The sequence below is a fragment of the Salminus brasiliensis genome, chromosome 5 (assembly GCF_030463535.1).
Source record: "Salminus brasiliensis chromosome 5, fSalBra1.hap2, whole genome shotgun sequence".
NCBI classification, from domain to species: Eukaryota; Metazoa; Chordata; class Actinopteri; order Characiformes; family Bryconidae; genus Salminus; species Salminus brasiliensis.
Genome location: NC_132882.1, coordinates 14,808,911 through 14,952,337, shown reverse-complemented (window position 1 = coordinate 14,952,337; position 143,427 = coordinate 14,808,911). Strand labels below are relative to the sequence as shown.

Sequence of the window (143,427 nt, the reverse complement as noted above, 5' to 3'; positions counted from 1 at the left end):
GATATCATTCAGGCGTATGGCACGCATTAAAAAGTTGGATGAATGCCATAAAATGCCATAATAAAAAATGCATTTACAAACCATTATAAATACAAGATTCATAAGAAGTGGCAGAAACGTTTGTTTTAAATAATGGCAACCAAAACACCACTTGCTTCTCATTGGCCCACATTTATTTTACCACATTACATTTTTGTGAGTTAATAAAATATTGCTCCTAGGGACAGTTTACAGAAACATTTACAGAGAAGGATTCGATTCTCATCAGTGACTAAAATGGTCTACTGATTTTGAGCAATAGAGGAGTGCACATTTCTCATGCAGACAGAGCTACTTTGTCCTGAAGCGCAAAAAACAATTACAAACTAAGGAGACCTTCAAAGCTAATGTTGAAATGTTAGCAGCTCCCAAGTGGTTCATCTGACTAACAGGGTTGTAAGAGGGTTATTTTAAATATATGTTTTAATACAGATGAACAATTAACTGATTACTGATAAATACATAAAACCAAATCCAAATGATTAGTATATCAAAGTAATGTAATCTGAGTACTGTTTATATTTTAAGGTAATTAAATAAATATTTTTTTCTAATTAATATTTATACTGTAATTTAACGAAAGGAAAAAGATAGATATACCCCTGTTGCATGAAGGTAATATAAGTATGTGCTATTATGTTTGGTAAGAGTATTTGCTTCCTTATACAGTCCATATAGTTTGGAATATACATTTAAATGAAGCATGTATTATATATTGCTTTTTACTATGTGATGTAGAACCACAAAAAGCTGAATAACTGACCTCTTCACAATAGAAATAGACTAATCTAAGTGGAGCAATATGGATGTAATTTAAACATTTACATTGATGACATTTAACTTAACAAGGTTACTCATGTTACAGAGGTGGCCAATATAGTTTTAGGATTTTTCGATCAACAGTAATACAGGTCATCATGTTGTGTGTTATGTTAGTGGGTGTTTAGTAATCTTATGGTTTGTGAAACAAAGCTTTTGTTGAATCTGACAGTCTTACACCCCACACACTCATACACACGGTGTTCTAATAGTCCCATAGAAATTGCTATAGCAGTTACAGTCTAACAGTCTAAAGAAACAACCAACTAACGTTTTCAAAGGCATTCATTTTAAAACAAAACTGTAACCAACTGTCATAGCGGATGACAGCAGCGTGTTGTTTTAAGTGTGTAAAAATAAGTGAATTGCACTTTGACACTAGCTGTTTACAACCAATCAGAAATGTGCAAACTTAACGTTACATAATTCTAAGGTGAAATCTATTCCTCTGAACCCTCTGTAGCTAGTCCAGTTTGTGAGTTCTGGTGAACTGTGGGGGTGTTTCAGTTGATAACAAGGCTGCAGTACATGGCACTGAAAACAATGATGGGTGAGTGAAGCACTCAGGAGTTGTTGTTCCTCAGTGCTCACTGGCATCAGTCATATGCATCAATGTTTTCAACCAAGGAAGTCTCAGACTGGGAGTGAATCAGAGTGCACTCATGAGTTCCAGGCTCTCTGTTTCAATACACTTTTGAACAGACCCTTGTTGACTTGCCTTCGCCATTTCCTCTTGAGAGAATACCTTACATAAATAAAGCTGGCTTTCTATTTTTCATACATTAAATACATCATCAACTTACATGTGACTCAATTTCCACTATGCTGCATATTGTAAAGCCTGTTGCAATTTTTACACTGTTTTAAAAGTCATCTGAAATTAAGGACATGGGGAAATATGGGTTCTGAGTGCTGCACTATCCTCTGCGGTTCAGCAGGAAAATATTAACAGAACAGAAATTATTAATCATATTGTATGGTGTATATTAGACGTATTCACCTCTCTGTTTATCTGTGGCGCAGGTTCGAATTTGAAATGGTTCACAAGGGACCCCCTGGATGCTGGGGCTTTTTGCTTTTATGATAGACTTCTGACTTCAATTTCATGTCATCTAGAGCCTTTATTTATAGATATGGTAGCCAACACACATGTTTGTCTGTCACTTGATAAAATAACCAATGGATGCATGCCATATGAACAGTGCAACCACATGAGCCTATTCAAAGCTCTCATTTTAGACACACATTGATGAACCACTGTATATCATCAGCCTAATATCTTTTACAATACTGAATCTCACTACCAGAATACTACCAAGTAAACATTCGACTTCACCTCTTCCTCTCCACCTGCCTGAGCTACTACTACACGGTCCGGTTGTTTCCGTCATCTGACAAAATAACACACTGATGCAACCATATGAACAGAGAGCAGAATCATTGATAGCTTTGATGGGCTTTATTATTACTATTACTATTTACACCACACATTAGTAACTGAGATTTATTTTTCTTTGACTTATTGTAAAATAGTTCCTAATGTCTGAATGTCTTTTTTCTGGCTACCATCTTGACTAAGCATATTATCAAATTAGGTTAATTTCCAAACACACACACCAGCTCCATATAATAGCTTACAAAATCTTTCCTCATTTAATAATAAATTACTCTCTCCCTTTCAGAATCAGCACGAGACATGATTTTTGTTGGACAGCTATTGGACAGGGTCTCTCACAGATTAGTAAGAAATGGCAAACCAGTCCTGTAAGCGATGTGGGTTAGGGAGGCGGGCCTCATAGTAGAGAACAAGATCTGTTAACCATTTGTGTACCGAATGCAGTGACTAGACACAACATTATACAGGGACAATTCAGTAGTCACTACACAATTCTATGCCCTTGATTTATAATATTATATATAACATTATAATAATTTAACTGTGTAGGAAAATATTTGCTGCCCAAATTAAATAAATAAAATATTTATTTAATAAAAAGAAATTGACACTGTTTACTGTTTAATATTTAACGACTGATTTATGATAACCAATGAATTTTTATTTCAAGTCATTTTGGAGCATTTCTATTTGTTCATTCATCCTGAAATGTTGACACAGTGTAAATAATGCTAGATTCAAGTCACGTCAAAAAGTCAAAAATGTCAAAAACGGAGATACAAGGTTTTGTTCTGAGAGCAAGGGCAAATTTGTAGGAAATGCTGGCATGATTTGAACAGTGGAAGGGTCACCTGTGTGTTCAGAACATTCCAACTGAGCTTTAGCCACAGCTTTACTGGTCTACAAACGTATAGGTGCACAGTTACCATCCAATTATCCTGTGGGTTTGTCCCCCGACTGCTCCCCATGGTTACTGAAACTGACAGGTGTAAGACTGAAACAGGAGGGTGTCTGTATCTGTTCATTGTGTGGAGGATATGATTGGCAACACAGCAATGTTCTTTCCATCAACAGTTACACAGAAATCTCTCTCTCTCTCTCTCTCTCTCTCTCTCTCTTTCTGTGCCTCTCTCATTCATTTACACACAGAATAACAGACACACATTTGCACACACACACACACACACACACATACGTCAGGACACCAACCCCACCTCAGTTAATTGTTTTCTTAGCTGGAGACTGCTAAAGACTATGGATGACACAAATGCATTGTCTCCATCTAAATCTAAGGGTTTAAACACAGTAAAATCAAAGTGTTTGCCTCCCTCTTGATTCAGATTTGTCACTCTCAATTGTTTCAGATCTTTTATAAAATGTAAAATAAGACAAAGGCGACCAGGGTAAACAAAAATACATTTTTAAATGATAATTTTATTTACTGAATAAGAACTAGTCCTTTAGCAAGAACTAGTCCTGTGTGAAAATTGTTCCCTCAGGTAAGATCAATATTCAAGATCCCATCATTTCACCATTAGAAAGAGACTGAACCTAACCCCATTGAAATGTCATTAAAGAACCTCAATTGGGCAGTTCATGGTCAGAAGCCCACCAGTGTGCCTGAATTAAAGCAATATTCCCAAATATTCCAGGACTGGGCCAAAGCTCTCCAACAATGTAAAGACTGACTATGTTTTAGTCATCCACAAGCACTGGGACACCTGCTCTTTCATAGTTTCTTCATCTCTACTGTCCAGGGAGGGCTTTATACAGCATTGCAGCGAGGATTTAATTGCATTCTGTGACAAGAGCATTAGTGAGGTCAGGATGTTGGCTAATTGCCACCCTGACTCATCCTCAACTCCCCAACTCACAGTTCAATGCTGAGGTGTTGTTTCATAAACCTCTAGCCCATGCCTGGCTTTAAGCATGGTTCGTGTTTATCTGCTCCAAAGAGTCCTATTCTATTGGCTGTACTTTTCTACAGAGACTAGACAAGCTGTCTGTGTGCGCATTTGCTGAGCAATGGGTGCAATGGGTGCAACCTAAAGTAGCTGAATATATAAATTAGAAGAGGTGCCCACAAACATTTGGACATATAGTTATATAAACTTTGGTAGCAGATATGACAAAACCTACAACAAAATATTGAGTTCTTAACAAACATGTTGTCAAATGGGGATAATAGCAATGACTGCTCTGTTAAACTCCCAGCTATTATAATATCCAGCATGTTTATTTCCTAAAGTTCATCATCCATCTCATTTTGATTAGGACTCTTGCTTGACTGACCCCATTAATTTCATTGCTATTAATATTTTATTTAATTATGTCTATTATTAACCACGATTGCAAACTGTTTATGATAGCTCGTGTCTAAATTGGTTAATTAACTGAATGGATGGCGTAGCCATTATAAAGAGAGAGGCTAAATTAGCATACAGTAATTGAATGTCACTCCTTCTCAGTGTTCTGTACAGATGGGCCAATAAATACTGAAGGACAGCGGCTGACATTCCAGACATGACAAGAGACAGAGACTCTCTGAATAAACAATGCAACAGACCATGTGGCGGTAGGTAGGGGTACGCTTTTACAAGCAACAAAAGAAATGAATTTCAGGGGCTGCTTGATGACCCAAAGTAATCTCTGGTGCTGCTTCAGCACTAAGGTTTATCGCATGATCACCGTATAAAGAGCTGCATGGTTCTTTTTTCTTTTGTTGGCCAGGATGGACATTCTTCTCATCACTCTCTTTGATGCTAGAGGAATTTGGCAAAAAGATTCACAGCATCCCATTCCTACCCCTTCCTGAGCAGAAGGATTTAAGAGAAAGAGCAGGAGAAAGGCTGCTGGAGATTTACCCTCACTTTTAATGAGGCTCAGGCAAAAGAAAATGGTCTTCTCAAAATCACATTTCCTCCATTCGCCAGCTGAAGAGGAGGCCTGCCCTAGATGAGAGCTACAAAGAAACGAACCTCATGACTGCGGAAGAGGAGCTTGGAGCTCAGGTGGAGATGAAGAGTTCTGAAATAGCACAGGCTTGATCATGCACTCCAGAACAAATGAAGTTCTTTCTCTGTCACTTCTGCCCTTTCTCTCTCTCTCTCTCCCCTCTCTCTCTCTCTCTCTCTCTCTCTTTCTCTCTCTCTCTCTCTCTCTCTCTCTCTCTTTCTCTCTCTCTCTCTCCCCTCTCTCTCTCTCTCTCTTTATTCACCTCTATCTTTCTTTTAAACTTTATTTTATTTACTTCCATCCAGTATCTTTCAGCTTCAGTTTTCCACAGTCTTGCTTTTAGTCTTTAATCTCTCTCATTGCTGTTTCATCTATCTTTCTGTGTGCATTATAAAAAAAACCCTGTTTTTCCCATTCCCAACTTACAGAACATGCCGTCACTTTATTCTCTGCTCCAGCTACTGACATAGTAGCTAGAAAGAATGTACATTATTTATGTATAAGACCAAAATGGAATTATGGTCTAATACTTACTGACTGACAGAAAAAATAGCAAACACTGAGATGTTCTACTTAACATACCCCAAGGACTACCCTGGCCATTACTAAGCACCAGTAAAAGAGGCCATAGTTCTATCTGCAAACCTTGTGAAACACTGTAAATACTGAGCTAAGCACACAGGGCTTTGTGCATTACAATTATCTTCTGAAAGACAAATGTTGTATTTCTTTTTTACACGGCTAACTATCTTCTTACATAAGACGCTTTGCCATCTACTGCATGACAGATTGTCAATTTCAGCCAATTATGTATTACAGAGTACAGAGAGTCACTTTCATTAGAGAACTGAGAAGCATGGCTGTAGATTAAAGCACGTTTGGATCCCTCAATATCCTCATCATTACTGTAACAGCCTGTCCTGCTTCTGGTCAGCTGGCTCTTGAAATCATTATTTCAAAAGCAATCCCGGTTCCAAATGGAAGCAAGGAGAAATGTGATTCAGCATAACATTATTCTCTAAAGAGACCCGCAAACACCCTGCAAACATGTAATAATGGAAGATTTCAGTGATGCTTGAGCAGTTTTGTTGTGAAGGATATTCTACTCTATTTCTTTTTGAAAATCTAACAAGCTAAAATGACTAAATCTGTAAACTTGCAGAACGCCAGCTGTAATTAAACATGTAAACATGAGACTAAAGTGTGAGGGCCGGCCTCATTAGCTGTGGGTCAAACTCATTTAAGATACACACGGGCACTGTGTGGGGGCTGAGGCACAGGTGCAACACTTACACCATAGGGGGTTTCCCTTCTACATGCATAAGATTATTCATACAGCATAAATTATACAATCCACAACGACAGAGAGCTTCACACAGCCCTGCCGCAACTCAGCATTGTACATTCATTCATTTCATCTTCTACCAGGTCAGGGTCGGATTCTTGGCCACAAGACAAGAGTATTACCTGGACAGGGTACCAATAATATAATAACCATGTGTGTTTATGGAAGTAAACCAGAGCATCTGGAAAAAAACCCAGCAGACACGGCGAGAAAACAACAAACCTCTCACATAAAGAAACCAGAACACAGGAAGGATGAAGAACACAGTGGACTTCTCACAGACAAGGACTGAACCCAAAACCCCAGGCCTCTGGAGCAATGCAGGACACATGCTACTACTTGCTGCACCACTATGCCACCTGAGAACTGATCAAAGAAAATGTTTCTGCACTTTCTGAGCAACTACACAGCCTGTATTTTCAAGACCGTGTTGTGTGTGTGCTTGCATATTTATTTATTTGTTTATTTATTTATTTGATTAGTTGGTGGTTTATTTAGTGAACATCTAAAAATGAAAATAGATTTTAAAATATATTGATTTTAATTCATGCATTATTCCGTTCTATAATGTTATTTGGAATGATTTACTAACAACAAGTGCAAAGTCATTCCTTAAGTGAGTCACAGCGAAAGCCATTATTTCCAAATGGAGACAGCAGAAGTTGTTGGCCTACCAAAATTCCTCAAGAAGCCCAGCATGGACTCTTATAGGAAGTCCCAAATGGACCCAGACAAACAACTAAGGAACAGCAGGATTCACTTGTCTTAGACAGGATTAGCATTCATGATTTCACTATTAGAGTGACTGTGCAAAAATGTGGGAGAATTACAAGGCAAAATCCCCTGGTAAACAAGAAGAACAAAAATGCATCTTATATTTCACCCGAAAACCCTTTGGAATAAAGTTAAATGGACAGAAGAGTTGAAAGCTGGATTTTTTGGAAGATGGGGGTCCTGTTACATCTGGTGTAAAACTCAGCATTCCACAGTAAGAACATCACACCAAAAAAGTGTGATGGTGTGGGGATGCTTTGCTGCATCAGGGATGTGCAACTTGCTATAATTAACAGCACAGTGTCCAATAATCAGTCTGTAATAGAAATCTTAAACACAACTAGGGTATGAAAAAAAGAAGTAGACTGGTCAAAGTCTTAACTTGAACCTCGTGTAGATTAAGTGGCAGGACTTTAAACAGAAAGATCACACTTAAAAGGGGCCATCTGTGCCTTAATGAACAAAGTCAAAATTCCTCCACTGCCATATGAAAACTGATCTTGAATTATAGGAAGTGTTACATTTACATTTGCTATTGTGAAATATGACCTAATCAGTTATTAGGTTTCTGGGGGGATTAAAAAAATAAATCAGGATAGAAGCAAGTAATCTTTCATGGCATTTTATGCCACTTGTCATTTATAGCAGCATATCTGTATAGTAAATTTAAAGTGAAGAAAGAAACAAAGCTCTTTATCCTTGATTTAAACCACTCCTCAGTTATATCTGGATAGATGAATGTGTTTTGGACATTCATATTGAATAGAATAAATCTGTTAAGTGGGGTAGCCATTATCCCAGCACAAAACACTGAGTAGTAATTGGCCTGTTGAACTGACTGTTGTAAGCTGAATGAAGACAATGACTGCCACCTCAGGATTGGGTAGCTGAATAGTAGGACATGATGATGGTCATCAAAAAACACAATGCCCTATGACTATTAATGTTCCTTTCTGTATTACAATGAAAAATGAATATGCACAATTACATAGTCAGTTTTTACAGTGGAAGATGTATAGATAAAAAAATCAATTGAATCATTGGGCAGTTGTCAGAGTCTTCCATTATGACAAATGGTTTTTGATCATTTCTGATCCATTCTTTTCAGCCTGCACGTGTAGCACCACACAATCTAAGCTAAAAAAACTCCTGATTAAGCCCAACTAGAACATTATATTTTAGTTCTTCGAATGTTTGAATGGATCTGTGGAGTTTCTGGAAAGGCCCAAGCATGTTTTTATGTCCTTTCTTAATCCTTTCTTAATGTGTTTTTGTTCCTATACAGTAAACAGTTGAATATTGGCTTTTTACATTTGGTAGGCATATTTTAAAAAGTAAGCTTTTTTATTATTAGTGTAAATTCAGAAAATATGATATTATGTGTTTAAATAAATGCTCAATTCTTATAGAAAATGTTTCATGACACATTAAATAATTTTCAAATATGATTGTGATTATATATCAGTTTTATTAATGTTTTTTTCCACCCCAGCTTCACTGTACTAGCTAACAGATGCCTGTACGAGCCAACATCACCTTATGAGTGATGAAGGAAGAGAGTGCCACCCACCTGCGCAAAGAGAATATAGTTAGCCATGATCTCTCTGGACTCTGTCAAAGCATGTCTTCCCGGATTTGAACTTGTGACCCCCAGGCCATATTAGCAGTGCATTAGACAACGGAGCCACTCAGAGCCCAATTTACCAATGTTTTTATTGTATTGTATTTTGGTTTGGACTTTCAGACCAATTATAATAAGTTAAAGAAGACGACATTAAACAACAGAGGAAGACAAAGAACAAAAAAGAGCCTTGGTAGCACACAGGGATGATCACATCTCTTGGTGATGATTTAATTGTCGCATGGCGAGCCTGTTCATTTGGTGAAGTTGAACTGGTGATGTTGAACAGCACTTGGAGTTGATGCTGTTGGTAGTAATCCTATAATATTAGCAGTGTAGTGGCGAACAAATGAATCTGCCCTTCTGGTAAATTGACAATGTGCTGACATCAGATGCACGCCCCTCTACAAACCAATTAAAGTGAAGTACAGGAAGATGCAGGCTATGAGATGACTACAGGACATGGGTATATGTCATGCCAAGTTCTTTAATGCACTCGTTAAACTGCAGCGTAAAACCTAAACTATAACCAGATACAATCTCTACAATGCAACAAAAACACAAACCTTGTTTTGGACTTTGGTATGGACTTTTAGGTGTGAAAATGCCCTAAGATATGTTGGCTTTACTTTTACCCAAAATAAAAACAAAACTGAAATAGAGAGAGAGAGAGAGAGAGAGAGAGAGAGACAGAGAGAGAGAGAGAGAGAGAGACAGAGAGAGAGAGAGAGAGAGAGAGAGAGAGAGAGAGATGTTTGCAACAGTAAGATAACTCTAAAGGCTTTTTCCAGGGACCAAATCCATCATTGTTTGATCCTTGAATGTGCCTACTTATGTGCTTAAATGTAAACAGGTTTAACAACCATGAAATGTAAAATACAATTTCTTGTTTACATAAAGCCTTGGTACGCACTCTCATTTGTCTTTCAGGGAAAAAATGGGCTGGCACTTTGTTGCACACATGCTTGGTAATGTGCATAAGCCTTCTTTATTGCATGTGATGTTCAAATAAGCATGAAATTAACAGGACTTTTTAAAAGGCCAAGCTGCCACATTACTCATGTGCATCCAATGAGCATAGGTCCCTGGCTCTCTGAAGGCAGATCAAGTAGATCCTAACTGTGAGCGTGATTTATTAGGTATGATACACCTAAGTTGGGTTCTGACAAGCCACAAAGCTTTGTTGTTTTCCATTTTGCTTTGGGCAAAATGTCAGTTTAATCATGTCATAATAAGGATCTCAGAGGACAAACACAACAACTATAGCCATCTGTTTTTTTAACACCACATCTACAATGTGGGACAAGCTGTACCACATAAAAAATCAATGTACCACTTGCTTTGTTTGAAGGATATTCCCTGAAAGATACACCTGAACACATTTTAATTGTTGCTACATTGTTTACACTTCTATGAAAGTTGGATTGCATGTCACTTTGCAAAACTATGCCCTGCATTGACCTGTTTTTGTAGTATCCTGAGCAAAAAAAAAGCTGTTTGTTATATATATATTCAGAGAATTTTCTGCCCATAACTATCACCCGTTTCCCTCAGAGACAAGATAAGCATCAGCCACTAGTTTAAATGAAAAAAAAATGATAAAAAAACAGGTTGGGTTCTGAGAGCACTTTGAATGTCAGATTTCTATATTGTAGGTGCAGAGGAGGTCCGATTTAAGCCCTGCCAAAACCCCAGCCGCATTAAACTGTGGCACAAACCGCCTTGCCTGGATTAACTGGATAGTGGAAATGCAGCCATTGCCTCTAGAGGGATAGTTATAACCCAATGCTGTAACTTTATACAGAAACAGTGGAAAGTAATAGGAAAGATACAGATGTCCTGATATAATAAAACTTTTTCACCATTAATTTTTTTTTTAAATGGGCTTTGTACAATTTATGAGGACAATGAGATCCATCATTATAAGTACATTACAACTCTGTGGTTTAAAAACATATCATGAATCTGGTATACTGGTGAATGAGGCCCAATGTTGTAACGTGGATGGATGAATTACAGTATCTAAACTGCACTCAGTGGCTTGTTTCCTTGTAGAACCTTTTTATTTGTGCCAAGTGGATTTATGTGAGAGCCAAGAGACAATCAGCTTGCATGATTTCTGTTGTTAGCCCTGAGTTAAAGCATTATTGAGCATTATTTCTCTGGGGGAGGGACCATGGGATCAAGCTCCTCATATAAAGCCTAAAAATCAAACAGATGTATCATTTCAATCACAGAATGTAGAAACAGTAGAGCTAGCACATGGCATTTATAGCAGGTATTGATGACAATGACTTGAGCAGAGGCAGTGGTAGGATCTGAAGACATCAGCAGCTTCCCATGAGATTACAACAAATAGCTCAATTTAACATTTTCAAGCGATATTAGACAGAGATTCAGTGAGGGTTAAGGGGTTTAAATGCCAGCTCCTCAGCATAACCTTCAAATGTCACAGGGACAAAGTGAATCACTAGTTATGTTTCCATTGACTTCCTGCACAAACTACAAGTGACAAAAAAAGGAGCAAAAATGCTTACAATGTTTGCTGCCCAGCAGCTTGTTTCCATCAAATTGTCTTTTTGCAATAAAAGGCTTTGGGTATTTATGTCATTTTCCATGAAAGTAAGATATGTTTTGTTTTTTGGATATAATACGTTGTGCTTGACATGTTGCCAAAATAACAACTTTACAAGAGAAGCTAAAAATTCCCTAATTCAATGGAAGTCAGTTTTTAGTGTGTGTGTGTGTGTGTATGTGTCTGTGTGTCAGCAATGGGTGCAACTTAAAGTAGCTGAATGCATTCATTAGAAAGAGTATCAACAAACATTTGGGCATAGTGTAGATCTTTAACCAGGCTTCATACAAGTTTAGTCCATAGAGTGTGGAGGGGGATAGTTTTATTTAAATCTGTAGTTCAGCTTTAAACCTTAAGCACTTTAGCTAGAGTAAATTCCACTGTTATCTACCTAGATAACTTCAGTTCACTATAAACAGTCCTAGTTTGCTCTAGCCTTGTCTTTTACTAACCTGAAACAGAGTAATTCAGCTTCCTCTGCGGCCTAAGCCTCTATTTTAAACAGCTTCTGAAAACAGCTCTCTAAGTTGGCTCTCATTCTCCACTGCTTTCGCTTAGCAGCAACTTCATGCTCAGTGTGTTTTCAGAGGGGTCTCGGGGGAGGAGCCTGACAGGTACTTGCTACAATGTAATGTAATTTCCGAAGAGAGGGCAGTGGTTAAGGAAAACACAATGTTTTAGGGGAACACAGCGTTCCCTTAAGGGAACACAGTGTTTGCATGATACAAATATTGAGTGTTATATTTAATATGCAGCAAATTTTGGAAAAAGCAAAAAACACATAAAAGCATCTCAGATCATGTGCCAGATCTACTGTATAATTAGAAAGACAGGTTTAAATTTTCAAGGGTTTTAAGAAGGCTGAGCTCAAGTCGTTTGAAGCTTGCAGTAAAACACAAGATCCACCCCTAATTAAATGGACTTCAGATTCTAAAAAGTGAAAATGTCTACTGATCTTTTACTAATTTTATGACCCAACTATTAGGTTTTCGTCTCTTTACATGTTGCTTTCTCTTACCTTCAGTATGATGTGCCATTTTTGGACATGAAAGATTAGGTAGAATATTTCAGGACTGTATGGTTTTAAACAGATATAGGCATGTTGTTTTTCATGCAAATAGTTTTACATAACCTGTATAATATTTTCATGAGCTGAGAATTGCAGAGTGTAGCTCACAGCACTGGAATGTTTCCCAGCTGTAAACAGATAACAGTAATTGGATGTTTTCACCTGGTACCAACCTGAGAAATACTTTCTGAGGCACAGAGATTGCATATTTTACATGGGCTACTGTTTTCTAAACTTTGTTAGTTGTAATAATAATAGCAATAATAATAACAATATTAGTTTAGCAGAAGTTTTAAAAATAAAGGTATACAGGCATATTTTCTTCATTTAATCACAATTATTTATGGAACCAAAAATGGCTCTTCCATGTCATCACTTAAAGAACCCTCTGATGCACTTAAATAAACAAAAAAAAATATTTAAAGGCAGGCAAATTTAAAATGCTAACTGATTACACAGCACTCAACTTAGGTCTAAAGGTCAAATCAAAAGGACTCCGGACTCCTAACATTTTTAGTTCTGCATCTCAGTTTGGTCAACAATATTGAGTTGAACCAAAATATTTTGTTATTTTGTTAGGAAACTCCAGCAGAACTTCACATTCTACTATGGTTAAGTTTAGGAATAGGGTAAAGGTAAGGGATAGGTTATGTTTAGGCTTTGGTTAAGGTTAGGGCTAGGGTTAAGGATATGGGTAAGAGTAAGGTTAAGTTTAGGTTAGAATTAGGTTTAGGTATAGCAGGTAAAGCTTGGGTTTAGGTGTACTAAGTAAAGTTTCAGTTTAAGTATAGTAGAAGTTTAGGTTCCGGTGTAGTATGTTGGGTACACTGGGTGCTTTGTAACCTTTGTAACCTCATTTAATTTGAGTGCCTGGGATGAACTGCATGCCAGATGCATTATTAAATTACAATTGTTTCAGATCCTAGAGTCTGTACATTTTATTTTGAACCTACAGATGGACAGAGACTAAAAGTTGTACGTAATAATTTAACTGGAGCACATTTACTAATATGAGGTGGCTTAATCTAATGAGTTGCAAAACTTGAAATTGTAAAATATATATATAAAATAATAATATAATAAAAATATAATACGATTTTACATATTAAATAATACATTTTGTAACCATTTAAAACCTTATTTGTTTAGTCTCACCATCCATCATCATGTCCAATTTTCTTCTGCAATTTTGCTTGTAAATAAGGAGACATCTGTTGTTTCTAGATGTTCTGTTGTTCTCCTGACTAGCACACAATCCAGTGGCAGAAAATCAGGAAAACTAGTTTTGTGAGCTGCAGGACAGGATCATCTCTTCTTTTTCCTTCATGGCTGTGGCCTCTCACTGCAGGGCAGTGACATCGAGAAATGAAGCAGATTGGTGTTAGGAACACTCAGCAGGAATATATCTCTGTTCATTTCAGAGATACTGCTGTACAGATGGAAGGGCTGAGCTGCAGCATGTCGCTGTTGTTTACTGACACAGGACCAGCCTCACTTGCCCACATCCTAACCCTATCCATTATAACAGAACTACTCCCCATTTGATCTCAGAACAGTGTAAAAGGCATTGTCCTTGTGATGTCTGGTAGAGCACAGGGGGCAGAGCAGCAGGGAGAGGCTGAAACAGATAAATTCTGCCCAGGTTCGAGGTTAACAGCCTGTCACTGCCACATTCTTATCAGATCACCCACGATCGATGGCAGAGTCAGCCGTAAACACAAACACATTCATCTCCTTTCCTACCATCGCTCACATCTTTACACCACAGGTTATCTACACATGACATCAGTGGGTGAAATATCAGTGACGTGTCATTTTAGTCATATTTCACTGGATAACAATAGCAAGGCTTGGTGATAGGCCATCTGAAAAAACAGGCATCATCAGGTCAAAAGAAACGATGGAAAGATGCACATAAATAATACCTGGATAAAGAGAGGTGTCTACTTCACATTCATTTTTAATCCAGACTGCATATGGTCAGAAATGTTTAAACTAATTAACCTCAACACTGATTTTCATCACATAGCTGCACTCTTATTTTCAACTTCATCTATTATTCATATACCTGTTTTCAAACTACATTCTCTTTCCTAGGTGTTGATTAAGCGGCAAGCTCCTAGATTAATATTTCATTCCGGAATAATCTATTTTTAAAAATCATTATTTCATTTGTCTCTTAAGTATTTTATTTACTTTATTTCCTAAAAGTTTAGAATAAAAGCATTGGCAGCTCATTTGACAAGCAAGTTACATTAATTGCAGACATGCATCCAAATATTGCTCGGAATTAAAGCAGGATTATGTAGACATTTTACTCTAGTATGATAGCAGCATCAAATCACACTTCCTGACTGTAGAGGGAGCCCAGGAGCAAGAACTATGAATTCTCACATAATACTGCTATTAAGAGATATCTCCAAAATGCTCATTGAGGGAAAACTTGAAAGTTTGCCAAAAGAAAATGAACTTCTAAAACATCAAGAATGAACACATTCTCCATCCATACTCCCAACATAATGCTAAGTGTTAGAAAGGGTTCTGTTCAAGGCTTCTTTGGCAAAGGCAATGGTTCTATACAGATCCATTAAAACTTAAAACACATATGCTCAAATAGGACTTTTGTCTGGCAAAATGGTTTTGATTTAAAGGGCTTTGGTCTTTGGCGATGTAAAATACGCCCTGCCAAATATGATTTGACATGCATGTTTCTAAATGCTTTTAATCTGGTTTGACAGAGCTTTAGTCAGATTCCCATGCCATGCGGTGCAGATGTACTTTACATACCCTGAGGAGAATGTAATGTAAAGTCCAGAAAGGTCAACCCGATTCTGTTCACCACTTCAGAAAATGTAATTTGGTGTTTGTTATATTATTGGTTAATATAGTTTTACCCGCCCACTGATGCACAGTGACGGAAAAAATCTGAAGGTGTTTAATTCATGCACTCTATTTATTCCTCTCTTTTATTAAATGTTCTGCCTTTTATATATTTTTAGCATATCAATAGGGTATCAATCGTTTGTCAAAATGGCTGTCTCTAGGTAGCTGGAGTTCATTGATCCCCAGTTGAGCTCTGTAAAGCAAAGGAAAGGATGTGCTCCCTGCAGAACAGGGAGAGACAGCAGCTACTGTATGAACTGGAAGCTGAAGCTCTGTAACCTGAGGGACAGTGTAAAGGTTAGATCCATCATGCTCCATCAAAAATTTACCTCACCACATTTGACTACAGCTTCCCGCCTCCAACCCCCTTCAGACATCAATTTACACAAATACACCCATGAAAATAAAAGTGCTTTAAATGGTTCTTTGAGTCTGGTTTTGTAAAAAAAAAAAAATGTTTCTAATGTGCAACCTTTTTATTTGTAAAAAAGCTTTACATCAAGCTTTTGAATGGTTCACACTCACTCATCTCTTCTACAAACACGGTTCTTTATGAAACCAAAAGTGGTTCTTCCATGGCATCACTCAAAGAACCATTTGTATGACCTACAGTGCGCTTAACTCATGGGGCTCAGAGTGGCTCAGAGTGGCAGTGATCTAATGCACTACCACTATGTTCTGGGGGTAACGAGTTTGAATCCCGAGTCATGACACTTTGCCATCAGCAGCCGGAGTCAGAGGGAGCACAATTGACCAAGCTCTCTCCAGGTGAGTAGATGATGCCCTCTCCACTCATTACTCTTAAGTGATGGTGGGTGACACAAGCATCTTTTAGCTGGAGCTGTGGATCAGGTGCTTCATTTTCAGCGCGTCGGCTGCTCAGCAATGGATTTGCATGTATCGCAAGACGTGTTGAGAGCTTAGTAGCTAGTGCTAAGAGGAGGTACAATCTGGTGCGTTAATTGGCAGTCCAAATTGGGAAAAAAAGGGAAAAATTAGCAAACAAATTAGAAAAAAAATAATAAAAAGAGCAGGCTATTCAGCTTTGACACACAAGATCCAGAGCACAATCAGGAATTCAAAGGATTTCAGTACAATGTTTACAACACAATGTGTTTTGGATTAAAGATAAACATCCCCTTGTTCAGAACATTGCACACTTAGAGTATGTTTCATCACTATGGGTTCCAGCGTCTGTGCTGTCTGGAAAAGGTCACCATCATGAAGGTCTCAGCCCAGCTCAGCCTTTACCATTCCATAGGTGTGTGATCATCTATCACCTCAATGACATACTGCACATGAATGGAAAGGTTATGGGGAAATGCTTGGAAGGAAACTGAAGCATTTCTAGAAGCTGCTGAAAAGCAAAGAACTATTGGCATTTCTACCATTTTGGAGAGTCCACTTGCTGCTGTTGACCATCAATAATACACACATAGAAGTGAACATAGTGTTAGGCTGTTCTTTTACAGATGTACAGTGTTTGGTATTCTGCGAGCGCTGGATTCAGGGAGCGTCTCGGTTGCATGCAATATTAAAAATAGAAAACAAAATAAACACAACTTTTTATTGCTGCCTGCAGCGTTAATATAGCAATTCAAAAAGCTCTCTCAGCCAAAATGAACCCCAAGGAACTGTGGTTCTTTTTTCCACATTGATGTAGGAGTTTTTGTGTAAGTCTATAGAGCTCCTGTAATGTTTTCACATATCACTCTTGTTTTCTTATATTAGACAGAATTAAACCTATATTAAACGCAACCCCCAACACTACCCCTTCAGAATCTTATATAAGTAAACAAATTAAAGGCTTAGCTTCCTGTGTCAGGCTTGGAGGAGTTGCGTTAAGGATCGTGATTCACACTAAAGCAGCACTTAGTAAGAAAAAGGGGCCTATCTCTGTATCTCCTGGGCTCTTTGGCAACATGCAAACCTCAGAAAGATGCGTAAGCACTGTAACCTCAAAGCAAATGCAATTATGATTTGGCTCTTTCTTGAAAAACTGAAGACACAGTGCACCACAGAATTCCCTCAAACCTTTCATTATTTAGTGAATAATAGATTGTGGTCAGAAATGTTGGCAAATCCCTAACCCTCCAAAAGATCAGCATCTAAACAGCCCAGAGGGATTTCCATAGCTTAAAAAATTTAAACACATTTTAACCTTCTTATAATTTCCCCTTCTGTTTACCCCTTCTGTAGACACAGTGCAACCCCACACAGGATACCTGGCGAGCTAGCTGTGAAAGTACTGCAAGAGCTTTCCAGTGTTTTCCACTGGCACTGTGGGATACTGGTAAACCACACTCTTAGCAAAATGAGTTATATGTAGTTCTAAAAATAGTTTTTGTTCCCCTTATGTTGGAACATTTGTGGGTGAATTTGGTTTTATTCAGCCTTACGAGCATTAGTGAGGTCAGGGATGGATATTAAATGATTAGTTATGGATATCAAACACCACTCCAATTCATCTCAAAGGCTCCAGCATAGCAGAGAACATAGTTCTACAGCTCCACAGCCCAATAATGGGGGGCTTTATGCCCTAAAACCCAATACCTGCCATTGGGCATAGTGACCTTAATGCAGCTGCTCTACTTTATTCTATATATATATATATATATATATATATATATATATATATATATATATATATATATATATATATATATATATATATATGCATGATTAACACCAATATTAAATATCAAATGCGTACAGGGTGGCATTGTGGTGCACTTCAGTCTCTGTCTGTGAAGAGTTTGGTGCAGATAAGAAGCTGGATGAAGGCAAATGCTTATATGAGTAGCAATGCCTTGAACTGTTTCAATCTGAAGTGCAGGTAATAGCAGAGATTATATTTCAAGGACACCCATTGGCACACAATATGAATGCCGAAAGAGAAAGGTTTTTCCACTCACAAACACGTGAGTATATTCTCAAACTGCAGTCACACCTGCCTTCAGAATGTAAACGCTATCACAAAGCAGCTTCTGTAGGTTAGTAAAAGGTGCATGGTTTCAGCTGAGCCCCTATGTGATGATAACAGGGAAGGGCCTGTCTTTTTGCAGGATGCTGGATGTCAGTTGAATCGTCCACATGCAGCCCATGGAGAATGCATCCAAGTATTGATACACGAGTTAAACACAGTTTGCAGAGGGAAGTTTACAGGGAAAAGGCACTCACAACTTGCTCTGAGGAGGAGGTCATTTTGACAGAAAGAGAGAGAGAGTGAGAGCGAGATTGAGACAGAGAGAGAGAGAGAGAGAGAGAGCGAGAGAGAGAGAGAGAGAGAGAGAGAGAGAGAGAGAGAGACATCGCTCATCTTAAAAGGCAAATCACATCTCCAGCTGCGTCTGTGTTCAACTGAGGTCTCCAGTTAACTCTGCCTAATGGATTGACATTGATTAGTTCTTAAAGGGATGTCAGTCTTTAACAGGTGTGTCCTAAGAGTACTGTAGGTTCTTCCTTTTCCATCTCTTATGTCCCACAGACTCGATCAATATGACAATCTGCATGGCTAGATAGTTGATTTAAAATAGCATGTCATGCTTCTCCAGTTGGATTTGCCTCGACTCTTGCCTGTGGAAAGGTGAATGCAAAAGATCTGCAGTCAAATGGTTTGACTTAATGACTGTGTCAGCTTTTCTGTGAGCTAATACAATACTCCCATCAACTGGTTTTATTATAGAAATAATTTCCCTGTCATTAAAATGCCATCAAAGCAATATTTTTTTTTTTGTATATTTTGTTCGGAGTTAGGATCGTCCCCAAGCATTAAAAATGTCACAGCTATCTCATCTAATGACTCCAGGAGCTCTGGATGAAATATTTAATACTTTTCTCCTGGGGCAGCTCATTTTTAATAAAAGCCTAGGCGTTTTTCCCATCCGTATTTATATAGAGACAAATGGAGAGTAGCTAATATTGTATAGAATTACAATAAAACAGAACTTAATTATTCATAGCTTGTAGGGCTGGTGTGTGAGTTCTCACTTTCAATAGTAAGCAAATCTATTGGAATGCATCACAGCACTGCAATAATCTTGAGCAATAACTTGGAAAATAAAATATTTATCATATTTGCTGGAAATGTGTCTTATTGCTATATTGGTGCATGTGATAATAAGCCTAGTGTAGTATATTTGTGCACATTTGAGATCTCATTTGCATAGTCTTTTATCTGTCATGCACATTTACAGAGCTCTGAGGTCTGAGGCTCTGAGGTTTTGGTCCAAGTCTTGTAAAAAGTTAACACATTGTGAACTTCATAATCTGGACACTTAACCACTGACCTTTCTCCATCACAGTCAGTATTACTGAAAAGAGCATCCCTTTCAAATGTCCTGTACTAGACATGGATATTGTCTGCGTATCTGACCTGTGTAAATTGCCCCGTTTCATTTTAATCTCTGCTCAATGCTGCAGGGTAAATTGAGAAATCTAGATTGTTAAATCTAAATTTTGAACTTTGTCAACCATTCAATAGTAGTCTATAAGCAAACTGGTGGTAACAGCTGTTCAAAACCTGTTCAGACTGTGTATATGATAGCTGAAATACAAATAGCTTTAAATGTTACATAAAGTGCATTATGTATATAGTATATATACTGATGAGCCCTAAGCCATAAGGCACTAAGACATTAGCACCAGAACCTGTCAGTTGTGAGGTGGGGCCTCCATGGATCACACCAATGAAGTGTAGGAGCCCATGACCCTGTTTCCAGTTCACCAGTTATACTTTCTTGGTACTTTTGATAGGTACTGACCACTGCACAGCAGAAAAAAACACTGCCTGCTCTCTTGCCATCACAATTTGGCCTTATGCTTGCTCATTTTTCCTGCTTTAAACATATCAACTTCAAGAACCGACTGCTCACTTGCTGCCTACTATATTCACATCTTGACAGATGCCAAGGTAAATGAAGATAATCAGTGTTTTCCATTTCACTTAATGTGTGCTATTGTTATGGCTGATCCATGTAAATAATAAAGGCCATTTTGGATATACAAGGTTTTTGCTATGTACTTGTATGGAATATACAGTAGTTACAGTTAGTTTGTGTTAGTTTGCATCACCATACACAAAAGGACTCTATAGGGCTGTTTCCCACCCTACCTCAGACTTTCTACATACCAACCACCGTTTAACTAGAAAAGAAAGTCACAAAAATGAACAAAGTTTGGTCAGAGGGAGCAGTTTTATCTCTACAGGACCGCTTCTGTTCCCTTGACTGGAGCATGGTTAAAGATGCAGCTACAACCTCAGTCTTTGAGAAATATGCATCGTCTGTCACTGACTACATAAGCAAGTATGTGGATGATGTTATGATCACTCAAACAGTCACTACACAACCAAACCAGGAGCCCTGACTAAATGCTGTGGTCTGTTCCCTGCTTACAGCCTGCATCATTGCATCCAGAACAGGTGACAAAGCAGAGGTTGGGCAGTCAGGACCAACCTCAACATCAGCATTAGGAGAGCTAAGGCCTCTTCTGCAACAAAATTTCAAGAACATTTCCCATGCAGTGAACCATAACACATTTGGCAGGGTATTTAAAAGTGCTGTCTATGACTGCAGCTGACGTGAGGAGAACCCTGCGAGTGGTGAACCCACGCAAAGCTGCCAGCCCTGAAAGCATCCTGGGACGTGTGTGCATGGAGTGTTCCCACTAACTAGCTGATGGCTCCAACATCTCTCTGGCACAATCTGCTACCTGCTTCAAATCAGCCATCATCATCATTTCAGTGCCAAAGAAGTCCTCAGTTGTGCTTTCCCCAATTGTCATGAAGTACAGTTGATCATGGCTTATGTAGAGGACTTTATTCCACCTACAATGGACCTCCACCAATGTGCCTACAGGCACAACTGCTGCACTGAGGTTGCCATATCCCCATATATCCATCTGGCCCTGTCACATCTGGACAACAAAGACACTTGCAATTCAGAATGTTGTTTATAGACTTCAGCTCAGCATTCATCACCATAAGTTGAGGGTCTCATCTCAGTAATGATGAGACAGCCTACAGGAAAGATATCTACACTGAGCTGTGAATAAGGGAGGCCTGCAGCATCAGGAAGGATCTCTCACCCATCACATTGACTGATTGAGTATTTAGGCCAAGTCCTCCAGACACATGATCATTGCTGTGAGGATTTGATTGCATTCACTGACAAGAGTTAGTGAGGTCAGGATGTTGGATGATCTCCGCCCCACCTCATCCTCAACTCCCTGACTCATCTCAAAAATATTGGATTGAGCACCATCATTCCAGAAAACACAGTTACACTGCTCCACAGCTTTATACTCCTCTAGCTCACACATGGCATTAGGCACTGTGCCAATACATTCATGTTGATTTGCCCCAGAGAGTCCTATTCTTTTGGCAATACTCTGGGTGGATTTATTAGAAGGGATGTCCACAACTATTTGGGCATATAGTGTAGCAGAATTATCTATTATATAATATGGCTTCACTGATCCAACAACATAATGGCCACACATCATACAGATGTCAACCTGACGATTTGTTTCCCTCTCTCTCTTTCATCATCAGATACTGTGAAAACTGTAAAAAAATGAGAAAATAAAATATTTTTTTCAGTCCTTTTAAAGTCTCTCAAGCTTATGTCCATTGCTAACCCAGCCCAAACACATTAACAGAACAATAAGGTAAGGAACTCAAAATGCATCACATTATCCATGCAGTAGCATTTTAAAACATTAGACACAAATGTAAAACAAATATAGACAGTTACAGTGTGTTTAAAATTATTTTTAGAATTATTTCGGTCTACATTTATGTAGGTTCTGACCCACAATGCCACAGTTATGCCCTTAAAACTAAAAGTAAGCTAAAAAAAAAGTCTAATTAAACATGTTTCTGAGACTGTATATAAGAAACACATTTCCTCAAAACACTTAACAGCCAAAATAGACATAAATACAATAAGAGGGTGACCTGTTTTTGATGAAGACCAAGATTTTCTTAGTGTGTCGTTCAAAGGACACACCTCCTAATCTCTCGAACAGATTTACAACCCAATTTGCAACAGGAAAACAAATGTGCTGTGGCAACTCACCGCTCTCTATAAATCGCTTATACACACATTTGAGTTTTTATAGCTTTTTCAAGTGCAGTATGTTCTGTCACAGTGTAACGAAAAAGCAAAGCCAGTCATTAATCGTACACAACATCAGCATTTAAAAAAAACTGCAGATCAATGTAAAAAAAAAAAACCTATCTCTACCCTGAACTTCTGTTTTCTGTACCCTAAATCACTTTATTTATGCGGACAAGTGATTAAAACATCAACGCTAGAGGGCTGCTTCTTTAAATATCTGGACATGTGTGGGATATATATATATATATATATATATATATATATGCAATTTGTAATTTACAGATAATTGCATACTTGCACATGGAGAAATGGAGAAATATTGCACATTGTAATGTTACATTGAAGGATTTCCTGTGTAGAGTTAAGTGTGAGTGTATGTGGTTTGCTGAGAGCAGTGCTGGTTGTAGAGTTACTGTCCTTTTGCCTAATAATGAATTATTATATAGCTTGTTATATAATAAATTACATTTATGTTCAGTATTCATGCTGTATAGACAGGCTTAAGTATACACTTTGACGTTTTTATACATCTAATCAATGTTTTATCAGTCAAATCAAATTCACACAAATGTGCACAAAGGTGGTATTGATTGGAAAAAACAGAATCTGCACTTTCGGTCAATACCACCTCTGTGGTACCACCACCATTCTTTGCATTTGCCAGTGAGCTATGGGTGAAAAGTAATTAAAAATAGGTATTCAACTATGGGTTTTCTCACTACTGCAACTTCTAAGGGTTGAGCAGGTTCCAAGAGGTGGGATGAACTGGCTTTTTTATGTGGACTGGAAAAAGCAGGCACAACATCCACACAGATGGTGTGGGCAGGGTGGTTTGGTACGTGCCGATGCTGAGGTTGGCACAATCAGACACAGTGGCAGGAGCGGAGAGAAGACATCATTCAGCAGCCAGACAGGAATTAACACACCAGCTCCCAAAAAGCTGCCTATTGTATAGTATGTGTGTGTATGCACGTGTGTCTGTGCATGTGTGTGTGTGTGTGTTCGTAGACTGTTTGTCTGTCAGGCCACAGATTCAGCTAATCGCAATCCAAGTGTGACAGGATTATAAGGATTTGCGAGCTGGAAACAAAGCATAAAAGATCTTCACAGACTTAATGAGTGTCATTCTAGTTCTCTGAAATGCTAAAGAATGGGCCCTTGGAGGGCCTTTTCCTGGAGAGAATCACCGCAAACACCCTTAACTGAGACAAAAGCTCTCTGCTGATTACTTGCTACAGTTTAAGAGGGACGCTGCTCTTTCTCTCTTGAGGGCCATTACGAGGACACTCAACTTTATGGAGTATAGAGAAATGATGCTGTTTCTCTCAAATGGCACTATGGGGAAACTAATATCAGGAAGGTTGAAGAGGAGAATTCAAGTAGTTCAAGATAGAAACTTATCGGCCTAGCATTACAACTTTTTCCCAAAATGTCATTTACTTAATGAAAATGGATCTAACAAGCATCATAGGATCAATGAGTATCTGGCCAGACATCTAGGATATATATGACTTACATATGCATCTGAGTTCCTTCTAAATACTTAAAAATGATCTTGCAAAATTATGCTACATTGGTTTAAGTGCATGTTCACTACGAGTGTAACAGTACACAAACGTCATGGTACACTGAAGCCCCTCACTCACAAGGTAGTTAACACAGCCCGTAATGTGTTATTTATTATTGTAATAAAACAGTGCAGTATAAACCTCAGCATGTTTGGTGCAATGAGTAGGCATGTCTCGCTCTGCCTCTGGTCTCTACTTCACACACTCTCGTTGCAAATTTTACAACATGGCGGATGATTCTGGCTTTATTTTAATAAGACGGAAGGGAATGGAACCACATTGTCCATGTTTCTACAGCTGAAGGTTCCAGTGTTTCCATATTTGTGAAATTACAGTGTGTACCCTAATAGTGTGTAATGTGTAATCTCTGACCCCCGTATCGTTATTGTTCGGTACAAAAACACCTACCATTACACCCCTAATGTTCACATTACTACTTTAACGTAGCACAAGTTTTTAAAGCTGCCAAAACATGAAAGTGGCTTATTGATTAATAAGCCACATTCATATGTGGTCTGAGATCAGATATCAGATCAGATCTGTAACTTTAATGAGACAGACATCTTGGAACTTCTTTTTTACCCACAGTGCAAACACACTGTATATTACTGTCACCATACAGTGGCAGCAGTGTTGCAGCAGCAGCAGCTAACTTCAATCTAGTGCCAGTAATAGCTGCAAAAGCAATGCATCATGCTTTTTTTCTTCTTCCCACTATAATAAGCTTTTCAGAGCAAGTAATCATTGTGATGAAAGCTTATGCCGTGGGTTTTCTCATTTGTTGTTGTTCACGTGGATCATTCATGTGCTTGCGCAGGTCGTTTCAGGGCAGCGCTTTGTTCACACCCAGGAAAGATGAGTCATTTAAAAGCATGCATGTGAACCATCAAGTCATTAGGATGAGATCTGAAGTAAAACTCAGCTGTAAGACTTGTGTGAATGTGTGCAGCCTTTTTGCAGCCTCCAGAGATAACCGAGAGAGAGAAGTGAAATTCAGGTAAAAGAATAGTTCCAACCTTGTTTTGCAGACAACATGCTGTTCTGAGAATGCCCTCCAAATACACGATGAGAGAAACACGTGCACACAGAAAATCTAACAATGAGTGTCTATGTGAGCATTTAGCAGTGAAATTCATGCAGACTGAGGACACAGTGAAGGAATCCTGCTGTGAACGGAAACATGGATCATGCTGCATTCTGTCCGCATTCAGTGCCAGTACTTGAGGGATTAGGAGCAAGATATACCAGTTTAAAGCACTAAGAACTGCAATGAAAATGAAGAGACCAAACTTATTCAGGAGAAGCTTGATGTGCACGTGAGTCAAAAGGCAAAATAACCACTGACTTGATGAAGACTGCAGCAGACCAAGGTTTATATCATCACTCCAAAATATATGTCTTACTCTTAGTCAGCCTAAAATTGGCTGAATAATTTAAATGATAAAATTGAATTATTGCCAAATACATACGTAAAATTAATTAGGACTCTGTACATCTTAGTCAATTTAGTGTCACTGGAGGTCCCCTAATCCAACAAAGTGTTGCTTAAGGCCAATAACGGCCAAGGGCAAGGTCTCAAAACAAATCATGCAAGGATTAGAACAGGTCGTAGTCAGGTGGAAGTTTCAAAAACAAATGAAGTGGTCATCCGACCAATTGTAGTCAGGGGGAGGTCTCAGAACAAAGGATGTAGTAATCAGAACCAATCACAGTGAGAAGGAGGTATCAAAACAAATCATGCAGGGATTACAACTAGTTGTAGTCAGGGGAGGTCTTGGTAATTAGAACCAATCACAATCAAATGAGGAAGCAATTAGAACAAATCACAGTCAAGGGGAAGGTCTCAGAATAAATGTTGGGGTGATTTAGAACCAATGGCAATCGGGGGACTCGTCTAAGAACAAATGAGGCGATGATTAGGACCAACTGTAGTTTTTGGGGGCACTGAAACTCATATGCATTTGTACATAAGTGCATCATGAAGCCGTTGCAAAGTCAAAATGAAGTTGCAGTCTTCTTCGCTGTTTCTCCTCTCCATTTTCTACCCCCCTCCATTTTTCTTCAGAGAGATGGTTGATAGATAGGTGCTGTTACATCAGACTGAACAATGCCAAATAAGATGTGTAGAGAGGTAGATTAGTTCACACCAGACCACTGTAACAGCATGTAGCTCGACAGTTAGTGGTAGAAAAAAGCACATTCAATTACAGTAGCTTACCTATGTCTGTCCGTAAGCTGCAGAACTTCATTCCCTCAACATCTGAACATCATGCAACAATGCTAAATGTGCTCAGAAACACAAGCCTGGCTTTTCCTATTGTTATCTCCTTCGTCATTTTCTATTTTATGTTTGCTATACAGTCTTATTCATACCTTGGGAGCATCAATAGGACAATTTGAGGACCTAAAGGCACTACATGGTGTTCACCATAACCTGCCTTGGCAGATAAAAACAAAATCTTCCACAGTGAGAGAAAATACATAACAGTATGAAATTGGTGTGTTTAATTGGCTTCATTCAGAGATTCAGACTCAGAATAGGATCTTCTAGTCTTACCAAAAGAGTAGAAAAATCCTTTCATTCACATTTGCCTCAGGGACCTCCAGACCTGACTGAATTTATTAGCAGAGCGTAGTCCACATACTTTGGTGTGTTTTAGCGATTGCAATGTTGAAGACGCGTTGGTAATGACTAGTCTGATTTGAAACCCTAATCAAGGCAGATTTAGGATCAATTCCTTTTTGGTGTTTAAAAGCTATAATGCATGACATTTTAAACATTTCTTAAAATGAAACAGTAGCAGAGGTTTGCCCATCTTTGATTTGCTCATTTTGAACGGTTCAGATATTACTTATCCAGGTGATGATTGGATGTGCTGACACCAAATTAAGGTTCAATGTTAAGAATGTTTTGATGATTGAGAATTTTATAAAAACAATCATGCCTTTTCAACTGACGCTTTCATAAAATAAACACTTGGTGGCACAAACTGGGGATATTTTATTCCGAGTTCTCATGCTGCAGCCACTGGAGCAGATGGTGATATCAAACAGTGTAGGTAGATAACTCAACAGCTTAAAGCTTCAAAGCCGTGTCAATCGAGGCTGTCGGTGAGCTCATCAGGGCTCCATTTTCAAGTCAATTTGTAGTAAAAGGGATAAACTAGCTTTAGAAATTGAAATGAGCACATTTACTTTTCATATGCAAGTACACTCAAAAGCAGACATTCCCGGTCTGACTCACAAGTAGACTTTTACCGTCGCTCAAATAATTGATGATCAAGGAGTCTTCACTTTGACTTGGATTAAAGAACCTGGTCCTTTTCTATTACAGTTGTTGACATACAACTGCACTGTTTTCAGTAACAGCTTAGAAAGACTGTCTGTGCTCCAAGTGCTTGTTTCACTGAAGGTCACATCACAACATTGGTCAGCATATAGTTTCCTAACTCCTTACACACATCAAAGAGCCACAGAAGGCCTTTTGATGTCTGGTAAAGAAGTGTTAAAGGGGAAAAGGAAAATGAAGCACTTTCTCTGCCTCTCTCTTTCCGTCTCGGCCTGAGGGCCAGAGACAAGGATGGCAGTTCAGCCCACGTTGTGTCTCAATTACAGCAAGTCATTCTACCCAATCCCACACGCTTACAAGTACCCCTTCAGAGGCAGGCAGTTTAGTGTGAGACAGTTGTATGGCTAGGATCAAACAATGCATTTGGCCAGCTAACAACTAATCTTCTCTTTCATTATTAACCCATTCAACTGCAAGATTATTGTTCATCAGTTAATCTTATTAAGACTTATTAAGTCTTGGTGTTGGTTACAGCAATAATTATTATTTCGTAGGTACTTTATACTTATACTGTAGGTACTTAATTATTCATTTAGAATTCAGTAACCACTATATATTACTAATTTAACTGCTACAAATGATTTACTATAACTACTGTAATTCACATAAAACACATTAGCTTCATCAGCCTCAAGAACTGACTTTCTACTTGCTGCCCAATATGCATATTCCACCTGTTGGATGCCAAGATAATCAATTTTATTCACTTCACCTGACTTCACAAGTATAAACTTCAGTTCAACATTCAAAACCATCATCAAAACCCTCAGCAGAAGGTAAAGCTGAGCCTGCTGGGCCTGAACACCTCCCTCTGTACCTGGATCATGGACTTCCTGACTAGGATACGTCAGTCTGTCAGCATCAGAAACAGCATCTCCAGCACCACCACACTGAGCAGCTTTGCTCCAGGGCTGTGTGCTCAGTCCACTGCTGTTCACTCTGCTGATTTACAACTGTGTTGCAAAGTACAGTACAATTCGCATCATCAAGTTTGCTGATGACATGCACTGTGGTGGGTCTCATCAGCAGGAACGACATGAGGCACGAGTGAGAAAAACTTTTTTTTGCCATAAGGTGACTGTAGGACACCTTACATGCCATGCTGTATTACATATCTCTGACCTTTGTCCTCACAACACTGTCTGCTTTTTGTGCCTACTGTTCTTTGTTGTATTGATTGCAGGTATTGTACTTTTTTGCTCTGTTTTGGCACATTTGCACCTATTGCAATGCTGTGTCATGTTGTGTTGTCTTCCAGAATGTTATTTAGCTACACTGTGTACTTGTATATGGTTGAAATAAAAAGAAACCCCTTTTAAACAATTTGGTGGCAGCAATTATTTACCACCACTACATCACTACAACTATCATTTTTAGTAACTTCAATTTACTATTCTAAATAATGTAATAAGTAACTGATTTGAAGTTTTGAGACAGAGGAATGGAAGCATGAGCACATATACAGTCCCTTGAAATGTGCACATTTACAAGTTGTTCTCACTCCAAAACTCTAAAACCAAATTATCCCAAAGTCAAGTAAAGCTATTTACAGAGGTTGTTACAAAGCAGGTTTACAGCCATTCAGGTCCATACCCCAAATGAACAGGCCAGTGGTGACAGTGGCAAGGATACACTCCCTTAGAGCACAAAACCCAGTGAGGAACCAAGGCTCAAATGAGGTGTGATTTGGGACAATGGGCCACCAGAAATGGCTAAACCACAGTTAAGTGTTGTCCAGTCATGTTTCGTAACCATTAGTTTGGAAGCTTTTTTAAATCTGTTGTCCTTTTAGTTGCTAAATACTCTCATTACACACATGGCTGCCTTCTACCCTAGAGTTTCCATTGAATAAGAGAATAAGAGAAAAGGTTAGAATCTGGGCTTCTTCATTGATTAACAGTGCCAGTGTGTGTGTTCATGTGTTTTGGGCTTAGCTGAATCAATAGAAAAACAGTCCTACTGGACGAACAGTAGTTAGAAATAGATGTGATACTAATATTAGACAGACATCCTCAGATTTAAACCACTGAAAACCAGTGATTCATGCTGGACGTCTTATCAGGGGAATCCAGAAAAAAAGGCACAGGCTCTTGTTAAAGAAATATTTTTGTGCTTTTATGCTTTTGTTTGTTGAGAATCAACCAACTACAGATGCATGACAAAGCAGAAGTTAGTGCTGTCAATCACAGCTTTTTTTCAGGATTCATGGTGAACATTACCAATGGGATTAGCTCCACTCAATTCCACACTGGCATTATGACAGATGTCCTTGTGGAACTCAAGACAGCTGTAACTGACACTATTACTGAGGCCATTAAACCTGCTGTTGATGTAGGTATGAGAATGCTACAACTGCACTCACACACATACACACTCTCCTGCCCTCCGGAGGATCTCCTAGGTTAGCAGAACCAGTGCAATTATGCTTCATACCCTGGTGCGTGCCCCCACCTTGTGTTTCACTTGGTGTTTTTGTCCGTCATTATTCTGATAGTTCCTTCTACTACCTTTCCCTCAAAAAACTTCTGCAAGGACTATCTGACCTTCCAGAGAATTACATTACTCAGCAGCACACACACGTGCATATACATACAGGATCACAGACTAGACTCTTTATCTGTCTCACACACATAAAATGCAAAGATTTGACCTAGCCCCTACTTCCAGACAAAGGGCCTCTCAGACCGCCTTCAAATGGGCTGTTGTGTCATTGAAACATATGGGGATGGACGGAGTTGCATATCATACTGCAGCCAGCCAGCAGAGGCGCTACACCTGTAGTTGCCTCACTTTTAAGAGATGTTGGACTGTCCTTGTTTTCTACAGTCACTGACTAAATCTGAACTTTCAGAAGTCTCCCTCCTTCTCTGCCATGCTACCATACACCTAATTAATTACTGTTAAACAGGAAGCACTTCATTTAAGTAGAAATGGCAAGGAGTCATTACTGTTAACAAAAGTAATGAGCAACACAGTGTGAGATCACAGTGCTATATTTATCTGGGAAGTCATTGTGATCAACACAGCAGAAACCCTTCAGTGTCCCTACATCATTTAAATGTTGAAATGAAAATGACAACATTTTTTTCAATGATGCCCCCCCAGGGCATCTTCATCAATAGAATGGATCACCATAGGACCTTTGCTTAACAGATATTATTTGAGTGGTCAATCACTTTCAGCTTAAGTGTGTCAGGCTCAGGAACATTGCCCTTACTGAATTCTTTATTGTGGTTGCTCAGTTGTAGACTATATAGCTTCTCGTTTTCTCTGTACAATTTGTGTTTGTGTTAGTCATCCTTGAGTCCTTTAGCAGTTATCTATGCGGCGATTAGGCAGAAACAAATTGTTAGTGCTGCATTAACATCTAAATCAGTCCTACTAATTACATGTGATGCCAGTTAGACGTATATAACTACTGATCTCCAGGTATTTTCAAGCACAACAGCCTTAAACAAGTGACTCATTACATAGCCTCACCTCAAAGGTCTACTCCATATGTTTGGTCCCTTGGAGTTTCACAAGATATTCAAAAAAATCATGTAAATAACATTCCTAACAGTCTTACCTGTGAGCTGTGCATCCACATGTCACATGCTGAGAAAAGGCATTAAAGGAGAGAGAGAGATTTTTTTGTATGTGTGTGTGGCACTAATATGTGTAGGGATTTCATGTTTGGCCACTGGCCAGACTAGATAAGTGAAACAGTAGGAATTCTAGCCAAAGTGAATGTTCACTGATGGAATTACAGTACAGAGTGTGTGTGTGTGTGTGTGTGTGTGTGTGTGTGATGTGTGTGTGTGATGTGTGTGTCTGTGTGTGTATGTACTGTATGTATGTGTGTTTGAGACGCATCAGTATACATAACCACATTAGCTATGTCCCCAGCAGGGCTGGAATTGGATTAGTGTCAGCCTTGATAAGGTGAAGGACAGTAAAGGGAAGAGTGAGAAATTGGAAAAAGGAAACGGTGCCTGCAATAATTTCATTTCCAGATCAGGTGGCTGAACGTATGAATGCGTCTCCACCACACACGGCACAGTTAATGGAATATTCATGCATTGATTGCTGCGCTCCATCTTCAATTCTTTCTCACCGCTGTCTATTTCTGCCTCTTTTGTATAGACTGCAGTGGGGTATATGCACCTCCATTTCTACCGCATGTAGAGCTCGGCAGCATGGGGCCTGCAACAGTGCTCAGCCTGCAGACAAATCTCCCAACAACAACTGACAGCATCACTATAAATTCATCAGGCCTAGCCATCGTTTAAGCAACCAATTATTTTTGCAACGGAGAAACATCATTAATTTTAATACAACCGTTACACGATTGCCTAGTGACTATAAGTCTGTGCGTATGGTAAATTGATCGAATAAGGCCATGAGTCATGTCCTCTTCAGTGTAAGGAAAAGCTTACTGAGCTGCTGCACTTTGCTTTCTGAATGAAGAGATGGAAGCCAATTAAGCTAATGCAGAGAGGCCAGATAGGAGGTGGATTAAAATACTGTGGGGTTTTCAATGATGCAACCTGCCTTTATTAGTAGAGAATGAGAAAGAGGATAGAGGAGGAGAAAGGAAGGAAGGAGGACATAAAGAAAGTAAGCTCAAGGTCACAAGGGTTGCGACAGGCCCCAAAGATGACCAAACTCAAGACCTTTAGAACGGTGCCTGATATCTTTAATATCAGACAATGCTCTACCTGTCCAGAAACGAAACATGTCAAATTAACTTTAAACATGTGAAATGAAGCACATGCCAGCTGCTATAAAAACTTACCCTACTGTATTTCTAGGTTACAGTTGCTTTTATTTGTGTGTCCATCATTAGAGCATTGCCCTCTGAACTTCCTGTTAAGTTTAAGCGGCAGTTGTGTGTCAAAGGTAGTTCATTCTTATTCTGCTCTTGCAAACTGGAAGAGTGCTGAGCACTGTTGACTAAGGGTAATACATTGAGACATAAGTACTGTACATGTGACATTAGCAACATTAATAACTGATTACCAGGAGGTTGCTAGCTAGCTAGATAGCTAGCTAGATATATAGATAGATAGATAGATAGATAGATTGAAAGACAGACAGACAGACAGATAGATAGATGGATAGATGGATGGATGGACAGATAGGTAAAAACTGATATAACTACAGATTACAGACTACAGACTGATATTCAGGTGCAAGACTACTGTAAGCCTATCTTAACATCTTAGATCATCAGGACAGCTTTGCTTCATAGACAGGTTAACAAACATTACTGGGTGCACGCAAAATTAATTTGGCAACATTGCCAGTCACTAGACTGTAAGTCCCCTCTGAATATTAAACATTTCCCACCCATCTTCTCTGCAGTTGGTTCAGATTACTGCACAACCCCTTGTCATGTTTGCTCTCTAGACTGGAGTGCTGCTTTCTGTTGCTTTCGGCCTGTTAATGAGATGCTGTGATATTCATGTCATCACTAGCCAGCAAACAGGGAGGCTAAACAATCAGACTGAGGCATGGCTACTAACTTTAGTTGGTTTTGTTGAACTGAAGAGCTCTGACTACTGAGAAAACCCCAGGGGCAGACAACCCAGTCTTACAGTCTCTTTTTCACGCATTACAGCCATTGATAGTCATTTCCCCATTTCTCTTTGAATTTATGTAATCATCTTTGTTTAGCGGTGGACTGAGCTCGAAGATCTTTTTTTTTTAGTTCACGCTTCTGTCAGGCATATTGTTTCACAACCAATCAGAAGCGCTGATCTGTTTGGGAAGTGGAACCTAACATGACAGAGCGACTGAGGGATTTGCATTTTTAACTCAGTAACATATGTCATTTCAAATAGCCACAAGTACAATACTACAAACATGCTTAAGTAAAAGTAAAATTAATTTAAAACTATTTTTTTGTGAAAGAAAAGTAAAGGTAATTAGTTACATCTTTGAGCGAGATAGAGGGTAAAGAGAGTAAAAATGGCAGCAAGCGAACAAGAGTGAGGGAAAGAAGAACAGAAGAGAGAGAGAATGAGAGAGAAGTAAAGAGAAAGAGAAAGGAGGATATGCAGAAACAGTAGAGAGAGAAAGCAGCAGCGTGAAAGCAATGCAGATAATGAGTCAGAGAGAAAGAGTGAGACAAAGCAGGACATAAATAGAGAGAAAAAACAGCAGAGACAAGTAATGAAACATGAGGTAAACAAAAACAAACAGTGAGAAAGAAAGAGGATTAAAAGGCAGAAAGACGAAGAAGAGAAGAGGCAGAGAAAAAACAACTCCAAAAAGAAAGAAGCAGAGAGAAATGGTGAAAGAAGAATAGACAAGAGACAGGAAGAAAAAAGAAACTGAAATAAAGAAACAGAAAGAGATTGATACAGTAGACAGATAAATAGAGAAAGAAAGAGAAAGATAAGAAGTGAAGAGGAAACAGGATAAAACAGGATAAAAGTGAGAGAAAAAGGCAGAGAGGAAGAGATGCAGAGGATGAGTGAGATGCAGAAAGAAAGAGAGAAAAAAGGACAGAAGATAGACAAAAAAAAAAAGAAAAGAGAGAGAGAGAGAGAGAGAGAGGCTGTATAGTTGGTGGTAGAATGTGTATCTCAGGCTCATGGCTGTTAGGATTCAGCCCGTGTTCTGCCTCTGTGTGCAGAGCAAAGCCAATAAGAAAGGAGTATCATGGGATTCTAAAATAAAAATGTGGCACATTGTGGAGTGAGAGAGATGCTGAGGGGAGAGATGGAGAGATGGGGGAGGATACACACTGGTATTAAGTATTCAACTGCAGGGTACAATAGCTTTAGCTTGGGCCCGTTCAGGAGATTTCCATTTTCCACATCGTGTGAATCATCCGGGCTGCCATTGTGCAGTCACGTTCCTATTAAACAACCCATACTCTGAATCCTATCTCTGCCTACCGGGACTGCAGGAACCCTGATTTAGCAAATATTGAGTTCATATTAGAAAATGTGGAAATATTCTCAGAACTCATATTCATTTTAAATGCACATTGTCACAGAAAATTAACATTCATGAGTCAATAGATAACTGTTACATGCTATTCAGGACAGATGTCTGCTGCACCAGTAGATAGCTGTGTGAATTGGGAATTAAAATCAGTCAAATTCACCACTGCTGTTTTGGTCAGCAGCATCATGTAAATGATTCCCCAGAATGATTTACACATGTAAACAAAGTTCAAGCTTCCACTAACGCAGGATTCAGCTACTAAATAAATATTTACATAAGCATCAAATAAAACATCAAAATCAATAACCAGTCTTTATGAACAGCAATTTACAATTACAAATTACATTTACAATGTGACATGGTGTGTTTATAGCACATGACATTGCATTTGCATAAGAGCATAAAGTAATTATGAAGTATCACTCTCTTAAGCAATGTAACTCATAAGCCGAGGACTTATATGGGCCCTGTGGTTCTGTCACTGTTTTACCAGTTGTACTCCCATGGACCACCTTTGACTGATACTAACCACTGCATACCAGGAACACCTCACAAGAGCTGCCTGATGTTTTGGAGATGCTCTGATTCAGTCATCTAGCCATCACAATTTTGCTCTTGCCAAACTGGTTCAAATTCTTAGGCTTGTCCTTTTTTCCTGCTTTTAACACATCACCTTCAAGAACTGAATAACACACTATCTTCAATAGCTAACCATTTTTCTTTTACTTTTGGAGTACATGTAAAACTTTAAATAGATCAGCTCCAGTTCAAAGAAAGTGGCATATTGTCCACAAGTACATGATTTTACTTTCATATACAGGAAACATGTATTGATAATCCCTTTAGTTAGAGGGTATCAAAACTGTTAATAGAACTAATAAGTGAAGTTCTTACCTAATCATTTAGTACTTTAAGAAATATCCATCACCTTGGTACAAGAGTCCTTGCTCTTATGTCATTACAGTGTTTTTTACTGAATAAAACATCAGGCCTTTTTCCAAATACTGCAGTACTTGCCTATTGAAAGTACATTACACAATATTCAGCAGGTCAGAAAATCCCTTTGTGGATAGACTTCATATTAAGCGTTGCTAAACACTTAAGTTAGTATTATCCTCCCTTAACTTTCAAGACAATGACTCCCTGCTGCAGGTTTATTGCCATGTTCAGAAATCAAGCCCAAAGAAAGCTTACATGAAGTAGAGAGACTAAAACCACAAAGGGGTTTTGTTTTTATGAATGGTCATTATTAGAGTTTGAGACTAATTATAGCAGTGGTCCAAAAAGTCTTGACTATTTCACATAGCCCTTCATTCAGCTCTCTGGAATTTCATTAAGCCAAATGAGAAATCTGACAAATGAACTGTACAACCTCAGTTCACCGAATCTGCATCTGCCCAAAAAATGTAACTGTAAAACAGGCCCTTCTGCTACCACACTCAACACTGATTAGCATTTTAAAGGCTTTGTAAATGTATTATATGTGATATTCAGTAGCTCCAGGCAGTAACATCTGTTCTAACACTGAGCTTTGCAGTGGACTAGTCTTTAAAAAGAACTTCCACACAACTTCTTAAAGTAGTCCAACATCGATAAGTCTGAGTTTGACAGCATGAAGACCACTAAACAAAAACTTTGCATAGTTCCCTAATCCCACCTCAGGACAAGACTATTGTGTAAGAAATGACTGTTGCATTTTTGGCAACCGATACTTTGCTCTGTCGTATACTGATTTAATAAATTACAGTTAGTACGGGAATTCTCCGCCGTGCTGATAGCCGCCGTGTACATACCGCCTAGCGCTAGCGCTAATGCTAATGCTAAGGAGGCACTGTGGGAACTGCACGGGGGCATCAGCGATCTGCAGACCAAACATCCAGACGGGCTGTTCATTGTCGCCGGAGATTTCAACCATGCAAATCTCCAGTCAGTCCTCCCTAAATTCCATCAACATGTGGACTTTGCCACGAGAGGAGCGAACGCGCTGGACCTGGTTTACACAAACATCCCCAGCGCGTACCGGGCCGAGCCCCGCCCCCACCTCGCGTTCTCGGACCACATGTCTGTGTATCTGACTCCAGCTTACACACCCCTCATCAGACGCTCCAGACCAGTTCAGAAGCAGGTGAGAACCTGGCCGGCAGGAGCCATCTCTGCCCTTCAGGACTGTTTTGAGTGCACTGCATGGGACATGTTTAGGGAGGCTGCGACAGAAGGCGACTCTGTTAACTTGGAGGAGTACACAGCATCAGTCACTGGCTACATCAGTAAGTGTATTGATGATGTCACTGTCTCCAAGACCATCACCACACGCCCAAATCAGAAGCCGTGGATGACTCCTGAGGTGCGTGCGCTACTGAGGACCCGTGACTCGGCCTTCAGAGTGGGTGACAAGGCGGCCCTAAGGAAAGCAAGAGCCAAATTGTCACGAGCCATCCGAGAGGCAAAGCGCGCACACGCCCAGAGAATTCACAACCACTTTAAGGACACCGGTGACACACGGCGCATGTGGCAGGGCATCCAGGAAATCACAAACTACAGGACAATGCCACCGTCCTGTGACAGTGATGCCTTCCTCCCCGATGCCCTGAACGACTTTTATGCACGGTTTGAGGCACAGAACAACACGTTGGTGAGAAAGACCACACCCAAGCCGGACGAGCAGGTGTTATGCCTGACTGCAGTGGACGTGAGGAAAACTCTGCGCAGAGTCAACCCACGGAAAGCTGCAGGACCAGACAACATCCCCGGCAGAGTGCTCAGAGAGTGTGCAGACCAGTTGACAGATGTTCTCACGGACATCTTCAACGTCTCTCTGCGCAGCTCCACTGTCCCAACGTGCCTCAAGACCACCACCATCGTCCCCGTGCCGAAGAAGTCCACGGTGTCCTGCCTCAATGACTACCGTCCCGTAGCTCTCACGCCCATCATCATGAAGTGCTTCGAGAGGTTAGTCATGAGGAACATCAAGAACCAACTGCCCTCTTCATTGGACCCCCTGCAATTTGCATATCGTCCCAACCGCTCCACGGACGATGCCATCACCACCACCCTTCATCTCTCCCTTACCCACCTGGAGAAGAAGGACACCTACGTCAGAATGCTGTTCATAGACTTCAGTTTAGCATTCAACACCCCAACAGCGTCTCTACTTCCTCCGGAAGCTGAGAAAGGCCCGTCTCCCTCCAACCATCCTCACCCTCTTCTATAGGGGAACCATAGAGAGCATCCTAAGCAGCTGCATCACTGCCTGGTTTGGGACCTGCACAGCCTCTGACCGCAAGTCCCTCCAACGCATTGTGAGGACAGCTGAGAAGATCATCGGAGTCTCTCTCCCCTCCGTCATGGACATTTACACCACCCGCTGCATCCGCAAAGCAACCAGTATTGTGGATGACTCCACCCACCCTTCACACAGACTGTTCTCCCTCCTGCCATCAGGAAGAAGGTACCGCAGCATCCGGTCCAACACGACCAGACTCTGCAACAGCTTCTTCCCCCAAGCCATCAGACTCCTCAACACAACTCAACTTCTGAACTGATATCTTTCTGGTACATGTACACTCTCCCTCTCTCTCTCTTTCCAACCATTTACCCCAGATAACATGGGAAGCATTTTTTGCACAAGCATTTGCACTAATAACTTTACTACCTCACTGGACTCTATTTATTGCACATTGCACAACTTGCACACTACCGTCATTATTTATTATCCTCTGTCTGTACTGTGTTGTGTTGTCTGTCCGCACTTGTTTGTTTGTGTTGCACTTGTGTCTTGTATGCACTGTCTATGTTGCACCATGGTCCTGGAGGAACGTTGTTTCGTTTCACTGTGTACTCTGTATGTAGTTGAAATGACAATAAACCCACTTGACTTGACTTGACTTGACTTGACTTCATATTTTATCAAGAAGTTAATTGTTGCTGAAAAAGGCTCTGTTTTAGTCTCCTAGCTTTCCAGCACTTTCCAGCATTTTTTCCAGCTTTCGTTCTTTGTGACCTAGATATGTTTCTGAATGTGCAGCACTCCAGACAGAAAGGTGTAATCAGGTAGGCAGACTTTGCCAGAATTTCCTCTTAATAATAAATATTCACAACACTTGTCAATAATCTGTCAAGAACATGGTTGACGTTGCTAAAACTGAGCATATATGAGCTGTATTTAACATATTTTTTTAAAACCACAAGGAGGCCACTTGGTTGAATCACAGACTACATTTCCTTATTGCATTTCTCTGTTATTTATTTTCTACTCATATGTATTCTGTGTTCTGTTTCTGACCTATTATGAAGTGTTCCTGTTAGCAGGACTGATGGATTTGAGACTGCTTTTCCAAACTTAATTTGAACCCTTAAAAACTATTCTGGCCTGAGGTTAACTGATAAAGCTAAATGAGGAAAGGATTAATTTTGAAGGCTCAGGCCGCTATCGCTTCTTCCTTGCTACTGGATTTTGCTGACCAGAGCAACACATTAAGGTTCATTTATTTAGCCTTTGGAAATCTCTGACGACCTATTATGGTCTAATTTATATTACCTAATGTAGAGTACAATTATTGGCTTAATGTTTCATCACTGTGTATGGAAGAAGTTTTCAGTATTCCACTTTCAAGTCTTATGTTTGAAACATGTATTAGAGCCTAGAAGAGACTCTTGTAATATAAACTCATATAAACATTTTTAACTGCTACAAATACTAATAAAATAACTAATAATAATAATAATAATACATCCTGCATGGTCAGTACTTGGTGACACCCCCTACAGTAAGTATTACAGCCTGTAAAAGCTTTTTGTAGCCAGCTATAAGTCTTTCCATTCTTGTTTGGGGGATTTCACCCATTCCTCTTTGCACCTATCCTGTCTTGCATGCACTGCTATTTTAAGGTCTATCCACAGATTTTCAATCATGTTTATGTCAAAGGACTGTGAGAGTCAGGGTAAAACCTTTATCTTCACCAGCCTCTTGAGGTAGTCCATTGTGGATTTTAAGGTGTGTTTAGGATCATTATTTTGTTGTAGGAGCCATTTTCTTTTCATCTATAGCTTTTTTTAACAGATAGTGAGATGTTTGCGTCTGGAATGGCTGGCATTTAATGGAATCTATTCTCCCCTCTATCAGTGAAGGGTTTCTTGTGTCACTGGCTGCAAAGCATAATTGATTTATCCTAATGCTTAACAGTTGGTGAAGTGTTCTTTTCATGATAATCTGCACCCTTTTTTCTCCAAACATACATTTACTAATTATCCACAACTTTCTATTTACCTTAATTGGTTTACAGGATGTGTTTTAATGCTAGACTAGATGTTCCTCTAAAAACGTTCAATGTTACAATCTTTTCTGGTAAGAATGCAGAAAGCTAAGATTTCCTGAAGGTATTTTGCAGTCAAAAAGAGGTCGTGGTTTGTCTTTCAAGCAATGGCAGTTTTCTCTGAACATTTTCTTGTTCTTCCAGACCTCAACTTCAAGTTCAATTATGAACTAAGGAAACAGCCACCCTAAAATGCTTTAAGTCTTCTTATAGCCTTCTCTGGCATCTATTTTATCATTAGCCCAAGGCTGCTGGTTTTTGGTGTACTGCTTGCGGAGTCAGAGTATTTATACAGCTTTAAAATTTGCATTTTAAATATGCCTTTCTTAACCATGATTGTAATCAAGCCATAGTCCTAACAAGCTAATAAGGTATTGAGACCTTGGTAAAAGTTACCTGAAAGCTTGAATCTCTTAGGTTGCTAAAAACTTTGAATCTATTATAGTAAAATTATACAAAACAAAAATAATTACTAATCCCTAATTCTGCTTCAAATGGTTAATTATTCACAGTAACATGATCTTTTGCATGCCACTGTTTGTAATCTCTGTTATATATATATATATATATATATATATATATATATATATATATATATATATATATATATAGAGAGAGAGAGAGAGAGAGAGAGATAGATAGATAGATAGATAGATAGATAGATAGATAGATAAGTATATAGAATATAGATAAGTAAAGAAAATCAGTTGTCCTTGGCATCTTTTAATCCATAAATTTTCATATCTGCTTTTTTCTGGTCAAAGGTCACAGTGAATCCAGAGCCTGCCCAGAATCATTGGGCATGAGGCATGAATGAATCCTTTGATGCAGTTTCATAATTTTTGTGATTGCTATCATTAGGTAGGTGTGCACATACATACATACAAAAAAATCAGATTGTCTGGGACAATTATGCAAGACAATTATTAGACAGCGGTGTGTTGGGAATATTTTCCAGAGCAAAACAGATGAGTAAACAAAGAGGAAATGCATCAAATCATTTTCAAAACAAGCACCTTCACAAACAAGCACCTTTTTGTGAGATTAAAAATAAGAGAAAGAATACATTGTTTATGGCAGAATAAGCACTATGATAGCCCAGCTTTTTCACTATTTGCTCTTAGAACCCTTCTCTAAATCCCCACATGAACCACCACTGACACTGTCCTCGGTTTTGATGACGTTCACAGTTGCCAGCTTACAGATATAGTGTAGTATTGCCATGAATCAGAGGACTGGGCATCCAGCTTCTAGCTTGGTTCTTGCATACACAGTGCATATACACTCTTCTTAATAAAGGTGCTTTGAATGATTATTTGAGCGATGCCATAGAAGAACCACTTTCGGTTCCATATAGAAACCATGTTTGAAACAGAGATGAGTCTGAAGAACTTGTAAAGGTGTAAATACCTTATACATCAAGATAGAAACCCACCATTGCTATCCAGCCTAATGACTACATTATTATTAATATACTGTTATTAATGATAATGTACCACAATTAATATTACCACATTAACCATCATTACTCTCATTACCCCTTCCATCACTATTATGATTATATTAAGTTACTATATACTGTATTAGGATTATGATATTAGGATTATGTTGCACACCTGAGCAGTAGAACAGTCTTTTGTGGTGGTTCGGTGACTTTTATCAATAATTTATAATTTATATTTCTTTCTCTAGCTCTAAGGGAATTTCTCCTTGCCACTACGGCCTTTGGCTTGCTCACTGGGGTCATAGTTTTTTTGTCTTTCTATTGTTGTTGATCTTTTGTCCTCTTATTGATTACTGATCCTGTAAAGCTGCTATGTGACAATGGCAGTTGCAAAAGGCGCCATACAAGTACTTTTTATTTGATTGGAGATCCATTATCTTTGTGAATTTTTGTAAAATTTCTTCTTGAGAACATTTGATAAATAGGGGCATAGTTCTTTATGGAACCAAATGTATTCCTCTAATGGCATCTCTCAAGGAACCATTTGCAGCACCTTCAATTTCAGGAGCGTAGTGATACATAGTCTCTGAAAGGAAACATCCAGATCACCTCTGACCAACTGAGGATTCTGCTCATGAACTAAGTGTCAGTTTCCTATATTTTATGAGAAGGCAACAGAAGTGGTGAAGGTTAAAAGGAGAGCGTGTCTACCATCACAGGCTATCTGCACGGATAAAATTATTATAGCTGACTTTATAGCAAGCCCCAGGGCAGTTGAGCATTGCTCCTTTTGTTTATCTTTCCAAGGAAAAAAAACTCAGCACGAAAGCAATGGTTGTTCAGATGTCTCAAGGTCATTATTTATAAAACAACAAATCGATGAGGTGTCTTGTGTAATCATTTATCCCATCGTAAGAATAAGACATCGTTTCTGCAGAATGTTGCAGGGCATTGACGTTAGACTCATAAGCATTTTCTCCACCCACACACAGACAGCATCTAGTCTCCAGACTCCACACACGCATAAACACACAAGCACACACACACAGACACATAGCATGCAACATTTAGTCTCCAAAGAGCTTCAGAATTGCCTCACAAATAGATGGGATAGAGGATTTTTGAGCACAAAAGCTGAAAACCCTAATGGAGGATTAGTGGAGATGACTGGAATTGAGCCCAGGCAGACATAGATCATACAAATACAATACAGTAGACAGTTTACAGGAAACCAAATTGCTGAGAATAAGTTAATGAACTATTCTCAGAACACACATAAGAAGGAAAAGAGCTGAATCAAGAAGTATCCATGCCATTGTGCCAAATATGGCCTGCATTGCGAGACCAGGACAAAGACATTGGGAACTGCAGGGCTGAATAAAGAGAGAAAGAAAAGGTGAGCTGGAGTACCCTGGGTAATAAAGGACACAAAAGCATGCTAATTATCAGTCCAACTCTCTGAGAGAAAAATCCAGACGCGATTCACACCTCTGTCATCTGTTTTTCAGAGGACCGTTAATTGCACTGTCAAGCAGTTCAGTTCCTTTATAAGACACAGGCACACGAACCCTGTGCTACACATAAACAAGCATGCACACACATGCACACACAAACAGCACTGTGGCAGAAATGCATGACGTCAGCTGTTTTCTTGTGTCGCTGAGCAAATATGTGCCACATTATTCAAAATTAAAAGAACAAAGACGTGTCTGATCCAACAAAGACATTTGAGAGTTTCATTTTGTCCTCTCCTGCTGTAAGTTTCAATGTACCAACAGTGCCCCCTACCATGCCTCTGTGGTGCAGCACAGGAGGAGCCCTAGCAGAAGATTCAGAGCTGGTGTGTGAAAATGTAGACATTAAGGGGAACCCTTTAAATGCTGAGGCCCTGCCTGTACGTTCAGGCTTCCATTCCTCACTCCTTTACTTACTGAATGATTCACCTTGTGATGTAATAGGACCAAAGATTTAAGGTGTTAAATGTCTACTTGATTCCAGTGAATGATAATAATGATAAAGCCTAATACGCTGTTCTCCGTGTGCCTCCATAACAGCTCATTTTACCAAACCTCTGAAGGTGCCCTTTGGTATCTGGCACAAAGAAGTCCTGTTAGTGCTGTTGTTCCAGCACATCCCACAGATAAATAGTGCACACATACCCAGCCAGCTATGGGATATAAATGAGAACAAGACACACCAGACCAGGCAAAACTTCTTTAATTTCTCCAGATGCTTTTTTTGGGTGGAATAGGGGTTAACATTGTCACCCCTTACACAGCAGCGTGTGTTGCACTGTGCATTGTAACATTCCTCTATGAAAATGTGGGCTATGAGAACAGCTTCTTCAGTGGTTCATTAGTTGCACCAGGTGTGCTGGGAGTTGGATAAATTCCCCATATATGTGTATATATGTGTATGCATATAATCGCAATAATCATTACTTAATAGACAAAAATCTTGTCTTGATATCATTGATATCACACGCAAACATTTGACTTTTTTTTTTACTTTTGACATGAATTAAATTGACTTATAGAAATGCTACAAAATGACAACAACGATATATATTTTATTTGCCGCACCGATAACACTCTTCAGTGGAATGGGAATGGGATGGGATTTCTTTCATGATATAACTATATTGGTATGCTAAGTCACTGAGGTCTTCACAGCCAAAACATTGTAATATGTTCTATTTTCTTCTTTTTCTTCTTCTATTTCATTAGTATTTTTCTTCTAGATTTCTGCCACAGTTTTGAGATATCAACAAGGTTTCAACTCCATCATGTTTGTCTGATTGTGCCATTTGGGCTTTAAAAAATTGTACAGTTTCCACAACTTTCCCCCAAGGGGAATGAATGGGTGCAAAAGTGTGTGCACCCTTCTGACATCATGATAGCACAAATACGCTAGAAACACCCAACCAACCCACTTGGTAACACCTTAGCAATCACTTGAATCACCATAGCAACCACTTGAGATACCATAGCAACCAGCTAGCAACAAGTAATACTATGCCTCTTATGTAGCAACCACTTAGCAAAATCTGCCTGAGAAGTAGGAACCACTTAATCTTTGCTTTCGGAGTTTCTTTTTATATGCACTTTTCTAGTTCACAATTATTGCTTAATTACTAAATCCAAACATATATTCATGTACAATGCATGTAAAAAGATCACATTTTTTAGTACCAACGGAAAACTCTTCTAGCACCAATGGACAAAAACCGTCAGATGGTCATTTCATATTTCATACGGACAAATTACAAACCTCTTAAAGACATTTTGAAGAACTGTAAACCTAAGATTTATTAAAGACCATATTTATTACATAGCCCCGTGCTCTCATGCCAAAACCACTGCCATACAGCATTCAAAGCCCCAGTAACTATAATGAAACATGACACTCTGTTGTCATGAGTTACATGCTGACATTTACACATAGTTCTTGGAATGAAAGGAATGTGAAAGAAAGTAGATCAAAGAAAGCAATTAAATGCACTAAAATCAATGCTTTTACAGAGATACATGCAGCACCCATTAACTTATGGTCAGAGAAGGACGTAACTGGACAAAGACTGAGCTGCTCTGATAATCAGGATGATTAAAGGAAAATAATTCAGTTTATACTACTTCTGTCTTTTGTGCTGGTGTATTGAGTATGACAGTATGATATCAAAACAGATGTTATGTTCTATATATATGCAAGTATGTGTACAAGTATATATGTATAAGTATATATATATATGTGTGTGTGCAAGTATATATATAATATACATCAGGTGGTGATGAATAAAATTGAACTAATGTGCTGGCTGGGGGCATTCAGGAAATCTAAAGCTATGTTTACCAATATAAAGGGTTTCATATATAACTGACTACACAAACAATACAATCATGCTCTCCGTCCTTTAACTCTCCCTTTCTTTTCTCATGTGCAATGCTATCTACAATACACTGACATTTTCTTGACCCAAAGTGTGTTGATGGTCGTTTCTTGTCATTGATTTGTCTTGCTTTTGTTGATAAAGGTCAGGATTTTATTAATGAAGTGTAATATTTGGTCATTTAGCTGTATCTGTACATTATGATGTCAGGTGGTACAATGCTTTTCTGTACCTGCCACAAACACACCCCAGATCTCCTGTGTGGGCCTCTTTTAGCTGGTCATGGATATTGTCCTGACAGAGAAGTGTGTGAAGTACTTCAAGTGCCAGTAACAGGTGTTGACGAGAGAGAGAGGCAGGCCGGTGTGTCTTAGTCTGGGCCAGTCTCAACCACCCAGTACACTGGAAGGAGGAACAGCAGGTAAGCAACATCTATGCACTCTGTTATCCTTTAATGTCTGTAATGTTAACAATTTGCATGATAATTAAACATGTGAAAGCATATAATAGTTCAAATTATCAAATACCTTCTTGACTGTATTTTCTTTTACAAGTGTGGCAGAAAGTACATTTGAATGGTAAAATGCAGAAAGCTTTGTTCTGTATCATAAAGATTACTTTTGTCCCCTTTGTTACTACATTATGGATCCACATTGGACACTCTTGGCTGTATACAGTTTGTGGAGGTGGATTCTGGAGGTTCCAAACCCCCTGAAGATGTATGGGTTGTATCTGGAAGCAGTGAATGACTACATTAATGAGTCCTATGGGGAGGACGTTTGGAGGCTGATCGAAGCCCGGGCAGAGATCCCTCACCTCAAGTTTGTACGCCACCAGATGTACAAGTAAGACTCCATTTTATGAGTCAGCTTCACAGAATGCACCATTGTGAACTACTTGTGGACAAAAATGAACTTGGATTGGTGAATGACAACTGTAACTTTCCAGGAGCATTCTCCAGGAAACTGTTTGTCTGTGCTTTTCTTAGTAACAATAAACCTCTAATAGCTATAATAACCCTAATTCTAAATATGTATAAATCCAGAAATCTCTGTTTTAGCTCCATAGAACTCACTGAATAATACCAATTGATTGGTGTGAAATATTTAAATGTTTGTTTTTACTTTACACAATCAAGCTCATTGAATAAACTCTTGGGGCATCTACAATTTCTAGAAATGAAACATTCAAATTTCTTGTTCTAGTGACAATCTGATCCTACGTCTGGCTAAAGCAGCTGGAGAGGTACTGGGAAAGACTCATGATGAACTGATGTATGCCTTTGGTGTCTACATGGTCAAACGGATAGGAAACTATGGCTATGAGCGGATTCTCAAGGTGATTATAAAACATGTTATCCAAGATCTCAAACTATTTTATCTTCTGAAACATTAAAGTTATTATTCAGTTACTCTTCATCTAGATCTATATGTTTATTGATATTGTTTATTGGTATTCTTAAGCATTAAGGTGCCATGAATGTTTACAGATGAGATGGGTGAATGGAGAACCTTAAATACATTTAAAGAACCTCCACATAATGTCCTTAAATTATTCCAGAACCGTTAGATTACACATTGCTCTTTAAGAAAACACAAGTGGTTATTCTATGTCATTGCTCATGTATTATGTATTACTTACATGTATTCTTAATTATATGTTTATTATATGCTACTATGTAATAAGTCTTGGAGTGTTATGGGGTTAAGGTGCTGTAAAGGCAGTAGTTCTCTATAGAACTTGGACAACTCTTTTACCCTTTTGCATGGTTCTATATACCATTACAAGTCAAACAACCTTGTTTTTCAGTAGTATACAGAGCTTTTTTAATAAATGAACTTCCATAAAACTACTGTATACTGTATACACTGTGTATACACACACACACACACACACACACACACACACACACACATAGCTAGAATAGGATTTACTGAAGCAGATAAACTTGAAGCATTGTCACCATGCCTAATGCCAGACACAGGCTAAGTGGGAATAAAGCCCCACAGCATTGTAATGTGGAGCAGTGGAACTGTGTTCTCTGGAATGATGGTTGGTGCGCCATCCAATACTTGGCATGAGCTAAAGAGTTGGGGACGAGGTGTGGTGGTGATCATCCAATTCTCACAGCAATGCTCCGAACTTTAGTAGAAAGCCTTCCCTGGATCATAGAGACAGTTACACCAACAAAGGCAAGATAAACGCCAATGTTTTTTAAATACCCTTTATTTTGGGAGAAACATTGAATGAGCAGGTGTCCCAATACTTTTGTCCATATAGTGTAGATGCTCTGTAAGTATCAATATGTAAACACAAACACTCTATTATCATTCAATGTCTATAGTCTCATCATTACACTCTCATTCTTATGTCCTCTGTGTATCTCAGGTGTTGGGCCGCAACGTGCGTGACTTTATCAATGAGCTGGACAACCTGCACGAGTATTTCCGCTTCTCCTTCCCCAAAGTGCAGCCGCCCAGCTTTTGTGTGGAAGAGGAGTGTGAGACAAGCTTGACACTGCACTACCGTTCCACCAGGAAGGGTTTCACTCAGTTTGTCAAAGGTAACCCCACACACAGGCACTGGCTGTGAGTGGACATAAGTGTTAATGACTACTACTGTGGTTTCCAATCCCAGTTTCAGAGTCCCTATTTTATGCACATTTTTGTGTCTTCTCTCATCTAGCACATCTCAGTGAACTTCCTTAATTACAAGCCCCTGCTGAGTCAGATGTGCTAGACTAAACACTTAAAAAAGTCTTGAGCTGTTATTTATGAAGTTTGCTGTGTAAAAAACAAGTATGTGGAATCAATGGAAAAAGCACCTAAAATGTATTCTCATTTCATCTGAAATGTATTTGTTGGAAACCAGGCCATCGACATATTAGCCTCATACAGAGCCAAACTGTCATTTTTTAACCACATAACTTCTTTACTCGTAAAAATGAAGGTGCTACAAAATACTCTTTGAGCCATAGAAGAATCATTGTTTGTTCCATAAACAGCATAAAAAGCATTTCTGTAAAAGAGATGTGTGTGAAGAACCTTTAAATTGTTAAAGAACTTTTAAATCAAAGCCAAAAGTCTCACAAAAAGGGTTCTTTCAGAAACCAAAACTGGTTATTCTGTGGCATCACTTATAGAATCCTTAGTAGGGGCTCAGAGTGGCTCAGCAGCCTAATGCTCTGTCTCCAATGCCCTGGGGGTTGCCATAGTGCCATAGTTTGAATGCCGCTTTGCCATCAGCAGCCAGAATCCAAGAGAGCACAATGGACCATGCTCTCTCTACCCCATAACTCTTAAAGCGATGTTGGATGCATCTGTTATGTGGTGCGGTGGCGCTGGGGACCCGGCCCTTACCTCAGAGTGTGTCAGCTGCCCGGCGATACCACATTGGCAACACTTTAAAAAGAGGTGGTGGCTGGCTTCACATGTATTGGAGAAGACCTGTCCTTACCCTCCTAGTGTCTGGGGCGTTGCTAGTACTGGGGGAAGTTATGAACGGATGGGTTTATTGGCAGGCAGTACCAAATACCAAATCTTATTTTAAAAAATAATAATAAAATTTCAAAAATAAAAATAAATAAAAGTTCCTGCTTCAGAAAGGTGACCCGGCAGCATCAAAGTGTTTTTACTTCACCATTTGTGATATTACACTGAATTTCTGTAGTGATTGCTCTGCAGGGCAACTCTCTCAAGTGGGCCGGCAATTTTACAACACAGACATTGAAGTGGAAATTCTGTCTAAAGAGGAGACCGAGAAAATGACATATGTGGTGAGTGTGAAATCTCCAGAAACATAAAAGTAGAGGATATGCAGTAGAAAAATTGAAGTTTCCAGAGTTATATGAATGCGTCACATTTATTGTATATGTCCAACTCCTATTTTTCTGTAGGTGTATAAGATGAACTTTGACAACGCTGCGTTTAAGCACCGGATGCCCCAGCAGAAGACAGCACCAGGTTATGAGAAGCTTCCTATGAAGAGGGGTATCTTCTTCGACATGTTCCCCTTTAGTGTGATCTTCCGCAGAGACATGACCATGTACCGCATTGGGGATGGCCTAAAGGAAGTGTTCTCTGATCTGCAAGGCAAAAAGGTCAATGAAGAGTTCACTCTGGTGCGACCCATGCTGGAGTTTAGCTGGGATAACGTAAGTGGTAGAGAGCACATGCTTTAAAAAGGGGGTATGTCAAGAGGTCTCTAGTACAGGCAGTGGTTACAAAGGACCATGACATGACACTTTGAATGTGTTTTTGTTTAAATGGTTTCTCCATAGCCTACTGCATATACCTTATATATTTTATTGTACCTTATTGTATGGTCTTACAAAGGGCTCTGCTACCCTCTTGGAACATTTTTAGTACTACATTTGGCTAAGAATATAAACTCTCAGTATTTATACATATATATATGCAAGGGGCTCAACAGTTATGGTGCAACTGTTCTCCATTAAAAGTTAGATAGTATTTTGAACAGAAATTGTACAATATGTAGTACAAGAGAGAACAGAACTTCCAAATCACCCCTGAGATATACTCTTTTACTGAATCTGAGATGCTCCATAGTTTAAGGAATCTGATTTCCATCTCATTTCCCACCCTCATGTGAAATTAATAATAACTAATATTAAAATTGACTAAGACAGAATTGGTGAGTGCACTTAAAATGGAATTGTATTCCATGTATTGCATTACAATCTGGTATGTATATGTCACTATCCAGAGAACAAAAAGTTGTTGTTTTTTAAATTAGATCCAAAACATGTTCAAAAGCAACTTACTTGTGAAAGGAGCTTTTTGTGGAGGAAATGTCTAAACATGCAAAGCACATCTCTTCCCACTTCCTACCCCAAATCATACAGCTAATGTGTATGTTGTGACTACTGCAGCATGTAGCACGGTATCTGTGCCTATTTGTACTCAACAGCAAAACATTTGATGCTGTGTGCCCCCTCAGATCTACACTCACCTCAACAATGTGTTTGAGTTGCTGTCAAAAGCCGTGGTAGAGAGCAAGCAGAAGGTCAACATCCCCAAACTTAGCAAAGAAGAGCCGGAGGAGAAAGAAGAGAGCGAGAAGCCAAAGAAAGAAGAAAGAGGTATACACATCGCACTCACTTTGAAGTGTGTTGGCAGCGTGAAGGATGGTGAATATTTCAGCAAGAACAAGTGCGTTTTCAGACCACATTTCTGGACACGGTGCCTGAGAATGATACCTCTGTAATATATGATATGATACATTGCTAAACAGTGCACATGCCTTTAGGGATGCTTTCAGCATCAGCCAAACAAAATTAATATAGGTACAATCAAGCACCTTTATTTACCGAATTATTATTGGTTATGTAATCAGCTATTGTTTTTCCATCCTCTACACTTTTAGACATAAAGGTAATGGAGGAGATGAAAGGAGCAGATCAGGAGTACAGCAGCACGTTAACACAGTACAACAGCTCTGCTAACTCTGGAGGAGAAGACATCGAACTGCTTGCCTTCCAAACAGTCACTGGTTAGATTTTCTATTGTCTTATTTGCTAATAACTTGCTGTCATGTCACCAGCAGTTTGGATAATTTTTTAAAATCTCAGCTAGATAACTGACTACTACCTCAAGCAGGATTATTGTATTATTATATGTGTGTTATATACAGCATTTTTTCTTTGGTGGTAGAACTTGACATTCACCATACTTAAAATTAAGCTTATATTAACAGTTCTGACCAACGGAGGCTCTCTTTTTCATTATGTTTAGGTAAGTGTAGCGAAACCATATTTGAGGACATGCGGGAGCCGCCCAAGAAGCCTCTGCATCTGAAGGGCCAGATGAAATATGTTCCTCAGTGGGATTCCCTTATCTTCCTTGGCACACCCATGTAAGCTTCGATTGCATCCACCATGCTCGTTGCAGCATGCCATGAATTGTTCCTTCTTTATTGAATACAAATGTTCATCTAAAAGCAAACAGACTGCTCAATGGAACCAACCACGCTTAAAAAAAAGTTTGCCATAAAGCAATATGCAGTGCCACAGAAGGACTACACTCTTAACAATAAAAGTGCTTCAGTTGGTTCTTTGAGTAATGCCATAGTAGAACCAATTGTGGTTCAAACAGAACCATGTTTATAATGGAGAGTTTTGAGTGTGAAGAACCTTTCAAATATCTTCCCCTGATGTTCTTTACCAATTTAGTGGTTATTTACAAGTGGTGAAAGTGGTGAAGGCCATTTAGCCCTTTAAACCTTTCTCAACCTTCACAAATCTCTCTGCGAGATTTATGCTGTGGCCTAATAGTAAGAGAAGCAGGCTTGAGACTAGAAGGTTGTTGGTTCAAATCCCAAGAGCCAGCAGAAAGTGGGGGCAGGGGTAGTGAAGGAACAACACTCTTTCCTTCCTCAACATTCAGGGCTGAGGAGCCCTTGATCATGGCATTTGTGCCCCTTGTGTGGCTGCCCACTGCCCCAATGCTCCTTATGTGAATGTAAACTAATATTCACAAGCATGATTCTTTAGTAACCCAAAACTAGCACCTCAATGGAATTGCTGAAAGACCCCTTGGTGGCACCGTTTTTTAATTAAAGAATGTAGTACCACTGCACTTATCCTTTAACATCTCTAAATTAGACTTTTCGCCATTCCTTTTATTTACAATCTAAAAGTAATTGTCTGGAACTGTAAAGCAAAAGCCACACAAAAGCCCTGCCTGACACAAACAATGCTGCAGATGACGTCCTCTGAATGTAACCCAGTGCAATTCTCTTTCCAGTATTGAGACAGTGGAGGACATGATTAAAATGGGTGTTTACGTCAATGACCTCAACCTGCATGACTCCAGCAGAGAGCTCATTCTGGCAGGAACTCAGCAATCAGCCGAGCTGCAGCTGGCTCTGGACCAGGTACGAACACTTTGTTCTCAAAACCATGGGGCAGCACTTAAGATACAGCTTCTTCAAATCAGTTGCTCACAACACCTGACTAGTACTAGAAAAGGCAAAAGCACAAACTAAATATACACTATTGTTTAGAATCACTTGTCATTAATGATTTGAAATATATATATATATATATATATATATATATATATATATATATACACACAAAATGTGTTCTTAAAGATGAACAAATATTCTTAAAGATGTGTAAATATTTCAAATTTCTTTGATAATGTACAGGGCTAATGAAATGATTAATAATATACAGAAAGTCTGTTTAAAGCAACTTAATGTAAAGCTATCTGCCTCAAGCTCACATTTTTGTGATATTCTGGATGTCCACAAACGTTTCAAAAGGATAGACAGGGGCATTGAGTCAAGGACACTTTTCATGGTTATAAAGTTTTATTACAGTTAACACCCCATCACAGACTGCTGCTGTAAACACACCTGCACTGTGAACTCTGGAAAACAAACAAACGCTAGCTGTTTTAATTACCCTGCAATGTTTAGTGTGGCCAACTGAATGTGTGGATACACTTAAATGTTATGTTCATTGTTCAGTATTAATTTTAACTATAAATAAATTGAAAAGTATAGTGTCCGTTTACGTATTTGTTCCAGCTGTAGTGTATAAGCAACCAAACTGTGAGTGAAAGACCCTGAACTGTGGGGATTGATGGGATACGTAGTTTTCTTTCCAATTGATTTTGGAACCTGAAAATTGTGCTTTGAGGGGAGGGGTGTCCTTGAGGATTATTTTTTCTGTTTAGGTCATTGGGTCATATTTTTTAAATGTTTGATGAATTCTACTCAACTGAACACACAACAGAATATTGTTATAACACTGTTATAGGGTGTTTATAGGGTGTTGATGATACCTGCAAATGGTACAGCCTGAAATTATGTCAGAGTATATAAGGGTAACCTTCCAGCATTTTGGAATAGTTTGTGGTGTGTTTAAACAGGCTTTTTAAGCACTGCAAATTATGTTTCCTGCAGATTTGTTTAGACTGATTTTATTTTTATTTTTTCATTTTTTTATATTCGACCTATAACACTGTATACCTCTCACTAGCTTGGAAAAACAATTCAACCAATCTTCTTGTCCAAAATAATTTTTTTTCAGTTGCCTCACAGCTATCCTGTAACACAGGATATTATTATTTATATTATAACTTAATTCCCAATGTTATACAGCTGCCTTAGTTACTGTAGATTCATCTACAGCACAATTCAACCAATGGTAGTGGTTGGTGTGGCGCAACAGATAACAACACTACCTGGCACTGAGCTACCACACCATGTGGGAGACTGGGGTTCAATTCCCGGCCTGGGTGACTATGCTGCACTACACCAATAAGAGTCCTATAAGGGCCTATAATACACCAATAAGGGCCAGTTACAACATTTCAAGCTCTTAAAGTATCAGTGCTGAAAGTAAACCTGTACAAAAGGACACAGGTAATGAATACTTTCCAACTATTGAGCAACAAACTACAGTAAGCCATACTGTACTGTTGAACTGTACTGTAAAAGACTGTGTGTGGGGGTGTGTGTTTACAGGAGCAGCAGAAATATGCTCAACTACAAGAGATCATTAAAAAGCTAGATGAGGAGAAGAAGAGAGGTGACTCGCTGCTATACGCCATGATACCCAAAGCTGTAGCTGACCGACTGCGCAAAGGCATCACGGCTCTAGAGACCTGTCAGGTATACGCACTCAGACATCAAACACACAGATACAGCCACATACAGCACTGGTGCAGCACAATTAGTTGGCTAGCTTTCATATGATTTACATAATAGGGTATTGGCTCTTGCCAGGTCACTGTGGCAGAAATTTCTCGTTAGCTAGCTTGGTTAAATCCTATCCAAAATAAGACACAATTATGCTGTTTTTGTTTGAATCTAACCCTGTTGGTCTATTATGCAGGTGTTCCCGGACGTGACCATACTGTTCAGTGATGTAGTGAAGTTTAATGAGATCTGCATCCACATCACACCTATGCAGGTGGTGGACATGCTCAATGAGATCTACATCGTTTTTGACACCCTCAGCGAGAAACACAATGTTTACAAGGTAACATTAGTTCCAAAAAAGCACACTGACCACATGCCTGAGCATTAGATTTGTGACTTCCTTGTTATTGGAGCCCAATTAGGGGTTTCGCTTGGCATCAGAGAGAAGCCACCCACCAGAGCACAACCTGATATCCTTAACCATGTACTCGAACTAAGCTACACGATGTTATTAGCACTGCATGTTTAAAAGTGCATTTACAAATCTTCACTAAAAGTCTAACCATGTCAAACATCAGAAACAATAATGGCACTTTTGGTTCCCTAATAAAAGGAATATTTTAATTCAAGGGATATAACATAACATATAACTCTTAAAGACACTTTGACTTTGAGGGGGTTGTCTCTTCAAGTCTCTACAGATATGTGGCTTATTTTACTGCATGCACTGAAACAGAAATACTAATATATCCCACATACCCACACAACACCAAATCTCTGTCAGACAGATTTTCAAACTGCACCCTTATGCTGGCCAACTCACTCCTGCCAAGATGAGCCCATTCAAAACAACCAATCTGATCAAACACAACAATCTCATATTCACATGAAGCCTACACATTCTTTCAGAAATCAAACTGTCACTACAACAGTACACTAAAACAGGCTACAACATGCCTTTTATCCAAAAAAATGACACATGACACAGATGACACCACATACGGTAGTTTGTCATCACAGAATAGAACAACTTAAACATTCCAAAGGTTCTTTGAGTTGTCATGGTTCAAAGTAATTACTTTTACATAAAACCCTTGAAGCACCACTTTATACAATGGCAGATTTACCTCTTCTGACAAATACTGCCTGCTGGTCATCATTTGGGACAGTGTTGCCTTCCAGTGTTCTCACCTTTGTGTAGAAAAAAGCAAACATCAGAAAAAAACCTTGGTTCCTATTGTGATTTATACCTCCTGCCTTTTATCCAGATAGATAGCAACTAATGGCTGCTGATTGTTTTGTATTTGGTAGCTAAAAACAATGATAATAATAGGACAGAATGATGTTCATGTTATCCAATTGAGTTTGTGTTTTTGTGTGAAACCTTTGTTAGATGTTCTGAAAGGTGTGCGAAACATAAGTAAAAGCAATGTTAATATATAAAATATGTAGGCTAGTGATGACCCCATTTTCATTAAATGTGTTTTTAGCAACCGAAAACAAAACTAACAACAAAGCAAATGCCATGTCCCCTGTTCACAGGTGGAGACCATAAGAGATGCCTACATGGTGGTGGCTGGAGTGCCCAACAAGACCACATTTCATGCCCACCACATCTGTGACATGGCTCTAGACATGTTGAGCTCCATTGACCACCTTAAAGACCCTTCCACTGGGGACAACATTCAGATCCGTGTTGGTAGGTGACTGATGGGCTCTGAATTTAAGAATATTGCTCTGCTTACCAGCCAACATCCTCTACTCTGCTGCCAGACATCTAGCATGGACCACATCGATTTCCCACTGATTTAATAGGCTTTTTTTCAACAAGTTCAGAATAAAAATATTTGTGTGCCTTGACATTTTAGAAACAGCAATTTCTGAGGCAAAGTGATTGTGAACAGTGAGAGGGTGATGAATGCATTTGTGGCGCAATTCCCAGGAATCCATTCTGGCATGGTGGTGGCAGGGGTGGTGGGTCTGAAGATGCCACGCTACTGTCTGTTCGGAGACACAGTAAACACTGCTTCTCGTATGGAGTCAAACGGAGTGGTAAGGGATAATCTGTGCTCTGCTGTCTGTGCAATAACCATTTCCTCATTTATAAATAACGAGGCAACCCGGAAGGAGGCAATGTGCCTGATCCCAGGACAAGAAGAGGATTAAGAATGTTAATCATGTTAATTTGAATTGGAAGTTAATTATGGGTGTCCTGTTTATCAGTGTCTTTCTGTGTGTTTAGGGCATGCAAATCCACATTAGCCAGACCACCAAGGACCACTTGGAGCATGAGCCATATATCATTGAAGAAAGGGGCAAGATTTTTGTAAAGGTACATATTACTCTCCACTGACATCATCCTGTGCTGAGCATTCAGTGGCAGCATAATGTGCATCTGTGGCCGCCAGACAGGCGTTTTGACAGATTAAGAAATTACTGTTCTACTAATCTCTTCTTTATATATAAAAACTATGTAACTTTCTGTTTAAGGGTAAAGGGTACATGAAGACCTACTGGTTGAAAGGAAAGAAAGACTTGTCCTTTAAGACCCCAGCTGAGCTTCGGTACAGCAGTGAACAGAAGGACTCTGACGACAGAAGCTCTAATGGGTAAGTGGATAATTTAAGAAGAGGACAACAATATAGGCCAGAATCGACTAGGGTAGAGTAGAGATTATTAGAGTAGAGTAAAGTAGACCAAAGATTATTGCTGTTGTAGTGAGAAACATTCATAAAATCTAAATATCTGAATAGCTAAAAACGAAAACAACACGTTTTATGTAGAGAAGAAGACAAATCATTCACAAGTGATCCCTTTCTATTTATCCATTCAGTATGGAATGTTCACACAGTGTAAAAGGAAGCTGATATGATATATAAATATACTGCAAAATATATTTATTAATACTTACAAACTATTTATCTGCATACATTTGGTGTAGCATAGTAGATATACACCACAGACCTTCCCTATGGCAGACTAGAGACTAATTCCCCAGCCAGGCATGTAAGTCACTCTATAATAAGAAGCCGCAAGCCAAATTTCAGAAATACGATTGGTTGTATGTTTTTTTGCATAAAAAAAATAAATAAAAATACATGCAACTATTGTGAAAACAGTTTCTAGTCATTTTATCTTTGCCAGCATGTTTGTTTAACTTTCAAACTTTGTGCCTATGTAATGGCTAGAAATATGGAAAATATATCCAGGACCAAACCTTTATTCCCATAACATGCTCATCTACTATGTTTTTGCAAATGAAATATGCTTGTTACTTTTTATTTCCTGAATTAGTTTGAAGTGATTATACTGTTGTGGTGGTTTTACAAGCATTAAAATGAACTATATTTGAACTATGCTATATGTCCAAATGTTCGTGGACACCCCTTTTAATAATTGCATTTAGTTACTTTCAGTTGCACCCATTGCTTACACAAATGTGCAAATGCACACACAGCTTGTCTAGTCCCTGTAGAGAAGTTTTGCCATGGAGCAGTGGGACTGTGTTCTCTGGAATGATGGTGCTCTATCCAGTACTTTTGGCATGAGGTGGGGAGTTGGGGATAAGGTGGGCGTGGTGATCATCCAACATCCTGATCTCACTAATACTGTTGTTGCAGTGTAAACAGATCCTCTCAGAAATGCTCCAAAATTTTGTAGAAAGCCTTCCCTGGACAATAGAGAACATTATACGCTAGTAGTGTGTAGGCCTAAATCTAGATACAGTTCAACATATTTTGGACTATTTATCTACTCACGTTTATCTTGTTCAGATTTTATAGGCTTCTTGTATCAACCAAACCAATGCAAATAGCACAAGCTCACAAGTTCCTCTTAACTTGCTACATGAAGCTATTATTAAGTGACTCACACTGATTGTGGCCGTTTCTCTTCACTTTTCTTCTCATTGTTTGCAGTTCAACTTGTACCAACACTAAGCGCTCTAACTCCAATCTGAACATCCCCAATGAGGAGCAGGCAGAAGGAAAGCCCACCCCGGCAGACCTGCCCCCTGACACGCTACCACCGATGGAGGGCTCTGCGGACGCAACCACCGCCACTAATGAGCCCCAGGACAAGGAGAAGGTCAAAAAGACAAAGAACAACAAAGGAGGCAAGGCGGAGAATGCCTCTGGTAATGCGCAGGAAAGCCCTCCACCTGCTGGTAACCAGAAGAAGACAGGCCCAGAGCTCAATAACAAAAAGCACAGCTTCAGAACCCAGTACGCACGGTTACCAGCCAACCTGCCAATGCGTAGTGCAGCCTGCACTCTGCTTTGAGAAGCCAGCCAAGATTCATGCTGTGGTATAACACAGAATGAACTCCTAATAACCCAACAGAACAATTAAAAAAACAGCACAAGGTCTATAATTCTTACACAACTTCACAAAAAAAGAAACATATACCAGATCTTGAGGCGAAATGAGTGTATTCAGTACTGTGAATGATAGGTTTAATACATTCTGATGAAGATTTACACTATGTGATACATGTTGAGTGTTAGACGCCTCCGTACTGTAACCACAGAGATATGCTCACCAGACACACTAACCAAAAAGCACCAGTTAGGTTTAGTTGGGTTTTTTATGATATAATTGGCTCATCAAATAAAGAAGGCTATTCAGTCATGCATATGTACTATATGTGTCCCTGGTTAATAGCTTTGTTTCTGAAAAACCTGGCAAAATACTGGAGACTTTTCTAAATAGAGACACTCTGTTGTGTTTCAAACATGAACTAGATTCTTTAAAAATGGGTTCAGTACAGCTAAAGCAAAGAACAGACAGTGCAGAGAGTAGTACACTGCTGAGAAAAGAACAAACAACTAAAACAAAACTTTAAATTTGTTAAAACATTTGTAAAATTTTACAATATACTCAGAAGCCACAAAAAAGAGATGTCTTGACTATGTTAAATGCTACATAATAGGGAACACTATACATGTGTATGCTGCTGTTATCAGGGGAAGAGAGGTGCTTTCCTCTAGCCTAAGTGTAAGACATTGAGGATGTACGAATGAACTAAAGACATATGACGTCTGATTCTGTATTGATTACATTAGCATACTTGTATGTACAGTTACATTTTATGATGCCTTTTTGAATCAGTATAGTAGAATATGATAATGGCTTGTGGTAAATTTTCATTGAAGCTGTGTTGTATTTGTTTTGCATTTTACTGTCTGAGGTGCACAAGCATGGTGTGATTGTTTAACAGTTACATGAGAATATTCATGGAACACTGTTGTGTAGTTGTTTTTTAAGCAATAGAGCAAGGTGTGCTGGAGGGGTATTCATTGATTGGGTCCAATTCAAATCCTTATTGAACCAGCCATACAGATACTGACACAACTAAACACCCATGACTCACAAGAATGTCCAATTTCTTAACCACACTTCACCGGTTGATGGTGGATGGTGTAGCATAGTGTGTAACAACACCGCCCTTCCAGCGGTAGACTAGGCTTCAATTCCCTAGCCAGACAAGTACACCATTTTCACCAATAATAGTTCTTGGGCAAGACTTCTAATGGTACATTAAGCAACATTTGTAACATCAAATGGAAATGGACGTTACTCTGGATAAGAGTGTCAGCCAGAGGCTGTAAATGTAAACCAGTTAGCTTATATCTACACTATTGTAACACTGTATGTACAATTTATGGAAAACGTATTGGAACACCTGCTCTCACCTGTTTCTTCTGAAAGCAAGGGTATTAAAAAAAAAATTAATCCTGCAGTAACTGCAGTAACTGTCTCTACTGTCCAGGGAAGGCTTTATACTAGATTTTGGAGTATTGTTGTGAGGATTTGATTGCATTCAATGACAAAAGCATTAGTGAGGTCAGAATGTTGAATGGTCACCACCCTACCTCATCCCCAACTCATCCCAAAAGTATAAGATGGAGCACAACTATTCCAGAGAACACAGTTCCACTGCTCCATCTATATATGTAGTAGTAATATTAGTATATAAGTAGTTAATAGTGTATACCTATAACATTCTAATTTGGCTAGTGAAGTCTCATCCTGCCAAATATGATTTTAAAATCCATTGAGCCAAAGAGGGAGCATCTTCTTCTTTTTTATCAGTGCCCATACGTTTTTATGTCATTATCGCTGGGTGAAAATGTGTCAAACAGCAGTACACATACAGTTTAGAGTAGAGTCACATAATATATAGCCAAATAATTATTTAAGGTCACTCAAACCTAAACTACCAGTAAATGAAACTGACCTCAATACTCACATCACACATCCACACAAGCACACACAGATTGTATCTTTTTGCCAAAGAGGGCAACAGATACTAGATAAAAACTAGACACTAGCACAAGAAATACATAAAAGTCATCTTGCGTCTTTAAATCTTCAGACTTCAGAAAGCACAATTCCAATCCAAATATAGCATTCGTGTACCGCTCACATTTACACTAATAATAATTTCAGAGCTGTATTCTTTTTTGTCACATTGCCGTTGAGGTAAACAAAACTATGGGTCTGATCTAACCACACACACACACACATATAGCCATGTCAGATGTCACTCTACGATAAAGAGGAAGACATCAGGAAACCATGTAAGTGACACTTCCTGTCTGTTGCCTTGGAGACAAGCCTAATTCCGCAGTTGCCCTCCCTCTCCCTGCTCTGCTACTCTCTTTCCGAAACACAGTGTAATCCTTATCTCAAAGAAGAACGCTGATCTGCAATCGTTTTCCAGCCTGAGCTGATCTCAGTGTAGAATATCACCAGGACTAGACAGTTTGCAAATGTTTGCTTGCTTTAAACACACTACATTGAGATCTGAACCAGAATCAGCTGTCTGAGTATGAATATTTCAACAGAATGGGAATTAACCTAGACTTATCCCTCACTGAACTTGCCAAAGCCAACTGCTGAATGGAATATGGCTATGCCTAACTGACACAGTAAGCCAATTGTGTAGAACGGACCAAGTTGACCACAGAGTCTGTAAACAATCACTGGCTAATGACCAGAGCCAGATGTATGAAGGTCTTTTTATAGAGATTGGCTTCAGTCCAGATGGATGCAATTCAGATAATAGACAGATAAGCATCCATCGTTTGACTTCACAACAGAGGTATAATTCTACATGCCGTGCTCTTGCAGTAAAGTTGGAATTTGTGTAAACATGAAAGCAATAAAAGCAGACATTTGAATACTACATAAAATGATATTTACTAATTCAATATTCAAAAGGCTATTTATTCAGTTGTATGTACTTGCATATCCCAGTAGAAAGAACGGGTTGCATAAGTGCAATAGTTCTGTGTTGTTCATTAACTACTGCTGGCAACATAGTACCCTTTAGATGCCTTTAGAGATCAATGACCTAGACTTTCCATGAAAATTTCTGAAAGAGTGGTACATTTTGGTAAAAAAAAATCTACAAAAAAAAAAAACTCCTTTACAAATACATAAATACAGAATAGAATAAGAGCTAATAGAATACAGACCTGTAGGCTTTGCACCAATATGGTTTGTACTGTACATGTTAGATATTGCAAAATAGAGCCATGTCAACTGCTGGAATGAGCCTCTATACAAGCATAAGATCATTCCACTGACATCTCTTTTGCAATTGTCCTAAATAACTCATGCTTTTTTTCTAAGCTGCCAAAAGACTCAACGAGAACGTGAGTGCCACTGACCATGGCCACATTCCAGTAATAGTGGCCACAAAAAAAGAGCAAAGCCCTCCCCTTTTCAATGGCCTGCATCAGTGGATTACTGCTAAATTCTTTACAGGGGTTTCACTTGTTAGGACACGCTGGGGCAAAGTCAGCAGCTAACAGAGTGAGAGAGAAGGGTGGAGAGAGTGTGTCTGAGTTTGTGTATGTGCGTGAGTGTGTTGAGTGAGAGAGAGAGGGAGAGAGAGCAAGAGAGATAGAAACAGGCAGACAGAGACAGAGAGAGAGAGAGAGAGAGAGAGAGAGAGAGAGAGACATGCACATGCACAGTTAGGGGTGTGTCTTAGACAATTAGTTCCTCAAGGAAGTACAAGTCAAATTATCTTGAAACAGAGTGGTGAGCAGATCAGAGAGTTGGTCTGAAAGAGTTTGTGCTCTTCCCGCCTTGTGTGAGGAGAGTCAGTTTAATCTGAAAGAAAATCTGGATGTTAATCACCTGATTTGAGCACAGGAGGAGGACAGAGACTTGACAGAGAGGAGGGAGGGCACAGAAAACAGAGGTAAGAACATTCTACACTCTGCAACTGACCTACGGCCTCTCCAAAGGCAGCTCAAAAAGCAAAGTACAGGTCCAGATGTGACTTTAGTGAGGGTTCATGTGAGGCCTTTCTGATACACTGATATGGGTAGACGTCAGTGTGTTCTAAATGTGTTTGGAAGTCTTTCAGTTCATGATTTTTAGGACATCAAAAGAAAAACTAATAGAAAAGAAACAAACATAGTGTTTGTGTCCTTTATTTCCTTTGGAAGGAGAAAATTAGGTTGTTAGCTTGTTTGTCGGCAGCTAGACAAAGGTAGCTCACCAATTCTTTGCTCTTGCATCTGTCACCAGTAGTTTGGTGGGAATACATCCTGTGCTCATGCTGGAACAGGTACTACCTCCTGCCTCCTCTGTCACGGCCTGAGCCGTAAAGACAGAAGCACATGCCGCCATTTGCTATTGCACAATTACATCTTAACCAGCGGAGTTTCCCCATCCAACGCTGACCTAATTAGGTGGAGGTGTTCACTGCTGTGTCTGGTGTACAGTACAGTAGCCTTAGCCCAAAAACTAAGGGGGACCTCCAGTCTCAAAACTGACTGACTCACCGCCTTGTGAAATGTAGTGAAAAAAAAAGAAAAAAGAGGTTGGTAACTCTTTGCTTCTGCCTAACAGATCAGAGTTTCACTTCCTTTATGAACAACCGTGTGCATTCCTAAGTCAGCTTACGAAAAACAACGCTTTAGCTGAGTTGGGCGTAAAAGAATATGACACATGCATACATGGGGAGTCTGTGCTCGCCATGGCAGAGAGCAAGCATTCCACACACAGATTATGTGTGTTGTCACTTTTACTCACCTGAAAAAAAAAACAGTGAAGTCGATAGGAATAACAGTAATAAAAATAATATGCACAAGGAAACTCTTGTAGTCTTGTGATTCTTGCTTTGGAGACATAGAAGAATAACTGTACACGTCCAAAGAACAGTTGAAAAGGAGGGTCCTTAAAAAAACATCCATTCATCTTCTTATCCTCTTCCTCCTAGTCAGGGCCGCAATGGATACAGAGCCTTTTTGGGATCTTTGGCCGCAAAACAGTAACACCCCTTGGACATGGAACCAGTCCATCACAGGGTTCCTTAAAGAACCATTTTTCTAAATTAGCTATGTGAAGGGTGGCTTGGTGGCACTGCAGGTAGTTGGTCCAGTCACTGTGAGGAGCTTGGTGTGTTCTTAAGGTGTCTATATGGGGAGAACTGTGTGTGTGTCCCAAAAAACACTTGGCAGATGAGTTGACCATACAAAATTGCCCCTAGGTGTGAATGTATGAATGAATGCTTGTGTGTGATACCCTGCAGTGGACTGGTGTCCTGTCCTGGGAGTATTCCTGCCTTGCACCTAGTGATTCTTGACAGGCTCTGGATCCAACATGACTCTGACTAAGCAGAAGTGGATGGAGATTCATGAATGTGATTAACCTTTGTAACACTTTAAACTTACAGTGTAGTGGTTCTATACTAATTAAAGGTCCTTTCCAGAACCACACGTCCAAAAGGGCCAAGGGCCGTTTCAAAACCTTTATTGCAGTGTTTGTTTTGAGTGTGGGGCTGTCGCTCATTTGTCTACAAAGACAGAGAACATTCCACCCCATTCTGTCAAACCAGTCATTGTGAAATGCATGGCAGCTCTCTTTTTTTTTATCAAAGCTTCAGAAAGGTGGCTATGGGAGCATGATTGCTGGCCCCCAGTTGCAGGCAGCCTCCAGCAGGTTATGACCTGTCCCTCTGCTGCTGTCAGTAAGGCTGGCACTGCGGCCTGCTCCTTTGTAATGACAGGCTTACTGCTGCTGCCTCCTGCACCAAATACACTGGGACAATAGGACTTCTCTCATCTTATAAAAGCACTGGGCTTTGCCTCTCCGAACGCACCAGCACACCACCACACACACACAGCCCTAGGCTACATGCTGCAGTCATCTGTGGAATGCTAAATATTTACCTCGCCTGTGGTTAATTCTCCAATCAGATAGCTTCATAAAAGCAGCAGTCAGTGCAGGCCAGGTTTCCTGCTAACACATAGCAATAACATATTAAGGAATGCCTGGTTATGAGACATTAAGGGTACTCAAGATACCCAAAGCCCATCTTGACTTTAGGCCAATGGCATGAGGTCAAGTCAAGTATAAGTTAACTAACATATTCTGTAGCTAAAGATGAGCTTGTAAGGTGTTCATTTCCATTGCATAATGTACATAACATGTACAAGGCGCATATGCATTTCATATATTATTAACTCAATTTGAGATCAAGACCCTAGGCTGAGTAGCTTAAAGCTAAGCTAATTGGGATACACCTTCTAGTTACAGGAGAAAACATCATATTTTCCACTCAGTTTTTCCAATTCAATATTTAACTTGAGAGATGCCACTGAGTTAGAACTACTCTGGTGTAATAAAAACAAAAAAAGATAAAGAATGTCAGATAAGCCATTACCAACACTGCACAGCCGATTGTCATTTTTGCATATTTGCGTAGGCAGTTAAAAATAGCACCAACATAAAGAGAAAATGACAATGAGAGAGCAAAGAGCATATTGTCACTGTCATGCAAAAACCTATCTACCTAATCTCCATTCTTGCTGTTTTTTCACTTGACATAATGTAAATTACATTATGAAAAAAGATTTCATGATGCATGGACCAATAGAAATGCCACAAAATGACTTCCACTATGAAAATACTTTTTTTATGTGAAAATAGGTTATTCCAAACCTATTTTATTGTATTGTTTTATTTAAACTGCAAATTCTGCACTAGTTGAAAAAGTATTTTTACTTTCACTTCACCAAATAAATTATATGTTTAGGCTATTACACCAATTTACACCAGTGTGTAAAATTAAATATCTATGGTCATCATCCTGCAACAAGAGGGTAAAAATACCATGGTGCGGCACAGTCTTGTGATTCATGTGGAAACTTGCGTGAGCTATGCAATCAGCTTTTCTGTCCTACTTGTCTTTGCATGCTCTCTTCACTGCAAGAAAAGGAGCTGAGTCTTTCTCATTTACTCACCTCTTTTACCCTTAAAAGGTTGTCACACTAGTCCACTCTATTTGAGCCAAGGCCTTACACTTCTGTAATGTGTATATGCAGCTGAACCCTATGACGGAGCACATCGTTGGCACACCACTAGTTTGATATTTAGATGACTACTATGATAACTATTTAAAGGGAGCAAAATGAGATGTCTTAAGTTTTGTTTACATGATGTTTAGGCTCTGATGAAACCCTTTAGGGTGAGATTTTTCCCCAAGCGCTTGGTTTTTACAGTGAAGCCCTGAGGGGGCATCCCCTAGGGTTAAAAATCTCAGTAACTCAGTCAACAAACATAGAAGGGAAACAGTGTGGTGTGCTATCACAGAGTACACACATAAAGAACAAACCGTGTCCTTTGTTCAGTTTCATGTCTTGTTTTGTCAAGCACTTGCTTTAAATGTCACATTCTCTGATTCACCTTATCTATATGATTTAAATCCACTTGCATATTCATTTATTTACATCACATAAATATTGTGGATCAGAAAAACAACATATCATTTTTATCTTTTTTTATTCTATTAACATTTTTGTTAATGCCATTTTATTAAGCCACCATGATTAAAACATGCTATAGACGTAACTAGAAACTAGAAAGAACACCCCATGTGATATATTCTGCATTTCAAACCAGTTTGCCAACTTCTTCTTCTTCTTCTACTTCTCTTTTCTAAAGAAATGGAGAACTTTAGCTCCAAGGACTTGGCTTTGAAAGCCCAGAAAAAGATTCTCAGCAACATGGCCAGCAAGTCAGTGGTGCAGATGTTCATCGATGATACCAGCAGTGAAATCCTGGATGAGCTGTATCGCGTGTCAAAGGAGTACACAGGGAACCGCACAGAGGCCCAGAAAGTGATTAAGGACCTGATTAAAGTGGTAGTGAAGATCGCAGTGCTCTTCAGACACAATCGCTTCAGTGAGGAGGAGCTCAGCTTAGCCCAGACCTTTAAGAAGAAACTACACCAGGGAGCCATGACAGCAATCAGCTTCCATGAGGTAACTCTCCCGTCCCCTGATATTGGCAACATCTCATCTCTGTCCAATCCAAACCTACCCTGAACCTTATAGCTGTTAAGGGGGGCATTAACACTGTATTACCTAAACGGCCCAATTAGATCCAAAGACGTTCATTCTCAAACATACTTCCAAAGCCTATTAGGTATTTGCTAAAATCCCACAAGTATCATAATGCCTTGCTAAAGCCTGCTTCAGAAACACTCCCAAGAAACGCCCAAGGATGCACATGGTATGTTTACCAGCATTACAGGTTCTGCTGCAGAAAGAATAAAACCAGCAGGCCAGTACCAACCAAAGCATATTTAACTCCAGGTTACATCACTGGGATTCAGATTTAAAGACCTAAATCGGGCTCACAGGACACATTCTTAATATGCTTTTCTCTAGGCAACATAGACAGTTTCAAGCCCCCTTAATGTTACCCAAAATACTCCCAGTGGCCATTAGGTATGCCTGTTCTATAGCAGTATTTAATAGGCTCCCATAGCTTTTACAGCCAATTTGAAACTGTAATCCACACATTTCTGGCAGCACGCAGGTTGTTTGACTGACAGCGAAGTGTCTTCTAACCTGCGTGTGCTGTCATGTCATCTTTAATGGTCTGTTTGGTAAGTGACTTGGCATTAACATAAGGCAGGTATTAGAAGGATTTTTATACAATTATAAATGTATTTATTTTTTAAATACAACCTAAACATACATTTACAGATATGTCTAAAGCATTGGGCATTTTTAGTTATTTTAAAAATCGTACTGCAGTACATTTAACAAATGCTTCCAACATAGACAGATATTACAAACACTGACCCCACCTCTATACTGCATCTTTAAAATGAGTCAGACACCAATTGCAAAGTTTTAAGGTAGTTCACTATGCTCAACAGAGAAGATATGCTTGTTGAGAAAGTATAAGAGTATAATTCCCAAATCTTTTCTGACTAATAAAAGTCCACATGTAAGGAGGTAATAAGCCATATATTAATTTATAAGCTAAAGTATACCAATGAATAAGTGCACATGTTGTCAATGAGGGCAAAGCTACTCTTTCATGGACAACACAGTGGTGGGTAATGATCCTACAGTTGGTAATAAATCATAGAGCTCCATTATACACACTTTCTAAAAAACAAGGTGCATATCCTTTCACAAGGATGACAGAGAGCAAAACCATATGGACTGCATAGCATGCTTTAGATATAGATAGTTGCAAAATGTACATAAAATAAATAATAATAATAATAATAGTAATAATAAGAATAAAACTGCATCTGGCCTGTCATCAGAACAGGTCCTTCATGAAAGACTGTAGTACAGCTGTGCACTCTACAAAACAACTCCTGACTACAACAGTGTCAAAATATGTAGTTTGCAATTTACAAGAGAATCTAAAAGAAGCTCTACAATTTATATTTTAAGGATAAATTCATGGTTAGTTGGTTTAATGTAGTAGCCTGTTTATACAAATGGAAGTGTGTTATTTAGAAATTTTCAAATGTGGTTTATTGAAATGTATTTTTGGCATTCAGAACAAAACTGCTCTCTGTTCCTGAGTGAGCGTTTTGTCAGCTGAACCACAAAAAGGAAGCCCGCAAGCTGCTAATTCTAGCAGAAACCTTCCTTAACTGCAGTGTTAAGACTCTGGAAGTCTACATATGGTTCAAACATTTTAGAAAATGTAGTAAAAAAAACAAAAAACAAAGGAGCCACAGGAACCAAGCTATAGATTTTTTACATAGATTTGGAGCAGTGTCTGTCTGTCTGTATGCTTCAAAAAGGTGGTCATTCTATGGAGCTTTGTAATAAAACACAATACAGCAGCCCTGTAAAAGAATAGTGTGACTGAACTTCTGTTAAAATCTTACCAAAAACAGTTGCAATACTTTGGACTTAGCTCAGAGCTGTTTGACAAAGACAAGATATGAAGTCAGATGAAGTAGCCCATACTACACGACATACTGCACTTAGTCTACACTTTTCATTGCATAATTGAAGTGTATGCACGTGTGGATGTTGTTGTTGTTTGTTTTTTTCAAGACTACTGTCCTCTTTTCAGAGCTAACTGAAGCCCATGTGCAGGCTCATCTTAGAATTATGAGATTGAATATCATCCAGCGTTTACAGTCTGAGTTCTGAATGGATATAGTGTGGATACTAGTACTTTTGGTCTGCAGTGAACACTGTAGTTTTAGACACTTATACTGTTGCTTTGGGGTGTTATTTCAGACGTTGTTCTGTTGTAACAGCTTTGCAGATCTTATTAATAAGAAGTGAAACTCAATAGGCAACAATTAGCATGTTTCAAATCCCAGATTTAACCATCCCACTGAGCACTGTATTAGGAACACTATCTTAATACTGGACAGTTGCTCTCAAAAGGGTCTCAGTTCTCTGTAGAATGGATTTCACAAGATGTTGGAAACTATTGCTTTTGGTCCATGTTGACATGATTGCTTCATACAATTCCTGCAGATTTTTCACTATCAATTTCATACTGCAGATCTCCAGTTCCACCACATCCCGAAGGTGTTCAACCAGTTTGACACAACTTTTGTTTTGAGATATGGTGCAATGTCATGATCACGACTGCCATTAGAAGATGGCTGAATTGTGGCCGTAAAACTTAAATAGTATGTGGCATTCAAGCAATGATTGATTGGTATCAATGGGCCTGAAGCATACAAAGAATACATTCCTCACACCATTACATCATCTTCCCCAGCCTGGACCGTTGACAAACTCAGGTTGGGTTCATAAAGTCACGCTGGTGCTCATTTCGGATCATACCATCTATGTGCCTCAGCTTTTGTTTTTTACGGTTCCGTTTTACGGGCCTACTTCAGCCTCAGCTTTCTGCTCTTGGCTGACAGAAGTGAAACCCAACGTGGTTTTGTAGCCCATCCGCTTCAAGGTTTGACATGTTTGAATTTTGCTTGCCACACTTGTACAGAGTGGTTATGTGAGCTACTGTAGCCTTTCTGTCAGCTAATACCAATCTGGCCATTCTCCATTTACCTCTCTAATCAACAAAAAATGGCTAGTTTTACCAACTACTAAAAGACTGGTCAACTAAACATTTAAATATGATGGTAATTTTTTTTTATCTTGTTTAAAATAGACAAGCAAAATACATATTATATATACACACTAAATGTCCAAATGTTTGTGGACACCCCTTCTAATAAATGCATTTAGCTATTTTAAGTTGCACCCATTGCTGACACAGATAAGCAAATGCACACACACAGCTTGTCTGGTCCTTGTAGAGAAGAATTGACAAGAGAAAATGACTCTCTGGAGTGCATAAACATGAACTTATTGACACCATTCCCATGCTTAGCTGGGGCTAGAGGGGTATAAAGCCCCCCAGCAGTGAGCTGTGGAGCAGTGGAACTGTGTTCTCTTGAACAATGGTGCTCCATCCAGTACTCTCGAGATGGGTTGGGGATGAGGCAAGGTGGTGATCATCCAACATCCTGACCTCATTAACGCTTTAGTCACTGAATGCAATAAAATTCACACAGCAATGTTTCAAAATTGAGCAGAAAGCCTTCCCTGGACTGTAGAGGCAGTTACTTCAGCAAAAGCAAGGAAAACGTTTTTAATACCCTTGATTTCAGAAAAATAACAATGGATGAGCAGGTGTCCCAATACTTTTGTCTATATAGTGTAAAAAATAAAGTCACAGATGACCTCACAGATGTCTCAGGCCTTTATGCATTAAAAAGCTTTGTAGTGTTTGCTCCTAAACATGTTATTTACAATGTTTTCTTTAGGTGGAATTCACCTTTGACAAAGCAGTGATGTCAGAGATCCTAACCGCCTGTAGAGACATGATGCTGAAACTTGTGGCTACTCATCTCACACCAAAATCTCACGGACGCATCAACCACGTCTTCAACCATTATTCTGACCCTGAGCTCCTCACCCAGCTTTACAATCCAGACGGCCCATTCAAGTCCAACCTCACCAAAATATGCAATGGACTCAACAAACTGCTGGAGGAGGGCAAGTTATGAGAACACTGTGCCAGCAGAACTCTCTGGACCACCAAGGTGCTGGACAAGAGCAAAGCAGGATGAGAAACATGAACTCTGAACAAATGGTGACTAACTCTGATGACAGTATCTTTGGTCCTTTTACAGTTCAGCACTGTGGTTTGCCTCTGCAATGTAAATCACATTTCAGGTCTGTGTTGACAGCACAAGGCCATATGGATCAATGTTTCTTTTTGAACCCCAGCCAGTGGCAATGAAACCGACAAACACATTTTTTTTGGTTTGATGTTGTGAACTGTGTTAAATATTATATAGCTCTTATTGACTATTTACATTTTCTAAGATTTCAACCACTAGACTCGTGAGAACATGCATTCTGTCCACAAAGGGAACATTGATTACAAAAAGCAGGCTGTGTGTACAGCACAAAAGAAAGCACACTCATTTAAACAAACCTTTCCTGAATGAAAATTTCAGAAGAGCAAATTTAACTAAACATATGCTGCCCCCTAGTAGAGAAAGAGCCCTGAACTCAAGAGTCAACAAAGTACTATATGACTACATGACTAAGAATATTTGACATTAAATCATCTTTTTCTTGTCCTCAATGGGGAGGAATGGGCATATTTGTAAAACTAGGCCTGCAAATGCGATAATCAACCTGAGTCTGTGGAAATACGTTTGTGCAACACAAAATGACACAATATACATTTCATAAAACTACATCACTCAATCCTGCCATCTAGTGTTCGTTTGAAAACAAGCACTTACTATCACCACTATCTGACAATAATGTACTATTTCCAAATGATTGTCCTTGCACTGAAAATCAAAGATTTGAACACTTGTTTTGTTGTCAGGTGGTGGTAAGGCTTACCTCACTATTTGGTGGGGACAACACAGACAACTTTTAATAAGTTCAAAGAATAAGAGAAATGACCTGTTCTGATTTTTTTTTTGCAGTTAAAATGCCATTAACTAAACTTAAATATTTAGCATTCCTTAAAACACTGTACATCAAATCGACTACATCCCTCTGGTACCATCAGTTTATGAAGTGTGCATTGGGCAATTCAGTTGTGTTTGAGCACAACACTGCATTTATTTATCAGCTGTTTTTTTGTGTGTGTTGAAGGTACTGTTAGATTTTTCATATTTCTGCATGGTATTACATTGTTAAAAAAGCTCAGCATACACAACATGTGCATTCTACAAAGTACTCATCTTAAGCAATTCCCTTTGGCAATCAGTCAATGGGTCACAAGCTCTTTCAGTATAAAAACCTGAATGACACTCTGACTCCACTTGTGTAGGTGGCACGCCTGTCCATGGCCATTCTTTACTGAGCTTGCATACAAAAAAAAATGTTAAATCTGAATTGGCTACACCTTAAACCTTGTGTGCCTGCCAAACAGCAGCACCAAATAAATGCAACACTGAACCGAATCAATAAGAAACTTGCAATGTAATTGCCAAATAGTAATTAGCAATCTGTTAATTCCTTGCAATAATGAGAGAGCGAGAATTCAGTGTATTCTTATTGTATACCTGCAGATCACTGCTCAGTCATAATTACAGAGAAGGCAAGAACAGTGTAGCTATGAATGTTGACAATGGAAGGTTTCACAAAGCAGGATTTCTCAGTGGGCTTAGTATGCTCTTTTCCCACTGGGCAGCTAAGACTTTTGGCTCACTTTTACCTAACTAAAAAATCCTTCTTTGTGAAATAACCCCCTGGCAGTCTAGCAGGTACGTGACCAAAACAAACAAACTAAAAAAAAAACTAAATCAATATCACATAACAGTGGTGAATTGAACAGTAAATGTGCTTAGGAAATCAGTGGAGATGAAATTGTCCATGTTTAGGCTTCACATCTGCATAAAATATGCTACTTGCACCCAACGGCCATGTCTCAACAGTGTGCCTAGACCTACTCTAGTTAATCAGTTAATGCCAATTTCATTTTAGAATTCTGCTTGGTAAACATAACTATCATCTTTTTGTCTGAGGTAGTGTTTCTAACAGCCATTAAGCAAGCCATATCTGAAAAACATTGAGGACCAAAGGATAAAGACAGAGGATTAAAAAGATAAAGTTGGAAGACTGAGGTCATGGAATAGAAAATGCAGAAGAAACAGTCGTGCTGTACAGTATGTTTCGTAATGCAGCCAATAGCAGGCAATAGGCTAGAGCGCCAACATGACCTAAGGCCACAGCAGCACATTCAGTACAGTAGCAGTGCACATCACTTCCACAAAACAATCAATCGTCAAATGTACATATGCTGACAGTCTGAATATCAAACAGACAGCACCAATATTTCAAAGGCATAAAGTCAGACGTCCCCAATTCATCCTTGCCTTAAGCAAATGGGTTTTTTTCCCCCTGAACTTAAATACTTGACTCAAGCCAGACAGCTCTTCTTTACAGCCAATGTCAGAGCTGAAAAATCTCATCTTCTTTGTCTCTCAGTTTCTTGGTACGTTTGGTGATTGTGAGAGGCACCGCCCCCAGCACAGCCTGTTGACCCTGGAAAGAAGCACCGGAGCCATGACTGCTGGTGCGGAGCTGTTCCATTGATGAAAACCTCAAAACAAAAAGATTAACAGAATTACATTTAACTCGCATACAAACGAATAAAGGAAAGACAATAAGATATCGGACTCCTAGGTATAAACAATGGACCACATTTCTGTATGGCATCAGCAATAAAATTTCTCAAGCTATTATGTCTCCGTAGACTATCGAAGAACATGCACATTTTGCAGGATCTAACAGAGGTGTTAGAACTAAACACTGTACAGTAAGCACAGCTGGCAGTTAAAGTGCTACAGATAATAAACATGATCTTAAGATTCTGCACTGTAGCAATAACATTTACAGCATTTACTTACTGTTTATCGCTTTCTTGACATGTTTTCACAGCTGCTTGTTTAGACTGATTAATCAGACTATCCATCCTTTTCAAGTAGTCCGATGGAGAAAGATCTGAAGTCACTTCTTGACTTTCAAAGTCTGTTTGGCCATTTCCAGTCACCTGCTGAAGTGACTTTCTCTCTTCCTGACTCGACACTTCTTCATGTAGCTCATTCTCACTGGTAAACGAGACTGACTCTGTCAGTACCGGGATAAAGAGGACCTTCTTCAAGAATATTGAATCATTGGTGTACAGTCTGTTTGCCCTTTTGATTTGCTCCATCTACAAGAGGTCAAAAACAGGCCTTTTTGATTAGGTCAGGCAATACTAAGTTTCACAACTTAACAGAGCATCTCTAAAAATATATATACACACTTACAGACACGCCATATTTCAGCGACAATCCTTGTAGAGTCTCCCCAGGTTGAACCTTGTGCTCAATTCGTTTCTGTCTGACTGGTGATAAAGAAGAGGTCACCAGACTGCCATAAGACTTCGTACGCTGCCCGCGTAGGAGCCCGTGCGCCCCAGTGAGTGAAGATGTCCGGTCCGAGGACATGGCGTGTTTACTGTCGACCCGTACGAGTCTGACGGATCTCAGCAAGCTAGAGAACACGATGGCTGCCGCATGCCGAGTTATATTGTAGTTATTTATAAAACTGGGTCGGAAAAACTGTAAAAACAGCTCGCTGCCAAACCAGCTTGCTTCGCCAGATCCGTCTGACCGTTCCTTGGCCACGACAGCTCACCCATCTAAACAGAGAGAAGTCATTCCCATAACTTTAGCTTTAGCTGCACCTCACTTGTTAGCCGATAACCATTGGCAGCAATGCAACCTAGTAAGCTAGCTAGTTACATACAATACCAATAGCCAGCTAATTAAGTTGGTTAGAAATGCACACAGTACCGGTTGACCACTGCATCGTGTAGACAACGTCAATCCTGCGTTAGCTGGCTGGGTTAGGCAGCATCTTTAGCAGTCGAGTTATGGAGTTAGCTACAGCACTGGCGCACTGGCGCACTGGCGAATCCAACGCTAACGTAAGATGCGTAACGGGAGCTACGCTAGGTTGGGTTGTAAAAGACGACGTACCGGCTGCCCCACTAAGCTAGCAAGCAAAATTGCATTAACCTGACTCGTCTAACAAGTTAAACGAGTTTAAAACACCGTATTAGTGCTACATTACAAACTTGACGGATAGTTCGCTCCTGTAACGTATATCTAGCTTACCTGAGAACTTGACCCAACGTCAACGAGACGTAATGTCGGAACAGGCAACACAGACGGTTTGTTGGCTAGCTAGCTAACTGTCACTAATTATAGCTAGCTGTTTTTCTGGTTGGGGTGCACTAGCCATTAGCCTAATGCGCTCTCTAAACTAATCCGGTGTTCTGTCAAATCGTGGTACCCCGTCAAATCGTGCTACCGTACTGGCATATCCAGGGCCAGGGGAAGAAAAACTAATCCGCCCCCGGATTTTGTTCCGACTGCCTGAGCGGCTCTGCTGCAGGCTGGCTTATCAGGGGAGTCAGAACAAAACCATGAAGAGGATATTAACGTTATGGGCCTGGATTTGCTAGATACCTTGGAGCTTAGTTAAATAAAATGGTAGGTAAGATATTTAGATATATATTCAGAAATTGCATCATATCAGACATTCTCCCTGCAGACACAAGGGCAGGATACTTGGATAGCGTAGACCACTGGATCAGAAGGTAAATATAAGGTAGCTAGCTAACTAAGTTGATGAGAAATCGTTTTATTTTTATTTTTAATTCAATAAAGTACACTTTTGTAAAACTCGAACAAACAATAACAGTAAGCGTAGATTGTATAATGCACCAGAGGAAAACTAAATTGATTAATAACAAAATGTGAAATATGAAAACATAAAAAAAAATTCAGCGCATGCGCAGAGCCGTTAAGCAGCACATATCGATGGGTAGCACAATTTGACGAAACACCTTGCGTTGCCATGGTTCCGCCCAGGGAGTCCCACAGTGAACACAGGAAGTCGGACAGTCTGTCAGTAATCCCATCTAAGCCCGACTCCCTAAACTTAATAAAAAATGTCTTTCAAAAGAGAAGGCGATGACCAAAGTCAGCTAAATGTCCTAAAGGTGAGCACACGTATGTACTGACATCGTTAGATTGGGTCAAATATATGATTTAGCGTTATTTAAGCATACTAAGCTCCGTTGTTTTCATGATAAATAAAACCTAACTTAGCTAAATATGTTGTCCTTATAGAAACGGCGTGTAGCGGATTTGCTGTCCAACTTTATACCCGAAGACGAGGCAACTCTGATGAAAAATGGAAGGTGGTGTACAAATATCGATGCTAGCTATCCAGCGCTAATGCTAACGCTAACCTTAAGCGTGTTGATGGTTCTCATTCATGTATCTGACGGATGCGGAATAACTCGCCTATGAGTAGCTAAAGGTCCTGCTCGTTTCTGCAATTACTGTATTAAAATCTGCAGGTTTTATTGTAGAGTGAATTTAGAAGTGGGACATTTATGTTAACCGTAAATGCACCACGTGTTTCTCATACAAACTACACTTTATGGAAAGTATTGGGATACCTGCTCCTTCATTGTTTCTTCTAAAATAAATTGTGTTAAAAATAGTTTATCCTTTTTTGTTGCAATAGCTGTCTCTTCTGTCTGGGGAGGAAAACGTTGTACTAGAATTTTGTATAATCATCATCCAGCTCCTGGTGTGATAAATCGGTGTATAGGCCGTTAGTGAGGTCAGGATGTTGGATGATCACCACCCCACCACTCATTCCCCAACTCCTCAAATTATCCCAAAAGTATAGGATGGAGCACCATCAATCCAGAGAACACAGTTCCACTGCTCCACAGCGTACTGGGGGCTTTATACCCCTTTAGCACATGATCATAGATCATGAAACAATAGTTACTCACTGTTTTTCACAACTGTTAAAGTGGGACAGTGGGTGCTGTCAGGATATTTCAATAAAATATACTGAAATACACTGATTTCAGTTGCATGCCATAGTGTTGAGGACATGTTTGCAGTTTATACATCTTATATGACTCTTTTTAGTTGACGTTTCACTCATATTTCATATATTGTAATCGTTTCCAGGGAGAAACAACATGCATATGAAATAATAACATATTAACAATGTACTGGCTAGATAATTACATGATAAAGGTTATCATCTGTGGAGTATTGTAGTTAAAGAAACTGCCTGGTTGTGGTCATTGTTGGAACAATGCAACAAGCATCAGGGGTAACTAATGCATTTTCTCCAGTGTAAGATTTTTCCTCTTGTGCACATTGTTCAGAAGAAAATGTGCACTGTGCCCAGTACAGCTTATGAGGTTTACAATAATGCTTTTATTGTGGATTATTTTCCAATAATTGTAGCTTCTAGTGCCTTCAGGCAGTTGCATGTGACATTATTTAATATATTTACACTCTTGTTCAAAAATTTGGCCCCCAGTGAAGTTACACGTGTTGATTTTCAGATCACTGGACTAATCTTTCTCTGTGTGCGGCAGTCCGTTCACATCTGTGTTAAACCTTTTGGATTTTATAGGTACAGCTGTTTAGTCTGTTCACATCGTCCAGTTTTTGACACAGTGGATATGCTGAGTGTACACAGAAAAGGAAAACGTCATCTTGAAGGTGAGATTTGTGATTTTTCTTTTTCAAGCATTTCAGCATTTTATCATTCATTAATTGTGTTAATGAAATGTTGATAAACAGGTTGTGTGTCTTATTTCACTTTCCTTTTTCATAGTAGTCATAGTAGTTGGATTTTTGTGCTCCACACATTCCCCATGTAGCCTCACCATGTAGCCTGAATTTTGCTTGTGTGGTATCTTTCATTGTCTTTTTGGAATAATTATCATCCATCCTTTGTTCTGTCAATATTATTATTATTATTATTTTTAAATATATATATATATATATATATTTTTTATTATTATTATTATTATTTTTAAATATATATATATATATATATATATATATATATATATATATATATAATTTATATATAATTTATAATATATATATATATTTTTTATTATTATTATTATTTATTTTTATTTTTTTTGTCACTGTCTAGGTCTAAAATGGTTTTATGGCAAAAAAGCTAGACTACAAAATGAAATTGATAAGAGGCGTCATCAGGAATATGTTAGTAACGAAGATGACCAGCAGGTAAACAAAAAATATTTTACATTTAAATGATCATATCCTTATTCACCTTGTGCCCTATGTTCATGAACCAAGTTTATCGTTGTAGGTTGCAGGTAGCTCAGCGCCTTTACTCACACAGACACGGAAGATTACCCACCATGCCTTACTGAGAGCCTCTCCTTACAGCAGCTGCCATAAAAAGGCAAGGTAATGACTAGGCAGTTAACTTTCTGTTTTAACAGCAGAAAATCTGTTTTTTTTTTTATTTGCCACTGATGTGCCTTGTATCAGTAAACCAGATATACAGTACTGTGCAATGGTGATGGTACCAAAGAATCTTAAAACTATTTATCTAGGCAGTACACAACATCACATCAGAACAAATGCAAATGAACATAAATACAGTATGTACAGTGTATTTTGAAAACCTTTTTTTTCTTCAAAATTCTTTCCAAACCAGGTGCTGGATGATTATACTATATATATATAGTTCTAGTATATATATACTCTAGAACTTTATGAGGAGAGCTTTGTAGACGTTTTAACAAATACAGTGACACCGTTTAATCACTACCTTACGTACATCTACCATCAGAAAGAGACTTCACAAGTTAGATTTTAATGACCGGTGTGAAAGGAAATCCTTAATTAGACCAGGACTTCTGGAACAACGCACATTGGACAGATGAATCTTGAGTCTTTTCCTGATGTTTACTTTGGCAATATAACAGTATATTGTTATAGGATTTCTGCAGAATTCTTTATGCATCTTGTGTTCTGCTCTTGGGCTGAACCTGCTACCACAGCCTGACTTGGCCATGTTGGTACTTGGTCCACTCTCTGTCTCTTTCTCTCTGTCTCTCTCTCTCATGCTGTATACAGCATTAATTGTTTAAGCTTAATTGTTTCATTTCTGCATTTCTGTTTATCATTATTTTTAAGTGAAAGATCAGAGAACATTACACCAGGATGCCACCCTCCAGTGAGTGACCACGGTGTTTCTCAGAGCTATATATCTACTGCAAATAATCAAATCAACACAGAACCCAAACCTGCTGGAGAAAGTAAGTCACTTTTTTCCAAGGACTTATCAAATATTATTTTGATGTGATAGTATGTAATTAATTTATACAAAGTTATTATTTTCCTCTTCAGCAAATCCAAACCAGTGCCTGAGTGGGAAACAAATGAATAAAAAGAAGGGCTCTAAGGCTGCCAGTGTACCTGAGTCAGAACCTCTGACAGAGCAGAGACGCAGAGAACTAGATCACTACCTCAAATTAAAGAGGTATGATATCATTTGGCCATTTTAGCACAGTTGCTGCCAGTACATAATGGCCAACAATCCACTGTATTTGTGGTCATATGATGTAAGCCTCAGTAGATATTGAAACTACTCATACCACTCTTTTGGAATGAGGCCTTGTGAGTTGTGTGTCACTGAATCTAAGAGCTTACTAGAAGAAGTCTTTTTCAGAGGGTCATTTTATCCCTTTTTTATTGCTTTTTTCTCTTTCAGTGCCGGATGGCTACAGGACCCAAGTGGTAAATGGGTTAAGGATGAGAATGTGGAGTTTGATTCAGACGAGGAAGAACCGCTCCCGCTACTACCCTCTAGTGAAACTACATAGATGTTGCTGAGAAGGCACTTGAGGAAAAACTTCAGCTTCTCCACAATAACCTCTCCTCTGTATTTAAACTGTGAGCTCAGTGAACACAGGCCAGGAAAATATGGACTTAAACGACTGTTGTCCATTGAGGAAGCAAGTTTCAATCTGCGAAAGTGGCATTGTTGACACATAAATGTGTCGATTACACAGCAATTAAAAGAAAAAACAGATTCTCCTTAATTGAATCTGATTGATGTTTATTCCTGTGTTTTTCTAAAGTAATAGACTAGGTGTTAGCATATGTCCTTGCTCCCTGAGAGAGATCACAGATATAAAAACAGAATCGGCAATGACATGAGAGCTCTTAAATCACAGCTCTGGAGTCTGTGCCAAATACCACCGCGGGGTGTGTGTACAGGGCCACTCTGCCAGCCTGTAGTTTGCAATAAATCAAACGAATTACACCACTACACTAATTAAGCAGGTAATTAACTAGTCTTCAGTCTTGAAATCAGGATCTTCCTGAAGTTCAACCTCTTGACCTTATATGTAAATACACAACTAAATGAAGGTATAGTTGTGTGTCTAGCCACAGCTCTCTAAAAAGTCTTGAGAGGTTAGCAGCTGTTTCAAAGATGGAACATAAATCTTCTGTTAACCTCCCCCCTTTCCTTCCTTAACCTGCTGCAAAGTTATATTTGGAGTTCTGTAACTCAATCCCAGGGGACTGGCTTTCATATCTCCTAGTCTGTAGGCATAAACAGGCAGGTGGCAGAGGATCAGGGAGAGCCGTGGTGGGGAATTGAATAGTTCCGTTAGGGCTGAGCTCAAAGGGCTCAACAGTAACAAGCTCTGTCTTCACAATGAACTTGTCACAGGCTGGTTCGTCACAATGAACAGAGCAGGGGCTATTTGTCACCGAGGAGTGAAGTTGTACACTGAAGTTGTGAGTCGTCACTAAATTGAAATCTAATTACAGAACTAAAGTTCTGTAATCATCCTCATAAGATAATTAACATGTTTTTCTAACCTGCTTATAGCAGCACATTTTCCTTATTGCTGCTAAGTAGCAAATGTTTCAGTGAGGATGTATGGACTGATTTATGTTGGTCACACATTTTAAAAAATAAATAAAAAACATGCAAAAAAAAATGCACACACATTGTGTATTAGTCTTTTATCATACCTTACCTGCATTCCAGTATGCCATCAGACCAATAATGGACTTTATAAATTGTGTGATTATAGTGATTCACATAAGTTACCTGGATAAATGATTTGCATCCTGCTTCCTCTGTTAAAGCAATATTACATCGCAATCTTACCTAACAATGTCATATCATTTTATTGCTTCACTGAATGGAAGCTGTAATGGAGAGAATGACGTCTCAGTCATTGTCACGCCAGGCTGGAGCGCTCCTACTGCACTCCTGTAACGTTGTTGGAAGTTGAGACATCTAATGAGAACTGCATAACACTGCATAACTCGAGTCATATCAAACTTCTTTGACTTTGATACCTGTTCTGTATCTCTCAGCTTGTTAACAAATGCTCAATAGCTGTTGACAAAGGAGAGCTCGTAGCATGATTTGTATTTATAGAAATGAGGTGAATTACACTTCCCAGCTGTAGTGGGAGCCCATGAACAAACTTTCCACAATTTATTGCACAATACTGATTTAGGCCCATGTGTCCATATTAATTAGGTTTGTCTATTTTTTGACAAATCTCTTTAGAGCAGGTTTATGACAGGCATACTATTTTATAATATAATAAAGTAAATAATATAATAAAATAGTAAAGTACTATTTTATAGTATAAATAAAGTTTAACAAAACTGTAGACAATGAAGAAGAGAACTTTTTATTTAAAATATGTACAGAACTTTTAGTTAGAAGCACCATCTTGCAAAAAAAAGACTGACTCAAGAAATACTGTATTTTTACAAGTTTACAAACTCAGCAAAAATTTATGGCACATGATCTTTATTCAATCAGAAAATATTTGGCTTGATGAAATCCAGTGTCTACAAAAAAACGGAGCAAGGTTGGAGTCAATGATATCCACAATGAGAGTGATGAAGTGCTAAGGCAAAGCAGGGCAATTTGTGTCACCGACTGTCTTGAGTGCTCCAAAAGAGAGGCCATCGTAGACTTTGACTCATCTGACCCTCTGCTGGCGAACTGAATATGGATAAAAACAAAATAAAAGTTAACATAAAGATCATACTAAGGAAGCATTTATTTTAATTCCACACCAAATGCTGATGCAAAACACACTGCTAACACCTTGTATAAAAAATGGAATGAGTGGAATAAATTTTGGTACACTGAATAAAAACTGGCCATTGAAAACTAGCTTAAAATGAAATCTTTAAATTGGCGACATCGCATAAAAATTACGGGAAAATGAAAAAAACTACAGTAAAAAATGGAAATGCAAAAATGGAGATACTATGGTTTTGAATGGCAGCGACAATGTGGAATACACATTTCTAGTAAACAAATATGATTAGTCTAAACTCACAGTAGTCGTTGTTTCTAGTGATGGCGATGGCTGCTCTGGCACGAGGGCCCTGCTGGGTGAAGTGATAGCCTATCTTCAGGATGCTGGGATTTTTCTCCAGCATAGAAGCAATCTCCATTTCTACGGAGTCTCCCAGCTTCTGCCTCTGTATGAGGACAACCAGGAGTTTTAACAAGCATCACAACAAGAAAACAACAATCAAGAATGTGCGCATGCTAGTGCAGATTAACTTAACATTACAAAAGCAACAGGTCTCAAGATTGCAATGAACAAAATCAGTTAAACTGGTTCAGTGATTCACCTGGTTGTCAATCTTGATTTCAGCAAGGGTGGAGTTGTTAGCAAGAGCTTTAATGATAGCCATCATTCCTGCAGCAGTGATGAAGTTGGACTCAACATTCAGGCTCTGCAGCACTGTGTTCTCCGCTAACATCTCTGCAACGGCCTGGTCAGTAGAGGAAAAAAGAAAGAAGATGAATTTTACTCTGAATCTGACAAGACCAGAGCTTGGACCGAATAAGTGCAAAGACATTCTTGTGTGTTGACTGCATTTCAGTATATCATTGTGTGATGATATTTGTCTATTTATCGAAATGGAAAATAAAGAAAAGCTTAGAAGATTTGGATATTTAGGCACAGATTAATTAGGAACGTCATTTAGGAGTACTTACATAAGCCACAGGATCATTGCTGCGTGTAGCTACAATGCTCAGACTCAGTACATGAGTGTTTTGCTTCATAGCATGGAAGATCTCTTTCAGCGTTGGGATGGGAATGTCCTAAATGATAAGCATGCAATACTGCTGCTGTTATTATTAATAATAATAAAAATAAATAAATAATAATAATAATAATACATTCTGATCATTTTAAAAGAGGTAGCTGACATATATATATATATAAGTATATAAAGTAAAACTAAACTGAGTCTTAAACGAGGTCGTATTGTTTTGGAGCATAAAAACACAAAAGGAATTAGTTAGCAGTGCAACTGTCATTTGCATTCAGGTTCAGATTACCGGGATGTTGTTGAGGTTGACCTCTGTCAGGCTGCTGTCATTCTTCTGGATTCTGTGGAGTGTGTCCTCAACATTAGTGTCATTGGGAGGCTCATCAGGGTAGATCTTATATACATCAGGCTTAACCACACCTACAGAAACACAGGGCAAACTGGGGTAAGGAATAATTAAAGAATGCTAAAAATAGCATGTATTAATGAGCTCAATATGAGATGAATACATACTGTTGATGCCCTCTGTGTTAGCAATCGTGCCAGTGGCACCAAGGGCATCATAGTACTGTTTATTGCTCATCAGCGTGTACATTCCAAGGATGGCTGAAAAAATACACATGACATTTACAAGTTAAGGCATGATTAAATTTCTTTCTACACTTACCATTCAGAAGTTGTGTTACATTATTAATACATTCAATATCAGTACTTCTCTTGTGTAGCTTCACAAGTACACAATAATAATGAACAGAGCTGTGCATGATTAAAAAATGAGCTTGAAGTTACAGTGTAATTAATATCCAAAAAGGCCATACAACCTTGAGATAGATAGCTTAAATGGCTTTAGATAGGTAGATAGATAAATAGATAGATAGATAATTTATTAATTTCAGATGTATTAATATTAATAAAGGTATTACAGCAGCAAATACGTAGCCTCCCATTTACATACAAATACATAAACAGAAGGAAGAATATGAATAAGAATATAACAAAGCAGTTAGTGTAATGTGCAGTATGTAAGGCACATACATATTATACAGATGACAGTGCAAACTGAGTGACTGTGCTCTGTAACCAGTTATTTTACTTTAATCAGATATAATCCAATTTATTTAAAATAGCTTTCAGTAACTACTTGTTGCTGTCAATGTATTTTGAAGTTTGAATGTAATATATGAGCATACCTTTAGAGTATTGAAATCTGCACTGCATGAGTTATTATTGTATAGGCAATCTTTATATAAATAAAAATCCTGAGCATGTAAAATAGTTCTGCAAACATCTCTCAATCTGGACATCATCTACAATAGAGGTTACCAATTCTATCCACAACGAGCCAATGTTGCTGCAGGTTTTCATTCCCACCAACCACAAGGTCACCTAACATAACTAATCAAGTGGCTGCCGGCTGCCTCTAACAAGTGCAATCAGGTGCGCTTCTGATTGAGTAGAATGAACAGCTGCAGCCACATCAACCCCCTGACCTGGACAGTCCAATGGATTGTAATGAAATGTAACATATTTCATAAATACTGAAAAATTGGTGAGACCAGAATGACAAGCGAGATTTCAAAGGTGATCGATAGACAGCAGAAAGTGGAACACAGATTGCAGTATTGCTCCTCATCACCACCAGGTGTCAGTGTTTTGTGGAAAAAAGAAAACTCCTTTATAAACCTCCAACCTAGTTTAGAGAGGCTACAGCTGCAGGAAAAGCCCTTTTGGGGACAGTGAGGGGACAGGGGGACAGCTGCCCTTACAGTACGGCTTACATTGACACAATAACAACGTACGCCCAACACTGTTAGGAACAAAGATAACAGGACTGGCTGCGTTTTGATAAAAGCATTAGCATCCCCGGCTAGCTTAGCCATGCGCCAGCTTGATAAATGCGGATTTCAGTGACAAAAAACACTGACGGAAGAATGACGGAGTGGTAAAGAAGCTTTAATCCCAAACTGGACGAGCTCCAGAGTTAAAACTGTATTCTCAATGAAGGGCTCTGTCACGGTAATCTGCACCCAGTGAATGGCTCCAAAAAGTCCCTGACCACCATACACACTTAAAAGGAAAAGGCCTCGTCCTTTCTAGCCAGGCTAGCCTCTGAAAATTAAAGAGCAACATCATTAAAAGTATTATTGCAGCCCTTTTTTGGACAATATGGTCATATAAAGTACAGGTGAAGGACTATCCACAACCAGTGGGCACACAACATAGTTTTGATCGTGACATCACATGACCTAAACACATCAATCTTTCTACATAAAAACAATGCCTGTGACCAAATGGATCCCTACTCTTTCATTAGTATTATGCTATATAGGGAGGGACTCTTTACAGTAATTTAGTCTTTTATAACTATTTATATGCTCATATATTACATTTCCGTTTAGAAATAGTCAACACATGTCTGCTATTAAATATGAAATAAGCATTACGTTACACAAATTAAAATATTATCGTGCACCGAATGTTTCAATGACCTAACTATCATTGAAACATCAAAATGACCTTAAGTTATCTAGTCGAGAAGCCAGCGTAAAGACTTTACACGGACATCAAGAAAAAGACATTAGCTGACATTTCAACTGTCATCTAACGTCAGGAAAATATGTCTTCTCAACACCTTTTTAACTGACCTGTACCCACTGGGCAGACTATAGTTAATTTCTGTAGCTGTGAAATTTGAGAGTTATAGATGTCAAGGGAAGGTTTGAAAGTGTTTCACAGGAAAATGTTCTTACAAAGTGAAAAAAAAAATCTTAAAAAAAAAAACCCAAAAAATCTTTTTCTTTTTGTGGCCTAAAGAATACAATGGGCAGCATAAATAGTCTTCATAATGTAGGTTGTTTTTCCATATAGTTGTCTGATGAAATATCCTCTCTCATCAACTCTCAAACCTACCCTCCTAAACAACCCCCCTCAATCCTGCTGCGTTCATGTTAACCCGATGGCCTTTTGCCAGTTTATTTTGGTGAGTTGCTGAGCTATGGGAATCAGATACTGAGTGGTATGGTCCTGGCGCAGTCACATCTGTAATGCATGGTGACACACATGGTGATACTTCAGGACATTCTTTCACACATAAAACTAATTTTAAAAAGTCACCCAAATATAAACTGCTAAAAAGTAGGCCATGGTGAAATGTTCTAATGTGTGCCCAAAAACCCAGAACTGTATATATGTGGGTAGCAGTTGTTGTTATGGGCAGGATTAATGTGGTGTTAGCTATTAGCCTGTCCAAAATTATCTGATTGCACCAGGGACGCTCGTGTCTTGCCATCTAGGACCAGAGTAACTCAGATTCTTTATTGGTGCCTGCACATTTCAGGGTTTATCATGATGCATGAGACTTTATTTTATACGTACATTATTGTAAAAGACTGCGACTCCAACTGTGGATTTCCTGGGACGGTAGATACAGTACATTTGGAGTGAAAGTTAAGCAAGTTAAGGTCAATTATGAAGGAATGGTCAAGGTTAGGTGGAGGAATAGCATTGGCTGATCGGATGATTTGTCATAACTACTGAGCAATCTGTTAAGCCACCCACCTGCAATGTCACACATCTCAGCGTCCGTGGCATTTCTGAGAGCTTCTTCCAACTCTGGTTCCAGGGTGATCTGCTCTTCAATAGGAATCTGTCCTGATCCAGGCTTTGGGACAAATTTCTTACCTACAGACATAAACAGATGATCTATTTTAAATACATCCACCTTTACCGTGCACTGCCTACAGAGTGAACTATGCATAAAAATCCTATATTTCTCTTCATCTGCATTTTTATGCAGAAGTCTACTTGGTTTAATGTACTAATTCATTTTTTTTCCAACTATCTCTTTGTTCTTTAGAATCAGACGAGCAGTTATTGTTACCATGCCTTTAAGATTGATACATGTAAATGAGCTCTGTTTTGATTGGCTGCTCTGTATTGTGCCTCAGATCAAATATCAGTCCAGGCTGAAGGGTGTAAGGGTGAGGTTAACTGTAGGTTGAATGAGCAGGGTTAAACTGCTATAGCCTGAATAGGAGGTTATGCATGTAAATCTACTGGATTTTGTGTTGGTGCTAGTTTCTAAATATACTGTTGTTGTCACGCAGAACCTTGTTTTTACATTTTAACATAATTTATAAACTAGCTCCACAGTTACCTTTTTTAAGTTTAGGTTTACAGTGACTTTCTATTTAAAATTAAAAAGGATTTCCCTTGTCCTGTACACACTACACTCCTTTATTTATTTATTTTGGGCTCTTTAAATGTATTGAGCATAAGATAAACAACATATATTCAAATGTTTGTGGACACACCTTGTAATAAATTAATTCAGCTACTTTAGTGCAACCTAAAAACAACCTGAAACATTGCTGACACAGATGTGCTAAGTCACATACACAGCTTGTCTAGTCCCTGTAGAGAAGTACTGCCAATAGAATGGAGCCAAATGAAGAAGATACACATGAACCTACTGGCGCTATGCCTAATGCCAGAAATGTGCAATGAGTCCAGAAATCTGGAACGCAAAAGTACTGCTGCATCCAATACTTTTGGGAAGAGTTAAGGAGTTGGAGATGAGGTGTTGAGGTGATCATCCAACATCCTGACCTTACTAACATCCTGACCTGTTGCTGAATGCAGTCAAATCCTCAGACATGGACAGTAGAGACAGTTACTCCAACAGACGTAGAATAAACTTTTTTAATAGCCTTGATACAATAAATAAGCAGGTGTCTTAATACATCTGTCCATATAGTGTATTTGAGAGTGGGGATTTTTCTTTTCCAATACCAATCCTTATAATGAGTGCCGGCTAATACCAATCCAGAATTTAGTCTTAAAAAACTACAAAGCTTTTTAATAAGCTATTTTTAATTGAAACCTTTCACTTAAGATGCATCTGAAAGTGAGCTGTCATGCTCAAACTATTTAAACACTCTCCTCACTCAGTGGAAGAAATACAACATGACATCACACAGTGAGAGTGTGTGCTATTTCAGGCAAGATTTGTTACAGGATTGGATCAAATTACATTTTTTTCTTTGATATCTAACCCAGAATTTTCTGCTGAAATTGGCCCATTACTGTTATCCATACATTCCTGTCATCACTAAACAAGTACATATCAGTACTTGTTATCATATCAAATGTATCACAATATGTTTTTTCTTATTACAATCAACTTAAAAACTGAGCATGAGCTAGTCATAGTTCTTATTGGTGGTTCTCAAACTACTTGTCAGGGACCCCCTGAAGGTCACTTTAACAAAAATGTAGATATTACAAGCCCCCTGTGGACTGGCACTATGTAATCCAGACTAGCGAATCTGGTGTGGTAATCTACTTTAGCTAGCTCTGTGTGTGAAGCAGTGACTAATAAGCAATACTTACACAAAGTATGCAGTTTTACACAGTTTGACTTTATCGTAATATGAGTTGTAAAAAAAATAATAATAATAAAAAATGAATATGAAAAAGCAATTATAAATGGAAATGTAAAAAGTGTGTTTTTTCCTTAGAAATGTAATTGACTGACTAAATTCAGTTTCAGTAATGCTCAGGTAAAGGAAAAGAATACTTATAGAATAATTCATTATTTAGTACTGTGCTTCCTAAATTATGCTTCTTTATATTACAGGGACATAGAAAGGCACCTTTCTTCTGCCCAGTAAAGGGCACCAGATCATCCCTGTCCTGGTGTTCCATAGCCTGTTTCTCCAGGTGATCCAGCAGAGCATTGCGATCAAACGGCCCTGTGGGACTCTTCTTGGTTTGATCACGCTGACGGTAGCCAGCTGGAAGGATGGCATTCTGAAAAGGACAATTCCTAACATTTGATTATTGTCATTTTGAGTTGTTTGATGCTAAGGATGCTCCTTGTTTACGATTATGAGACAATATCTAGCATGGTAAGAGAAGCAGTCCTTATACTAAGTATCAAATAACCAACCACTTGTATGCAGATTGATTTACATGAAATGTTAATGTAAATCAATGTACAGTCAGTGAGTACAGCATCTGATGGTGGAGCACTGTGATTTCAGTTGTAGGACTCTACACTCTTGAACTGGATGTCTATAAAAAGGCCTCCTTTTCAGTGGGTAGGATAAGCAGCAAGTTTAGCAGTCGTGTGGGTTGCATGATGAGGTATTCTGATGAATGTGCAGTAAGTTCTCTACCTCAGGGTCCATCTCCTGAAGCTCAAAATCGAGCTGTTCCAGCTCCTCTGCACTGAGGCCCCTGAGGATGGCATCCTCATCGATGTCCCGGGGGTCACTCTTTGACATCTTGGCTACCTGATCTCTTACTGCACACCACCAGCCCAGAAACAGCGAGCCCTGTCGAGAGAAAGGAATACAATCTCATCTATAAAATAAAACAGAGAGGGATAAATGTTCTTAATGGAAGAAGATTTTATTCTGTGGAATTCTAAAAAAACATGGTGAAAATAAATGGAAAACAAGCGGTCTAATAAAAAAGCAAAAAACAATACTATCACAAATGAAGCAGAGTGGTTACACTAGCATTTGTTAACACAGCCAGCATTTGAAATTGTCTGGCTTTGACATGCTGAGGATGATTCCATATGACCGTGTACTCCGATTACAGCACATAGCACCGGCTACAATATTTGGAACATACGGGATGGAACATATGAAGAGGAGACTCTCCACTGCTATCATTGCAGAGCAGAGCAGCGAGAGAAAGAGAGAGAGAGAGAGAGAGTGAGAGAGAGTGAGAGAGAGAGAGAGAGAGAGAGAGAGAGAGAGAATCTTTGCTATTCTTAGTCACAGAATGGCAGGCCTGAGTTTTGAGTTACAGTGGTGAGGAGTAAAGAGAGTGGTGTTCCCTCATTTATCAGAGGCTTACATTCACATCCACACTGCCCTCTCTGCTGCACACCCACTGGTGAGCACGGCTGATAGGAAACGCCAGGAAGATCCACGGTCTTACACTACCACACCCACACACAACAGTATTTTCTGGCCCCCTGCTCTGGGGCCTAAAGGAACAAGACTTTTGCGATGCGAGTGATTGTACATGTTTCAGGGCTTGAAACAGTTGTCTGCACATTCAGTGGCACTACAGACGTTAAACTAAGTGCAAAGCTGTGATGCATTAGTAGGGCACCATGCTCAGCTCGTGTATAATTGGTTTCACCTGGGTGTGTGTATGAACAAGTGCACAAAATCCAAATGATCTACATGCAGTGTGCACAGAAGCTTACACATCACTTTGTTGTTTTTCAGTTCACTAAAACTAATAAACTAAATTTACTTTACTTACTTGATGGATGAATACAGTCTTAATGTTATGTATGAATTAATATTTTTGTCTTTCGCCTAATGCCAGGTTCACACTACATGACTTACAGAGTCATCAGATCATGGAACTGATCAGTTACATGGGGTCATGATTTACAACAGCTGTCTCCGAAACTGTGCCCTATTCACTCTCCCCTAAATCCATTTTACATTTACATTTACAGCATTTAGCAGACACTCTTATCCAGAGCGACTTACAAAAGTGCTTCACTATTTACTCAAGAATAACCTCAGCTAGTTTGAATAGACAAAAAATTCAAAGATACCTCTATGCTTAGATCCTACTAAACACAAGCCAATAAGGAGACAATAGTACTCTACACTTCACCCAAATATTCTCAAAAGAGGTGGGTCTTCAGTCTGCATTTGAAGACAGCGAGCGACTCTGCTGTTCAGACACCCATGGGAAGTTCGTTTCACCACTTTGGTGCCAGGATGAAAACAAGCCTGGACGCTTCCAGATCACTACTATAGGGAACAGAATTCGACATTTGGACCATTTTGGACACGTTGTTATGTGTGTGAAAACAAAGCAATGAATTATGGGTATTGTTACAGTGCACTGACAATTAGGCACTACGTTTTCGGACACCACTACAAAATGGCGGAACCCCAAAGTAGTACACTACATAGTAAATAGGGCACAGTTTCAGACACAGCTAAGATCTTTATTTAGAGTCGCCAATAGGTTAAGACATTAAATCTGCTAGATATTTATCAGGGGCTTGCAAGGCATCAGCGATCACTCTCTAGAATTGTGTCTTTCAGCATTTAGGTTTTTTTTTTACATGATTTACATGAAAAAGCCATTTTAAGCCCAAATAAGATCATATTATTCATTCACCCCACAGATAATCTGATCCACACTGGCAGAGATGGTAAATCTTACAGAGCAGGGTCATTTTCATGTGACTGCTACATCTCTTGTCCCACAGTGGTGACACCTCACACATAGTGTCTCACAAAAACACTTCCCTGTTGATGCAGAGGCATGTCAGGACCATAGACATTTCAGAATGTAATTAATATGGAAATATAAGGGTAAATAAATTAGTAGTGTTTCATTGCTTTGGGGACAAAACCTTGTATCTCTTTAATTAATCTGCTCGTCAAAAGATGTTCACATGATATATAAACAGCAGCTGGTGTTTTTAGATGATGTAAGACAAGATAAAAATGAACAACAAGCAAAGACAATGTCACAAGATTTTGTCCCATCAGTGTCCTTGCTTCTTGAATTTAGAGAGGTGTGTATGTGTGTGAGGCAGTGAGTAAATGTAGGTTATCAGTGTGTATCAGTCCAAAATGGCTTTAATTTGTTAAGCCATTGGAAACCCACTGAGAGTAAGTGCAAGTGAATTAACATCTACTAAGACAGATGGTGAGATTATTAAGTAGAGACATGCCTTCTAGTGAATGCATTTAGCTACTTTAAGTTGCACCTATTGCTGACACAGATGTGCAAATGCACACACACAGCTTGTATAGTCTCTTTAGGGAAGTACTGCCAATAGAATAGGACATTCTGGAGCAGATAAACATGAACCTATTGGCACCATGCCTAATACCAGGCATTAGAGGGGTGGAGCAGTGGAACTGTGTTCTATGGAATGATGGTGCTTCATCAAAAACATTTGGGGTTGAGGTGGGATGGTGATCGTTTCACAAAAGAAATGCTCAAGAATCGAGTAGAAAGCCTTGTCTGGACAGTAGAGACAGTTACTCCAACAAAAAGCATATTATTAAACCCTTGATTTTGGAGTAACAATGAATGAGCAGGTGTCCCAATATACTATATTGTCCTTAGTGTATTTCTCAGTAATGTAACAATGTCACATTACCATGACATGTGATTGTAATAACAAGTAGATATGCTAATGTTTATGCCATCAAATTAATTTAGCCTGTGACATAAGCTTGCAAGAGTGATGGTAACATGGCACTGCAAAACTGCTATATCACTGGGCGTTATCTGTCAAGACAGCATGACAACAACACATGACGTGCCATAACATGACTATGGCATGCTTATGTCAAGGTTAAGCAACAGAATTCAGGTTAAGTTTTGCCAGACACTTTTCACCACTTTTGACATCGCTTTGTCAAAAGTAGGGACAGCAAAAAACATTGACAGCAGGTGGGATTATAAATAGGTGTAAACCAGATGATCGTCAATAAATACACCTCTCAGTCCCACTAGCCAGGTGACATCTTTATGAGTCTGCAACATTTCCCAAGTAAGAGTGGCTAGCTGCCTGCTTCATGCACCTGTCTACTGAGCTTCCAAGGCCCACCAAACAATATTAAAGTATGACACTGAAAGGTTTTCAATCTTTCTATACGCATTCTCTAGGGATTCTCTAGGTTCATGCTAGGGATTCTCAACCCTAAGAACTACTCTTCTGCAGTAAACCCCTTGGTTTGAAGGCATCCTTAAGTATTAGTAGAGCTGGTTGACATGGATTAAGTTTGGAAGTAAACTCTGATGAGTTGCTCTCCAAGGATCTGCCAACTGACATCCTTGGTTTATGCAATGTAATTTGCGTCATGCTGTAAACATACAGTAAAGTGTTAAATGCCTGGAGCTGAACTTAAGTGATAATAATTACAGGCTATCCACCAATGACGTGTTTGCTAATGCCAAACAGAAAATAGTATCAAGGTTAACTCTTTGGCTAGTCTATGGCCGGTCTATTCTGCACCATTACTTAGCATGAGATAATGCAACGAGATTGAATGTTTGCCATAACATATCACCAATATGGGGCCAGTTTCTTTGTAATAGTTGAAATAAAGTAAAAACTGATTTTCTAAATGCAAATGCATGGTCAGAAAGTTTTACAAATCCCAAACAGAAACTAGTGCTAAGTGTTCTAACAGTGCTTTATATAGGAAACTCAAAACTCCCTGGTGGCTACTGCAGGTGGACTCTAAATGAAGGTCAGGCAGCAGAACTCTGGAGTTTACCATTTAGCTAAACTCCTCCTAAAGCTCAGTTCTGTACAAAATCACCAAGATATTAAAAGTAACATAGATTTTGAAGAATACACGTGTATGACAAAAGTTTCTAATGGAACACTTAGGGACTGTGGCAGAATAAATAAACTTATTAAAAAAAAACACCTGGACAATAATTAACTGCTTTAAGTGGAAACTGTCCATCCACATTGTGCTAGTGTGCATTTGAGCGCTTGTTTCTAGATGACCCACCACACAGAAGATTTCACACTATTTGTGGGTCAGCTCCTTCAGGTCTCACCGCCCAAGTGTAAAATTCCAAATCAACCCCAGCTTAATTTTAGCTTCACAAGTCAGCTACTTCCAAAAGTGTAAAGCTTGTCCCCAACCCTCAGTTCAGCTTTCAGTCAACTCCAGTTGCCCAAATGAGAGACCTATGTAAAAAGGCATTTTAAACCAAACAACAGGAGGAATTTACATTTTAACTTTATTTACATTTCATTCATAAAATAAGGGATTAATTAGGCTTCTAAATGAGCTAAACGAAGACCCTAAAAGTCTTAATCTGGAGAATGTCACGTGTTTGACTGTAGTGTGCTAAACATGCAGCACTTCACAGTTTAACAACCAAGCTGAAGCTAAATAGCTACTTCAGTTTCTCTATATTGCAATATATAATGTACTATAAATAAACAGTACTCAAATACACTGCAGCGTAAGTTTACCAGCATAACCACACAAGCAAAAGACAAAACTGCCACGACCAGTGGCATCAAATACACTGTTCAAATAAATACATTCAAAGCATTAACATACATTTTTTTTATAAACAAGAATATACATTCCAGATTGATTTAAGCTGCTGGTATAGTGCATCCATACCCCACTCATTCAGTAAGCAGTACAGCCCAGGCATACATACATACATACACACATATATTAAAGAAAGTACAATCCTTGTACAGTGAGAAGTTGTCTGCTACTTACCTGAACTCAGAGTCAGTGCTAAAGCCTACAGGAGGGATGACCCAGCCTTTGGAACCGGAGAGCTGCATTTCTTTTCTTTTTTTTCCTTTCTCCCACCCCCATATTCACTCCCCACCCCCTCCTCTCTCTCACTCACTTGCCTGCTTTCTGGGCAGTGCTGAGACAGTGATACTGGCACACACTTCATGAGGTCAGCATGTCATTATTTATGATTTAAAACAGTGACAGAGAATTGGAGACAGAGCGTGTGTGTGTGTGTGTGTGAGAGAGAGAGAGAGAGAGAGAGAGAGAGAGAGAGAGAGAGTAAAAGAGAAAGAGAGAGACTGACAGGCCATGTCAGATTTAATCACCCAAACATGCAGCATGAGTTTTTAAAGAGGCAAGTAGGAACCTCTAGTGGTGAAATTGGGTAACCTCCATTATTCACGTTGACCAGTAGACAGCAGTTCTAGTATCGCTACATGTGCATTTACTAGTCATGTACTAGTGTCACTACTATTAGTACCCTACTAATGAATACTATTCATGAATTTCTATTTTTATGTGCAGACTTCTCCTTTCACTACATTTCAAAGTAAAATATCCTACTTCTTTATGTCCCATGTTCTGTCAAATGTGTTGTTATGGGTTACTCCGACCGGAGAGAAAGTTTGATTTTAAGGATATTTTAAAAGAATGTCTTGTCCTTTTAGAGAAGTACTTTTGAGATAAGTTGGGTTGGTGATCACCCAACATCCTGCCCTAATTAATGCTCTTGTCACCAAATGCAATCAAATCCTCACAGGAATTCTCTAAATTCTAGTAGAATTCTTATCCAAAGTGACTTACAAGGTTACTCGTATTACAGAGGTGGGCCAATGTAGTGTTAGGAGTCTGGCCCAAGGACACTTATTGGTGTAGCACACCACAGTCACCCAACCACACCAACCAGTTACTCTAACACAAGCAGGATAAAGCAAGAGAAACAATTAATGGGAAGGTATCCCAATACTTTTGTCCATGTGATGTGTTGTAGAACTGCTTACCAAAGGGGAAGGGGGGGTCTGGCTTTCTAGCTCAATGCAGAAGCCACCTGAACTCCAGCCCAAGTTCTTAGAGTTCCCTCCCTCTGACAGTCATACATTCTTCTACCATATCATATTCATAAGCTGATAGCATTGTCCAATATGCTAATATAGGCCAGCACTTTTATTTGTGCTTTTACTAGTGTAATATTGTAGCATGTGTAGTCTCAACTTTCACTCAAATAAAGGAATTGTGCACTTTGTCCATCACTGTTCTACAGTAGTTTACTTTTTTTCAGAGAGACCAGGATCTATAGGAAAATAAAGAAGCAAAAATAATCTTGCAAAAGGACTGCAGGACTGAGAGTATTACACTACTCCACACCACACCATGACCCAAGAGGCTGGTGGCAGATATTTAAATTGTTGAGTACTGGAGTGTTGCTCTGAACTATCTGCATTTTTACATAACCTCTGTCTTGTGCCGTTTTAGCATTGCATCTCGCTTTGCATTTCTCAGAGGATGTTGTACGTTTATCCCTTCACTTCCCCAATAAAGAGACTATGTCTATAAAAGTTCCAACTATTCATAAAAATTATTTGGCAGCACAATATTTACTCTATTTAAAATTATTACTGCACTACAAAATGTCCTTTTGTTTGTGTAGCTGCTTATTGTATGCTGAGATAAAGGTTAGGACTACAGGGAATGTTACTTTCAACAAGAAAATTGTGAGTCTAAAAAGTTGTTAGGCCTAACTCATCTGACATGAATACTTACAGCGGGGCCTCAGGCACAGCATGGGTGGGGGTATGAGAGCAGGCCAAATGTGGCTTTCAGAATAGTCTGGTCAGCATTTGGGTTTGGCAATCTTGTTACACAATCAAAAAGAAAAAAAAAAAACGCATGGATAAGAAACCACATCAAAACAGCAGTTCAACACATTTAAGCCTCAGTCCTCAGTAATGAACACCCTGAAATTTGTTTAAAGCATCTGTACATAAACAGCATTAAAGTGCAGCACACTATTTCACAATCATTAATAAAACACTGAATGATGGAGCAAACTACAGACTATAAATATATATTATCACATGCTGTAAAATAGCTTAATCTCAATCAGCACAATAGGCATTAGCAGAGACATTTTTAACAATTAGACGACATTAGTGCCTGGTCCCCAGACAGCTATAAAATACCATTTCATTGTAAAGGCAGCAGCTCTATGTGGGCTTACATTTATGCCAATTTATTATTTCTGCACTGTCATTAAAAAAAACTAAAACTCTCAAAAAACAAAATCTCTATTTTTTACATTAAAAGTGAACATTTTAGAGGTTTTGCCATGAAGTTTCAAATAGAATTAGCAAAAAACATTGAATGCACAGTCTAAGCTCCTTGGCCATGCAACAACATAAATAGTCCAAGAAAAGGACTTCAGCTACACTGAACTCAAAATATACTATATTTTATCAACTCTGTGAATAAAAGCTTGACACCATGAACCAAATGGTTAATACTGACATTCAGAGACTTTGGTAATATATTACTGTACATTTCTTTAGCAAATTTACAGGATTACTGTCTGTTCTTGCTAATCAAAATTCCGGCCTCAGATTAAAAGCCTCTACACATCACACAATGTGTCGGGTAACATTTCTCACTGTATATACACTATATGTCCAAATGTTTGCAGACACCCCTTCTATTCAATGCATTCAGCTACTTTAAGTTGCACCCATTGCTGACACGGCTGTGCAAATGCACACACACACAGCTTGTCTAGGACTGCAATAGAATAAGACTCTCAGGAGCAGATAATCATAAACCTGTAGGCACAATTACTAATGCCTGACGTAAGCTAGAGGGGTATGAAGCCCCCCCAGCATTGAACTGTGGAGAAGTGGAACTGTGTTTTCTAGAATGGTGGTGCTCCATCCAATATTTCTGAGATGAGCTGGGAAGTTGGGAATTACCTCACTAACGCTCTTGTCGTTGAATGCAATCAAATCCTCACTGCAATGCTCCACAATCTAGTATGAAAGTCCCAGTACTTTTGGCCATATAAAGTACATATGTGTATTGTACATACAATAAATGGGCTACATTATGGTGAAAAGAGCTGTTGAATTTTGAAATTTTGAGACTGTAATGTACATAAGAGAAGTAGGCATAGTGTAATGATCAAGCCTATATGACATAAATACTTACACTCAGGCCTCGAACACAGCATGAGTGAAGATATAACGGCAGGCTGAATATGGCAGAATATTTTTTTTTCATTTGGGTTCTCCTTTTGGGTTTGCAAATCTTATTACACGGCAAAAAGAAGGAAAAAACAAACATAAAAAATGTAAACACAACAACAACAGAAAGTAAATATTCAAAGAATTAGACCATGAATGCATGCTCCCAAGGCAGATAATAAGGCTGTGATGTGAAGTATGAGCTCTATGTTCTCTTTACAACAAATAATAACAGTGTCCTGTCCAATCATTCAGTGGTCCACTATAGTTTTAGTGATACTGCTAATGAGGTCTGTACAAATTAATTTTACCTCCTTAAGCATGTTACATACAAAAATAGCTTCCTTGTTTTCCAAAGCGACCTCTCTCCATCCTTGTGTCTCTACATGCCTTGCTTGATGACAATCTTTTGCCTCAGACTCTTGGTAGTGGGCTCTGCTGGGAGAGTAGCGCCAGGGCACGGCAGACCATGAGCTGCTACATACTTTTTATAGGCCTCGCGAATAATCTTGAAGGCTCTAAGGTTAGCATATGGAATGTCTGTGATGGGATCACGATACAGGGCTGGTTTGTGTGTGACTGGACACACTTCTCTGACAGGAACTCGGGGGGCAGAGGTTTTGGGAAAGAAGGACTGGAAGGTGTCCTCATCACTAAAAGTGATGTAAGATCGAGAGCATCTGGCACCTCCTGGTGGTAGAGGGGCAGAATTGGATGATGGCTGGCCAGAAAGGGGTGCCTCGGACTGGGAAGACATTGAAGTGCCAGGATGAGACTGCTGGGGGTCCTGGTCCAACCTGTAAACAACACAAGTAGCATACTCGAACAATTAAATTACTGGTATGGTTGTATTAGATTGACTGGTTTGGTTGTACAAACATACTCAAACTTTTTAAGCCAACAATGACAGCCATCTAACAAAACAGACCCTAGAAATCAAAAAGCCTAAAATATATATGCAATTTCAGTCCAGCTGCTTAGAAAGTCCAGTCATTTGAGCGTGATCAGAGACAGTGGTTTCTGCAAAAAATGGAAAATTAGATACCAAGGGGTGTATCAACATAACAGCCTTTTTGATCAACAATGTTTAAACATGGTTACCTCACATGCATATTTCCCATTTAATCACTTGCAATTACAACTGGTAGTCTCTGGTTAGTTGGACTGAAATTCAATTGCTCTAATGCGCTCATGACACAACAAGTTTTTGCCTGTGCTGTTCCTCTTTTCTGGTTTTTCCTGTTTTATGCAAAAACCATTGGACTTAGAGGAAGGCAACTTTGGCAGTCAACATTTAGCCAAGGGCAAGTGCAATCAAGGGTCATGTGTGTTATGTTGCATTGTATGAGGTAGGTTTTTGATGAACATACCTTTGACAAACAGATGTGTTTACACCTGTTTTACATCTGGATAAAATGCATCTCAGACTGCAGTGCATATTTAAGTGGATAAACCAATGTAACATTAACAACACTGGCAGGTGAAGTGAAAAACACTGCTTATCTTCATTGGCATCAGTCAGGGGGTGGAATATATTAGGCAGCAGGTGAACAGTCAGTTCTTAAAGGTGATGTGTTGCTAAAAACAGGAAAAATGATTCATAAGAATCTGAGCCACTTTGACAATGATGGCAAGATGACTATCTCCAAAACATAAGGCAACATTGTGGGTTTCTTTCCGGGTTGCAGTGATCAGTACCTACCAAAAGCGCTACAAAAAAAGACATGAGTGAATTGGCGATAGGGTCATGGGCGACCATGTCGCCAAGCATCAATGGATGCCCCACCTCACAATTTCCAGGATTTAAAGGATCTGCTGCTAACATCTTGGTGCCAGATATCACATGAGGCCTTAGGAGGGCTTGTGGAGTCTGTGTCTCGAATGGTCAGATCTGTTGTGGCGCCATTGTATTAAGGATGTATTGATATAATGATGAAGTGTCATCTATTCATGAGAGTAAGAAAACAGTCCAGCACTAAAACCGATATTTGACAAGCTGAGAGAAAACCTTACCCCTCCACATCCACATTCTCCTCCTTCAAAAAGGGGTTAGACACCAGAGGCATCAGAACGGAGTGATAGCGGATTACTGGGCCCACACACTGACGCTTTTTATGGACTTGCTTCTTCTTATCCGCCTCCAGACGCTCATAGTTCTCTATATTGAACAAGAAAAAAAAAAAAAACAGGTCACAATGTCTTCAGCTGACACTTAATTTTGCATACACACTTAAAAATAATGGTGCTACAAAGAGTTTTTAGAGCGAAGAAGAATCTTATGAAGATTTAAAGAAGCTGATGTAAAGGTTCTCTACCAGGTTCTTCAAACTTACAGCTCAATTACAAAAAAATGTTATTCTAAAATAAAAAAGGGGTTTTGTATCAACAACTTTGTGATTAAGGGCATTTTAATTTTTTAATTTTCACTGCAACAGATAGAGAACTTCTGTAGAAACTGTAGATTCTATACTTTTTTACTCAGTGTCATATGTGTGTTTGTAAGTAGAAGTACAGATATTTTTCTTAAAATTTGAAAGTAATTCAAATGCTTAGAGTATCCAATTGTGTAACTGTGTAATTATTTTGTAATTAAGAAATGTGTAAAAAATAATTGTACAAAATAATATGATAGGATATGACAATACAGCAGCTCCATTGTTATTTACAAAACCCCCACACAACCTCCCATAGCATACAGATTTCTAAATAATACAAAGATGACTCATGGGAACAAACCACAACACTAAAAACCATGGTCACATAAACTCATACCTAGTGTAACATTACAGTGTAAACTGCACACCTTTTAGTAGGTTACCGCATGTATGTGTATGTCTCACCCAGTGAGCGCAGGTTAATCTCCGCTGTGACCTTGGCCTCAGCCAAAAGTTCTGCCTGAGTCAGTGGACGTTCATGACGTGTGCCCTTCCTGCGGCGTGGTGCCACCTGCCTCTCCTGTAGTCTCAGGTAGGTCAGCCTTGTGTGCTCAGTAGTGGACTGTCGCACAGATTTCCTGTCTGAGACAAAAGAACCACCACCGTGTTACACATCTGACTTACTATTGTTTTCACAGTCACTTTAGGTCAGGCTGTGGTGTGAAAGCTATACAGTCAAGATCACCTAACCAAGGTTTTTTCCACCAAACCTTTACTGACCTTCACCACCCTCATAAAAGCCACTACATCAACAAGCAATGATCAACTCAAACAAGATGTGTATGGCCTAAATATGCCATAACAGATGATGTCATGTAAGCTTGTAAGTATACCACAATATCAAAGCCATGGGTGACCATTTTGTGATGGCTTCAGATGGCTTCTGTAACAATAAAGCCCTTTTTAATTTTATATGGTGCATTCTCAAATGACTCTTTAAAAGACCTGCAGTGTGGTTAAAGGTCTGAGCACACATAAAAAATCTCAGATTTTTTAATCATAACTTTTTGAAATTTTAAATGTTTAAAATAATACACTGCACATCATGGCAAGTAAAATCTTTAAAACTTAATGTCCACTGTAATTAAAACAAAAGGGGCATACCAAATAAAATATTAAAATAAGACCCTCTGCTAAAAGGCCAGCGTTGCGTCCTTCTAGCCTTTGGCTTTTATAAGTGGAGGAGACAGGAGAAGGACAAGCAACCTTTCTTCATTTATTTCTGATTGCGTGATTGCATAAATATTTGTGATTACATGATTGCATAAATATTCACACCATTTAAAGTAACTGACCTAATTCAAGGAGGTCCAGGCAATTGGTGCTAGTGTTCTGACAATTAGTGAAATGAAGATCACCTGAGTGCAGTGAATGTGTCTCAAGTGACTGTAGTATTAGGACACTGGTTAATCAGTATTCCTGACTAAAGATACACCAAGAAGATGAAAGAACACTCTAAACAACTCTGAGATTATTGAAGGATATTCAGAAGTCAGGGGTGGATACAAGAAAAAATCCAAGTCACTGAACATTCCCTGGAGTTCAGATAAATCCATCATTGAGAAATAGAAGAAATTATTTCCATTTCACTAGTTGTGAGAATACTGTTGCATCAGTTGTCTGGACCGCTGTTGAATTAGGCCAGTTACTTTAAATGGGGTGAATATTTATTCACTTATTTTACATTTTTATTTAATTGACATTACTTTGTAGAACTCGGTTTCACTTTGACATTAACAAGTTTTTTACTCTTGTACAAATCAAGTTGTATTGATCATGATTCCACTCATAAAAGAAATAAAGGGGAAAACTAAACCTTTTACAGTCACTGTAGGAATGCAAAAGTATTTTCTCTAGTGATCTGAGACATTTGGACCCCACTGTATATGCAGATTCTCAATCACAGGCTTACACAATATAGAAATTGTATAGATAGAAACAGTAGATAATATTATAAGGGACATTATATGAGCCATCATAACCTTGAGGAGACTGTAGCATAATTAGACAAATAGGACAACTATTTTCTGAATACCAAAGAACCACTGAAGCACTCAAATGATTCTTTAAGTTCTCACAGTTCAGTATATAACAACTTCCTTTACTTGAAGATTTTTTTAAGGTGTGTTTTAGAGACTCACCGAAATTACATTAGATGTTCAAACAACTTTCTTATAGTCCACTTTCTAAATGATACTCAGTAAAACACTGTAGGAATAGGAAGTAGAATCATTATCACTGGAAGAGTCTCACTTTTGCTGATATCTTCCTGAAGCTCGAAGGTTTTGTGTTTGTCAGTCTTGGTCTTGTCTGCCCTCCTGGGCAGCTCACTCAGCTTCTTTGGCTTGGGCTTGGGTTTTACAGCTTTAATGGGCTCCTGACCAATAGAGAATCAGGATAGAGAACACAGAGAACAAATTGAACCAATAATCTATACATTTCCATATGTTTTAAAGTAAGCTTTTATAACTGTATTAATTCAGATTGACTGTATAGAATGTAAATATAAATATATAGATTTCAACACCTTGTAGGCCTTGGTAACAACTCTGCTCTTCCGACGAGGTCCATCCTCCTCCTGCTCACTGTCAGGTTCTTCTCCTTCGTCAATGTCAAAGTCGCTGTCCACCTCATCCTCTGTGTCCGAAAGATCTCCTTTATATTCATCATCTCCGGACTCCTGCAGCAACCATATAAAATGAAGATCATATGACATTCATGGATTGCGCACCAGACCCTAGATACTTGCTGACAGGTGTCTATTTGCACTCACAGTTTGTATATTATCTATAGAAGAGAATTGCCTGTGGAATTAGACGCACATGAGTCTGAGCTCATCATGTCTAAAGCCAAGCATCAGCTAAATAAAATCCCCACAGCATTGAAATGAATAAAATCCCCACAGCATTAGGCTGTGTTCTCTGAAAAGATGAAATGCCTTTCGAATTAAGGGATGTTTGTGATTCAGAACTAATTATCTAACATCAGTATTTTTAGTCTAATGCTCTTGTGGCCAAATGCAATCATATTTTCTCAGAAATGTTAAAAAAAAAAAAAGTCTAGAGTAAAGGATTTCCAGAGGCTGGGCTGCTACTGCAACAAAGGGGACAGGAGGGGAGACTCCCTGTTAATGCCAAGAGTGGCAAGGACAAAGTCCCCCAGGTCAAGAGACAGAAACCGTGAGAGGAACCAAGACTTAAAAAGAGGAACCCTTCCTCCTCTGGTCATGTGTTTGTACGTGTGTGTGCGTGTGTGTTTGAACGTCCCTTCTAATGACTGCATCGAAATGCACACACACACAGTTTGCACACCGATTTGTCTCCTTTTTTTTTTTTTTCTTTTTTTTTTTTTTTTACAGCTGTTCTGAATAGAGATTACCAGACTAGCTCAAACCCGTCTGCAAGTTCTGCATTTCCAGTCTGATTCTGGCTATCCATTGTAGTCTCGTGTGCAGAACTGTCTACAGATACAGCTGTAAGCAGACCACCTAACACCAGCTAGCCCGAAATCGAGATGCCTCTCACGTCATTGAAGCCTCCATAGGTGGTCTTGTAGAACTCGTCTTCTTCTTCTGCATCCAGCAGTTTGGACATGCGGCTCCCCGCATTTTTCCGGGGAGCCCGAGAGAAAGCTAGGCTCATTTTTCCTTTCCCCAGATATTCCCGAAATAACACAAGACAACACAGCGGCAGGTCTCGAAGTTACATGAGCTGAAATCTCGACTGTGATATGCACGACTGATGAGCAGACTGTCTAGCAGGGGAACACACTGCCATATGTTGCTAGCGCGTCCACAGACCACTCTGAGAAGTATTAATCCACTGTGGCAGACACTACACTACTGACACTGGAGAGTATGTGTGTGTTGGGTAAATAAAATATCACTACAGGTAAGAATATTTACGTCATACTAATTTACAGACGTACTAACACGTATATAAAAGCACAATCGATATGGATAATCTTATTCAGACCCAACTAATGGAGCTGCAGGTTGTTTCGCTGCATGGCCGGCAGGTGGAGACAGAGCCCTGAGAGTGTTTTCACATCAAAGCTTTGCCCTTATCGAGCAATCTTGATTTAGCTCAGTCACTAATTAACAAACAAGTTCGCCATGTCCTGGGTCAGGTATGTTAGGGCAGAGAAATTATGTGGAAACAAAAATGTGAAGATCATGGGGTCCCCAGAGCTGAGATGGTGTGGGTCATTAGTGCCTAAAGTAACCAATAACGTTGGCCCTTATAATCTTTAGAATTAGCTTGAGTGGTGTTTGTGGTTTAAAGCAAGTCATCCAACATCAGTACCTGACCTCATGATCTTGTGGCCAAATGTAATGTAATCCTTACAGCAATGTTCCAAAATCTAGTGTAAAGCCTTCCCAGAAGAGTAGAGTACTATTTATGCAGCAAAGGGGAAACAAACTCTCTATAAATACCCTTGGTTTCAGAAGGAAAACATGAGTAAGTGTGCAGTCTTTTTAATACACAGTGTACCTGCATGTTTTCAGAAATGTTTAAACTTGCATGCCATCAACATACTTTAAATGCTTGGAAATGCTAGCAAGCAGGATGTATTAGTAAAAGGTGGTGCTCTGAAATAACAGCCTTAGCAGAAGGGGCATCGCCAAAAAACTGTCAAAACACAACAGCATTTACTCAGTGATGCATATAGTAAAACACCTTAGTTACCATTCTTTTATAACACAAGAGGGAATCCCCCCATTAAAGAAAGATTCAAGGGGAACTTTGGTAAAGAAATACCTCTCCCAGAACACAACTTCCACAAAGAGTTGAGGGGTTTTGAGCTGTTTTTAGTAATGGAGGGAACATACAGTAAGTGCTGTTATAAAATTATGCTGGGCTTTCTTAGAAACCTCAAATCAAACAGAACCAAAAGCATGTAGAAAATGGCATATTTGTTTTTTTCCAGCAGAATTCCCCAAATTAGATCAAGGGCTGTATTTTTTTCTTCAGCTGTGGTGGATCACAAAGTATAAATCCTGTCTTTGTTGAAAAGAATGTGGCCTGCTGACAGAGAGGCCTTGTCCTTGTTGAACAAGGCTGCAGTGTGTGTTCAATTGAACAAACATTTCTTGTCTCCTCCTTTTCATTCACACATTCACATTCATTAGAAAAACAAAAGTATTCACCATGCTTACAAGCATGCAAGCACACACCGTCCTTCACAACATTTATACATCCTGTACAACACACAATGGCAGCCAGTTTGATATCTAATCTATTTTATTGTTACTGTTTTTTTATATAAGGTCTGTCCCAAATCGAAATCATGAGGCCTTTGGTGACATCAACAGTGTGCAGGCATAGACGAAAAACACCTAGAGGGTGCTAGGTTTGAAATGCATGTAGGCTAGACGTGTGATGTGCACTCTCTGCATGTGTCAGCCATAACATTAGTACCACTGACAGGTGAAGTGAAAAACATTGATAATCTTCATCTACAGTAGAAACTATCAAGGAGTGGGAAACACTTGGCAGCAGGTGAACAGTCAGGTGGCGTGTTAAATGCAGGAAAACTCACTCTGGATCCATTCTCTGCCATGTTGGTCAGAAAGCTGTAAACAAAGCCTTTAACTCCTATCAGTTCTCGCCTGTATCTCAAGAAACCTTGGGGCACTCCTAAGTCTGCAATACCTAAGGCTACAGTGAGGGAGCGTAGAGAACCAAAATGGGACACCCTACAGCCTTAATGTCTTCACATGCACACATTATTGAGGAGCACAGGACTGCAAATGCACCAATTAGGACAGATCTGTACTAACTTTAGTCTGTATCTGTGTCTCCTGCAAATGGCAGATAACCTTAGGCCTATATCAAAGGTTTACTGTGCAACCTCAGGGCCAGACAGTGCAGCTTTCTTGATTTAGGCATATTAATGACACAGCTTTGAAATGATCTGAAATCACAGTGAATGAATCAAGCTAGTTAAAGTTTACACTTTATTATTGTAGTGCTGAGTTTGATCTCTCTTCCCACGCAGCGACTTGTGTAACTAAGGTGTGTCAAGCACACAGGAATGAAGAAGAAGTCTGGACTCGTTTCACATTCATGTAAAGATATGTGGGTGAGTGCTAAGGAATTGTAGTGATGTGCAAACTAGTGTAAAGTATCTGAGATCAGACTGGCAGTAGTCTACAAGGAACTCCAGCTGTCCATTATTCTGTTATACAAACAATGCTAAAAGTCCAGAAATTGTGTAATTCTAGCACTACTTAGTAATAGTTTTGGTTTTCCTGGCCGAAAGTCTGAGATTGTCTGTTTCCCTCAAAAAAAAAAAAGAATGCTTTGTCCTGAAAGAGACGTATTCAGTTACTTATCACTCTGAAGTTTCACATTCCTCCATGCTCTCTCTCTCTCTCTCTCTCGCTCTCTCTCTCTTTGTCTCTGTCTCTATGCAGAACATCTGCTAGAACCACAAAAACAAAGCCTCCCTTGCATCATAAAATCTACTGAGAACAAGGAAAGCAAAAGAGCAGAAAGAACGGTTGTGTTAAACATTAGAAATGTTTACTCTGAGGCAGAGTTTTATGAATGAAGGCCTTTGTTTTTGTTTCATCCTAAGCTCTGTCTGAACCCTGGGCATTCAGCGTCTGGATGGGCCCCCCACGTTACATAGCTCAGAGATAGAGCGCGTGATGATCTCACTGGTCGGGTATGTGTTGTTGCTGCTGCTGATGGTAAAGTACTGGGAGGTCTGCTGCACCCCACCCCCATCTACCCACTCCCCTCTAATAGCCGGGAATGGAATCCAGACCACATGATATGAAATGAGTGAGGGGGAAATAGACAGAGCATGATTTTGTAATGTTATCAATGAGTGTACCTATGACATACGTTGCTCTGCCCCTCAGCCATCTTAAAGGTTCACAGCATCTCTCCTCAAGAGAACCTCTCTCCTGGTAAATCTGGAAACCTTTGGGGCTGAGTCGGGGTGGCTTCATCCTTGAGCTACAAGGACAGATCCCCCTCTGAAAAGTGGAGCAAGGACTGACAGATGAAGAATGGTTACGGTAAAGGAAGGAGACAGGGTGGTGTTTGGGTTAGAGGGTGTTTGGGGAGTTTGTTCTAACTGTTGCTCTAACTCCACTTCTTTCTTTCTTTTTCCTTTTTTTTCATCTATGAGAGCCAAAGAGGTTGAAGCACAACATTGTCTAAAACAATAATAACAAAAACAATAATAACAGCACATTCATACATTTAAATGTAGTCAAAATTTTGTGTTTTACAGGAAAATAAACAAAAAAAGTAGTCATACAATTGAGAAATTAAAATAAAAAATAAAAACATTATTAAAAAGTAATTTACTAAACCACTTAAACAGCCTAGCTGAAAGTGTAATTACAAACTTCTATTACCAAAGAATAGCCCCACCAGATTCTACAGAAGTCCCTGTAGTTACTGAATAAGATGCTTTAGTGTAAGTGTAAATGATAAAAGTGATTTGCTCTCATTATTTTAAGTGATGAATATGTTTTAGTTGATCTTTACAACCAGTGATGAATATTTAATGGTACAGTTACTTCACCTCCCGTCACTCTTCATCACTCACATTTTAATACATGAAATATACAGAAGGTTAGCACTGAAGGATCTACTTTGTCATTTACAATTTTTCAGCTTCTTTTTCATTCTTAATTTCTGGAGTACTCAAATTGATTGCTAAATAATTTCATTTTGGAAATGATATTTGTTCATATTGCTACACTTTCTTTACTTGTCCTATGAGATGTAGTAAGAGAATAATTCAGGAACAGCAGCAGTCAATGCAAAGGAGACATTACAGAGTTATGTGCTTATGATGTGTTATGTCTAGTCTCCTGCACTGCTCAGATAAAGGGTTGGGACACTGACCTCAACCTCTGTGGTATGACGCACCATACTCTTGGTATTCATCCAGAATCTATTGTCAGAGCCTGTGCCACATTCCTTACTCAGATGCCTGATGGCAGTTGAGTTTTGCTGCTGCCAGAAGAGTGTTCTGAATGAATGTAACATGATTATATATATTATTAATTGTGGAGAATTTATTTCGGTTTATTCATCAAAAACTATGTACACAATGCAAATGACTTCTGACAGTGACATGTCAGTGATAAACATTGGATGTGTCATTCAGTCTCTTTTTTAAAAGCTTCTGTAACATGAAGACAATGATATACAGATAAAGGTAAAAACGTATTTCTTCATATTATGTCCCCAGTTAGAGAACCAGGATTGCTTAATGCTTTCCTCTGTGACACAAGATGTACCTGACCTGGTTAAATACTGTTTTAACTCAAATTCAAATGTGTATTTTTAAAATATACCCATATTTAAAGATTTTTGATTACTGTGCCTTCCATGCAAGACCCACTGGTTTGTGTTGTTTGAGACATTCTTTTTGATCTTTTTAGGACAGATAATAAAAAAGATTATTGTCCATGTCATTTTACGTAAGAGCTTCATGCCAAGGCATGTCGAGAATCAAGACTCACATATTCCCATCCCTCTGTACATTGTGTTCCTGCCTGACCCACTCTGACTCATATACATTCACAGCTGGCTACAACCCGTCACTGTACATCCAGCCGTGAAATCCTATGTAGACTAGTCATGAACAGTCACTGGTTTTACATGAACATCATCATCAATTTTTAGAACGCATCAAATGCAGAAACAAGTTCATCATGAGATCCATTTAAATTTCCATACATATTTTAACAAAGTATATAAGCACAACTGATGTACTGTTTTATACACATGCCTGTTTTGAATATCTAAGATCACTTTCTGTGCACATGTATGTATGTAAGCATATCAAGATTTTCATCATTTTCATAAAGGCAGTTCCTGGTCCATATGTTTTCCAACGCCTGGCTTAGATCAGACCCTTTAATTTAACAGTAATCAGCTATAACTCCAACTAAAATACATTTTGTGAAATTGAGAAGCGCGTTACTGGCACTGACTGAAACCTGTCTAGCAGGTTACACCCTAAAAACAAACTATGCCCATAAGGGTTTTTTAAAAGGACATCATAGAAAACTCTCCCTTGGAGTGGCTTCTTGAAGAACCTTTTAACGGATGGTTCTTTACAAAAAAGCATTTTAGGAAATCCAATGTAAACAGTTTTAAAAAAGAGCCTTTACATAATAGAGAATTTAGAATTTTACATTCAGTCCAAAAAATACATTTAGGAATGTTATAGTGTAAGCGATTTGATGTTAGTTTTATAAATGAAAAACAAGGCCTGTCTACTATTTTTCCTAACTTTTAAACTGCCCTTAGTTATATGGTCTTGCATGGGTATACTTGATATATTGACTGCCAAATAAAGAAAATAGCCTTTGTCTTTCCTCAGTTGTTGTTGGGTTAAAGGTTCAGTAGGGTTGATGTTTTTTAACTCTTTACCACAAGCCCACCCAATACAATCTTAAGTGTTTTTGCCTTACTGACACCAGTGAGTGAGATACCATTTTAAAACACATTTTAACTAAATAAACTAAAATACCTAAATCTAAATTAGTTGCAACACAAAAACTAGTTTGTAGCGGGGGCCTATCTCCCTAGAGGAATGTCAACCATGGTCAGAAGGCTGCCAGAAAATATTTGAGCACTAATATTACCTCTTTATAATGCATACAAATAGGTTAAAATGAATGGTGTCAGTCGTGTAAATGATCATTTACTAAAAACAAACTGAAAGTTGTAGTATTTGTTAGCAGATGTATTGCTCTTTTAATGGAGTCTGACATATGAAGGTTGTGCAATGCTTAAAACATAAACATATGCTTGAGAGTAAAGCCACATTTTGTTAGAATCAAGCCCCAATTTGTCTAAATCAGTGGGAATATCTAAGTATTAATGGTCAAGAGTAGATATAAATACTTTGTTACTGTACAAGTACATTTTTAAGTATTTAAAGCATACTTTCAGTATTTTTTACTTACTTACATTACTTACTACATTACATAACAGACTAATTACACTGAATCTTTAATCTGTCTGTTTTTTAAATCAGGCAAATTCACTTCAGGCACCTAAGTAGCCAAATGTTAACGAATCTGAAACACTGGTTCTGTGTGAAAGGCAAACATAGCTGAGCTGCGGTACTGTAATCTTATTGAAATGTAAATTGTTTCAGATATAGTGTTCATGGAAACCATTTAGGTATTTAATGTGAGTAACCGCACTGGCAGATGACCTCTAACATTTCACCTTCTTCTGAGCTTCCACGCACCCTTTAGGGTTATTTGCTTTTTTGGCGCCACACATTTGAGTGAGTGGGTACAGTGAGTATGTATCTCACCCTTTCTACTGTATCATGATGTTTTAAATAAACAACTAATTGTGCAACTTATGCCTCAACTTATGCCTCTATCTCTCTATCTATATCTCTATGTGGTCAAGATTACTGCCATTATCTATCCAAAGTAAAAGCACTCTATCGCAGATGTATCTAGCTAAGCTAAACTGCAAGATATACTGAGGAGCTACATTGTGGCTGGTGTGGTGCAAAAGTTAACACCACTACCTGCCAGTAAGCTACAATACCACATGGGAAACTGGGGCTAGATTTCCGGTCTGGGGAATCAATTAGGCCTAAATGAAAATACATGTTTATGACATCTCAGCTGAAAATGCCATAGATAGCCACATTTACCACATTAACTGTGCAATATTTTGTCAGTCTCAGTGTTATTATTTTTGACTTTTTGTCAAATTTTTGAGAAATGAAAACCTTTATTCCAGAGGTGGTAGACCTTAGGTAAAAGTACCAGTCCTCTGGTTAAAACAAATGTTGAAATATGGTTGGATGACAGAGTGAGAGTTTATTACATAGTACATCAGCATAAACGTGTCACACAACGAGCAGTTTACTGTATACAGTTTATCATGAGGGTGATTCTGTAAACAGTGGAGCCGTGAACCCTGGGAAAAATTACAGAAAGCCAAACAGTTGAACTGATATGCAGGTGCATCTTTATCAGCAACCGCTTGAGAAATCTCACACACATGCTCTGATGTACGCACCTGCAGTTTTGCTTACTATGTTAAGAGCTTTCACAAACATAAGAGAAATGTACACCTATTCCTTTCACCTATTCAACTAAATGCAGAGAAAAGTCATCAGTTAGATGTAGACATTATTAGGTGCTGTGTCCTGATCGGTTTAGGTTACCACTTGTATTAGAACAGGCTAGATTAGTTTGGTGGGTGTGGCACTGATACCTATTGACATGTTCAGTCATTGTTTGTGTCTGTAATGTATTCTGCATCATTTTCTTTTTCTGCCTTTTTCCTGTCTAGGTCTAATTCACTTGGTTTTAAAACACTGCACCACACAGATGTCTAAAGGCAGTATTATGCTGTATCGAGATTAACAATAAGTAGTAATCAAAATGAAACTTTGCTTTTAAACTGTTTCTTCCTCTTTTAGTTTCATCTTCACTACAATGGTAATGATCATTCATGACATTTCTTTTGAATGGCCTTGTGCTTGTCATGTACCTTTCGAAATAGTTTTCCTGGGAAGGTGAGCCAGTTACAGCTCTACATTGATAATCACAGTTCTTTTCATTCTAATCATAACCCAAACAATAGTGGGAGGTAAGTAGAAAAATAATCAGCTACATCAGAGATTCCACTAATGTTAGTCATGAGTTTCATGTGTTGTACTATTTTAGTGTTGCTTAAACACATTCTTCCTTTTAACTGCTGGTGAATTTAATTACACTTTATTTCCAAAGGTGTCTACACACCTACTAATCCCATGCATCTTCTGAAATCAACGGTATTAATCTTTTGGATCCCCCACCTGCCTGACAAAAGATCAAAATTTTTAGGGATCCCTTGAAAACTACCTTCTTAAACATATGATGGCTTTAGATTTAGCTAATTAAATAGAACATTACATAGATTCTCAGATATAAATTTAGGTAAATGTTATTGTTGCTGAGTTTCCCTTTAGCTTGTTTTAAGGCTTGTTTATACTCCCCTTATGTGCGAAAGTGAATATGCTCATTTCAAATCATGTAACCATCACTGCCCACATACTTCTATGCGTCCTTTATTGCTTGGATGTTAAGCAATACGTCCACCAGAGGGCAGTTCAGAATCAAACGTTTCTGTCTACAACAAACGAGTAGCAATGGTTTGTCTCTATGCCCCAGCAATGTAACGGCTGTATATGAAATGCAAGGACACTGCTATGATGCCTTGCTGCCTATGCTGTCTCATATTGTAGGACCTTAGAAGGCAACATTCTAATAAAGGTACATACAGCAGATTCTTGTTTAAGACGCATGAACGCATCAATATGTCATGAAATTGCCAGAATACTGACAATTACTGTCAGCTGGTGGCATAACTAATTAAAATCGTTAGACATAAAATGCCAAAATGTGTCTTTTACACTGACAATACTCCAGAAATAAAATAATTATAATTTCACCATGTTGCCTTTTCTCTCGAGATGAGAAATGGGGTAATGGGATACGCAAGGCAGTGAAGAATCTATGCCACTTTTGACAGAGATCTTTATCCTGTTAGCTCTGTTTGACATGTTTTTAGCTGTGGAGACTTTAAACTCATTTGACTGAAAACAGTCTAAAATATGTCTATGATACTTTGAATAATTGAATGAATAATTATCTAAAATAATCATCAGAAAAATGAAAAATTGTTGATTAAATGTTTGGGAGATGTTGAAACTCTCTGCACGTCCAGGGTGAATGAGTTAGCGAACAGCCTACATTTCGGCATAAGGACTTCCCGATAGTTGTAGGGTACTTTACACACTGTATGGAAGCCAATCCTGCATATTCTTACGTCATCGGTTTGACAAAGAAGAGGGCTTGTTTACTTTATTTGCATTTTCACTTTTGCTATAACGTCATGTGGATAGGTTTAATCATGTACCTAAGAAAGATCATTACAGAAACATCTTGTTTGTGGAAAACATCATGAGAAATCATGAATAACACCACATCCCAATTCAGCATTACACAAACAGCCCAAGTTCTGTCATGTTTCACACTTGCATCATAGGCATTAATAGCTGCTGCTGCAGCAGGTCTATTACCTTGAATTCACATGTTTGGACTACAGTTCCACAGTGCAGATCAAAGCAACAGCGCCTGTTTGTAGCTGGTGGACAAACACTGTTATCTTGAAGCGTTCCTCACAAACCATGAGTGCAAAGCAAAGCAACAGCATGTTTTGACACATTAGGAGCTACGGCTCACATTGGTTTGTTGTTTGACGAGCCTCTGCAAATTTGCTCAACTTGCGGGAAGGAGGTTGCTGGGAAATTCCATGGTGCTGGGAAGTTGGAGTGCTGGGAGGCTCCACATGAGAGCAAAGCTTTGAAGAGATTATCTTGACATGTAACTTGGATCAAGATGGAGAGAGGCAGGAATGACATGCATATTATTTGTCATGGATGAAATTGCACCATATCAAGGCCAAAATGAATATCAAACTAAGTATGTCATGAATAAAGTATGTTTCACGTCCTAACCTGGTGTGTCCACCAGGTGCAACCCTTTGAGACTTCTTTGTATTTAAAGGTGCATATTTACCAATCAGCCATAACATAATATTGTGAAGGTTCCCCTCATGCTGCCAAAACAGATTTTACCATCTTACCACCAGCCATCCTGTGGTATCTGGCACCAAAGCAAGATCTTTTAAGTCTTATAAGTTGTGAAGTGGAACCTCCATTAGCATCAATAAGCCTTGGGCACCCATGAACCCATCAGCGGTTCACTGGTTGTCCTTCCTTTGTGGCATTTTTGAAAGTACGGACCCCTTTATACCAGGAACACCCCAGATGACCTTCCTGATGTTTTGAAAATGCTCTGACCCAGTCTTCTATCCATCACAATTTGGTTCTTGTGTTTTTTTATTTTTTCAAGTGGAATCTCTTGATGTAGCCGATTATTCTTCTCATTACCTCCCACTATTGTTTGGGTTATGATTATAATTTTGTTTTTAGGTCACTTGCTTTCAGTGTTTCAAATCTGCAGGACATTTTTTCCACACCTCTAAAATGCAGTCAAGCATTTTCTGCTGCTCCCCATTCAAGGCACCCCAGCCACTTTCAATGATGTTGAGGTCTGGACTCGTTGGGTGATGTGTCAACTGTTCAAAGTACAGTACAGTACAGTACAGCGGTTTCTTTCTTTTATTTGCAAGCATTCTTCCTTTTTATCTGCTTTATTTTTTAAGTAAGGACTTGATCAGCTTCACATCCGTTCAGACCCCCACTGTTAAGTAGTCTTCTCACAGTGAAGGGATAGATGTAAACTCCTGTGAAGCAAGAGCAGAATGTGATTTTCATATCTTCCTCAAAGATATGTTATAAGTGCTGTGTGATAGGGGATAGTTCTGATGGCCTTTCACAGTTGTCAAGATGCCAATTTGCTCTGTCATTTTCATTATCTTTGAGTTTTAGAAACTTTCCTGTTATATTCCTCTTCGTTGTGTACACGAGAAAAACATGTGCGAGGCAGCTAAGGTGTGTTTAAGTAGAGGCTTGTATACATATTATTGGCTCTTTGGAGTTGGCTTATTTTACTGCTCTGTTTTACTTAAGTTAATTTTGCAATGGAAAGAGGAGACAATAGTGCTTGAGGTTTATGGGATGTTGCTTACATGTACTGAAATTGTAGTATTCAACTTTGTCAAGTTTATTGTCTATTTCAACCGCTAATTAAATTAATTAAGGGTGTCCCCTGTTTTTTGGACAGTGCTGTACCACTGTTTAGTTTAGGCCCAGAGGTCTTATTTGTCAATTCAACTGTGTACAAGTACTCAGTGGACTGAAATGATGTTCCTCCAGGACAATGGTGCAACATGGAGCAACACAATGCTATGCAAGACTATAAGACTAACTGCAATGTGCAACCATTTGTGCAATCATATGTGCTAAAGGCTGTGGGCAGTTCAGTTTAGTCCCTGTGTTTTGAGAAGTCTGAAGTAGAGGTGCTGCCAAGCCCTCTTGGCTATGGAGCTGGTGTTGGTCTCTTTAGTTTTGTCCACATTAGGAGACAGGTTGTTGGTTCTGCCTGCACCAGTACACCATGGTTGTGTCATTACCAACTTGATGATGGGCTTTGAACTGTACTTTGTAGTATAGCCGTGAGTCAAAGTGAACAGCAGTGGACTGAGCACACAGCCCTAGGGGGCACCAGTTCCAATTCTGACTGACTAAGGTTTCTTAATCAGAAATTCCAGGTTCCAGTTACTGAGGGAGGTGTTTAGGCCCAGCAGGCACATTTTTTTAACCAGACGTTGATCAATTATGGTGTTAAATACTGAACTGACGTAAGTGTCTTTGTCCATGGTAGTGAGGTGTAAGTGGAATGTGGTGGAGATGGCGTCATCCGTTAAACAGTTGGGATTAAATGTAAAATGCAGTGGATCCAGCTCTCTAAGTAAGTAAAATGCCCAATACAAGTTTCTAAACCATCCATTGTTGATAAACATATAAACCTCCTCAATGAGTCTTACTGCAAAGTTCAGCATTCCTGTCTTCATGAATAGTGCTGAATTGCACAGTCTGGAGTGGAGTTTGTTTTCCATGTCACTGTGAACACTGATCACATATAAATCTACTGACAAATGCAATAGTTAGAAATGTCCCACATAAACTTTTTCTGGGATACTTTAAAGAGTACGGATCTTGACTCAAACAGAGCTTGATGTTTAGTTAACAAGTTGGAGCAAGTATGTGCTTGACATGAAACCTAACAAATATGTGAAATAACAAAGATAGCCCTGAGGCCTGTACAAGGAATCAAACCTCAAATGTACAATAGCACAAAATCCCACAGAAAGGGTCCAGACATATTGCCCATATAGTGCCAACATGTCTCTCCACCCAGAGAAATCGAAAGAAAATGTGTGTGGGTGTGCATGTGCATGCAACAACACGCTTTTACTGTCTGTTTGTTTGAAATCCCCAGTGCTGGTCAAAAACAAGATTCTGCCTTACAGACAATGACTTCTTAGAGTAAGAATGCTGATCTGGTATCAGTTAGTGTCTGATATCATTTAATCACTAAATTCAGTTAGACAGCTGCAGTGAGCTGGTCTTAGATCAGTACTTTTGCTCTGGTTGATAAAATAGGCCCATTGTTTCTAAGTGCAGAGCTGAATATTCAGATATGTTGTTCAATCAAACTATTTGCATTATGTATTGCTCTTTACTCACTTGACAGTAAACAATAGTATTTGACTGTTGTCTACATGACGCCTGAATAATATTGTCAGATTATTTTGAGGAATATATTGTTGTTGTTTTTTTTTTTGTTTTTTTTCTGTCTTCCTTGAGAGAAATGGGAGTAAATTACTTTGTTGCTTCCTGTTTGGGTCTATAAACAAATATGACTTCTGTGTTGTTTTTTCATCAGTAATGGTAACATTACGTTATCATTTGTACCCTTACACATTTAGGGAATTTTTAAAGAGATCTGTGGTTTCTGATTTCACACAGGCTTGATCTGAAATGAAACAGAAAGTTGTTAACCTCAAGGTAGTGCTATAAACAAACACATCCACGCCTAGACTTTACTCTCATTCCTATTCAACATAAAATGCCTGTCACACTGAAATGCGTTTCTTATATATATATATATATATATATATATTATTCTGCAAGGAAAAGTGGGCTTACATTCTTCCATGGCATTGTGAGACACTAATTTACAACTACAGAAATGGCAACAGTTAAGGTGAGTGTAACCAGAGACAGGGTGAGAGTCCTGTAGTTCTTTAGATGTTGTCCTTTGAGTCTTTGTCACTTCCTGGTAGATTTTATGCCTTACTCTTGGAAAGTTCATGGGAGGATCTATAAACGTGTCTTAAACTGTAATGTGCTGGTCAAGGGACAAGGAGATTCTTTGTGGGGGAATATTTTAAGTCATCTGCTTAATTTCTCCTTTTTACAAAAAATGGGTTTTTGCTGCTGTCTTCACTTTTATATTAGCATATTATTTAATTTCATTATGTAATAAGAATTTTAGACCAGACACTCACACTTATTCCATTTTTATTGTTTTATTGAAAGGAAACAATTAAAAGCTCTAAATCCTCATCGAATCCGCATCAAATTCAAAGCCAAGTCACAGCCACATCTGTTGTGCACTTGTATTGGTTAGCAGGACTAGCATGATCTGCTTAAAGGTCAGTGAGCAGTGACTATACTCACATTCATTACACATGCAAGAGCACTTAACTGTGCATCATAAAGGTTAGCAGAATTGTATGTTGTAAGAGAACTGCACAATCTCAGGTGATGCATAATGCATGGTTTATTGTAGATGAATCATAAGTGACATAGACATTTCTAAAGTGTCATATGTGTTAAAAAGCATTGGCAATTATGCATTTTCAGTTAATGCAATTTAGATTAGATTAGTTTCAAAACACACTTTCAAATGTGACAGTAACAACAATATGATGTCGGGCCAGCCTTTGCATTTTCAACTCTTCTGGGAAGGCTTTCCGGTTTTGGAGTGTGTTTAAGGGAACTTTTTACCGTTCTTCTAGAAGCTCATTTGTGAGGTCAGACACAAATATTGTACAATATTACAGTCTATGTTCTATCAGATTGAGGTCAGGACTCTGTGCAGGCCAGTCAAGTTCTTCTACACCAAACTCGCTCATCCATGTCTTTATGGACCTTGCTTTGTGCACTTTGGTCATGTTGAAACAGAAAGGGGCCATCCCCAAACTGTTCCCGCAAAGTTGGGAGCATGAAATTGACCAAAATCTCTTGGTATGCTTAAGCATTAAGAGTTACTGTCACTGGAACTATGGGACCAAACCCAACAAACCCAACTGAAAAACAACCCCACACCATAAACCCCCCTCCACCAAACTTGGCACAATGAAGTCAGACAAGTACCATTCTCCTGGCAACCACCAAACCCAGACTTGTCCATCAGATTGCCAGGTGGAGAAGTGTGATTCATCACTCCAGAGAACACGTCTCCACTGCTCTAGAGTCCAGTGGTAGCATGCTTTATATCAATGCAATTGGCATTGTGTTCAGTGATGTAGGGCTTGGATGCAACTGCTCAGCCATGGAAACCCATTCCATTCCAAGCTCTCTAAGCACTGTCCTTGGGCTAATCTGAAGGCCACATGAAGTTTGGGGTGTCTGTAGCAATTGACTCTGCACGTGTTCAATGTATAAATTGTAGCTCCTTGTAACACTTTTATTCTTAAGAGTGTATCATGTCATGTGTACCATGTATTGTTTTGAATGTACTTGTACATGAACAAAGCTTCTATCTGTATATCTGTAGGGGACTAAACAGAGAAGATACCATCTGCTTGACCCAGTTTTCTACGTTAACACCAACCCCAACATACACACCCATTTACACAAAAACTAATAAATAGCACTTAATTACAGGGAGCATGAGATCTGAGGACCGCATAATTATACAGAGCTTTGACAGTGTCCTGTCAGTCTGCAGCAAATCTTTAATAAGTCCAAATATGTTTCACACCTCCAACATTGAAATCTCAACTTAATTGAACTTCTAGAATATGCTGTAAATGATATTTGAGCATAATGTGGTCATGTCTAGTTCAAATGCAGACCTTGACCCAGACCGTGAATGGAAGCTTAAGGAATGAATGAGGTCACAAGCCCTCAGTGCATGTAGTGTATCATCATGTCTGATCTCACAATTAGATAAGAGTGTTTAAAGATTATTTAGACCATAGAACCATGTAATTATGGTGGGACAGCTATATTTGTTAGCCTAGACCTGTGGAACTTGAGGTATCCATCTAAATCCATCTGATGTCAGGATAGCCATCACAGATGCCACTATCATTTTAGCATGAAAAAAAATACCATTGTGCTTTTCTGCCATATTCTTTGTTGATGATTACAGTCATGGTGCCACCTGGGGCTGTGTGAGCTCATTGGTGTTGTTTTTGTGTATACCAACCACTATGTGACCTCAACCCTCAACTATACTATACACTCAGATGACAGAGTGTCCTCTTTATGGGTAAAAACAACAAGACCTTCAAACAGCAAAGCCTCAATGCTTTATTGAGATGTTATCATCACAGTTCTCAACCACCAAGGAGATCAAAGACATCTTTTAGTTCCAAGTACAGTGACAGACATAAAAAGTGACAGACTCCATCAAAAGTGCAGATGAAATAATTACAGCTTCCCAGTGTCCAAAACACCACCAATGCATCACCAGCAATGTCTAAAACACAACATATAATGGTTTTGATGGGGACAAGCAGGGCCCAAAGCTTTGTTGCTTTTTTACCAGGATCCACTGACCTCTGTACAGACCCATCTGTAAATTCAATTGGTTGAAAATGCCATTTGTTCCTTAGTCACAACAACAAATGGAGGCACCCACCGGGGGACAAAACCAAACACCCTCTAAAGTCCAGCTCTTAGTAAGTCAGAACCAGTAACTGATCAAACATCACACTACGTCAGCAATCCTGGATTAAAATTCTAATAATACATATTTCAAATAACAGATTTAATGTAAAATCTAACAGATGTTAAATAAAATCTGTCTTCTCAAATTGCATGTCAGGCCTTTAAGGTGTTTTGATAACTGACATTGGTGTGACTGTGGGGGTGACCCTCGTTCATGTTAATGCAGTTAACAGACTAAACATCACGCCCGAAAACATTCTCTCTTGAGACATGCCTGGACCTGCAAGTTGTCAATCATGGCACACGAGAATGAGATCTATTAGGGTAGGGGCTATAGATAGGGGGTCTTTTGTGTTTGTCGTTATTGCCTATTATTGCCTTAAGTGTTTGTGTTGTTGTTATTACGTGGTCAGGGTTAACATGAAGAGTCACCACTCTTGCTCTATCAGTGACGGTTGGTGCTGTTTAATTTAATGTCAGCTTTTATTTTTAAGAAACTTGTAAACAATTACGCCTCATCATTTAGGTCCTCTACATGAGCCTCAGCCATTGGGTTAGTGGGCTATCTTTGGTAGAGTGACTTAAAATGCCATGCTTAAATTGTATAATAGTTATGGTCAACTTGCTCTTCGGGTCTCCAGATTTGAGCACTGTTCAGTCTAAAAAGAGGCTGATGCTAGCTCACTTTTTAAGGATGAATATGCTCTCTATTATAATTACACTACATGTCCGAAAGTATCCAGATATCCCTTATAATGTGTGAAGATGCACCCATTGTTAACACTGTTGCCCAATGCATGCATACACAGATTGTATGATTTCCATGAAAGTATCGTCAATTGGATGGGATTATTTGGAGTAGAACCTCAAAAGCCAAAGGTCACCATGCCCAGCATAAAGTTTCAAATAGAAAAATAATTTGCAACAGAAATGAGTCCATGAGACCAAGTTTCATTACTAAAATTAATTTTTCAAGAACATGTCCATCAAGAACAGTTTTATGGTGATACCTATTTACAAGTAAGTTCTGGAAGTACCTGTAATGGTTTCTTTTAGTATGCGTGCAGTTGCAGTTCTGTAACATTCTGTTACTTCAGCACCATTTAAGGTGGAACAGAAATTCCCTGCTTTTAAGGATGCATGTATGTTGTGGGAAGATTAATCAGTGGAGGAATTGGATGAATTAGTAGAATTAAGTTTGATAATGGTGTCACGTTTGAAGCTGAACGTAGTCTGAAACTACAGTGACAATTCTGTCGGTTTTCTCCGGTTAGTCCGGATTCCTCCCACCTGCCAAAAAAACACATGGTAGGTGAATTTCCCCTAAGTGTGTGTGTGAGTAATTGGATGTAGGTACCCCGAGAGGTACCCACAGGTACCCTGTGAGGGACTGCTGCCCTGTCCAGTGGGTATTATTACCTTGTGTCCAGTGATTCCAGGTAGGCTTCCTGCGACCGTGCGACCCTGGCCAGGAAGAAGCAGATTAGTCAATGAATGATTAAAACATAAATTAATAAATTAAACTAAAGGAGAGGTACAAATCTATCAAAATGTTACTTTACTGTGTAAACATACTGTCATGCAAACACAAAGTTTGTTCATGTTTATAAATACAGCCTGTCAGAGTTTCAGTACAGTGCCTAAACTATCTGTTCCACCACATTCCTCGGGGATGTGGTGCAGTATGGGTTTTTATGTCATAATGCGCTTATATTTACTCCAAATCCTGTACTGATAACGTTACCATACAGTGTCTGTTCTTTGCCTTTTCTTATCTACTGCCAACAGTGATATCTCTTTTAGTGACTGCTGACGTGGATATCTCTCTAATGCAAAGGCTCAGGGTTACTCCCAACGTTTACTGTTCTCTAGCCTAGGACATTGCCCTTACTGTGAAACAGAAAGCCAAAGTGACAGACTGTTGGCAGATGTTTGGAGGCCTAGTGGGGGGTGGTAACTAGTTATTCTGACTCACACATGTTCTCGATGGATGTATATGTACTTGTATATGTATATACACATGTACTTGAGTAGTAAGTACTTAAGTAATGATCATTTTTCTTCTACTTAAGTGTTTAAAAAATAGTGAAAAATAGTTTACAATTTTAATTTGAAAAATTACCTAAAATATATATTTTTAATTATTAATTAATAATTATAACGCTTTTTATTTTATGGATTCAACTAATAGTTTTGTTGATTTGTGTGTAGAAAAATGGACTGGCAATGGACAGGGCACCCTGTCCAGAGTTGTAATTCCTGCCTTTTCCCATTGATTCCAGGTAGGCTCCGAACCCACAGCGATGGATGGATAGAGATCATCAACTCACAAACCCATATAAGTACATAAATCACAAGGAACCCAAGGTTCAGAATTTCCTCATAAAATCCATTAAATAACATGACTTATTATGCTTTTTCTTGGCCAAATTAAAAAGCACATATATCACATCAGGTATATTTAATTTACCAGTGAAAGAGATGAAGAGTCATATTGTACAATATTTTGTAAGTATTGCACATCTTATAACCTTGTGTTTCATCTACTGTCTACATTTCTCACCTGTAAAAACAACTTTTCCAGCTGTGCCATTAAAAAATGTCTAAGAATTGGGATTCCGCCGTTCACAAAACTACTCGAATACAGCATTAGAAGACAACAAACCCACAAACCCACAGCGATCCCAGTTTGGACACCATGCACTAGACAACATATGCTGTAACAGTCATTTCATGTTACTGTTTTAATTAGCTTTGTTTAATTAATTAGTTTTAATTAGTTTTAATTAGTTCTTGTTCTTGTCATCTACATTTACATTTAAGGCATTTGGTAGACGCTCTAATTCAGAGCGACTAACAAAAGTGCTTTGCTGTTTAAAAGGTGTCAAGTAAAGAAGTATAAACACTTCGTTATCTATAACCTGCTTTACTGGAGTAATTATTTTGCAGCTTCTTACTTCTACTCCTTACATTTTCACACAGTTATCTGTACTTTCTACTCCTTACAATGTAAAAATAGCCTCATTACTCCTATTTCATTCTGACATGTTAATGCTCAGTAGTACACCTAGATGCTCCTTTAATATATTTGATATTACTAAAATTCATTCATTGTCAATGGGCATATGCAGCTGAAACAGGTTGTCTTGTGCATCCCAAAATCTTTCAACATTAACATTTTAATATAACATTACAGTCATTCTGGCTATTAGAAAAATGTTTTTTTTTTTGGGAGGTGGGGTAGTGGACTATAGGCCCCTATGGCACAGCCTAAGCTTTTGGCCTTTGTTTTCTTTACATTACTTTTATACTTTAATAGTGTTGAAACCAGTACTTTTACACTTTTACTTGAGTAAAAAGCTTAAGTTGATACTTCAGCTTCTATAGAAGTCTTTTTAAACCCTAGTATATACACTTCTACCTGAGTAAAGAAAGTAAATACTTTTGACACATTTGCTGTTTACTCCGAAAAATATCTGTAGCAACTTTGTATAGACTAGGATCCAAATGTTCTGTTTAAGGAAATGTGTTTGAAGATTTTTATTTATTTATTTATTTTGTTCAATTATGTTAAAAAAAAAGTCATAATTGATTTTTACACAACCATTTTCCAGTTTCTCTGTATCTCTTATAACTAAACAGGTGGGTTTTGTAACCGTGCCTTTAAGGCAGATATAGCATAGCTCTGTTCTGATTGGCTGTCCTTCATTGTGCTTTTTTTAAAAGCACTCCAAGCTACAGGACTCCTCAGAGAGCTGCAGTATGAATGGGAGGGGTTTAAACTGGAAGGCTGAACAGGTGGATATATGTCAATTGTTAGTTCACCTATCATTAGAGAAACTGTGAATTAACTTTTTTTGCAGCTTAAATTCTATATATGGACGTTATAGACTGAGAGGTGAACAATATGTTGTGAAACCTTAACAGTGTTTCCATATGACATAAAACACAAAGGAAATTGTAATAGGACATTTCCTTCCTTTAAAAAACTCAGCATACTGTAACAAATATGTATAGCTAAAGAATAACTTTAGCAAAGTGTTTTTTATGATTTGGAATAGAAGTCAACAGATCCCTATTAAACAGATGGCTTTCTCTGTCTTGCTTGCAAGTCATTGAGCAATTGAGCAATATCAGAATTTCAGGCATGTGGCTTTATATTTCCTAATGGTCTCAGCACACAAGCAGTTTTTGCAATGATTTGGCTAAAAGGACATGCAAGACATAAATACAACCAGACAGGAAGCACATCATCTGATACTGCATCTTACAGAACCTTAGTAGTGAGCCAGGAAGCAAGCAATGGCAACAGAAAGCTGTTAATTCATTTCATACATCCTGCCTATACATTTTTCTAAAAACTATATTATCTTCATGGCAGTTCCATTCCTGATATATCATATATGTATAACTATGTTCAGTCAAACATAAAGGCTACAACCACAGTAATTAAAGGTTTTTCGAACATTTCAGGTTCAGGTGTACCTATTAGTTGTTTTGCAGTGTGATTTAGAGCAGTGCAGTGGATTCGTTGTCACCGGTGTTCCACATTGGTTAATAAACATGTGTTATCTGGATCAGGTAACCACAGCAGGTGCTGGTGCAGGCAGCAGGTAAAGCCCTGTGTGTGCCACTCTCAGGTAATCCTCATTATACCCAGTGGATGGGCCTGTAACCAGAGACAGAGCACATCTGAACAAACAAAAACACTCAACACATTGAGGTCTCAGACTGGGACTAATGCTCTACCTGCGGGAGATCTCAGCTACGACTGTATGGGCCAATCTTCCAACTCCATTATAAAAGCAGTGCATGATTAAGCTTATGTTTTGTGGATTTATTTCACAGCTAGTAAAGCTCTACTAAAATAATAGTTAGCATAATAGTTAATACAGTCGAATAGAATAGAAAATATAATTGAAAAATAGATAATAATAGAAAATACAATCTTTGTTATTTAAAAACAATAAAGCAATTGGCATTTTTTTCATTATAATTGTATAGATGCGTTCATTACAGAATTACGGTAAATACGGGTTTCGCATCTCGGGTCCTCAAGTCGTCCATTCTAGTGGGAAATTCTGAGATAATTTTGATACCCGGGTTCCTTCAACCTTTTAACATGGCAGAGGAGTTTTAGTACATAATCCTTTATTTTTAACAGTGCAACCACTTTTAATGCTATTTTATTATGTAATCTATGTGCTTTAACTTACTATAGAACAATGTCAATTGACTACTCTGCTAGCAAAGTTCAAATATCCGTCACATTAACCGCCATTTTTCATGTCGCCTTAACAACAAACCACTTCATTGTGACGTGCTCCTAATTCCAATTTCAAGTGGGAAGCAGGATCTTCCGACTGGCACGTGAAGGCAGCTTTAGTGTTCGAGCATAAATCTGACGCCATGTCTAGTCTATCTCTGCGGTATTTGAATTTCCAAGGGGTTGATAATAGACCTTTGTCACTTCCTTAAAATTGCCCAGGCTTCTCCACTTACATGTGAATATCACCATTTACCACTCAAAGTGATGACCTTTCACCGATCCAATGGTGACTTGAATATGCAAAAAGCATTGTGACATTTCCGGCATGAATCGTAGGCCTTATTCTCATCTGTCAGCACTGAACACGTGATGGTCTTGAGTCAATTCCGACTTCTTTTAAGATACAGAGATAAGGTACATACAGCAAACATAATAAACAAGTTCAGCTGACAGTAAAAACATATAGTTCTTAACCAACTGCCAGTTAAAATCTCAGTTATAAACCACGTTTCCAACACTGAATCCAGACGTGCTGATCCTAAAACAATGAGTGGTATATCACAAGTTTTCTACCACAGGTTTTCTATGTCTTATGACTTTGCAAAGTCATGCTTTAACCATTTCATAAATTCCTTTTTTCATCGGTTTCATACAGCAATAATCAGCATTTCAAAGCAGATTTCTGTCCTAAGAGTAGTGATACCATTGCTCCTTACATACCCCTACCAACACACTATTTTAAATAAGTTACATCTTAATGTAAAGGAATTAAAGGTACCGAGAGCTGAAAATAATTAATAGTATAGGGACAGTGACACATTACTCTAAAGGTCAGGACAAAAATATCACCATACTAATGTTAGCAGTGGGAGTAAGAACGGTAGAGCCTGAAGAGGTTTCAGGTCAAGAAAACCAGTATGACCATGGAAGAACTCACTAAAAACGTTCCTAGTTTTATACAGATACGACACCAACCCAGATTAAGGAAACTCTATGACTGAATAAGTAGTTGGCATTGAAGAGCAAGGCTGTTACTGTTCCCAAGGTTACAGTTTGTGGTGACTGGAGAAAGCTGGAGGGTAGGAGGGGTCCTAAAGCCCCAGTGTGCATGTTTGCCAGGAGGTAATAATAGCTTTGCATCCCTTGAGTGCAAAAATCAACATATGACAGAGTAACACTATCATCTTGAATCAGCAGCTAAACATCAATCCGTTTCTGCTGGGCTGTGCACGCAGTCCAGCCCATTGCTTTTTTTTGATGACTTCCTCTTAAACAACATAATTGATGTTTAAGTCAGCTGTTTACGCAGAAAATCTGACTCTGAGTACCTGCTGCAAGTATGAATAAGTATAATGCTTCTTAATGATGAAGCAATTACGGTTTAATAGCTAAAACAAGAACTTTTGTATGAAATCACTTGGAAAATTGCATGATGAACTGAATAGCTTTCTGTTTATTGTGTTACCTTTCTTTTTTCTACAGACAAGTGTTTCATGAGGGTGGAAACAAATAGAAATTGTGTGACCAAACTAATCAGAACCAGGTGAAACATTTCATAGACAAGCACCAAATAACCAATCTGAAATAATTTAAGTCATGTGTGAACTCCTTAAGCTTATTTCTCAGCCCCTCTTGTGTAGGAGCAGGACTAAATATATCTGAAAAATGATCTGCTTAGTCATTGTCTCACATTATACGCTGTTGAAATTGAACAGATATGAAGCAGTAAGAAAATGAAGTGTTCAATTTTGAGCTTCATTTGAGTAATTTCATTTCATTTCGGTTAACCATCAGCTCAAAAAGAATCTAGCTGTTTGTTGCAAAGAGTAAGAATGCATTTCTATCAATCATCAGACACTGTGAACAGCATACAGCAATGTTTGTAATAAGGAGTGTTTCTAAAACATTTTAATATAAAAATAAATTCTGCATCAAAAGTAAAAGGAGTCTGTACATAGAGCAAAAATAAATCTGTCTTCCCAACTTAGTCAGGTCTTTTCTGTAGTTCTGGACTTCAGGGATTGTGCGTAGTGGATTCTTTATGGTCCTTTATTTATATATTCATTAAAAGAAAAGTCCAAGGTCATTCACAATGTCCACTGAACTTATCTGGACAGAAATGCAATGCTGGCGCCAAGACCTGCCACAGTAACAAAGGCCATTAACGCGTTCCTCATCGTTGACTCAGGATCCGGAACGCGAAAAAATTCCACAAAGCCATCCTGAATGAGACAAAAAAAACAAAAGCTCAGACAATCATGTTCAGACGTCATAAAAAAAAAAAAAAACAGGAAATGCAGAACTAGTGATACTGATCTGTCGCACTTCTCATAACACATGAAGGTTACATTCAGTCACAGTGACTGTCCTTAAAAAAAAAAAAAAAAAAAAGCAATAGTGTATGTACTGGGTGAGGTGGTGACCCAAGGTGTCTTCTGCATTGTATTCATCTGTGATATGCAAGCAGAAGAATCCTGTAATCCACCCCCACCCCCATTTATCATTACTGACTTATCCAAGTAACTTACCCATGCTTTATTTTTCAGAAGCCAGTCCCTTTTGTCTGACAGAAGATACAAGGACATCTCTTCCCCCACCAGACTCACACAGTGGCTTCGGCCCATGTCTTTTAGATGCTTGCACACCACTGCCCCAAAAGCTAGTAGGCTGGTGATTCGGCCCCAGTTGGTGATGCCATCACTGAAGAGCTCCTTAGCCACTGTCCTAATCAGACACATGTCATCGTCTTGGTCTTCCAGGTCTAGTTTTTTAAGCATACCTGAGTGAGAGCAACACAAGCAATACAGGTTTCCCCATGAGAGCCACACACTTGCACATTTTTGAATATTACTCATCACATCCTGAAGGCAAGGTCTTCAAACAGACCAGAAATGTCTTCAGACCACAATCATGCAAATCTGGAAAGCTTGTTACTCCACCGTAGTTCCACTTTTGTTAAGCACTTTATTTAATAAAAAAAAGAAGCACACTTCAGAGACATGTAATACACTCAAATTGTGTTCACTAGCACTAGCTCCCTTAAAGGCCCCTTCATGCGTCCCTAATTCTAACCATAACTCTTCTTTTTAAAAAACTAACATTGAGGAGTATTCGCCAGATATTTTGATAAGCACGGCAACGTTAAACTACAAAAAGTGTGCTTCTGTTTTTAAAGATAATAAGCAAATGGATAAAAGTACGCCAGCTAAGGCGCTTCCTGGTATTTCCGGTTAGGCAGCACAAGGCCTTGGAAACCTGAATTTCGTCGACCTTTAAACAGTAGCTACCTTTGTACACGATCCCATGTTTCGCCACCAGGCCGTCCACCACTCGTATCATTGTCTTTACAACAGCACTGTGCCGACCGTCGGACCGAGAGAGTCCGCTAAAGTTCCTCAAAAAGTCGCTGATAATCTCTCGCGTGTCTCCGTCCAGGGTTTCGTATTCCTTGCAGTGGTCTACTGTGAACTCCTCGCAGTCCGACGAGGGGGAGCCGGGCAGCGAGCCGTCCCCAACCCCGGGCCTGGTCGTCCTCGTTTCAGACGATATACCGAGAGTGAGTGCTCCCATACCGAGCCGAGGAACAATGTCGGCCCCACATCCTTCAGTCTTCTTGTTAATCAGACACAAATCCTGCGGGCTGATCATTTTCACGACGTTTCTTCTTCTCGCATTGGATTCTGATCCCGGATTAACTGACCGATCGACCCTACGATAGCGACTACGAATTAGGAGACCTGTTATGGTCACATTGTATCAATTAATTAGCTACTTTTCTGCTCAGCTTCTCCTACCAAAACGCTTAGCACCAGCATGATCCAGTCTTCTAGAAAGACTAAGGCGGAAGCGGTAGTTATTTAGCTAGGGAGCCGCAATGTGTAGTTTGTGGCTCCTCCCCCTAGCTACCTAAAACGAAGCACACGTCGACAGCGTAGCACTGCCGCACCCGCTGACCGCACCAAAAAATAAACTGCGCAGACCGAGGACACAGAAACTAACAGCGCGGGTGTTTCTTTACCCGCCGTGTAACAAAATCGACATCGTGTTTAGCAGTCCAGTAGACTCAGAGACAGCCTAGGTTGGACTCTTGTTTATGTGAAACAGCCCTGCTGAGACATGTTTACTGTCCCTGGTTGTTTTCCTCTGTAGTTCCGGAGAAGCTGCGCATAGCCTGTGACTTTCGCGCCACCTACTGGCACATTCATACACCTGCACTCTGGTCTATAAAAAGAAATGCTTTCATAAAAGTATTATTATAAAGATTTGTGCATTTAGTCCAGCAGTCTTACTTAATTACATATCTGCACATTTTAATGAAGAATTTAATGCCCCCTTTCCACACAGGGATGGATCCTGTGGACTATATGTTCTTGTCAGTGGAAACAATTTACATATATAATACATTTCTATATCTATATTTACATATATATGTATATTGAAGTAGCTAAATGCATTGATTTCAATGAGTGTCCGCTTATTAAAAACAAAGCATTAAGTTGCACCCATTGCTGACACTGATGTGCAAATGCACACGCAGTCTGTCCAATCTGTAGAGATGCTTTGCCAATAGAATAGAATAGAAATATCATATCAACTTCCTGACCTTACTAACACTGTTGCTGAATGCAATCAGATCCTCACAAAAATTCTCCACAATCTAGTAGAAGCCTTCCCTGGACAGTAGAGACAGTTACACCAACAAAAGCAAGTGTCCCAGTACTATAAATCTGTAAAAATCAAGTGTCCCAGTGTCTATATAGTGTATCACTGAAAAGGAAATAAAGTCCGGGACTAAGCTTAATCCCAATCTAAAACAAGTACCAACTGTTGAGCTAGAAAAGGAAAATGATTAAAATCCACAGGGATATTCCCAAAGCACAACAGGGAAATGCTGCTGTAGAGCCAAACATGCCGCCCTTGTGTTTTGGAGTGGGTTATCTACTTCCTTGTTTACATTGATAATTAGCACAGAAACAAATAATATACCGTATGACTACCCTTTGATACTAAACCCAGACAAGGGAGAGCTTATATTCTTTTATGGATCACATATCATGATTCTATTATAGAAGTATGAGGACATACTATTAGTCATGTATAGTGGGGTTTTTTTTGTTGCAACTGTTGCTTCCCATTGAAGCACTCTGCTCTGAACACATACAAGTGTTCCATGAGGACAGAAAACAGGAATCTAACCATTAGCCAGCTCTACTAGAAAATAAGCAGATAGTCTTACTTATGCATCTCACTGGTTTGGACAAGAAAGTAGTTGTCCGCAAAGTCGTGCTGAGAAATGAACTTTAAGGTGTAACAGGATGGGGAAATGTTTGTATGTTTGAAGACTCATGTACTCTGACCTTTGAAACATTTTGTTTCTCATATTTCTTCTGCATGCTTACACTCCCATACAGCAAATCATTTACAGGAGTCATCTAGACCGCAAAGGGCCAGTGTAACTGCTGGGTTTTCATTCCCAACAAGCTGGAGCTCACTTGACTGCTTGTATGATTAGTAGTCTTGGTCTTTAACAATTATTTGCATACACCAATTGGCCATAACATTAGCACCACTGATTTGTGAAGTGAAAAACATTATCTTTATCTCCATTGGCATTTGTTAAGGGGTGAAAATATTATGCAGCAAGTGAACAGTCAGGTCTTGAAGGTGATGTGTTAAAAGCAGGAAAAATGGGCAAGCATTAGAACCTTGAGTCACTCTGACAATGGCTGTAAAACTGTAATGGCTAGACGACTGGGCCAGAACATCTCCAAAACATCAGGCAGGTCTTGTGTTTTTTTCCTGGTATGCAGTGGTCAGTACCTATTCAAAAAGCTCCAAGAAAAAAGAACAAGTAAACTGGCGATAGAGTTAACATGGGCACCTAAAGCTCATTGATGCAATCCATGGAAGCCCCACCTCACAGGACTTAAAAGGATTTGCTGCCAACTTCCTGGTGCCAGATTCCACCTACTCAATATTGGGCAGGTGGTAATAATGTGACGGTTAATCAGTGTATCTTTCTCTCTGTGTATGTTTAGAGTGAAAACCTGCAGCCACACTTACCTTTTGAGATCAAGATTTATGACCCATGATGTACAGCTCAATTTGGTACTAGGTCCCTGTATTGAAAAAGCTGAAACAGGTAGAGTTCATTCCTACAGACTACATCGGAAGAATTCAACTCTAAGCATGTTGACACTGTCAAAATAAGACTAATGTTCAAACCATGTCAATGTAAAACTTTATTTCAGATTCAGGCAAAAACCTTCAGCTCTTTCACAAACCGTTTAAAGTCACTGTGGTTTAATGACACATCTCCACGCCTCAGTCACTTGTCTTTTTTCGGTTTCTTCTGCATTAGCTCATCACGGGCAAACTCATAGCTGTAATCATGTGTAGTCTTCCTAAATCATAAATACACAGGCGTATGGTGCATGCATGTCTGTGCATGTAAAGCACTGAATACACTGACACTCACAGTTAACATCAGTACTGGTACTCCAAAATGTCCAAGCAGTGTAAGAGGCAGTTCACATTAAAGCTGCTGTGAGGTGGATTTCTTTTTTTATGTCTAAAAGCATTAGGAGGTTCTGACAAATCAGATGAGATATTTGCATGGGTCATTAAGCAGCCCCACATGTCTCATGGTTTCTAAAGCATTTTTTTCCTGAAGATCCTTCCAAAAGACCATGCTTTGTAAAATTCCTACAAACCTCTCTCAATTGCTACGAAACTAGAAAGAAAACATAAATTGATGTTTGTCATAACAAAAATGATAATATACACCATCTAAAGAATTGTAGGTACACTCTGTAGACAAGAGAAACCTTACATCTGTAACCAAGCCTGTTATGAAAGAAAGAAAAATAATCTATATATTTTTAAATATTAATAACAAGAAAACATGTTAAAGAAGTACAAAAAAAAAGAAAAAAAGAAGAAAGCATAGAAGATACACTAATAATAATAAATGTGATAAAGTGTCACTTTACAAAGGGCCCCACAATAAACTTGGTGCCAGAAAATAAATGATCAAATTATATGGGGTTAGGTTTATGCAAATAATATCATGCTTGCTTAAAATAAAAAAAAAAAATAAAAAAAAAATAAAAATAAAAAGTGAAAAAACAAAACTGACCTTTTTTCCTTCATAATTCACGTCCCAGGTCATATCAAGCATGGTTCAGCAAATCAAAGAAAAAAACTATGCTGACTATGGCAGAGTTTATTGTTTATTGCACTTTATTTAAATTTACTGGTCAGGAAAAGCACATGAATTTGTACATGTGCACTTTTTTAAAATTGGTGGACAGATGGACAGACACATTGATTAATATAGGGCACGTGCATTTTGTGTGGGGCCCAAATTACAAATATTAAAATAAACAAACTGTTTATTTACAATTTGGGAGCAGCTAAAAGAGGATATGGTACAACACTGTACAATATAACATATTATTCAAATAAACACTCAACATTCAGACTTGAACAATCACTCAAAAAAACAAAAACAAAAAAAAAGCATACCTTTTATCCTGCAAGTTTCCTCCTTCCACCACATTAACGGCAACAACAAACTTACGAGCGACAATTCTAACATTCATCGTCTTTCCTGTGGGTGTGAGAAGTATGACACGTTTACAAAGAATCCCTCTCATTCTGTAGATAATGAATATGACTATGCTATTAAAGTGTGTTCTTCCCTGAATATATGCTGAATACATGTACCGTCACATCTCATGTTCTTGAAGATTACTTGATTTATCCCACCCGTGACCACCCACGGCCAATTACTCAAATAGAGAAATAATTCAAAAAGGGATTTGAACTAGTCAAGGGAATGTTATATCATAAGGGTAAAGGGAATAATACCAAACTCTCTGGTTTAGGTGTATTTTACTATGGAATTAATTCCAAGCTAAGGTTTCTTTCATCAAGACCCGAACACAGACTTTGGTGTCCCACAAAGCTAAAGCTACGCTGCAGCGAGAAATCACCCCTCTGCTGACCAATGTTCGGAATCCCAGACATGTAAATGGCATGATAGTTAGTTATATGTGTGAAACCAAATTCTTAGCTTGTTACTTCTTGGCCTGTACCAAACTACAGAAGAAATTAATCATTTACAATTTCAACATTATGGTTCATTCATTTCATCAGGGCCCAAGCTGATCAAGCCTGAGCTATTCCACATATCCATTCAGTACAAGGCCACATGGTTTTGCTAAACCATGTGAAATCAGGTGCCCTGAAGCTTCAGGAACATATTCAGGTTTGTGCTGGGTCAGTTCCTTAATTTAAGCACTTTTGATTATCATGGCACATAAATATACATTTTGCTCTGCTCTCATACTAACATTAGCCTGTTGATTTGCAGATTGATGTTAGTAACTGAAACTCAAAAGAAACACAAATATGATTTCATCAGATCAAAATGAACATTTACAAAGGTGGCCAACATGCATTTGGTGCCGAAACGATGACGTCTACAAGCTAGTACAAACAATCTTAGGCTGATAATAACAAATAAGGACAAAGAGAATCCTCTCTGTGAGCTTGTAAATGACAATAGTATACTGATTAGGCATCTAACTATACTTTTTGTAAGTTGAGTTTGATCTCATTCATGTTGAGGGTAAGTAGATCATAAAGTGCATTATAGTCCAGAGAGGCCGCTCACCTTGATTGCCCCTTCACTGAACTGATTGCTCCCTACCCAGATGTGTGGGGCTGGGACAGTGAGGGGGCAGAGGGTGGAGGATCAGGCTAGAGCTGTTGAGATGGAAGAGGAGGTTAACCTAAGCCTTACAACCCCAAATATAAAGCAAATAGTGCGCAACTAACCCCGGTGGAGCTTGGAAGCTGAGGAGAAGAGATTGGGGACGGGGTCACTCAAGACCTGAGGTAGTAATTAGCCAACCAGTTTGCTTGTGACTAAGGAAGACTTTCTTTGCGGCAAGTCTTGAGGAGTTGGAATGTGGTCTCCGGTGACGATACTCTTTTCTGGACCAGTCGCTGCAGGCAACTGCTTGTTCTTCATCTTTGCCTTGGCCATGTTGTAATCACCTGAATCAAAGTACTTTTGCTGAAAAGGAGGAATGATAACAACTATTAGTACTAACAACTCATTTAAGAACAAAGGACTACAACACACTCCACACACACACTTACTCCTTTCTGAAGTCTTTTCATCAAAAAGTCTGACCCTCCTGGCTTTTGGCCCAAGTTAGGATACTTGGCTTTTAGTTTAGCCTCTTCTGTCTTCACAGGATTTGAGTTAGGGTCCTGAGATTCCTTTAGAGACAAACATGTTACAGTGCATGACAAGTGGCAGGAGACTAAGAAGTACAAGCACAAATGGCACACGTACCCTTGTTTCCCCTTTCCCCTCTCCACCCTTCCCGCAACATCTTTGTTTGTTGTTCTTTTACTGTACTAAATGTGCAATGCTTGTTTGATCATAAACCCCAATAAAACAATTCACACACAATAAAACACACCGTGCATGGAACACGTGATCCACGTATAACCTACAATACACTTGTTTACTGAACCAGATTAGATTTCCTTTTCTAATTTGATAAAGATGTGGTTATTTTTTAAAAGGCTCAGATCAGTAACTGAGCTTATCAACAAGCCTATAAATATGACCACACTCATAACACGCAGGTTCCTCCAACAATTCTGACTAATACAGGCGTTCAACTGCAGAAACTGATTTGGCATTGTCACCACAGGGTCATGTCGACATTTTGTGTCCCAGCGCCCCTATGTTTGGTGTAAACTAAAGTTGAAGCGTGTTATGTTTTCAACCAAGACAGAAGTGAAAGCCAAATATTCAAGACATGGAGTGTCATAGTTAAACTTTTCATATTCAAAGCAGCATTTTAATGAGTTCAATGAATTACACTATTTTAAACTTATTTTTATTAAAGATCATGGAATCACATCTCCTTAGGAATCCCAGGAAACTAGGAGCAACATATTAATTTACTGAAATCAAGTACTAGATCAATCAACTGACAAACCTTCTGCACCATTCCTAGATTCGAGCAATGAACTACCACTTAGCTGCACTCTTTCAGTGGTCTTAGTTTATTTATAGCAATCAAGGGTCAAACATTTAGCAAACCTGTGGTACTCCAGCTGAATGACACCAGATTTACTAACATTGTTCAGTAGTTTCTCTTCGCATAATGAATCATAAATCAGCTTTAAGAGGCTTTTGACACAGTAAATAGTTTATTAGGCTAAGTCGAAACAGAAACCTGCCTTCCAGACAAACAGGTTTCAAAGCATTCGCTTCAGCTACACCCCACTAAGTTTCTGTCCTGCTGGTACCTTATGAAAACAGTAAATTACTGCACCTAAAATCCTTATGTATTCATAATTTACAAACAAGATGTACAGTCAATTCCCACAAGCATTCAGACACCAATTCTTATCAGTGAAGTTAGCTACACTTTTCTATTAGGGTGCTTTAATATGGGCGAACAAGGACAACTCCAGGAACCACCTGAATGCATAAAAATATTTTAAGCTTTTTCACAGCACCAAAAAGGGTTCAAATGCTGTCCAAGTCAAATATCCTGTTTCTTAGAGTCCAATTTGAGGGGCTCCCATTGCTGGCACAGATGCTCAACTGCACACACAGCTTGTACAAGCTCTCTCACCAGGACCAATACCACATGCTAGCTAGAAACATTTAAGCCCCAGCATTGGGACTGAGTTCTCTGATGGAGTGATACAAGGGTACCTTGGGGATGAGCTGAGGTGGCATCTGTGACACAGAACTATTCATCCATCATTAGTACCTGATCTCATTAATGCTTGTGGCTGAAATCTTAACAGCAATGGTCTAACATACACTGTGGGCTTTTGTATATATAGTGTTATATAGAGTAAATCTTGGGATTTTCTGGAGAGTATTTTACGAAGCAAGGAAATTCAGTTTAACTGGGTAACTTAAACCCAAATCAAGCCTGTCCAGGGAGATTCCTACTGAACAATCCTCAACTTTAGGTTTACGTAATCCTGCGTTGCGACTTATCCCCCTGGACTGGGTTACCCTTACTGGGTACCCTTCACACCCTCAGAGGGGTAAAAGGATAGATAACACTGAGGGTGCTGATTCACGCAAAACCAGGACAAGAAATTTATGAGTGGCTATATTCAGCTTCAACTGGAAGAACAGCTGCATGAGTAGCCTCTGTGTTTTTTGTATTGAGGCTAGAAGAGGATCCAGACAGTTTCTTATCTTAAATTTGACCTAACGCTGCTATGGCCTCACAGTGCACCTATGTAGTCTACCCTCTATGCAAAACACTCATATCACTCAGATTAGTCAGACCACCGACTAAACACACGGTAGACAGCTACAGACTCGGACTAGGATTTGACTTAATCAGGCCTATGATGATGTGACAAAACATGGTGTATTCCTTTACTGAATAGTACACTACTTTAATGACTAACACATTTCCCGTGGGACCACTAATCGCAGTAAATCATCTTCTCTCAGTAATCTGGTAAGCACTGCAGCCGAGGATGAACCGACACTGTTGACATCTGAACTCGACTCATGAACCTGGACCAGTCAAAATGAACGCTAAGGCATATTTGTCGACTTATCAAACCCAGCATGGAGCCTAAACGAAACCTCCACAGATCAGTGGCCTCAGTGGTCTTAAATGAATGCTTTGACAACAGTTTGTCTCTCAACTCCAAGGCGTTTCAACCACATTAGCAAGCACGCCAGCATAGCATTAGGAGGGCAGCTAGCTAGCTCTTAGCTAGCTAACTAGCTAGAAACGACTGTCAGCGCTTCATAGCTGAAGCTATCTGGCTAGCTAGCTACAGAAATCCGCCCACCTGTGTCTCACCACCCTGATCCGATAACGTCTCCGTATCTGATGACATTGCTGGTCGCCCGATAAAGAAATTAAAATGCTCGGTTTGTGAAGATAGCCGTAGCTCTCCCAGTCTGAAGCACCCGCCCACGGGATGTGTGTGTGTGCGCGATAACGCCAGAGAGGAACTAGCGTTAGCTCTGTTCTGATGCAGCGTTCAAGCGCTTATCAGAAGCTTGTATTACATGGTTGTCAAATCCGTACGGAGCCCCAAGTATCAAGGTAGATTTTCTAATATTTAGACATTTCAAACGTCAGATGTCACATTAATAAACCATTCCTTCAGTGTCATACTTCGGTCTTTGATTTAATAAATAATTATCTTGTATACGTTGGAAATTATTCATTATATTGAGGTAACAATTTATTATATTGAGGAAACGATTGAGGAAATGGTTTATGTCTAAATATTATATTTCTACATTGAGACTTTCGTTACTTGGATAATTGTTTGTTTGTTTTTTTTAAAGTAGCATGTCATTCATCCCCATTTTCACTGCTGCATATTGTTGTTAAAAGGGTTAAAACTAGTGCCACATTTAATAACATACTGCATAACAATATTTCATTATATTAGAACAGTAGATTTAATTTGCCCCAGGATACTACATAAGATTACCACAAGACATAAAATAGATTATTATAGAAGCATTAAACTGCACTATATGAATCTTACAGCTTCTTATAAACATCTAAGGACATGCTGTCGTTTTCAGTTATTTTAAATGTCAATGTCATATCTGCCAATACAGTATATTATATTATTATATAATTAAATATGTCATTTTATATTTGGCAATAATAAACCTTTCTCAAAGGGTAAATTTAATGTCATTGGACCCCCTAAAGGTTGAGGTTGTTAAAGAGTTGAAATAAGAAGGTTTGGAAAGACGAATAAACGTATTATCTATCAAATAAAGAAGATATTAATCATAATATGTCACTGATATTTATTTTATGTGTAAATCCCACTTCCACCAAAGTCTACTGTGAAAAATACAATTCAGGAAAGTGGTTTAGCTTTAGTGCGTTTAGAAAAGAAACCCTTCATTTACAGATTGCTCGGCATTGTGAAGTAATTATGAATTTGATAGAATCTCATATTAAAAATAACTAATATTTATTTTAAATACAAATTATTACAATATCTGGGAGTGTGTGATCAGAGGACGCTGAAAAGGCGGCGAAGCGCTTGTCAGTCGACTCTCCACAGACAGACGGTGAGAGCGTAGCGGGGCTTTCTCACAAACCTGGGCCCTGTCGAAATAGCAGTAAACACAACGTCTTCATTTATAAGACGAAAGTGTTTATTAGGTATCTAAACAAAAAGTTTTAGGCACAGATTAAACTGATTATCTAGCTAGTGAACGTTAGTCAAGTCTTATCAATGTAGAGTCGGTTAGGGCTAAAGTCAGCTAACGGTCTGCTAACGATGGCTAGCTAGTGCTACCTAATTAGCTAATATTTATAAAGTGTGGTGACTAGCTGAAATCTAATTAGACTGAGATCACTTGGAGTCTGTGGTGCCTCTATCTACTGTGCCTGGGATTAGGTGAAGAGAAGCCGTGCCTGGAGATTGCTAACGCCAATCTAATGATCCAGACAGATAGCTAGCTAGCTAACCAACGCTAGCTGATGTTAATTAGCGTAGATCTACAGTGTATGGACAAAAGTATGTGGACATGGCTTATTTCATCGATTCTTCTTTAATAAATGTTTTTTTCTAGGCTTCTTTCTACTAGCTGTCTACTTTCCACTGTCTTTCTACTCTTTTAGGTTGTTTCTAGTGTCCATGAAATGATTTCTACTAGATTTTAGAGCATTGCTGTGAAGATTTATATTAGCACTAAGAGTGTTAGTGAGGGAGGGTGTTAAATGTTCACCACCCCACATTATCTCCAACTCATCCCATAAGTATTAGAAGGAGCACCATCACTCCAGTGAACACAGTTCTCCTGCTCAACAGCTAAATGCTGGTGGTCTTCATACCCCTCTAGCCCATGCCTGGCATTAGGTATACTAATAGGTTCATATTTATCTGATCCAGAGAGTCCTATTTTAGTGACAGTGTTTCTCTACAGGGACTAGATAAGCTGTGTGTGTGCATTTGCACATCAGTGTCAGCAATGTGTGTAACTGAAAGTAGTTGAATGCATTCATTAGAAAGGGTGTCCACAACCATTTAGACTTACAGTGGACTTCTACAACCTGTAGATTTGTGTTTAACAGTGCTAGGGGTATCAGACTAGGACATCTAAATCTTTCTGAAAAAATGGCAGCTATATTTAGCTGGTTCTGTTTTTTCCTCAGGTAACTGTTTCCTCAGAGAGATTAACGTTAACAGACAGCCAACCCCATCATGGCTTGTGAAAGGCAATTGCAGACTAAACAGGTGGGTTCCTGTTGCATCATTCTGGATAAACTTTAGAGACATGTCATGCTTAAAATCACTGAGATCATGTTTTTTCTCTATTCTGATGGTTGATCTGAAGCTGAAGCTGCTTGCCTGTATCTGCATAATATTGATGGATTGCACTGCTGCCACATGATTGGCTGATTAGATAATACCATGAATAAGCAGGTGTGCAGGTATTCCTTAATAAAGTGCTCTGTGAGTGTATATTTCTTTATGTTTTCCAGGGTTCTTTGATGTTGCCACGCATTGTTGGCACGGAGCAGCAATCACTGATGGTTGTTAAGAAATTGCTAGCAATTGCTGTCTCCAGCATCACCTATTTAAGAGGGCTTTTCCCAGAAAAGGCTTATGGGAGCAAATACATTGAGGGTAAGACTTCAGATGCTTGGATATTTATGAACATTTATGTAGGATGTAGATTAATTTTACATAGATTTGTTTTAACCCACGTCCTTGACCTTCCCACCCCACAGAACAGAAAGTGATGATTCTTAGAGAAGAGCGAACATGTCCTGGTGCTAGTCAGATTGTACAATGGTCAGTATCAGTAGTTCAGTTATTTAAAGGAATTTAAATCAGATATCAGGTCAAGTTACAGACGTCTACATGCCATATTATGTACATTCAGTTGTTATATTTGTTAGAAAATACATTTCCCAAATATGTCTTATATTTTAAGAAATTGCTTTAGTTATTATTGTAGTACTTTTATTGAATCCGCTGTCGTTAGTCAGTTAGTGGCTAGAGAGGGGAGCGGGGCTTCATGGCAGTATGAATGTCATTCGTCATGTTGCTGTCACCTATAGGATGGGAGGGGTATTTTGGTTCTAATGATAAATATATTCAGAAAATCACAACACAAAAACTCCTCATAATGTCTGTGTCATATTCACATCTAATACAATACATGACTCTTACTCTCATTCATACAAACAGGTTGCAGGGATGCTTTGATGCCCTACAGAAGAGATATGTAAGTCAGTCATTACTGGATAAAAGCTGCTCTTTAAGCCACAGTAAAAGTGTTTCTTATGCCTTTTAACTTTTTGTGTACATTTCTTTTGTTTTTTTGTTTTTTCTCAGCTCCGTTTGATCTTATTATCTGTAAGTACAATTGTTGGCATAAATCTTCTTAATATCTACTATCTATTGATTATGAAAGTTAAATTTTAAATGATTGGCATTTGTAATACTTGATGATTCTGTATGTATTCCTAGATATACTCTGATCCAGAATTCCCACAGGTAGGTAGGATTAGGATCCTTTTTGGAAGTTGTCTTTAGCAGTTTGATTGAATTCATGATTGTGGAAATAAACAAGACGACAGTTGACATTTATATCATCAGCAACAATAGATATTTTTAATATTTAATATTTCATATTTTTTAGGTCCTGCAAAGATTAATGCTTTACCTCCTATTGCTTCCTCCTATTACTCTTACCTCTTCAACTTCTCTTTAACGATAAAACAAGTAGAAATCTGCTAAATTATGTTTTATTATGTTATGTTTTACTGATCAAGTCAAATCAGTCTAAATAAATAAATAAATACAATGTGTGTAATACAGTACAGAACAGCTGAGTAAAATAAGAAAGAAACAATGTGCTAATTTAAATTAAAAGAATGAAGTAGTAATAAGAGCTTTTAAAACAGGCACTTTGTAAACAAGCATATTCCTTATTTTAGAAAGTAACAGAGTGCTACCAGTTCAGAATCCAGTACACTGAGAAGGGACCTCGGCTGGATTTTGAAAGGTGATCACTTAAATAGTTTAAAAGTGTTGGTCAGTTCTGCAGATAGCCAGTTCTATGTATTGCGAACATTAAAATCTGAACTGGTTGAGACTGAGGTGTAAATATTCTCTCTTGAAATTGCCAGCAAAAGCCAGAACCGTGTGACTAAGATGGACTGCAGTGACATAAAGAAAGCGAGCATTCTGCTTGTGCGTAAACTATACACACTAATGCAGAACCTTGGCCCACTTCCTGACAGTGTCTGTCTTAACATGAAGCTCTCCTACTATGACGAAGGTAAATCAGTACTTGAGTCAGTGTTAAATCACTTGCATATAAAAGAAAGTAAAATACAGTAGAACATTGCCAAGTCACATTCCCTCTTTCTATAGCCTTTTTAAGTCTCTCCTGAGTTTTCAGCCATGCTTTTTTCAAGTCTTCTGGCGTTTTTTAAATTAGTGGCAGAGAATTCAAGTAAATTTGATCTCTTTACCTGCTTGCTTGTGTGGCAGTAACTCCACAAGACTACCAGCCCGTAGGCTTTAAGGAGGGCAACAACAGCACACTGGTGTTTGAAAAAGAGCCGGTAAATCTCACCATGGGAGAAGTCGTTACGCCTTTCCACACTCTCAAAGTGGATGTCACCACGGAGAAAGAGAGACTTGAACAGGTGCTAAAATTTGTAGTGAGAACAGTAAATAAATGTAGAATTTCATGTTTAATAAATTATTTGTCTTGAGGAAAAAATCTGCTGCTTAAGTCAAATGTAATCATGTTTTATTACATTGTATTAACATGAGGTTAAGCCTAAATCTGAGTTTAAGGATGTTTGTGTCAGTGTATGAAGCTGTATGTTTGAATTTGTATGAATATATATGAATATATATAATATAATCTGTTTGAATATGTATGAATCTGTATGAATATATATGAATATATATATACAATATAATCTGTTTGAATTTGTATGAATCTGTGTGTTTGCAGGTAGAAGAGGAAGAACCAGTATTTGCTAGAGATAGATGGGCTTTGAAAATGAATGGAGTAGAAATTGTGTCTGTGTTAAATGTTCAGCAGGTGAAGGGAGCTTAAATTTAGAAAATTACTGTAAAATCTGTATTTTATAAAAGGTAGCTTGTACCAGTCACAGATTTACACATTGAATATTTTCTGTAAACAGGAGAATGTCTTCAAAGGAAATGTTGTTAGTGACACTGGTATTGAAAACTCAGGTAAGCCTCAAATGTCCTTTACAGTGTTTATATGTAGTTATACAGTCCTAAGTATATATTTATTTTCAGTTGGTAACAAATGGATACTGGCATAATTTGAATAAACATAATAATAAGGTTAAATAAACATAATAAAAGTTGGGGGAAAAATCCCAATGAATTGAATGAATAATTAATGAATTCCAATAAAAACAATGGAGGCTAAAATACCTGTGCACATTTAGGAGCTGGCTCATGTTTACGGTGAATTCAAATCCAAAAATAGTTAGCTGTACTTTTACCCTGTTGTCTTCTCATGTTTTGACATTTACACAGATGTGAGTAAAAGTGAGGTGCTGGAGGATTCACATGCCGTTCAGGTAAACATTAATATTTACTATAAATAAAGAAACTTCTGACATCATCTGCTTCTCCATTACACTTTTAAGAAGTGTTCATTGTTCTCTTTTTACTCATTGTAAGTAGTGGAGGAAATCCTCCTCCTTCAGGAAAACCTTGAACAGGGCAGACACAATGCTCAGAACTGTGTACTTATCCAGCCTTCATAATTACTACAGTGATTGTCGTAAATAGAAACGGGTTCAGTTAGAGTCCTGGGAGGTAAATGGGATACAATTCTAGCAGGTGTGGATGTGACCAATTTGTTCTGGGAATACAGACCATTTACACTGAAAAGATTAGATTTTGGATCATTTCTGTGAGGATTTGATTGCATTCAGCAATAAGAGTCTTAGTGAGGTCAGGTTGTTGAAGGATCACTACCCCACCTCATTCCAAAAGTATAGAATTGGGGCACCATCATTCTAGAGAATGATTTCGGTGAAATCTATCTAGCCTATGCCTGGTATTAGGCATGGTTCCAGTAGGTTCATGTTTATCTGCTCCAGAGTCCTTTTCTGTTGACAGTACTTCTCTACAGGGACTAGACAAATATGTGTGAATTTGTACATCTGTGTCAGCAATAGCCTAATGCTGAATGCATTTATTGGAAAGGGGTTTCTTAAAAGATTTGGACCTAGAGTCTAATTCTCATAGGGTTTCAGGGAGGATAGAACAGAACAACAGAATTGATTTTACAAGTTCCTATTATTACCGTTACTAATATGACAGTAATGATTTGTTTTGAACCCAAAACTGAAGAATTGTCACAATATTTCATCAGAATGCAATGATAATAATGATTAATAATGCACTTCATGTGTTCAACACTGGAGTAAAATAAATGATATTGTGTAGATACAGTCTGCTTCTGAGTGAACACTATTCTTTATTGTGTATTAGTGGGATTGATCATTGATTTAAGTCTGTTGTGTAATGCAGGCTGACAGTCTTGTGAACAGCAGGACTGCTTGTGACGTAGCTACCAAGACCAGGAGTAGACGTGCATTAAAATCCATGGTAAGAAAAGAGCTTTGTAGGTGTGGTTAAGGTGATTAGGCAAATTCTGTCAGACTGAAACCTTAGAAATGACCAAATAAACAGTTTCACCCATTCTTATCCATTCATAACCATTCTAAGAAAAAATAATGCACTAGCACCACCAAGCACCACAGAACCCAACTAAAGTAGATGAGCAGACTTTTTTCTTTGGTCAAGAAAAAAAACATTTATCTAGTCAAAAACGCCCTGGAATAGGTGTCTTCAGCTAAATTTTTGACTGCCAGTGGAGCTGTGTCACCTGTTGACCTGACTTGGCTGTATGTATGAATGCGTTCCATATTGAGATAAATGCATTAAAAAGTGTTTGTTTATTTTTGGGTTCATAGGACAGAAAAACAGGTTCAGCTGTGCCCTCCAAGAACACAAACATGGTAAGTTATGATCTTAATGTGGATAAAGCCTTGCTGATGTACACCTTATATAAATGATTTTGCCTCGTTTGTATGTTTCTCAGTTTGAGTTTCCAGTTAGTCAAGACCTTCAGCCTGCTGCTCCGAAGAAACGCAAGTTTAGTGTGCCTAAAGAAAGCAACTGATGTACACCAGTAAATGAAAACAGGCAGACTTTGAGTAGGTGAAGATTTGGCATGTTATAATGAAATGCTATAAAACGAATAAAATGCAATATGCAAATAAAATGCAAAATGCAATAGTTCTTGAATGTCTAAAGAGTGTACAACTAGAACATATTTTACTATCATATTTAGTACATTTTGATGCATGTGTTTCTTGTTGCTGCTAGAAATGGTTTTTCGTTTTGTAGAAAATTGTAGGAAAAGTTTTTTGTTTGTTTATTTTAAAAAAACAAATGTGCATCTGCAATTTAATTCTTGAATTTGTATTTGTGTTATTGTTTAGTTCAACATTTCAGAAATAAATGATAAGTTCAAATTTCCAAGACTAGATTGTTGCACTATTTATTTTTTTAACTTCCACTGCTATGCTGATGACACTCTGTATGTACGTTGGAGCTCCAGAGGAGGATGGAAAAGTCACACC

At 38.7% G+C, this 143,427-nt stretch overlaps 9 protein-coding genes and 1 long non-coding RNA gene across 20 annotated transcripts; 5 read left to right on the top strand and 5 right to left on the bottom strand.

Annotated features, from left to right (window-relative positions):
* The first annotated feature begins 45,812 nt into the window (after window positions 1-45,812).
* Window positions 45,813-58,049, top strand: LOC140555843 (soluble guanylate cyclase 88E-like). The gene is made up of 16 exons (XM_072679162.1): window positions 45,813-45,940; window positions 46,301-46,433; window positions 47,484-47,658; window positions 48,779-48,870; window positions 48,991-49,248; window positions 50,055-50,196; window positions 50,481-50,606; window positions 50,849-50,969; window positions 51,860-51,989; window positions 53,592-53,738; window positions 53,962-54,108; window positions 55,311-55,467; window positions 55,711-55,820; window positions 56,011-56,100; window positions 56,259-56,377; window positions 57,686-58,049. Exons 1-16 carry the CDS (start codon window positions 45,813-45,815, stop codon window positions 58,047-58,049), a joined length of 2,439 nt encoding a protein of 812 aa, XP_072535263.1.
* Window positions 58,050-61,813: 3,764 nt separating this feature from the next.
* tnfaip8l2b (tumor necrosis factor, alpha-induced protein 8-like 2b) lies at window positions 61,814-71,895 on the top strand. The gene is made up of 3 exons (XM_072679554.1): window positions 61,814-61,983; window positions 65,736-66,055; window positions 69,850-71,895. The coding sequence occupies exons 2-3, from the start codon at window positions 65,738-65,740 to the stop codon at window positions 70,090-70,092; spliced, it is 561 nt and encodes a 186-aa protein (XP_072535655.1). The 5' UTR covers window positions 61,814-61,983; window positions 65,736-65,737; the 3' UTR covers window positions 70,093-71,895.
* On the bottom strand, window positions 68,688-74,434 carry lysmd1 (LysM, putative peptidoglycan-binding, domain containing 1). Of its 3 annotated transcripts, none has more exons than XM_072679551.1 (4): window positions 73,897-74,434; window positions 73,369-73,742; window positions 72,967-73,271; window positions 68,688-72,659 (listed from the first exon to the last, which is right to left on the bottom strand). In XM_072679551.1, the coding sequence occupies exons 2-4, from the start codon at window positions 73,546-73,548 to the stop codon at window positions 72,509-72,511; spliced, it is 636 nt and encodes a 211-aa protein (XP_072535652.1). In that variant the 5' UTR covers window positions 73,549-73,742; window positions 73,897-74,434; the 3' UTR covers window positions 68,688-72,508. The 3 variants fall into 3 exon arrangements, with proteins under 3 accessions (XP_072535652.1, XP_072535653.1, XP_072535651.1); XM_072679552.1 differs by having other exon boundaries at window positions 74,221-74,434; XM_072679550.1 differs by having other exon boundaries at window positions 73,369-74,434.
* A 415-nt stretch (window positions 74,435-74,849) lies between these two features.
* scnm1 (sodium channel modifier 1) lies at window positions 74,850-79,920 on the top strand. Its single transcript, XM_072678761.1, has 8 exons — window positions 74,850-75,110; window positions 75,241-75,311; window positions 76,562-76,650; window positions 77,096-77,190; window positions 77,276-77,376; window positions 78,112-78,233; window positions 78,325-78,457; window positions 78,689-79,920. Exons 1-8 carry the CDS (start codon window positions 75,060-75,062, stop codon window positions 78,798-78,800), a joined length of 774 nt encoding a protein of 257 aa, XP_072534862.1. The 5' UTR covers window positions 74,850-75,059; the 3' UTR covers window positions 78,801-79,920.
* A 744-nt stretch (window positions 79,921-80,664) lies between these two features.
* tmod4 (tropomodulin 4 (muscle)) lies at window positions 80,665-95,137 on the bottom strand. Its single transcript, XM_072679548.1, has 10 exons — window positions 95,091-95,137; window positions 88,215-88,373; window positions 87,690-87,846; window positions 85,594-85,716; window positions 82,549-82,641; window positions 82,325-82,455; window positions 81,977-82,084; window positions 81,607-81,750; window positions 81,306-81,450; window positions 80,665-80,962 (listed from the first exon to the last, which is right to left on the bottom strand). The coding sequence occupies exons 2-10, from the start codon at window positions 88,320-88,322 to the stop codon at window positions 80,940-80,942; spliced, it is 1,032 nt and encodes a 343-aa protein (XP_072535649.1). The 5' UTR covers window positions 88,323-88,373; window positions 95,091-95,137; the 3' UTR covers window positions 80,665-80,939.
* vps72b (vacuolar protein sorting 72 homolog b) lies at window positions 93,554-106,935 on the bottom strand. 3 transcript variants are annotated; one of them, XR_011979702.1, is made up of 7 exons: window positions 102,516-102,918; window positions 101,519-101,671; window positions 101,245-101,368; window positions 99,397-99,573; window positions 98,570-98,714; window positions 96,522-97,353; window positions 93,554-95,181 (listed from the first exon to the last, which is right to left on the bottom strand). XR_011979702.1 is itself a non-coding variant. In XM_072679547.1 (6 exons), exons 1-6 carry the CDS (start codon window positions 106,902-106,904, stop codon window positions 96,939-96,941), a joined length of 1,056 nt encoding a protein of 351 aa, XP_072535648.1. In that variant the 5' UTR covers window positions 106,905-106,935; the 3' UTR covers window positions 93,554-96,938. The 3 variants fall into 3 exon arrangements, 2 of the variants coding, with proteins under 2 accessions (XP_072535648.1, XP_072535646.1); XM_072679547.1 differs by lacking the exon at window positions 102,516-102,918 and adding an exon at window positions 106,863-106,935 and having other exon boundaries at window positions 93,554-97,353; XM_072679545.1 differs by having other exon boundaries at window positions 93,554-97,353.
* Window positions 102,475-105,886, top strand: LOC140556060 (uncharacterized). Of its 2 annotated transcripts, XR_011979704.1 has the most exons (4): window positions 102,475-102,881; window positions 104,992-105,075; window positions 105,410-105,663; window positions 105,863-105,886. It is a non-coding gene; the product is annotated as an uncharacterized lncRNA (long non-coding RNA). The 2 variants fall into 2 exon arrangements; XR_011979703.1 differs by lacking the exon at window positions 105,863-105,886 and having other exon boundaries at window positions 105,410-105,841.
* An 18,195-nt stretch (window positions 106,936-125,130) lies between the features above and the next one.
* On the bottom strand, window positions 125,131-127,829 carry mcl1b (MCL1 apoptosis regulator, BCL2 family member b). Its single transcript, XM_072679549.1, has 3 exons — window positions 126,985-127,829; window positions 126,226-126,476; window positions 125,131-125,919 (listed from the first exon to the last, which is right to left on the bottom strand). Exons 1-3 carry the CDS (start codon window positions 127,343-127,345, stop codon window positions 125,803-125,805), a joined length of 729 nt encoding a protein of 242 aa, XP_072535650.1. The 5' UTR covers window positions 127,346-127,829; the 3' UTR covers window positions 125,131-125,802.
* Window positions 127,830-129,926: 2,097 nt separating this feature from the next.
* On the bottom strand, window positions 129,927-135,763 carry ensab (endosulfine alpha b). 3 transcript variants are annotated; one of them, XR_011979701.1, is made up of 4 exons: window positions 135,569-135,763; window positions 132,869-132,991; window positions 132,378-132,782; window positions 129,927-131,309 (listed from the first exon to the last, which is right to left on the bottom strand). XR_011979701.1 is itself a non-coding variant. In XM_072679544.1 (3 exons), exons 1-3 carry the CDS (start codon window positions 135,614-135,616, stop codon window positions 132,609-132,611), a joined length of 345 nt encoding a protein of 114 aa, XP_072535645.1. In that variant the 5' UTR covers window positions 135,617-135,763; the 3' UTR covers window positions 129,927-132,608. The 3 variants fall into 3 exon arrangements, 1 of the variants encoding a protein (XP_072535645.1); XR_011979700.1 differs by having other exon boundaries at window positions 129,927-132,469; window positions 132,542-132,782; XM_072679544.1 differs by having other exon boundaries at window positions 129,927-132,782.
* hormad1 (HORMA domain containing 1) lies at window positions 135,199-143,192 on the top strand. 4 transcript variants are annotated; one of them, XM_072679541.1, is made up of 16 exons: window positions 135,199-135,225; window positions 137,917-137,998; window positions 138,247-138,391; window positions 138,496-138,559; window positions 138,959-138,995; window positions 139,106-139,126; window positions 139,241-139,267; window positions 139,711-139,778; window positions 139,903-140,054; window positions 140,270-140,427; window positions 140,745-140,834; window positions 140,938-140,989; window positions 141,305-141,348; window positions 142,310-142,387; window positions 142,756-142,800; window positions 142,884-143,192. In XM_072679541.1, exons 2-16 carry the CDS (start codon window positions 137,966-137,968, stop codon window positions 142,962-142,964), a joined length of 1,095 nt encoding a protein of 364 aa, XP_072535642.1. In that variant the 5' UTR covers window positions 135,199-135,225; window positions 137,917-137,965; the 3' UTR covers window positions 142,965-143,192. The 4 variants fall into 4 exon arrangements, with proteins under 4 accessions (XP_072535642.1, XP_072535641.1, XP_072535644.1 ...); XM_072679540.1 differs by lacking the exon at window positions 135,199-135,225 and adding an exon at window positions 135,442-135,828; XM_072679542.1 differs by lacking the exon at window positions 135,199-135,225 and adding an exon at window positions 137,601-137,620.
* The last annotated feature ends 235 nt before the right edge of the window (window positions 143,193-143,427 follow it).

Bases quoted from the DNA above. Each gene is read 5' to 3' on its own strand.
- LOC140555843 (XM_072679162.1), top strand. From the start codon at position 45,813: ATGTATGGGTTGTATCTGGAAGCAGTGAATGACTACATTAATGAGTCC. The intron at 47,659-48,778 runs GTAACCCCACAC...ATTGCTCTGCAG, and splicing joins TTTCACTCAGTTTGTCAAAG to GGCAACTCTCTCAAGTGGGC. The intron at 48,871-48,990 runs GTGAGTGTGAAA...ATTTTTCTGTAG, and splicing joins CCGAGAAAATGACATATGTG to GTGTATAAGATGAACTTTGA.
- tnfaip8l2b (XM_072679554.1), top strand. From the start codon at position 65,738: ATGGAGAACTTTAGCTCCAAGGACTTGGCTTTGAAAGCCCAGAAAAAG. The intron at 66,056-69,849 runs GTAACTCTCCCG...TGTTTTCTTTAG, and splicing joins CAGCAATCAGCTTCCATGAG to GTGGAATTCACCTTTGACAA.
- lysmd1 (XM_072679550.1), bottom strand. From the start codon at position 73,548: ATGTCCTCGGACCGGACATCTTCACTCACTGGGGCGCACGGGCTCCTA. The intron at 73,272-73,368 runs GTAAGTGTGTAT...GACCTCTTGTAG, and splicing joins CGCTGAAATATGGCGTGTCT to ATGGAGCAAATCAAAAGGGC. The intron at 72,660-72,966 runs GTAAGTAAATGC...TTTTGTTTTGAG, and splicing joins TGTCAAGAAAGCGATAAACA to GTTTTCATCAATGGAACAGC.
- scnm1 (XM_072678761.1), top strand. From the start codon at position 75,060: ATGTCTTTCAAAAGAGAAGGCGATGACCAAAGTCAGCTAAATGTCCTA. The intron at 75,111-75,240 runs GTGAGCACACGT...TTGTCCTTATAG, and splicing joins GTCAGCTAAATGTCCTAAAG to AAACGGCGTGTAGCGGATTT. The intron at 78,458-78,688 runs GTATGATATCAT...TTTCTCTTTCAG, and splicing joins CACTACCTCAAATTAAAGAG to TGCCGGATGGCTACAGGACC.
- tmod4 (XM_072679548.1), bottom strand. From the start codon at position 88,322: ATGTCAAAGAGTGACCCCCGGGACATCGATGAGGATGCCATCCTCAGG. The intron at 85,717-87,689 runs GTGCCTTTCTAT...TTATGTCTGTAG, and splicing joins CTTTACTGGGCAGAAGAAAG to GTAAGAAATTTGTCCCAAAG. The intron at 81,451-81,606 runs GTGAATCACTGA...GTCCTCATACAG, and splicing joins AAATCAAGATTGACAACCAG to AGGCAGAAGCTGGGAGACTC.
- vps72b (XM_072679545.1), bottom strand. From the start codon at position 102,632: ATGAGCCTAGCTTTCTCTCGGGCTCCCCGGAAAAATGCGGGGAGCCGC. The intron at 101,672-102,515 runs GTGAGAGGCATC...TGGTTGCTGCAG, and splicing joins CCTATGGAGGCTTCAATGAC to GAGTCCGGAGATGATGAATA. The intron at 99,574-101,244 runs GTGAGACTCTTC...CTTTTGTCTCAG, and splicing joins TCAGGAAGATATCAGCAAAA to ACAGGAAATCTGTGCGACAG.
- mcl1b (XM_072679549.1), bottom strand. From the start codon at position 127,345: ATGATCAGCCCGCAGGATTTGTGTCTGATTAACAAGAAGACTGAAGGA. The intron at 126,477-126,984 runs GTAGCTACTGTT...GCTCTCACTCAG, and splicing joins ACATGGGATCGTGTACAAAG to GTATGCTTAAAAAACTAGAC. The intron at 125,920-126,225 runs GTAAGTTACTTG...TGTCTCATTCAG, and splicing joins TTCTGAAAAATAAAGCATGG to GATGGCTTTGTGGAATTTTT.
- ensab (XM_072679544.1), bottom strand. From the start codon at position 135,616: ATGTCATCAGATACGGAGACGTTATCGGATCAGGGTGGTGAGACACAG. The intron at 132,992-135,568 runs GTGGGCGGATTT...TTGTCTCTAAAG, and splicing joins ATCAGGGTGGTGAGACACAG to GAATCTCAGGACCCTAACTC. The intron at 132,783-132,868 runs GTAAGTGTGTGT...CCTCCTTTTCAG, and splicing joins TGAAAAGACTTCAGAAAGGA to CAAAAGTACTTTGATTCAGG.
- hormad1 (XM_072679541.1), top strand. From the start codon at position 137,966: ATGGCTTGTGAAAGGCAATTGCAGACTAAACAG. The intron at 139,268-139,710 runs GTAGGTAGGATT...TCCTTATTTTAG, and splicing joins CTGATCCAGAATTCCCACAG to AAAGTAACAGAGTGCTACCA. The intron at 140,990-141,304 runs GTAAGCCTCAAA...ACATTTACACAG, and splicing joins CACTGGTATTGAAAACTCAG to ATGTGAGTAAAAGTGAGGTG.